The 144,179-nt window shown below is 34.1% G+C and overlaps 7 protein-coding genes and 2 long non-coding RNA genes across 13 annotated transcripts; 6 read left to right on the top strand and 3 right to left on the bottom strand.

Annotated features, from left to right (window-relative positions):
- Window positions 1-17,022: 17,022 nt before the first annotated feature.
- Window positions 17,023-18,435, top strand: LOC145587873 (stress-response A/B barrel domain-containing protein At5g22580-like). Its single transcript, XM_081644540.1, has 2 exons — window positions 17,023-17,213; window positions 17,973-18,435. The coding sequence occupies exons 1-2, from the start codon at window positions 17,095-17,097 to the stop codon at window positions 18,202-18,204; spliced, it is 351 nt and encodes a 116-aa protein (XP_081500666.1). The 5' UTR covers window positions 17,023-17,094; the 3' UTR covers window positions 18,205-18,435.
- A 34,303-nt stretch (window positions 18,436-52,738) lies between these two features.
- LOC145587872 (uncharacterized) lies at window positions 52,739-54,166 on the bottom strand. The gene has a single exon (XM_081644539.1). It carries the CDS (start codon window positions 53,906-53,908, stop codon window positions 52,982-52,984), a length of 927 nt encoding a protein of 308 aa, XP_081500665.1. The 5' UTR covers window positions 53,909-54,166; the 3' UTR covers window positions 52,739-52,981.
- An 11,906-nt stretch (window positions 54,167-66,072) lies between these two features.
- On the bottom strand, window positions 66,073-84,026 carry LOC145587871 (uncharacterized). Of its 2 annotated transcripts, XR_014101464.1 has the most exons (4): window positions 83,826-84,026; window positions 83,644-83,744; window positions 71,308-71,416; window positions 66,073-66,134 (listed from the first exon to the last, which is right to left on the bottom strand). XR_014101464.1 is itself a non-coding variant. In XM_081644538.1 (3 exons), the coding sequence occupies exons 1-3, from the start codon at window positions 83,993-83,995 to the stop codon at window positions 71,385-71,387; spliced, it is 303 nt and encodes a 100-aa protein (XP_081500664.1). In that variant the 5' UTR covers window positions 83,996-84,026; the 3' UTR covers window positions 71,048-71,384. The 2 variants fall into 2 exon arrangements, 1 of the variants encoding a protein (XP_081500664.1); XM_081644538.1 differs by lacking the exon at window positions 66,073-66,134 and having other exon boundaries at window positions 71,048-71,416.
- A 5,703-nt stretch (window positions 84,027-89,729) lies between these two features.
- LOC145587870 (uncharacterized) lies at window positions 89,730-90,959 on the top strand. The gene is made up of 3 exons (XR_014101463.1): window positions 89,730-89,945; window positions 90,040-90,226; window positions 90,551-90,959. It is a non-coding gene; the product is annotated as an uncharacterized LOC145587870 (long non-coding RNA).
- A 5,562-nt stretch (window positions 90,960-96,521) lies between these two features.
- On the top strand, window positions 96,522-99,784 carry LOC145587869 (putative ribosome biogenesis protein RLP24). Its single transcript, XM_081644537.1, has 5 exons — window positions 96,522-96,618; window positions 97,092-97,198; window positions 98,842-98,955; window positions 99,070-99,206; window positions 99,347-99,784. Exons 2-5 carry the CDS (start codon window positions 97,118-97,120, stop codon window positions 99,516-99,518), a joined length of 504 nt encoding a protein of 167 aa, XP_081500663.1. The 5' UTR covers window positions 96,522-96,618; window positions 97,092-97,117; the 3' UTR covers window positions 99,519-99,784.
- Window positions 99,785-109,597: 9,813 nt separating this feature from the next.
- On the top strand, window positions 109,598-110,692 carry LOC145588895 (uncharacterized). Its single transcript, XM_081645486.1, has 2 exons — window positions 109,598-109,648; window positions 109,697-110,692. Exons 1-2 carry the CDS (start codon window positions 109,598-109,600, stop codon window positions 110,690-110,692), a joined length of 1,047 nt encoding a protein of 348 aa, XP_081501612.1.
- A 10,821-nt stretch (window positions 110,693-121,513) lies between these two features.
- LOC145589623 (putative 2-carboxy-D-arabinitol-1-phosphatase) lies at window positions 121,514-127,464 on the top strand. 3 transcript variants are annotated; one of them, XM_081646282.1, is made up of 10 exons: window positions 121,514-121,998; window positions 124,439-124,544; window positions 124,646-124,862; window positions 124,948-125,066; window positions 125,306-125,368; window positions 125,866-125,964; window positions 126,403-126,456; window positions 126,533-126,631; window positions 126,759-126,866; window positions 126,984-127,464. In XM_081646282.1, the coding sequence occupies exons 1-10, from the start codon at window positions 121,658-121,660 to the stop codon at window positions 127,323-127,325; spliced, it is 1,548 nt and encodes a 515-aa protein (XP_081502408.1). In that variant the 5' UTR covers window positions 121,514-121,657; the 3' UTR covers window positions 127,326-127,464. The 3 variants fall into 3 exon arrangements, with proteins under 3 accessions (XP_081502408.1, XP_081502407.1, XP_081502409.1); XM_081646281.1 differs by having other exon boundaries at window positions 125,285-125,368; XM_081646283.1 differs by lacking the exon at window positions 125,306-125,368 and having other exon boundaries at window positions 121,518-121,998.
- Window positions 127,465-129,720: 2,256 nt separating this feature from the next.
- LOC145588894 (uncharacterized) lies at window positions 129,721-130,134 on the bottom strand. The gene has a single exon (XM_081645484.1). The coding sequence runs from the start codon at window positions 130,132-130,134 to the stop codon at window positions 129,721-129,723; it is 414 nt and encodes a 137-aa protein (XP_081501610.1).
- A 2,591-nt stretch (window positions 130,135-132,725) lies between these two features.
- On the top strand, window positions 132,726-134,043 carry LOC145587868 (uncharacterized). Of its 2 annotated transcripts, XR_014101461.1 has the most exons (4): window positions 132,726-133,098; window positions 133,175-133,273; window positions 133,397-133,504; window positions 133,595-134,043. It is a non-coding gene; the product is annotated as an uncharacterized LOC145587868 (long non-coding RNA). The 2 variants fall into 2 exon arrangements; XR_014101460.1 differs by having other exon boundaries at window positions 132,726-133,273.
- The last annotated feature ends 10,136 nt before the right edge of the window (window positions 134,044-144,179 follow it).

Below are 144,179 nucleotides of genomic sequence, written 5' to 3'. Positions count from 1 at the left end.
TGACAATAATATTCTTATACATGACACTAATATTCTTATACATGACACTAATATTTTAATATCTGACAATAATATTCTAATACATGACACTAATATACTTATAGCTGACAATAATATTCTAATACATGACACCAATATTCTTATACCTGACAATAATATTCTTATACATGACACTAATATTTTAATATGTGACAATAATATTCTAATACATGACACCAATATTCTTATACCTGACAATAATATTCTTATACATGACACTAATATTTTAATATGTGACAATAATATTCTAATACATGACACCAATATTCTTATACCTGACAATAATATTCTTATACATGACACTAATATTTTAATATATGACAATAATATTCTAATACATGACACCAATATTCTTATACCTACAATAATATTCTTATACATGACACTAATATTTTAATAACTGACAATAATATTCTAGTACATGATACTAATATTCTTATACCTGACAATAATTTTCTTATACATGACACTAATATTTTAATATCTGACAATAATATTCTAATACATGACAATAATATTCCTAACACCTTACCATACTAATCTATTACCAAACAAAAGATTCCTAACACCTGACCATACTAATTTTTTACCAAACAAAATAAACCTAATACCTGACTATAATAACCAAATATCTGACATTAATTACTTAATATCTGACATTTAAAATATGTCTAACAATAATATTCTAATATCTAACAATGATATTCTAATATATGACAATAATATTCTAATATCAAACCTTACAAGTTTACTATCATGCAAACATTAAAAGTTTAATGTCTGACATCAAAAGTTTTATATTTGACATTATAAGTTTTATATCAAACATTAAAAGGTTAATATCTGACATTTCTTGTAAAATATGTTACTCCGATACTACATACTCTAAAAAGCTTGATCAGATAATGAAGTTTTACTGCACATAATGCAATTCAAGTTGTATGAATACTTTTTAACGGACTATTCTTGTAAAATACAGCTATATATGTATGGGATGACTTAGAGTATATTCTGCTTCATATTGCCGATAAAGCAGACGAGCTTCTATTTGGGAACATCAGTGCAGAAAATTAGTACAAGTCATATAAGTTCTTGACGAAGAATAGAATTTGAGAAAGTTGCCGCCATTGTTGAGAGTCCTTTCATGGTTGAAGGTTTGCAGAAGAAAGCAATAGAGATGAAGAAGAAGAATAAGAATTGAAGAAGAATATAAAATCGGGTCGCGCACAGGCCTATTAATAGAACAGAATCATGTAAGTCCGTTCTACACAATATTTTTTCATTGGATTATATTCTCATAGAACTTTCTGTGTTGCAAGCTTGCAACTATATCCCATAATATAAGCATTTTTTTTAAAGCTCTTTTTATGCCATAATTTCTCATAGGAGTACCAATGTATCATATATGGATCTCATAATTTGGTGTATGTTTTGTGTTTTTTGGACTTAGGTTGTCCAAATTTTTAACGAATCTAGATACATTGCATAGCGCGTCCACATGAGGGAAAGAGGGAGGGGAAGTATGATAAGAGGAGAAAAGGAGAGTAAGTAAATCTCTTGAAAGGCAGAGCTTGCATATGCATTTACTTCATTAGAAAGTAAGCAAGGTAGATGTCACAGATTATTTTACAAGTACAAATCATAACACAAACCAAAATATTAAAATAATGACATAGCCTAGAAACATAAAGAATGAACCGAGAAAAAGAAAAAAAAAAAAAAAAAAACTGATACATTGATGATTGATGACCAAAGGAAAGATATGTATATAATTAAATGGGGAAATTGTTCTGTATTCCTAATTAGGTTTTTAAAAAATACACCGTATATCCCTAAGGTTTGTAAAAAAATGCAAAAAATACCCTGTATATCTAGCAAATGGACATATCAATAACTTATCAAACTAAAATTATGTCCGCACACCGACTCTCATCTAGTGCTTTATATTTATGTAGTAAAACTGCCTAAAAGCATAAATTACATCAAAATTTGAACTTTATCGATGATTCTAAATCCTTAACTTTTGGGTGTTAGAATTTGATTTTTTTTTTTTAACTAAGTTTACTTGACAGTTAAATGGTTTAACATTACATTATAATAAATTAATAGAACTTGATGCTTAGGGGGTCTCAGTCTAACAAAATTACCATTTGTTATAAGTTTAGGGGTATTTGGTACATTTTTTTTTTTACCATCCTCAAGGATACACAGTGCATTTGAAAATTTTCAGGGTAAATAGAGCATTTTATAAAACGTGAGTATACGAAACAATTTCCCTTAAATGTGGGTGCAAAAGGAAATCAAAAAAAATGTGGATGAAAATGGAAAATAGAAGTTGAAAAAAAAAAAAAAAAAAAAAAAAAAAAAAAAAGACATGGACACAATTAGGGCTGTGCAAAAATCGGTCCAGACCGTATTTTGGACCTGGACCGAACTGGACCTGGATCAGCCCGGACCGGACCTGTTGATTCCAGTCCGGTCTTCGGTCCAAGAAAATAATGGATTTCGGGTTTCAGGTCCGGTCCGGTCTAAACCCGGAAAAATCAGGTCTGGACTTGAAACCCGGATTTTAATAATAATTAAAAAATATTAATATAAATTTTGAGAATTTTCTGCTTTGTATTACTCACCGACTTACCCATTACCTTACCCTAACATTTTCAAACTCAAAAAAACTTCTCTCCTAGTCTCCACTCTTCAGCGCAGTCACATCTCACAATCACCCGAACACATACTCCATTTTTTCCGGCGAGTTTGAGCACCATCGATTCAGCGTGTGCCGCTGCATCTTCTTCATTGGAACTCTCAAAGTCGAGCTACAGCTATGTCTCGAATCGCTGCTTTTTGAACCTCATTGTTCGACTTGTACTATGTTCAATTACTTATTACATTTCGATTTTGCAAGATAAATATACAAAGTACCTTTCAAATTGCTCATTAATGGTGAATTCAGAGAAGAAATTAATGGATAATTTCATTATTAAGGTTAGAGTTATATTTGCTTGCTGTCAAGACTTCAGTTGGTAAAGTAAATAAAACAAAGTACCTAATACGTATTATAGTTATCATCTTTGCATTTAATATAGTAGATCTAGGAATAAAAGTATATAATAAGCTTGATTTTTTCGACAAAATGCATAAAGATAAGCAGCAGGCCAAAGCCTTCTTATTGGCTTTTATGTAACTATATATTTTCAAAGGTAAAAACAACAAAATTGTTGAAACAGGTCTAACAGGTCTAAAACCGGACCGGACCTGAATTTTCAGGTCCGGACAGGTCCAGACCTGATTTTTTCAGGTCCGGTCTTCAGTCCCCAAAATTTCCAAATTCCGGTCTTCAGGTCCAAGGGGTCCCGGTCCGGTCCGGTCCGGTTCTGGACCTGTGCACAGTCCTAGACACAATAGGTCTAAGATGCACCCTTGTGCACCTATTTTAGATGCAACACCAGCCCACAAGCCCAATTTTAAACGCACCCCATTAAAAGAACCCCAAGCAAAAATGAGCCTACCCAAAAACTGAACATATTTTTAAAATACAGCCCACTCAACCATCACTTTCAACAGCTATTATTTTTTAAATATAATTTTTTTTTAAAAAACGTCACTCTTAAATTTAAATTTCTGAAATTTATTACTCCTCTCTTTGATTTTCTCTATCTAACAATCATACACAATTCACTCTCTCTCTTAAAAAACAACCATGAATATTTAAGATGAGATGAAAAATCAATCGGATTCTCCCCAAAAAAGGCAATTTTATGTAAATTTCACTTAATTTTGTTTTAATTTATATGATTATCATTTAATTTTGTTTGAATATTATTCGTTACTCTAATTGTTCGAAATTTTTTTATTGGAATTGTCAAAAAAAATTAGTGAAATCAAACGGATATCTTATGTTCACATTCTGAAATGCATATGTTCATATTTTGAATTCTTATGTTCATATTTTGAATACTTATGTTCACTTTCTAAAACGCATATGTTCACTTTCTTTAATGCTTATGTTCATATTTTGAATCCTTTTGTAAACTTTCTGAAATGCATATATTCACTTTCTAAATCCATATGTTCATATTTTTTATGTGTATGTTCACATTTTGAAATGCTTAATTATGTTCATACGCATTCAAAAATGAACCAATACATATGTTCATATTTTGAATGCTTTTGTCCATTTTTCAAAATGCATATGTTCATATTTTTAATACTTATAATGCATATGTTTCATAATCATATTATTTTTTATTTCTTCAATTTTTATGTTCATAATTAAATGTCTTATATTCATAATAATATTTTATATATATATGTTCATAATGTAAATATTCATAGTAAATATTTGTTATTCATGAAATATTCTCATTAAGTCTGTTTATACATATATTCTCTTTCTTAAATGCATATGTTCATATTTTTTACGCATATGTTCACCTTTTAAATGCTTATATTTACTTCAAGGAAACCAATGCTTACGTTCATATTTTGAATTGTTATGTTTACTTTCTGAAATGCATATGTTCATATTTTTTATGCCTATGTTCACTTTCTAAAAAGCTAATGTTCACATTTAAGGGAACCTATGCATATGTTCATATTTTGCATGATTATGTTCATTGATTAAAAAAAGTGCAGAAAATCAGATGAAATTCATACACAGAGGAAATTGATCGAAGCTAAAAAAATTCAATTCATATGAATTCAAAAAATCAGATAAACTTAATCAATTGAAATTAAGCACAAATTCACCACATAATAAATTCAATTGAAACAAAAGAGAGAGAGAGAAAAAAAAATAATAATAATAATAACCAGAGGAGAGAGAAATTAAAGAAGGAAGGAGAAAAAACATAGGAAAAGAAAATCATAATGAAATTTTTGATCGAAAATTTTGATGAGAATTAGGAAAGAAAAGAGAAGAGAGAGAATTGGGAAGAAGTAAACCAAAAATTGATGATTGAAAAGAGAAGAGAAAAAATTGGGAAGAAGGAAATGTGTTAGCGCGAAGAACGTTGATCGAATTCAGAAGAACAAGACTGCATTTTACTGCATTTCATTCAGTGAAACATGCGTTTTGGGTTGTTGCATCTACCTCTACATGCACAAGCATGCAGCTAAGTATATGCGACATGGACAAGGTTGTGCTTTACAGGGATTTGGGCCCACATGCCAGCCCATGGGTCAGGTTTGATGTGCTAGCCCATGGGCAACAACTGGACTTAAGTAGGCTTAAAAATGAATGGTGGGTTAGCTGTCCCACGTCCAAAAAAAAAAAAACCTAGACCTAAGCTTGGCACTAGACCCAACCCTATAAGAGAAGAGCGATTTTATTTTTTACCATGGGTCTGGGCTTCATTGTTGTTCAGATTCATTTTTTACCAGGGACAGGACTAGAATCATTTAGTTTGCTTTAGTGTGGTTCAAGTTCAAAATAAGATTTAGATCGGACTCTGCACATTATTAGTGGTTCTTATCAAATAAAAGAGTGTTGTAATTAAACAAAAATAAATGAAAAAGAAAACTAAATTTTTAGTTAATCAAAAACTAAGAAACAAAAATGGATGAAAAAAAATGTAATTAATCAAAAGCTAAGGGAGTATAAACTATAAAGTATTTATCAACAAATGGAATTGTTACAGTATACTTGAAACAATTTTTATACGAAAGCGTTGCATCAAAAAAAATAAGAGGGTCCCGTCAAAAAAAAAAAAAAAAAAAAAAAGAGGGTACCCCAATTAATATTAGAGATTAACATTTTATTTTATCTCCTTACATAACGCTATTCATTGATTTTTGTATTATTTTATTATTTTAATTTTATTATTTAAAAAATAAAAGAAAATAATTAAATTGTAGTAGGATATAAAAATTACACTCAAATGGGTCAGTCTTTTAAGGTTTGCTAGTAGCCCCTGTTATGCCTTTGACTTTTTGGGTCATTGGCTCCAGAAAGCAACACAAGACTTACGTAGCTTGCGGATGGAGTCTTGCAGAGAGTCATGCAGCAGCATAAAAAAATAGTACTCGTTCAGCTAAAATATGTTACACGAAATATCAAATAAATTTGTCCTGAAATATCAAATAAATTTGTCCTTGTTAAGAGTTAATTAATTTAGTCAAGGTGTGAATGTCCACACTCCAATTTCTTCATTACATTTAATGTAGTAGCCAACCCTAATTGCCACCCTCTAAGGTTATAGCCCACAATGTAATAGTGGTTTTTACTACTATAAATAGCCATGTAATTTCACTTGTATGACACACAAAATATTACCAAGAGTAATACATAAAAGAAGTAATACTTCTCTTATTACCTCCTTCTCATAATCCTCTAATTTCTATATATTTCATAACACGTTATCAGCACCATCTTCAATCAGGTATACTTATACCGATTATCCAATTTTTACAAAGATTCAATTTCTTTCACAAAATATATTTTGAGGAGTATGCTCTATAGTTGCCCATATGGGATCCTCTATACCAGAAACTCACAATATATTTCTCCACAAAATTACTCCACATAATTAGCCATGTTGATTAAAAATGAGGATATCAATACATACCTTATTTATGATACTTAGTTTGGTAACTCTCATGCATGGTTATAGAAAGTAATATATAATTACTTTCGCATGTGGAAATATTTGTTGTATGCATGTTAATAGAGTAAATTTCATGGTCACACAAATCATGTTTATACTTACTTACTTGTGCATAATTACTAAAATGAAAAAAAATGATGCAGCCTTTATATTTATTTAATTTTTAGATTACACACTTTTATGTTTCTTTCAGTTTTCGAACCCTTGACCTCACGAATAGATTAGGGTTCTCGGACCACTACGGCTTGCATCCCAGTGTGATACTTATTTACGTTTGTAAATATTAATAGTTTGATTACGATTATTTTACCAGTCTACTAGAACATTGTATGATATTTTTACAGTAGTGTAAAGCTGAAACGGATAATTTACCCCCCTATAAAAGGCGGATTACACCCCCTTATTTCACCATACAAACCTTATCCCCCCCTTAAACTTTACCCAAATTATCTCCTCTTCTTCTTCCTCCATCTACACCGGTCACACACCATGTTCCCCGTCGACAACCAACAACCACCACACCCCTTTACCTTTGAAGAAGATTTAAGGAAATTAAAACTATATTTAGTTTTAATTATGGCCCTAGTAGTTTTATTAATGGCAATGATGATTTTCATCATTTTACATAAGTAGCGCTCGGTTTTTCGACAAAGGGAATTCATGCATGTAATCTCCGTAGTACTTCAAGTTTTTTTGTCTTCTAGGTAGATTATAAGTGCATTTTGTTATAATAAATGTTTCTTTTGTCTTATCATTAATGTATGTCATTAATATTATTATTATTATTATTATTATTATTATTATTATTATTGTTGTTGTTGTTGTTGTCGGTGATATAGTAATAGTAGTAGTATTTATTGTTATTGTTATTATTATCATTGTTATTGTTATATTTGTTGTTGTCGTTGTTTAACTAACGTAATTATCATGTTTAATTTTAGCTTAACTTTATGTAAATCATAATAATAACCCAAGGGGGAGAAGCAAATATGTTTTAAATGGATTATTATTATGATTATAATTTGATTAATTTAATTATCACTTGCTTAATTGGCTTAATAATAATTACCTATTTGATTGTAATTAAAATGAGAGACTTGATGAAAAGACAATTTGACGTATTAGACTTGTCCGGACATAATTATCTTGAATGGACAGTTGATGCCCAAATGAATTTGAAGGCTCAGGGATTGGAACATACAATCAAAGAAATTACCATCACAGGAAACGAAAAAGATGCCCCTGCTCAAGTTAAAGTTCCAACTGATCAAGAGAAAGCAAAAGCTATAGTTCTCTTAAGGCATCATTTACATAACAGTTTGAAAACTGAGTATTTAATGGTGGAAAATCCCAGAGAACTATGGGATAGCCTGAAAGGAAGATATGACCACCATAAAAGGGTACTCCTTCCTTCAGCACAATTTGAGTGGACAAACCTGAGATTTCAGGACTTTAAATCTGTCAGTGATTATAATTCATCACTATATAAAATCGTATCAATATTGAGATATTGTGATCAACCAGTCACTGAAGTGCAAATGATAGAGAAAACACTCTCTACATTCCATGCTAACAACATTGTATTGCAACAGCAATACCGTGAAAGAGGCTTTGCAAAATATTCTGAGCTTATTTCTACATTATTGGTTGCTGAAAAGAATAATGATCTTCTGTTGAAGAATCACAACCTAAGACCAACTGGGTCTCAAGCATTCAATGAAACAAATGCTGTAGAAAGCTCAAATCCACCCGAGACAAATGTTGCTCATAGAGGTGGACGTGGAAAATATAATAATCGTGGCAGAGGTCGTGGAAATTTCCGCGGACGTGGCCGTGGACGTGGTTATGGCCGTGGTAGAGGCCAATTTCCCCCTAGAAACAACACTCAAAGGGGGCATCAACAAGGAAACAAAAATCAAGCCACCACAAAAGGAAAAGACACATGTTATAGATGTGGCATGACTGGACATTGGGGACGTACTTGTCGTACGACCAAACATCTGGTAGAACTATACCAAGCTTCCATTAAAGGGAAAGAAAAACATGCCGAAACAAATTATGTTAATGAAGAAAATGTCCCTGGAATTAGCCTTGATGTGTCTGATTTCCACATAGACAATGGTGAAGCTGGTGGTGAATTTATCTTTGGAGAGAATAATCATGTTTAGATAATTCATCAATTACTATGATATGTATTATGTTTTCATTATGTACTTTTCTTATATGTTTTTTTTTTCATGTTCAAGTTATGTACTCTTAATTTTTCATCATTAATAAAGTAAGTCCAGTTAAATTATCTTAAACTAATCTTATACTTATTATTTTATGAAGATATGGATCTGCCCGAAGTTGGTTCCAAATTTCAATGCCTTTTGGATAGTGGAACAACACACACTATTCTGAAGGATAGAAAATATTTTTTAAAGTTAAAATTATTTCAAGCAAATGTTAATACCATTTCTGGGTCAGCCAAGCTAATAGAAGGTTATGGAAAAGCTTGCATAATACTCCCAAATGGAACAAAATTAATCATTATTGACGCTTTATATTCGAGTAAATCTCGAAGAAATCTTATAAGTTTTAAAGATGTGCGTCAAAATGGTTTTCATTTAGAAACAATGATAGTGGATCAAAAGGAATATTTATGCCTCACGGCAGAAAAACATGGCAAGAAACATGTGTATGAGAAATTGCCAGCATATTCTTCAGGGTTATATCATATAGATATACGACCAGTTGAAATAAATTCGATATCTAACCAGAAGTTAGATAATAAGAATCTGCTAAATTTATGGCATGATCGTTTGGGTCATCCTGGTACAGGAATGATGCACAAGATTATAGCAAATTCAGTAGGACATTCAATTAGGAATGTTAAAATCCCTCGATCAGATGAATTAACATGCTCTGCATGTTCACTTGGCAAATTAATAATAAGACCATCTATGAACAAAATTGCTACTGAATCTCCAACATTTTTAGAGAGGATTCAAGGAGACATTTGTGGACCAATTAATCCTGCATGTGGACCATTCCGATATTTTATGGTATTAATTGATGCCTCAACTCGATGGTCACATGTAAGTCTCTTATCCAGTAGAAATGTTGCTTTTGCAAAACCCCTTGCTCAAATTATTAAACTAAGAGCACAATTTCCAGACCATACAATAAAAAGAATAAGGCTTGACAATGCTGGGGAATTTACATCCCAAACATTTAATGATTATTGCATGTCGATTGGAATTGTTGTAGAACATCCAGTAGCTCATGTTCATACACAAAATGGACTTGCTGAGTCATTAATTAAGAGACTACAATTGATTGCAAGGCCATTATTGATGAGATCAAAATTGCCTTCATCTGCTTGGGGTCATGCCATAATATATGCGGCAACTCTAATTAGGTTGAGACCAACTGCTTATCATAAGTTCTCACCACTACAATTAGTTTTTGGTCGAGAACCTAATGTCTCACATCTAAAATTTTTTGGTTGTGCGGTGTATGTTCCTATTGCTCCACCCCAACGAACAAAGATGGGTCCACAAAGAAGGCTGGGAATTTATGTTGGGTTTGAATCACCCTCCATAATTAAATATCTTGAACCAATGACCGGTGATTTATTTACGGCCAGATTTGCCGACTGTCATTTCAATGAGACAGTATTCCCAGCCTTAGGGGGAGAGAAAGTGGACCCACGAAAGAAAGAAATAGAAATCATTTGGAATGCAACATAATTGTCAATGTTTGATCCACGAACAAATATGTGTGAACAAGAAGTTCAGAAAATTGTTCATTTACAAAGCATTGCAAATCAGCTGCCTGATGCATTTATAGATGCAAAGAAAGTGACAAAATCACATATACCAGCTGAAAATGCCCCTGCACGAATTGAAATTCCTTCTGGTGATAAGATCATTGAAAATGAATCTCTAGCACGCCGAAAGCGTGGAAGACCACTTGGTTCAAAAGACTCTAAACCAAGAAAATTAAAAAGACCTGATGAGATCAACAACATTCCCCTTACGGAAGGTCAAGAAAGACAAAGTACAGATGAGAATAGAGAAAAAGTTGATAATCCGAAATGGGATGAACAAGATGACCATGACATCGATAACAATGAAACTTCAATAAACTTTGTTTCTACCAGGAATTATTGGAATAGAAATGATGTTATCGTAAATGAAATATTTGCATATTCCATTGCAATTGAAATGACATCTGACGAAAATGATGGTGAACCAAGAACAGTGGAAGAATGTCGTTGCAGGCATGATTGGCCAAAATGGAAAGAGGCAATGCAGACAGAGTTAAAGTCACTCGAAAAACGAGAAGTGTTTGGAAAAATAACCCTTACACCAGAAGGTGTAAAGCCAGTTGGATACAAGTGGGTATTTGTGAGAAAACGAAATGAGAAAAATGAAATTGTAAGATACAAGGCAAGACTTGTAGCCCAAGGTTTTTCTCAAATTCCAGGGATTGATTATGAGGAGACATATTCTCCCGTAGTTGATGCAACTACGTTAAGATTTCTGGTAAGCTTGACAGTCTCAGAAGGACTAAAGATGCGATTAATGGATGTAGTAACCGCATATTTATATGGGTCACTCGATACAGATATTTATATGAAAGTCCCAGATGGACTAAAATTACCAGAAAACCACAAGCCTAGACATTTACTTTCCATAAAATTAAAAAGGTCACTTTATGGATTGAAACAGTCTGGGAGGATGTGGTATAATCGTCTTAGTGAATACCTTATGAAAGAAGGGTTCAAGAATAATCAAATCAGTCCTTGTGTTTTCATTAAGAGATCACAATCAGGGTTTGCAATTGTTGCAGTTTATGTTGATGACTTGAATATCATTGGAACCCCAAATGAACTTGAAAGAACTGCAAAATACTTGATGAAAGAATTTGAGATGAAAGACCTTGGACAAACTAAATTTTGTCTTGGATTGCAAATTGAGCACTTAAATAATGGTATTTTTGTCCATCAGTCTAACTACACCGAAAGAGTGTTAAAACGTTTTTTTCATGGACAAAGCGACCCCAACAAACACCCCGATGATTGTTCGGTCTTTGACTATGAAATATGTTCCATTTAGACCTCGAGAGGAAAACGAGGATGTCCTTGGTCCTGAAGTACCATATCTAAGTGAAATTGGGGCTCTAATGTATCTAGCTAACAATACTAGACCAGACATAGCTTTTTCTGTGAATTTGTTAGCCAGGTTTAGCAACGCACCAACGAAGAGACACTGGAAAGGAGTAAGACACTTACTACGATATCTACGAGGAACAAAAGATCTTGGTTTGTTTTATCAATCAAGGCAAGATGCCACCCTCATCGGATATGCAGATGCTGGATATCTATCAGACCCACAAAACGCCAAGTCACAAACTGGATATCTGTTCACCTATGGTGGAACTGCAATTTCTTGGAAATCAACAAAGCAAACCTTAACTGCGACATCATCAAATCATGCTGAGTTGATTGCCCTTTATGAAGCAGGACGTGAGTGTGTATGGCTAAGGTCAATGATCGGCAATATCCAAGAAGAATATGGGATGAAAAAAGTAACTGAAAGTCCAACCATCATTTACGAAGACAATACTGCATGTATCGCACAAGTAACTGAAGGATATATTAAAGGTGATAGGACTAAACATATATCCCCAAAACTATTCTTTACACACGATTTGCAGAAGGAAGGGAAGATAAATGTCCAACAGATCCAATCATCTGATAATCTTGCAGACTTGTTTACAAAGTCCCTACCTTCGAAGAGTGTTGAGCGGTTGGTCCACAAGATTGGGATGCGTCGTCTTCATAAACTATGTTAAAATCAGGGGGAGCATTATATGCACTGCACTCTTTTTCCCTTCGATCAGGTTTTTATCCCAATGGGTTTTTCCTGACAAGGTTTTTAATGAGGCAGTACACTAAAGCATATAGTAATATATTGTTGTACTCTTTTCCCTTAGCTATGGCTTTTATCCTAAAGGGTTTTACCTAGCAAGGTTTTAACGAGGCAACATACATCCTATTCTGTATGGACATTCAAGGGGGAGTGTTAAGAGTTAATTAATTTAGTCAAGGTGTGAATGTCCACACTCCAATTTCTTCATTACATTTAATGTAGTAGCCAACCCTAATTGCCACCCTCTAAGGTTATAGCCCACAATGTAATAGTGGTTTTTACTACTATAAATAGCCATGTAATTTCACTTGTATGACACACAAAATATTACCAAGAGTAATACATAAAAGAAGTAATACTTCTCTTATTACCTCCTTCTCATAATCCTCTAATTTCTATATATTTCATAACAGTCCTTAGTTTATGTACATAACTGGAAATTTCGCAAACTCTGAAATCAAGTCGCCTCACACGTGGGATGTCCGATCCAGCGCCCAACCCTCTCTATTCTTGCAGGCATCACCATTCACCACTACCTTTCCACTGTTCACATTGTACGAATCGTAGGACCTAGGTTACGGGTTCAATCTCCAATTATACTTCCTCTATTTTTTAATATTTACTCCACTTTTCTTTTTCGGTTATTTTTAAATACTTATTTTATTTCTTTATTTGGAATGTTATTACAATATTTAATTCATTTCTCTCACCTAGTGGACTCAACATAAATCATATTTTATTAATTTCATATTCTCTCTCCTCTAATTCTCTCCACTACTTTTGTTTTTTACAATTTTTTATTCTTCCACCTACCCCACTACCTTTATATTTTATTATTTTCTCCAATTTCTCTTAAAACTCCGCGCATAGAGAGATGGAGCAAGTATTTAGAAACGAGGGAGTAACGATTTGAAGATGGGGATCCCTTATTCTCGACCCTCTCATTTTAAAGTGTTGTTTGATCTATAAACACTTGATCACAAAATTCGCTTCTTTTTCTTGCAATTTAAAAAACAAAATATTTTGATGCTTAATTCAAACAACTAAAAAAGTACTCTATATGAGTATAGTGATTAATTTCCAAAAAAAATATTTCTTCTTTTTAATTTGTTTACTTTTCATCCCTTTTCAACGTCGGTATCAAATAATCCCTCCATTATTAAATACCTGCTCCATTTCTATTTTTTGCACTTTTCATTTATTTAACTTTGACTATTGTTTGTAATTTATACAGAAAAAATATACTCTTATAGTTACTTGTTAGAATCATCTTAATGAATAGATTATTAATTTTCAATTGTTAAAATTTATACTTATTGATAATTAAAGATATTATTAATAAAAAAAAACTAGTATCGGCATATGTACCCAAAAGATTTAGAACAATCAAGTATTTAAAAATGGATAGAGAGAGTATTCCATAATTAGTCGTCTAGTCAAAGTTAGCAAATATAGTAGGGGTAGAAATGAGTTGAAATATATAGCTAAGTAAAAACTTGTTCAAAAAGCAAATTATTGAACAAACTTGAACTAGTTTAAGGCTTGTTTGACTACTCTCTGTATCCCTTTATGTTTTTACGGTTGTACCATATGAGTATATGACTCATAAAGCTTTTATATTAAATGGGTCATGGTGCAAATAAAAGGGGACAAAAGGAATACTAAATTAGCTTACATAAACAATTTCGTGTTCGACATATTAGTACTCGCAAACATCTTGTTTATTTTATATTTTGAAATTATAAAATGAAAAATTATGTTTTGAAAATATACCTTACCACCAAAATATATACGGAGTACTTCGTACAATATAGTAGTATATACTTCCTCTGTTTTTTTTAATATATATATATATATATATATATATATATATATATATATATATATATATATATATATATATATATATATATATAAAAGTTAGAGTCAAATTTACACATTTGCAAAGACACAAGTCACACGACTTTGACCATCAATATTTTTAATGAGAGATTAATAAAAATTATGAAAAAATTAATTTATAAAATTAGACATTATGACAAATCCAATAACATATTATAGATCATATTTATATATTATATATTGGTAAAAAAAAATTAAGTCACTGATAATATATATATATATATATATATATATATATATATATATATATATATATATATATATATATATATTGGAAAATGTCAACTCTAGTTTTTTTTTTTTTTTAAAAAAGAAAGAAATAAGGATGGAGTACAGTATAGCTTAATTATGCACTACTTGTGGATGCATTCAACTACCTCTGTCCCTAATTGTTTGCTCTAAATCATAAATTCACTTTATTAAGGCTTTGGGCAAAAAATGGTGCACATGGGTTGACACAAATATCAATGAGGAGAGAGATAGAGAGAGTGCAAGTAGAAAAACAAGCCAAAAGTAGTATGAGACAATCTTTAAAAGATAACTTAAAAAGAAAAGTAGAGCAAATAATTGGAGACAGATGGAGTAGTTTCAAGTTTCAATTGCCTTTCGGTTTTGGGTATGTGAAGTCTGTCAAATCTTTACAGCATATCATTTTAATAAATTCAAAAGACAATCTATTTTTATTCCCCACACGAATGTATAATTTAAATGTACAAAATCACAACAATTATTAATATTCTCAAATCCACAAGAAATGAATTTGAAATAAAAAAAAGATACGAGTAGTACTCTCTAATTTTGTCGGGAAAAGGGTATGTCAGCCACTAAAAAGAAAAATGCCATCGTCATCATATAATCCCTTACAAAAGTTACAATGCCCTAATAAAGTTTTTATTTATTTTTTTAAAATATTTTTTATGACAAAAAATGGTAAAGTCACCCTTAATAACAAAGGTCATCCTATGAAGCCATGACTGTCTAGTGTGTTTCATTGATCCCTTAAAAAAATGCCCCATAACGCGCCTTAAATAAAAAGTAATTCAAATCTATCGTTCCTTTGGGTATGAATGAGGGAACGAATACAAAGCTTGTAATAATCCTTTATCCAATTTGGTTATTTGGATATATTTACAGTCAAGATAAGTCAACTATCCAAGCTTTGGGGTAGTTCTAGGAAATATTCTTTAATAATTTAGTTGATAAGAAGTACTACCTCTGTTACATATTATTTGCAACTTTATGTAACGAAGGTAATACTCATATTGTTCAATAGGACTATCATAGTGTCAAGTGAGAATTAAACCATTACTAGACGTATAATAAATAAAGACCTTTTATTCCTCCTTTGATCATGACTCCTAAATATAATTAAGAATGATGTTCACATGACGTTATTTTGAGGACTGCTGGTGGAGGATTATAGAGTGGAGGGATGATTTGTCCGATCCCTCCATCTACCCCAAGAGTGATCTGGGTTCGATCCTCATTTCATCTCTTCTGTGATAGGAGGGACACCCTCCGTAACTTCCCGTGTAAAAAAAATATAAAATAAAGCCGGTATGACATCCGTACCCCATATAACCATGAATCCATGATACTTGAATTCCAGACTTCCAGAGAGCGTTGAAGAGACACATAACTACAACAACTTTTTTTTTGAAAAAAGGAACAATAAACTCTAGTACTCTACAAAATAATATGCGAGTATTACGATGATGATATAGTAATTTTGATTGAAATAGTAAGAACAAATAATAAAATTATTTCATCATATGACTCTCAATTATGACTTGATTAAATCAAGATAGGATGACAAAGGCCTGACTTCAATTGTAAATACTAAGTATTTATCAATAATTTGAAGTTGTAGTTGTACATTCACGTACATGTATTCTTCGAGCCTTTTTTTTTTTTTTTTTTTCCAATTTATACGTAAAGAAAAATCTATCTAACTAATTAGTAAATCTTTAATAAAGATGTGTTCTATTTATCTGATTTTCACTTATTTAAACTTATTAACTCATATTAATACTTATTTTAGTTGTAATTTATATTTAGATAACACTTATCTGAACTTATTTTTCTTTAATTAAACCTAACTGAACTTATATAAACTTATTACACCTGTATTTCAGTAAAAATAAAATGAACAAAACAGACCTTTAAAATGATGTAATTTTAATTTCAACAGATTTTTATAAGCAACCCCAAACCACGTGCAAAAAAAATCCTAAGACTTTAAGAGTTGGGACACTTCACTGTATTGTTAGGTTTACACAATTGCGTGGGTCTCAAATTCGACAAAAAATAAAAAATACAATCATATGTACCATATTCTAATATTTTGTGTCTGTTTCAGAGTTGCATGTTTTTGTTGGAAAGTTGTTGCCAGCCAAAAATGAGCTTAAATGGGTCATGGGCTAAAGGGTCAATTGTGTCAATAGCCATGTTACAAGGACAGTTCATGATTTTTATTTATTTTTTTTATAATTTTTTTAAAATTATATATATATATATTTTTTATTTGTGTATAAATACAAACTAACTAGGTTAGTTGTTATAGTACCAAAAATATTTCTTGGTGCGTTATATTTTAGAGCTTGAGTTAGTGTGAAGGTAAATTAATCATGGCGGAGTTCAAACATTTGGTGGTGGCAAAGTTTAAGGAAGGAGTTGTTGTGGAAGACATTATCAAAGGCATGAAAGATCTTGTCTCGGATATTGACGCAGTCAAGTCTTTTGAATGGTAAGTTTTTTCCACTATAACTTGCTATTTTTAACATACATTACTTACGTGAATCACTCTATAAATAATACGGAGTACTTTATCGATCCCTAATTTCATTGGGTCGTTTTTACCATATAGTCTTATTAACCAGACAAATGCTAACAAGCATCTCAATCTAGATCGATTGTCAAATTGAGTCATTAAAAAAAAAAAAGTATCTTATTGATCACCAAAATGACATTTTTGATGAGTCTACTTTCTAGTTTCTTTTAAAATTAATTATAGTATACCATTAAGGGCCACTAAGGCCGGGTTGAGGTATAGAGATCAAATTTTATGGGATTCATGTAAGGGATTTCTCTTATCTTCCCCAGTATATGTATACAAGTTTATATTTTTTGAATCTGTGTGATCTTATAAATAAAACTTTTTTTTTTTTGGTCTAATGTTATTAATATCAATAAGTGTAATAATTTTTTAGACTGGTCTAAAATAAATTGATATTAATGTGATTAAATGCACTTAAAATCTATTTTCCTTTACTCAAAAACTCGAAATGAAAATATGGTATAGTATGAGATGGACATACAAGTACTACTCCCTCCGTCTTTGAAAATCAATCATGTTTAGATAGTGATTGTCTTACAAAAAGGTCACTATATATAGATGACTTTCTGAGATGGATTTGAAGTTGTAGTTTTCTAAATATTATGAAATTCTCTAAATAATTACATTGGGTGGTAAATTTAATTTGGTAAATGCATACATAATGTGTAGGGGACAAGATTTGGAGAGCTATGAAATGCTTAGGCAAGGGTTTACACACTCATTCTTGATGGCATTCAACAACAAAGAAGATTACACTGCATTCTTGGCTCATCCTAAGCATGTTGAGTTTTCAACCACATTTTCTGTAGCAATTGACAAGGTCATCTTGCTAGATTTTCCTATTGTCCTTGCCAAGCCCATCAAGCCATCGGAAACCGCCGCGGCCGAGCCATCGGCTTAATTAGGCAACACCCACTACCGTCACCACCACCGGAAGCTGAAGCTTAATTAGACATAAAGATGTCGTTCAGATCAATCCAAGTAATTAATGTGTTGTTTCAAGTGGGATTATTCAGATGTTTTTTGTTTGTTTGTTTGTAATGTTTTAATCTTACATCATTAGATCGATGTGAGATTTAATTTGCATGGTATAATGACATGCATTCCCTTTCATGTTTACCATTATAATGCAGGCATATGATAATTTATCATGTTTTTTGTACGACTTTTTACTTTTGTTTTGCCTTTTAGCTTTATGTTATGATAATCATGTATGGCTCCCTTCTATGTACGTTGTTGGTCTCTTTCAGGGCCTGTTCTGACTGGACTGAACTGAGCTGAGATGAAGTGAACTGAACTGAGATGAACTGAATTGAATATTTTATGAGAAAAGAAAATTAAGAAGTGAATTGAACTGAAAATAATTTGAAGAGAACATGCCCTTAATCCGTCTTATTGTTTAACAGTTGAATACGTGACTACTCCCGTCCCTTAAAGTGAATTTTTATTCAACTTATCAAAAGTTAACATTAGTAGTTTGCTTTAAAATAATAATAATAATAATAATAATAATAATAATAATAATAATAATAATAATAATAATACTCCTTTTGTGTTTCAATAAGTAGGGGTGTCAATCGGTTTTGCGGTTCGATTTTTGGTTCGGTTTATCGGTTTTCGGTTTACAACGGATCGGTTTTTAACGGGTTGGAATTATTATCGGGTCAGTTCGGGTCGGTTTTAAATAATTTCGGGTCGGTTCGGTTAGGTCTGTTTTTATTATAGTTTCTTTTCGGGTCGGATTCTAATCGGGTCGGGTTATAATTGGTTCGGGTCATAATCGGTTCGGGTTAAAGTCGGTCGGTTTAAAAATGGTGTTTGTCAGTTTAAAGCGGGTTTTGGGTCAAAACATATCGGGTCCTAATCGGGTCGGGTTGTAATCGGTTTAGGTCATAATTGGCTCGAGTTGAACATAGTCGGTTTGATAACTGATTTTGCCAGTTTTAAACGGGTTACGTTAACGTATATATCCTAGTATATCCTCAACATTCTATAATTAGTTATTCCAATAGATCATACGGAGTATTAATTAGTTGTTTAGCTTTAATTAAGTCCCTTTTCTGTATAAAGATTTTCAGGATCAAATAATAATAACAAATCTAGAGTAAGCTTTTGATTCAGATTTTTTTTAATACAATATAGTGTTCGGCTTTAAGTTACAGGTTGTAAACGATTTGGGTTTATCAGGTTTTTGTCGGGTTTAATCGGTTTCGGTTTACAATGGGTCGGGTTGCTATCGGGTTCGGAAGTACTCGGTTCGGGTTGTTCTCGGTTTCGGGTTGTATCAGTTCTGCTTGATAACGGGTACGGTTCATTAACGGTTCTCAAACATTCGGATCGGTTCAGTTTCAGGTTTAAAAAAATCGGGTCGGGTCGGTTTACGGTTTTAAAATAACAGGTTCATAGCGGTTCGGTTCCTTTTCGGAACAGTTCGAAACAGTTCGGATTCACCAGTTCGGGTCGGTTTTTGACAGCTCTATCAATAAGTATTACATTTACTAAACACGGCCGACCGGCCATATTTTAATAAGTGGTTACATTTTTTTTAACAAAAAGCTACTTTTTAATAATTATATACTACGTATTTCTCCTCTTATGGTCCCTAGCTAAACCTATTACTGCTTTTTTCTATTATTTATTTCCTCTCATGTTCATTATTTTTCAATAAACTATATTAACTCCACTATCTTTAATTTAATTTTTTATATTCCAACTACCCCACTTACCTCTTATTTTACACAAATTTTTATATGTGGTTTGGATTACCCGAGTTACTCAATTAGGGGTTACTTGAGGGGTCAGTTAAGAGTTACTCGAGGGGTTACATACTTGAGGGGTTTGGTCATGAGTTAATTGAGGGGTTACTCGGTCAGGGGTTATTTGGGGGTTATTCAGTCAGGAATTACTGATTTAGAGTTAGCTGACCACACAAAAAACTCTACTTATTTTATTTAAGTCAATTAAATTGTCTAAAATTATGTATCGGTCAAAGTGTAACACTTATTAAAGTACTAAGGGGCTGTTCACATTTATTGAACTGAGCTGGACTGAACTAAACTGATTGGATATGAACTAAACTGATTAGAGCTGAACTGAACTGAACTAAACCAAATTGAATAGAGCTAAAATGAATATTTTATGAGAGAAGGAAATTCGGAGCTGAATTGAACTGAACTGAACTGAATTGAACTGAACTGATTGGAGCTGAAGTGAACTGAATTGAAATTAAGCTGAAGTGAACATGCCCTAAAGGAGTACTTGTAGTTTCTTTCAATAAAAAAAAGTTATATTGACTAAAGTGATACATTTAAGGGTAGTAAAGAAAGTACTATCTCCGTTGAGTATTAGTTGCAATTTTGAAATATTTTATATTTTACAAATAATACCCCAAAATTGCAACTAATATTTAAGAGAGGTAGTAATAAGAAACTGTGATGACCTTGGTATCAAATTGACAATATTTAAATTAAACGACAGAAGAAATAACAAGGAAATTGTTGGCAGTAATATAATGGAGCTTGTAGTTTCTATCCAACTTTTAATAACCCTAATAGAGATGGAAAATGCTGAATAGTAAAATTCAAATTAACACTTTACCTCGTGTTAATTACCTAATCTTCTTCTTCTTCTTCTTCTTCTTCAAAAAAAAAAAAAAAAAAAAAAAAAAAAAAAAAAAAAAAAAACTAATCAGGTCAATAAGTACAACATGTATGTAGATACAGTATTAGTATAGATAATCTGTGAAATTTGCAGGTGAAAAATCATAGATTTCATGTGTGGCTGCTGTAAGGTGTGTGCCTTCCTGAACATGTCATGATAGATTAACTCACTTTCTTGACATTGTCTAAATAAAGCGTACTCATGAATGTCCTCATTAACTGATTTGACACATTCTTGTCTGCCACTTAACCAAGATTATTGCAAATGTTGTCTATTTTTCATGTAAGCTAGCCTTCCATTAGTGCAAATTGAAGGAGGATACGAATTCAACTAGGGGTGTCAATTTAGTAACTAGATGAAATTTGGATTGACCCAGGATGGGTCGGATTTGTTCGGATAGGGTATGTTCAGGTCAAGCTAAGGTTAATATTCTAATTCGTACTAGTTTGGGTCGGGTCAATAATTTTGGGTCAAAACCTGTCGAGTCAAGGTAGTTTTTGCATGGATTGGGTCAATTTTAAATCGCTTCATATTCTGTTGATCAAAATTCATATTGGGTTTAAAACAGAGTAAAAGTCTGTTCTCATTGACTGAAATGAGCTGAATTGAACTTAAGTGAACTGAACTTATTAGAGCTGAACTAAACTGAACTGAACTGAAATGAATATTTTATGAGAGAAGGAAATTAGGAGCTGAACTGAACTGAACTGAACTAAACTGAACTTTTTAGAGCTGAACTGAACTGAGCTAGAGCTGAACTGAACTGAACTTATTAGAGTTGAGCTGAACTGAACTGAACTGAAAATAATTTGATAAGAACAGGGCCTAACTAGGTTAATTTTAAATCGGATGACTTTGGATCGGGTTGATTAGAATAAGATTGATTCAATATTGGATCAATAATTCCAATTTAGATCCTTTTCAGGTTTGATTAAATTTGGGTCGAGTTGACTAAATTCAATTTCAAATAAGGTCATTTTTTAATAACCTGAGCAATTATTGAATTATTACCTTATTTGTTCGGTCAATATCAGGTCGTTTATGTGTTATTTTTCACATCATTTCACTAATACTTATTAGTTTTTTCATTAGATTAGATCTTATATTAGTTTCATCTTTAAGCCAAATTAAAATCAAATTATCGATGACTTATCATAGCTAGTGAGACGATAACTAATAAATTAATGACAAATTGGTAGATGATAGTCACATATAGTCGGGATATGTCTAAATACTATAAGAAATTAAAGAAAGAAAGTTCTTAACGATTAATCAAACATTTACACGAATCGAAGTACTTATGTTAAAGTAAAAAAAATATTATTTGGTTTGAAATCATGTCGGATTTACATCAGGTCAAGTTAATATTAGATCTGCTTAAGACATATCAGATAAATAGGCATATTTCGGGTCAATTTCAAGTCGGATTGAGTTCCAATCGGGTCAAATTTGTGTCAAGTTTTGAGTTCAAGTTTGGTCAAATCAGTGTCGAGTTGAGTTGAAGTCGATTACATATTGGATTTGGATACTAAATTTCTTGGGTCAAATAAACTCGTTACAGCTCGAAACGAATGGCCTTTTTTATGGGTCGGGTCAGTATGACATCTCAAAATACAACCCCCCCCTCCCCCCCCCCCCCCCAAAAAAAAAAGTGTCGTTAAACGGTCTTAAATTGAGGGAATGGTAATTGATATGTATGTGATTTTGCAAGGATATAGTAAGTTACTTAAAACAAATTTGTTCCTAGAAATATCAGTGTCCTAGTTTGTGCTAATAATGAAAATAATTTTTTTTAATGTATTAAATGACATATTCATATGCACTATTAATAAATTACAAATCAAAAAAATATCATTAAAAAAAATTAATGTGATAATCCTTCTATAGACATAAATATCGTAATATAAAAAAAAAATGGAGTGTTATATAATATATGTATTTGGTGGATGCCCATTATACCCTTCTAATAATTCTAGGATGTTTTAGATATACATAGGTTTATTATTCTACAAGAAAACCCTAATTGCATCACATGTATATATACATGTACTCCCACATCATTCAGGATGAAATATATATTTATTCACTTCCTTATTTTCTCCTCTTTCTCATATAAAAGATATGTTACAACCCTCATCTATGTATATATATTTGATTTGTACATAGTACCAATTTCAATAAATTTGCTAATGAGTCTAAACCACGTCAGAAACGTGGAAGACCAATAGGTTCCAAAGATAAGAATCCTCGGAAAAGAAAAGGAGCATTGATTGATGATGGTCAAATTGAAGACACAATTTCCGAAGGATCTCTAGAAGAGAATTTAGACATGATACAGGAAGAAATTCAGGTACCTGATAATGAAGAAATTTCAACAAATTATATCATGTCTGGAATTACATGGAACCGAAATCAAATCGACGTCGATGATGTTTTTGCATGCAATGTAGCATTAGATGTCATGGATAATAATGAGGATCATGAACCAAACTCCATTGAAGAATGTAGACAAAGAAATGATTGGCCAAAATGGAAAGAAGCAATTGAAGCAGAATTAAAATCTCTTGAAAAAAGAGAAGTATTCGGACCTGTAGTCCGTACACCTGAAGGTGTAAAGCCAGTGGGATATAAATGGGTCTTTGTGCGAAAGAGAAATGAAAAGGGTGAAGTTGTAAGATATAAGGCACGATTAGTTGCACAGGGATTCTCACAAAGACCTGGTATTGATTATGAGGAGACATATTCTCCTGTGGTGGATGCAACTACTTTTAGATTTCTGATTAGTCTGGCAATAAGAGAAGGACTTGACTTACGTTTGATGGATGTAGTCACAGCTTATTTATATGGCCCACTGGATAATGACATTTACATGAAGCTCCCATAAGGATTCAAACTGCCAGAAGCAGCAAAATCTAGTTCTCGAGAACATTTCTGTATTAAATTGAACAAATCTCTTTATGGATTGAAACAATCTGGGCGTATGTGGTATAACCGTCTAAGTGATTATTTGTTAAAAGAAGGTTACAAGAATGATCCTATCAGCCCATGTATTTTTATAAAGAAATTTGGATCAGGATTTGTTATAATTGCGGTGTATGTTGATGATTTGAATATCATTGGAACTCCTGAAGAGATTTCAGTGACTGTCAATTATTTAAAGAAAGAGTTCTAAATGAAAGATCTTGGAAAGACAAAATTCTGCTTGGGGTTACAAATAGAGCACCTAGAGAATGGAATCCTTGTGCATCAATCAACATACATAGAAAAGGTTCTTAAAAGATTTTCTATGGATACAACACATCCATTGAGCAGCCCTATGGTTGTAAGATCACTTGAAGTAGAGAAAGATCAATTCCGACCTCGGGAAAATAATGAAAAAATTCTTGGTCCTGAAGTACCATATCTTAGTGCAATTGGAGCACTAATGTACCTTGCAAGTCATACACGACCCGACATATCATTTTCGGTTAATTTATTAGCAAGGTTTAGTTCATGTCCAACCCGGAGGCATTGGAATGGAATTAAACATTTACTTCGTTATCTTCAAGGTACGAAGGATATGGGTTTATTTTTCCCAAAGTTGTCCAAAGAAAATTTGATTGGTTTTGCAGATGCAGGTTGTTTATCTGATCCTCATAATGGTCGATCACAAACTGGATATGTGTTCACATATGGTGGTACTGCCATTTCTTGGCGTTCCATGAAACAAACCATTGCAGCTACTTCTTCCAATCATTATGAGATTTTAGCAATTCACGAGGCTAGTCGTGAATGTGTATGGTTAAGGTCGGTAATTCAACACATAAAAGAAGTTTGTGGTTTATCATCTGGGAAGGAGGCACCGACAACTTTATATGAGGATAATGCAGCTTGTATTGCTCAACTTAAGGAAGGATACATCAAAGGCGACAGAACAAAGCACATCTTACCCAAATTTTTCTTCACTCATGATCTTTAGAAGAATGGAGATATAAAAGTATTGCAGATTCGTTCAAGTGAGAATTTAGCAGACTTATTCACTAAGGCTCTTCCGACAGCAACATTTAAAAAGTTAGTTTATAGTATTGGATTGCGTCGTCTCAGAGATCTTCAGTGATATAATAATGAGGGGGAGTAATTGCGCGCTGTACTCTTTTTCCCTTATCCATGGTTTTTTTCCCACAGGGTTTTTCCTGAAAAGGTTTTAATGAGGCAGCATATATGCACATTATTCTATTTTAAGATAATGACCATCCAAGGGGGAGTGTTATAAAATATGTTAATAATGGATGGTCATTATAGCTTGTAAATATCACTTTTATGACTATCTTAAGTATGGTTGTAATAACACCCTTGTAATCATCCTTTGTCATTAGGTCACATTAACCCTCTCATGAATGGACTCTTCATTGTCCATATAGGTTACAATGTTCCATCTTGTATATATATAGATGGTCATGAAATGGATGAATATAGACAACACAATTACCATCTCCATATCTTTCTCCAATCTTCTCCTTTTCCCCTTATTTTATAATACGTTATCAGCATCTAACACCCATGATAGATAATTCTTTCCGGTAATATCGAGAGCCACAAATTCAAGCTTGGCAAGGTTCAACATATTTCACTATATAAAATAATATTCAAAATTAGATCTCATAAAACATCAAACAGATACAAATCAAAATATAATGGTTGATAATAAAAAAAAGTAATGGCAAGATAAACAAATAAAAATTAAGCAGTATCCAAAAGATACATAATATAAAGAATTGTTAACATTAAGATCCTATATTAATATGTATAATAATCATATTTACTTAACCAAACAAGTAAACTGGGGAAACACTAATCAAGAGCATTGCACGGATCGTAATAAAGTGTACGTGGTAATATATTGAATAAATAGCAACCATAATAAAATATAGTAGCGTGTATGTAGCAATGCAACATAATTCGTGATTATAGCAAAGTCATACATAACAATGCGGCATAGCAATATTGGCAAAATAATATAACAATGCAGCACAACAATGCAGTATACTTGCGACAAAATAAAGTGACATAATTCATGATTATAGCTAACATAAACATGTGACATAATTCATCAAAAATTGTAAGAATCTAAAATAGTATACATAAAAAAAAACCTACATACGTAGTAGATGATTTTGTTCCCGTGATAACGTGTTATGATATTTGACTATGTTTTCCTCCGACTTTTGTTAGGTAAAGCAATGGTGCTGATAACGTATTATAAAATAAGGGGAAAAGGAGAAGATTGGAGAGAGATATGGAGATGGTAATTGTGTTGTCTATATTCATCCATTTCATGACCATCTATATATGTACAAGATGGAACATTGTAACCTATATGGACAATGAAGATAACTCTCTACATCTTCCTTTCTTCAATGATTCTTGATAAAGTTCAATAAGATGCTTTGGAGTTCTACAAACCCGAGACCAATGGCCTTTTCCTCCAGAACGGTAACATATATTGGTCTCATTTTTCTCTTTATCATCCCTACGTTCCCACTTCTGGTGGGAATGATAATTTGTGTGATGACCTCCACGACCTCTACCATATCCACTAAAATCACGCCCACGACCGCGACCACGCCATTGGCCACGACCGCGACCACGACCTGTACCTCGACCACTACTACTGGAATAATGGTCTCTGTTTTTAGTTTCTTTCCCGTTATGGATTGTCACATTCGCTTCAGGGAATGGAGTAGAGCCAGTAGGACGTGATTCATGATTTTTCATTAACAGCTCGTTATTTTGCTCAGCCACAAGAAGACAAGATATTAATTCAGAATATTTTTTAAAACCTTTTTCTCTATATTGTGTCTGCAGGACAATATTATTAGCATGGAAAGTGGAGTATGTCTTTTTAAGCATTGCATCAGTAATATTTTCTCCACATAATTTCAATTGAGAAGTTATTTTAAACATAGCTGAGTTATATTCACTAACAGATTTAAAATCTTGTAATCTCAAATTCAACCATTCATAACGAGCTCTAGGGAGTATTACTGTTTTTTGGTGGTCATACCTTTCCTTTAGATTACTCTAAAGGATTTGTGTGTCTTTCACAGTTAAATATTCATTTTTGAGCCATTCATGGAGGTGATGGCGAAGGAAAATCATGGCTTTAGCCTTATCTTGAGGTGTTGCCTCATTAGCCTCCTTAATGGTTTCACCAAGGCCTTTAGCATCTAGGTGTAGAAATGATTCTTTATTGAAATTGTTCTTCAAAAGAGATAGAACTTGTTTAATTAATACAAATCTTCTGAGAAATAAATTTTGATTGTGATTTTCTTAATGAAGTGAATTTTATTAATGCAAATTTATCTACTAAGTTGGTATATAATAAGACGCCCCTATAAATGAGATATTTTACCAACTTAGGGGGAGAAGAACGAATTAGCAAAAGTTGGAAAAATTAAATAAATAAAGAATATTTATGATCCCTATAATGGTAGTTTGAAAAGTTATGTGCCAACTTTTGTCTATATATTATCAAGATATGTTGCACATTTATGATTTGATTTGTATTCAGTTATGACTCATGTTGCATAGCGTTGAAGATACATTTTGGTCATATTATGTGTATACATTGAGATAAAATCTTGCCAATTGTACTTGAATCACTACACCTGAAGTGTAGGTTGTATATGATCGGTTCCAAAATAAAGATATGTTTAATAGATATAATATTTGGCAAGATAGTGCAGTTAACACTAATGGTGTAATAGTATATAAATACCATAGTGAATGAAATACCCTAAAAGTGGTATAGGTATCTGAATTATTATAATAGATGGCCTATGATGTAAGAAAAAATTATGATGGTACCAATGAGAAATGTATTCAGATATCATTATCAAAATAGCATGCAAATTAAATTGTACCTTGAGCAATAATATGATGATACCGGTATATGATGGAACCGATAAATAATGCATGTGCATGATATAATGGACTAAGTGAATAAGGGATCTGGAATATATGTCCATTTTAATGTCGACATAATGATAATAATAAAAGTTTATCATGGACCAGAAGTCCAAAGAAATATGGATTTTTAAAATCCACACTGTACAGTGTCTTGCATTATTTCGAGTCTTATTTATATTCATATGCATGTGTGAGTCTTAGGTTATTGGATTATTCATTACATATGTTCGAAGTTGTAAATGCATTACTCACTGTATAATTTGTTAATTATGTTATCATATTTTTATATCTCATATTGCATGCATTAGTTCTATACAACAATTATGTTACATGTAAATGTTTGTGGTATGACGAGTTTATAATTATGATGAAGGCTTACAAGAAGGAATTTATACTTCGATGGGCTTATAATTGTGATAAAAGTTTATATATGTGATGATGATGATCCAATAGCATGTTATAAATCATGCATGAAAAGTTCCTGAAGAACTTACATACAATGTACTCAAATATCTAGCCCTTCAAATTCTATATTCTGAAAAATGACAATGTTGATGATATTGTTATCAAACTCATGAAGAGTTTTAATTTGATGACTAAGCTATTGAGATACCAACCTGAAGTTTAACCATGTGAGAGTTAATCGATTTTGTACACATTGGAGAACTCTCGTATAAAATGCAAAATGTCTAAACAAGAATAATAATGAGATATATAACAGTAAGAATAATCTTCTTATGGTCCAGAAGAACCATGAGTAAAAATAGTAATTACTTATGTTATTACTAATTCATATAAGCTTAGATAATGATATCAAGATATCACGAGTTGCCATAAATTATTATCAATATTTGATTACCAATAGCTACTTTTACGACCTCCAGAAGTAGGTATAATTTTGATGGTAAGGCAACTTAAAACAAAAATGTTATACAGATAGTGGTAAACGCAACATAGGTATTGTTCTCACAAGTATGGATAAATGAAGATGTCTTACAATGAAGATTTGAAGATTCAAGTTTGATCAGGGAGGATCAACTATCAAGGAATGTTATTCAGCTACAAGTGTGAAGTTACTAAAGCATTGAATTCATTATCACATTGGAAGATCTCAAGTTATATATTCATCAGGGGGAGAAAATACGCGCTGCACTCTTTTTCCCTTAACCATGGTTTTGTCCCACATTGGGTTTTCCTGGTAAGGTTTTTAACGAGGCAGCATATCAAGGCGTATAACAAAAGTGTTGTACTCTTTTTCCTTAACTATGTTTTTATCCCATCGGGTTTTTCTTAGTAAGGTTTTAATGAGGCACACTATTCGATAATGGTCATCCAAGGGGGAGTGTTATATAATATATGTATTTGGTGGATGTCCATTATACCCTTCTAATAATTCTAGGATGTTCTAGATATACATAGGTTTATTATTCTACAAGAAAACCCTAATTGCATCACATGTATATATACATGTACTCCCATATCATTCAGGATGAAATATATATTTATTCACTTCCTTATTTTCTCCTCTTTCTCTCTAATTTTATAACATGGAGATATTTTTTTTTTTTTTTTTTTGTAAATTTCATACTTTCTCCTTTTTTTTTTATTGAGACTTTGTATAAATTATAACAATTAAATTTAAATAATATATTCATTGAGAGTATTGAGACTATTTCAACAAGTTCAACTATATTTTTTCTTATACAAAATTCATAAACATTAGTCAAAGTAGGTCAAATTAATGCAAAAAGTCTCAATAAGAAGTTAAAAAAATACAGGGAGTATATGATAAGGTCAATCCTATCTAACAAAATCTATTTTTTTTTTATTTGAGTTTTTAGTAGAAGTAGAATTTTGGAGTACAAGAGAGTGAGGGATAGCTCAAGTGGTTAGAGCTTAACTCTCGGTTCCAGGAGATTATGGGATCGATTCTCATCCCCACCCTTGTGGCTCTCTAAACACCAAAAAAAAAAAAAAGAGAGAGAATTTTGGAGTACCACACAAGTTGGGTCCCAATCAACCAACTTGTTGGGCCCCACATTGATCATTGCTGATCTTAACTCTACATCAATATTATATTATTTATTTTGGGCTTATTTCGCATGAATTTGTTTTTTATCACCCTTTCAATAGGCCTCATATAAATGGAGTAAATAGAGAATTGTAAGCAAGTCATGATTTCCATTATTCTTTCAATTCCATATGAGACTTAAGTTGCATACCCCAACAATCCTCCATTCAAACCAAGGACTACGTAACATTTTATGTGAGAATTTAAACCCGGCATACCCTATACTTAATCAGAATGCAAGGTTAGGTTCATCTTTGGGATTTTTTTTTTTTTGGGTTCCCACCCGATTTCACCATTTAGGCTAATTCAGATCATATTCGAGGGTCAGTTTTTGATAGTTAAGTTCTAGTCTTCTCCCAATTTTTATTTTGGGGGATCAAACACACGGTCTCTCTTATCAAGTGAGCCCCAATCATCACTACACCACCGGCTAATAGGTCCAATAGGTTAGGTTTCATATTTGTATAGGTGCAATGATTACCTTTAAATGCCAAAAGGGATTCAGACTTTATGAGGGTGCATTTAGGTCACAATTAGGCCCTAAGAAGGAACAACCTTTATATTATAACAAAGACATGATCCTTTTTATGAGACTAACAACATTCACTCTACATTTTGGGCTCGAAACTAGCCCATTTGAGATAATATGGCCCAATTCAATCTGTAGTGTCGTTTTCGTTTGTAATATCCAATGATGACTTGACAACAGTTGGTCCAGGTGAAAATGAAGCTGTCTCTTTTTTATTTTTTTTATTTTTTAGTTATCAGCATTTACCTAGCTCAACAAAGGTTACAAAGCTTAGTATTAGCTTCTATAATTGGTCTAGAAATTTCGATCTTGTGAGAAGACGTTTTTAATTTTTCCAATATACTGTGATATCATAACAAACAGACATTAATCAGTGATAACAACTTTATAGGTTTTCAAAAAAACAGTGAATTGTAACAAACTCAACATTCTGGCCATTTTTTTGTGTGTGTGTGTGTGTGTTAGTAAACATACAGTATAAATATTGGTGTAATTATGGCAGAAGATTTGTTATAAGTATTTTCCTCTTTATTTCTCAAAGATGAAGTGAGTTTACTTCTTAATCAATTATATTGATGCTAGATTGCTTGCTAGAATATACTACGTAGTTCTTTCAGGCTTTTAGTAGCTAGTTCTCAGTTTTGGCTTGATCTGGTGGAGATCCTCCTTGAAAGTAATTTTCAACGTAATTATATTGAACGTTTCAATCACTTGAATAGTTTATGTAATGATTACCACAACATGTGATAATATACCTTTTAAAAAGAGTGTTCCATCTTATATATTTTATGTTAGATTATATATAATTATTTAACCTATTGATGAATAATAAACAAGTCAGATTGACTATTAACTCTTTCCTCCGAACTTGTCAATGATTGACGCTTTCTCTAATTACAATAATAATAATTGTGTGAAGCTACTTGATGATGACAGCTCAGATATAGCCATGTTAGACAAGGAAAATAACAGATTATGTTTGTTATAACAGTTTGTTAGAGCTTGCCAGCTCATCTGTAACAAACTCTTTTATTTTTTATTATTGTATTTAAGCTATATATATAGTCTTAGCTGATGTAATTCATTACATTACACAATAATAAAATTTCCTTCATTTCTCTCTCTAAACCTCTTCTTCTTCACATAATTTTGATATGGTATCAAAGCTGCGAAGCTTTTTCATAGAGTTTTCCGATTGTTTCTGATTGATTCTTCGTCTTGTTTTGTAAGTTTGTTCCTCATTTTTCTCAATAGTATTGATTCAAGTAGTTCTTGATTTGGTTTGTGAATTCTTCTGGAGATTGTTGTTTGATTTTTCTGGATATTGAAGTTTATTTGGAGATTCTTGATTGTTCTTTGCTGTAAAAATTCATCATAATCAGTTGATTACCCTGATTTAATTGATTTCATTCTTGAAACAATTTGTTGATTATGTTAATACTTGATTTGAGAAATAGCTGGAGAAACTAATCAATCGCAAGATCCTACTCAAAATCCTGTTTCGCCTTATTACATTCATCATCCAAATGATAGTCTTAAGATGGTTCTGTTCCTGTCAAATTTGATGGAACTAGTTATGGTGATTGGAAGCGTTCAATGACGATAGGCTTATCTGCTAAAAATAAATTAGGATTTGTTGATGGTTCGATTACAGTACCTAGTCCAGAAGATGTTTGTTATAATGCTTGGAGAAGACGCAATGATTTGGTGATTAGTTGGATTCTAAGAGCTTTAGAACCAGTTTTAGCTAGAAGTGTGCTTTATTTTACTACTGCTAGAGAGATATGGTAGAACTTAGAGGAGGGATATGCTCAATCTTCTGGACCTCAGTTATTTGCTATACAACAACAATTGTCTGATTTACAACAAGCAAGTTAGTCAATAGCAGAATATTTCACAAAAATGAAGATGTTATGGGATGAATTGGATGGTATGAGTCCACTACCAGTATGTAGTTGTGCAGGTTGTACCTGTAATATTACTCATTAAACAAAGGGAAGATTAGAGATTAATTCAATTCTTGATGAAGTTAAATAAGCAGTTTACAATAGCTAGAGGAAACATTTTGATGATGCAGCCATTGGTTCCTGTCAATCATGCATACAAGCTTCTTATATAAGAAGAAAGGCATAAGTCAGTTGTACATTCTTTGCATACTAGAGTGGAAACACATGCTCTTATGGCTAATACAACAAGTTCAAGTGAACCTTATGCTCTTGCAACAGATAGAAGAAATTTTGATAACAGAAACTACAAGAATCAGAACTATGGGAAGATGAATTTTCAGTTACAAGACAGGAATAAGGGAAAGTTTGATAACAGGAGGTCATCACAGTTTTTTTTTTTTTTTTTTTTTTTTTTTTTTTGTGATTACTGCAAAATTCCTGGCCACACAATTGATAAGTGTTTCAAGGTATGTGGTTAACCAAGAGATTTCAAGAAAAATACTAAGAGATTTGCTAATTTTGCTCAAGGAAGTGAAGGCAACAGTGATGCTGAAGATGTTGTAACAACTTCCTTTACTATGAATCAATACAGCAAGTTCAAAGAATTCATGGAAGGAAAGAATGATAATGGTGTTCAGAATTCTAATGAGAACTCTAAAGAGGACAGTGCATCATTCTTGGCAGGTAAACTCTGCTTATTTTCATCATTTAGTTCTGATTGGATTCTAGATAGTGGTGCACCAAATCATTAGTGTGATGATCTTAAATATTTTGCAACTTTTGATGTTGTGACTGCTGGTAATCATAGTATTACTATACCAGATGGAAGTGAGGTTGAAGTAACTCATATAGGAACAATTTTGTTAAAAGGATTAACTCTTAAAAATGTTCTATATGTTCTTGGTTTTAAATTTAATCTGGTTTCTATTCCAAAGTTGTGCTCAGATTTGGATTGTGAGGTGATTTTTACAGCTAGAAGTGTTTTGTCCAGGATCATTCAATGAGAATGCATCTTGGTAGCATGAAGAAAGGTCTTTATTGCACTTTAGCCTCAACGGCTCAAATATCTTCTGTTCCTTTCTCTTTAGATGATCAGCCAGAAAGTTCTCTGCAAATTGCAACAGTTACTTCTGCCAGTAACCAGGAAGATTCAGATAATAAGGCCAAGCTTCTTCATCTCAGACTAGGACACTTACCTTTTACTCAGCTTAGACTAGTTGATCCTATGATTAGTTTTAAGTCTTCTGTAGATACTATATGTCAAGTATGTCCTGCTGCTAGGAAGCATAGACTTTCTTTTGCTAATAGCTCAATAAAGTCTACAAGACCTTTTCAGCTTTTACACATTGACCTATGGGGTCCTCATAGAGTTGTAACTCATAACAATTGTTCAATATTTTTGACTATTGTTGATGATTTCTCAAGATGTACTTGGATTCATTTGATGAAATGTAAATCTGAGATTGTTTCAATTCTAAAATCTTTCATTTCTTTTATTGAGAACCAATATAAGTTGAATGTTGAATGCATTAGATCTAATAATGCTTTGGAGTTATGTGAAGGAGAAGCTAAGAGTTTTTATCTTAGTAAAGGGATAATTCATCAAACTAGTTGTGTTGATACACCCCAACAAAATGGAGTGGTGGAAAGAAAACATAAGCATTTATTGGAGACAGCTAGGGCATTATATTTTCAGTCTAATGTGCCAGCCAAATTTTGGGGTGAGTGTGTCTTGTGTGCAACCTATATAATAAACAGAACTCCTTTAAAGTGTTTGGGTTTCATTTCACCCTATGAGAAAATTCATAATAAATCCCCTGATATTTCACATTTATGAGTGTTTGGCTGCTTGTGTTATGTTTCAACTTTAAAACAAGGGAGAAGCAAGTTTGATCTTAGAGTAGAACCTCATATTTTCTTGGGTTATTCTTCTACTCAAAAGGGCTATAAAGTAATTGAATTTGAGGTCTAAGTCTATACATGTGTCTAGAGATGCTGTATTTCATGAGAGGCACTTTCCTTTTCATGTTTAGCTTTCTGATTCTTCTTCTAGAAATTCACTTTTTCCTATTTTTCTTCCTTCAAACACTCTTCTTGATACAATCATACACAATAATGTTCCTGATATATTCAATTTCTCTAAGGAAATATACACTTCTGCCATACAAAATTCTTCTCCTACTTCCATTCCTGTTAAGTCTATTTCTGTTCCTGTTTTTCTTCCTAATAATCAGTCTAAAACCACTATTAGAAATTCTTCCAGACCAGTTAAAAAAACCCTTCTAGATGGACAAGTACATGTGTAACCTGTCCACCACTCACACCACTTCTCACTGGTGTAATCTTGTGTACTATAAAGATCTTTCTTCTACTCATAAAGGTTTAATTGCTCAGCATACTGAGATAGTTGAACCGACCACTTATAAAGAAGCTACTAAATCACCTAAGTGGGTTGAAGCCATGGAGGAAGAGTTACAGGCCCTTAAGGATAACAATACTTGGGAGATTGTTACTTTACCTTGTGGAAAGAAAGCAATAGGTAGCAAATGGGTATTTAGGTTTAAAAGGAATGCAGATGGGAGTATTGAAAGGTATAAAGCAAGGCTTGTGGCTAAAGGGTTTACACAAAAGTATGGCATAGACTACTTGGAAACTTTTTCCCCAGTTGTGAAGATGTAAACTATAAGATGCTTGCTTTCAATTGTTGTTTTAAAAGACAGGAAAGTCTACCAGTTGGATGTGAATAATGCATTTTTGCATGGAGATGTTCATGAAGAAGTATACATGAAGATTCCTGAAGGGTTTCAGTCTGCTCCTAATCAGGTTTGTAAGCTCAAGAAGTCTTTGTATGGGTTTAAACAAGCATCTAGGCAGTGGTTTGCTAAGTTGGTACATAAGCTGATGTTCCTTGGTTTCAAACAATCTAAAAATGATTATTCAATGTTTATCAAGCATAGTAAGGATGAAATGACTGTTGTCACAGTCTATGTTGATAACATTCTGGTGACAGGAGGTAATATAGACAGTATTACAGAGTTAAAGAGACATCTACATTCTACTTTTAGCATCAAAGATCTGGGTGAAGTCAGCTACTTTCTTGGCATTGAAGTTTCCAGAACTGAAGTTAGGTTTGTTATGACTCAAAAGAAATTCACAAAGGAGTTGCTGAAGGATTCTGGTATGGATTTATCAAAGCACACTATTACTCCCTTGCCTATTAATCTGAAGCTGTCTGCTACAGAAGGGGATGTTCTTTCTGATCCTACAATTTATTATAGATGTTTGGTGGGAAAGCTCAATTTCTTAACTAGTACTCGACCTGACTTATCATACACAGTTCAAGCTTTGAGTCAGTTCCCGAAGGAGCCTAGGACTTCTCATCTAGCTTCTCTATAGCATACCTTGAGATATGTTGTTGGCACAGAAGGTCAAGGGATACTACTAAGAGCTTCTGATCAACTTAAGCTTGAAGCTTTTTCAGATTTTGATTGGGGAGAATGTGTAGACACTAGAAGATCAATTATAGGATACTTATTACTACTTGGAAACTCACCAATTTCTTGGAAATCCAAGAAACAGTCTACAGTTTCTAAGAGCTCCTCAAAAGCAGAATACAGGACTATGTCTAATGCAGCCTCTGAGATAACTTGGTTAGTGAGACTGCTTGAAGCATTGGGTGTACAAAATCTGAAACCAGTGACTCTGAACTGCAATAATCAGTCTGCAATCTATATAGCTAAAAATCTTTTCTTCCATGACAGAACAAAGCATATAGAAATAGACTGTCGCTTTACAAGAGATAAAGTGATGGAAGGTCTAATTTCGTTGAGCTATTTGCCAAGTCAGGTTCAACTTGCTGATCTTTTCACAAAGGCGCTGCCATCAGTACAGTTTAATGAACTGTAGTCTAAGCTTGGAATGCATCCTGCTTCCAGCTTGGGGGGGGGGGGGGTGTGAAGCTACTTGATGATGACAGCTCAGACACAGCCACGTTAGACAAGGAAAATAACAGATTATGAAGTTTGTTATAATAGTTTGTTAGAGCTGCCAGCTCATCTGTAACAAACTCTTTTATTTCTGATTATTATAATTAAGCTATAAATATAGTCTTAGCTGTTGTAATTCATTACATTACACAATAATAAAATTTCCTTCGTTTCTCTCTCTAAACTCTTGTTCTTCACATAATTATGATAAATTGTATGTTTATCTACTACCTTATCATCCTCTTTTTTTTTTTTTTTTTTTTTTTTTTTTTTTTTTTTTTTTGTGGTAGTCCACAATTAGCTAGCTAGCCTCAAAATTTTTCTACAATTTAATGACACCACATTTAAATCATTACTATAAGTAACAACTTTATTTTTTAAAAAAGAATTGAATCCAAAGCATATATATACATCACAGTATTGGATTAGATGTAACAAATCATGGTACGTACGTAGAGAGTGCTTGCAAGTCGAAAGCAAAGCAGCAACTCTGATATCACATGACATTAAATTTGAATGTGATGCTTTTAGCTAGCTTGTCAGTTAGGGCATCCATCCATGGTGGACCTCACTAACAACACCATTAAATTCGAAGGAAACTAGATCATATACCACTATATATGCTTATAGTCAATCATCAAATTTCATCAAATCATTCAAATGGTTGAAGTTATTTCATCTAATACAATCATTGCTTAAGAAAGATATAAAAGATCATATTGAGATAAATTTGACAAAACTGGAAGTTTTTATACGCAATCGGTTGCACCTAGCTAGCTAGAGTTGGGCATCAAAAGGTATTTGTTTGCTCCTTGTTTTTAAATCTTCAAATGATTAAAAAAAAAAGTACCTTTTTACACCCAGATACATGTAAGAATATGAACACTTGAATAAATTAATACAGAGTGTTCATAGCATGCAAGAGAAATACATAAAGATTGAATATATCATAAATGTTGGCTATTTACCATGCATGCACAAATTCAAACAATATTTAATTAGTCTAAATACCAAGTATTTTTACTACCTTAGTTTCTTATTATTTAGAATATAAGAATTTTTTGTATCTCACAAATAATATATCTTTATTGCATATAATAAAAAATGAAGGTAGTATATGACTATAATTGCATCTCTTATGAATATGATTGACTCTTCAACTCAAACATAATCTTCCTTTACATGTATATTGGTCTTATTAGGCGTTCTCCTAAAATCAATAATTGATAATAATGTTTGATTTGTTAAGAGTTAATTAATTTAGTCAAGGTGTGAATGTCCACACTCCAATTCTTCATTGCATTTAATGTAGTAGCCAACCCTAATTGCCACCCTCTAAGGTTATAGCCCACAATGTAATAGTGGTTCTTACTACTATAAATAGCCATGTAATTTCACTTGTATGATACACAAAATATTACCAAGAGTAATACATAAAAGTAGTAATACTTCTCTTATTACCTTCTTCTCTTAATCCTCTAATTTCTATATATTTCATAACACGTTATCAGCACCATCTTCAATCAGGTATACTTATACCGATTATCCAATTTTTACAAAGATTCAATTTCCTTCACAAAATATATTTTGAGGAGTATGCTCTATAGTTGCCCATATGGGATCCTCTATACCAGAAACTCACAATATATTTCTCCACAAAATTACTCCACATAATTAGCCATGTTGATTAAAAATGAGGATATCAATACATACCTTATTTATGATACTTAGTTTGGTAACTCTCATGCATGGTTATAGAAAGTAATATATAATTACTTTTGCATGTGGAAATATTTTTTGTATGCATGTTAATAGAGTAAATTTCATGGTCACACAAATCATGTTTATACTTACTTACTTGTGCATAATTACTAAAATGAAAAAAAAAATGATGCAGCCTTTATATTTATTTAATTTTTAGATTACACACTTTTATGTTTCTTTCAGTTTTCGAACCCTTGACCTCATGAATAGATTAGGGTTCTCGGACCACTACGGCTTGCATCCCAGTGTGATACTTATTTACGTTTGTAAATATTAATAGTTTGATTACGATTATTTTATCAGTCTACTAGAACATTGTATGATATTTTGTACAGTAGTGTAAAGCTGAAACGGATAATTTACCCCCCCTATAAAAGGCAGATTACACCCCCTTATTTCACCATACAAACCTTATCCCCTCCTTAAACTTTACTCAAATTATCTCCTCTTCTTCTTCCTCCATTTACACCGGTCATACACCATGTTCCCCGTCAACAACCGACAACCACCACACCCCTTTACCTTTGAAGAAGATTTAAGGAAATTAAAACTATATTTAGTTTTAATTATGGCCCTAGTAGTTTTATTAATGGCAATGATGATTTTCATCATTTTACATAAGTAACGCTCGGTTTTTCGACAAAGGGAATTCATGCATGTAATCTCCGTAGTACTTCAAGTTTTTTTTTTGTCTTCTAGGTAGATTATAAGTGCATTTTGTTATAATAAATGTTTCTTTTGTCTTATCATTAATGTATGTCATTAATATTATTATTATTGTTGTTGTTAATGTTGTTGTCGGTGATGTAGTAATAGTAGTAGTATTTATTGTTATTGTTATTATTATCATTGTTATTGTTATTATTATTGTTGTCGTTGTTTAATAAACGTAATTATCATGTTTAATTTTAGCTTAACTTTATGTACATCATAATAATAACCCAAGGGGGAGAAGCAAATATGTTTTAAATGGATTATTATTATGATTACAAATTGATTACTTTAATTATCACTTGCTTAATTGGCTTAATAATAATTACATATTTGATTGTAGTTAAAATGGGAGACTTGATGAAAAGACAATTTGACGTATTAGACTTGTCCGGACATAATTATCTTGAATGGACAGTTGATGCCCAAATGAATTTGAAGGCTCAGGGATTGGAACATACAATCAAAGAAATTACCATCCCAGGAAACGAAAAAGATGCCCCTGCTCAAGTTAAAGTTCCAACTGATCAAGAGAAAGCAAAAGCTATAGTTCTCTTAAGGCATCATTTACATAACAGTTTGAAAACTGAGTATTTAATGGTGGAAAATCCCAGAGAACTATGGGATAGCTTGAAAGGAAGATATGACCACCATAAAAGGGTACTCCTTCCTTCAGCACAATTTGAGTGGACAAACCTGAGATTTCAGGACTTTAAATCTGTCAGTGATTATAATTCATCACTATATAAAATCGTATCAATATTGAGATATTGTGATCAACCAGTCACTGAAGTGCAAATGATAGAGAAAACACTCTCTACATTCCATGCTAACAACATTGTATTGCAACAGCAATACCGTGAAAGAGGCTTTGCAAAATATTCTGAGCTTATTTCTACATTATTGGTTGCTGAAAAGAATAATGATCTTCTGTTGAAGAATCACAACCTAAGACCAACTGGGTCTCAAGCATTCAATGAAACAAATGCTGTAGAAAGCTCAAATCCACCCGAGACAAATGTTGCTCATAGAGGTGGACGTGGAAAATATAATAATCGTGGCAGAGGTCGTGGAAATTTCCGCGGACGTGGCCGTGGACGTGGTTATAGCCGTGGTAGAGGCCAATTTCCCCCTAGAAACAACACTCAAAGGGGGCATCAACAAGGAAACAAAAATCAAGCCACCACAAAAGGAAAAGACACATGTTATAGATGTGGCATGACTGGACATTGGGGACGTACTTGTCGTACGGCCAAACATCTGGTAGAACTATACCAGGCTTCCATTAAAGGGAAAGAAAAACATGCCGAAGCAAATTATGTTAATGAAGAAAATGTCCCTGGAATTAGCCTTGATGTGTCTGATTTCCACATAGACAATGGTAAAGCTGGTGGTGAATATATCTTTGGAGAGAATAATCATGTTTAGATAATTCATCAATTACTATGATATGTATTATGTTTTCATTATGTACTTTTCTTGTATGTTTTTTTTTTTTTCATGTTCAAGTTATGTACTCTTAATTTTTCATCATTAATAAAGTAAGTCCAGTTAAATTATCTTAAACTAATCTTATACTTATTATTTTATGAAGATATGGATCTGCCCGAAGTTGGTTCCAAATTTCAATGCCTTTTGGACAGTGGAACAACACACACTATTCTGAAGGATAGAAAATATTTTTTAAAGTTAAAATTATTTCAAGCAAATGTTAATACCATTTCTGGGTCAGCCAAGCTAATAGAAGGTTCTGGAAAAGCTTGCATAATACTCCCAAATGGAACAAAATTAATCATTAATGACGCTTTATATTCGAGTAAATCTCGAAGAAATCTTATAAGTTTTAAAGATGTGCGTCAAAATGGTTTTCATTTAGAAACAATGATAGTGGATCAAAAGGAATATTTATGCCTCACGGCAGAAAAACATGGCAAGAAACATGTGTATGAGAAATTGCCAGCATATTCTTCAGGGTTATATCATATAGATATACGACCAGTTGAAATAAATTCGATATCTAACCAGAAGTTAGATAATAAGAATCTGCTAAATTTATGGCATGATCGTTTGGGTCATCCTGGTACAGGAATGATGCACAAGATTATAGCAAATTCAGTAGGACATTCAATTAGGAATGTTAAAATCCCTCGATCAGATGAATTAACATGCTCTGCATGTTCACTTGGCAAATTAATAATAAGGCCATCTATGAACAAAATTGCTACTGAATCTCCAACATTTTTAGAGAGGATTCAAGGAGACATTTGTGGACCAATTAATCCTGCATGTGGACCATTCCGATATTTTATGGTATTAATTGATGCCTCAACTCGATGGTCACATGTAAGTCTCTTATCCAGTAGAAATGTTGCTTTTGCAAAACTCCTTGCTCAAATTATTAAACTAAGAGCACAATTTCCAGACCATACAATAAAAAGAATAAGGCTTGACAATGCTGGGGAATTTACATCCCAAACATTTAATGATTATTGTATGTCGATTGGAATTGTTGTAGAACATCCAGTAGCTCATGTTCATACACAAAATGGACATACTGAGTCATTAATTAAGAGACTACAATTGATTGCAAGGCCATTATTGATGAGATCAAAATTGCCTTCATCTGCTTGGGGTCATGCCATAATACATGCGGCAACTCTAATTAGGTTGAGACCAACTGCTTATCATAAGTTCTCACCACTACAATTAGTTTTTGGTCGAGAACCTAATGTCTCACATCTAAAAATTTTTGGTTGTGCGGTGTATGTTCCTATTGCTCCACCCCAACGAACAAAGATGGGTCCACAAAGAAGGCTGGGAATTTATGTTGGGTTTGAATCACCCTCCATAATTAAATATCTTGAACCAATGACCGGTGATTTATTTACGGCCAGATTTGCCGACTGTCATTTCAATGAGACAGTATTCCCAGCCTTAGGGGGAGAGAAAGTGGACCCACGAAAGAAAGAAATAGAAATCATTTGGAATGCAACACAATTGTCAATGTTTGATCCACGAACAAATATGTGTGAACAAGAAGTTCAGAAAATTGTTCATTTACAAAGCATTGCAAATCAGCTGCCTGATGCATTTATAGATGCAAAGAAAGTGACAAAATCACATATACCAGCTGAAAATGCCCCTGCACGAATTGAAATTCCATCTAGTGATAAGATCATTGAAAATGAATCTCTAGCACGCCGAAAGCGTGGAAGACCACTTGGTTCAAAAGACTCTAAACCAAGAAAATTAAAAAGACCTGATGAGATCAACAACATTCCCTTTACGGAAGGTCAAGAAAGACAAAGTACAAATGAGAATAGAGAAAAAGATGATAATCCGAAAGGGGATGAACAAGATGACCATGACATCGATAACAATGAAACTTCAATAAACTTTGTTTCTACCAGGAATTATTGGAATAGAAATGATGTTATCGTAAATGAAATATTTGCATATTCCATTGCAATTGAAATGGCATCTGACGAAAATGATAGTGAACCAAGAACAGTGGAAGAATGTCGTTGCAGGCATGATTGGCCAAAATGGAAAGAGGCAATGCAGACAGAGTTAAAGTCACTCGAAAACGAGAAGTGTTTGGAAAAATAACCCTTACACCAGAAGGTGTAAAGCCAGTTGGATACAAGTGGGTATTTGTGAGAAAACGAAATGAGAAAAATGAAATTGTAAGATACAAGGCAAGACTTGTAGCCCAAGGTTTTTCTCAAATTCCAGGGATTGATTATGAGGAGACATATTCTCCCGTAGTTGATGCAACTACGTTAAGATTTCTGGTAAGCTTGACAGTCTCAGAAGGACTAAAGATGCGATTAATGGATGTAGTAACCGCATATTTATATGGGTCACTCGATACAGATATTTATATGAAAGTCCCAGATGGACTAAAATTACCAGAAAACCACAAGCCTAGACATTTACTTTCCATAAAATTGAAAAGGTCACTTTATGGATTGAAACAGTCTGGGAGGATGTGGTATAATCGTCTTAGTGAATACCTTATGAAAGAAGGGTTCAAGAATAATCAAATCAGTCCTTGTGTTTTCATTAAGAGATCACAATCAGGGTTTGCAATTGTTGCAGTTTATGTTGATGACTTGAATATCATTGGAACCCCAAATGAACTTGAAAGAACTGCAAAATACTTGATGAAAGAATTTGAGATGAAAGACCTTGGACAAACTAAATTTTGCCTTGGATTGCAAATTGAGCACTTAAATAATGGTATTTTCGTCCATCAGTCTAACTACACCGAAAGAGTGTTAAAACGTTTTTTCATCGACAAAGCGACCCCAACAAACACCCCGATGATTGTTCGGTCTTTGACTATGAAATATGATCCATTTAGACCTCGAGAGGAAAACGAGGATGTCCTTGGTCCTGAAGTACCATATCTAAGTGCAATTGGGGCTCTAATGTATCTAGCTAACAATACTAGACCAGACATAGCTTTTTCTGTGAATTTGTTAGCCAGGTTTAGCAACGCACCAACGAAGAGACACTGGAAAGGAGTAAGACACTTACTACGATATCTACGAGGAACAAAAGATCTTGGTTTGTTTTATCAATCAAGGCAAGATGCCACCCTCATCGGATATGCAGATGCTGGATATCTATCAGACCCACAAAACGCCAAGTCACAAACTGGATATCTGTTCACCTATGGTGGAACTGCAATTTCTTGGAAATCAACAAAGCAAACCTTAACTGCGACAACATCAAATCATGCTGAGTTGATTGCCCTTTATGAAGCAGGACGTGAGTGTGTATGGCTAAGGTCAATGATCGGCAATATCCAAGAAGAATATGGGATGAAAAAAGTAACTGAAAGTCCAACCATCATTTACGAAGACAATACTGCATTTATCGCACAAGTAACTGAAGGATATATTAAAGGTGATAGGACTAAACATATATCCCCAAAACTGTTCTTTACACACGATTTGCAGAAGGAAGGGAAGATAAATGTCCAACAGATCCAATCATCTGATAATCTTGCAGACTTGTTTACAAAGTCCCTACCTTCGAAGAGTGTTGAGCGGTTGGTCCACAAGATTGGGATGCGTCGTCTTCATAAACTATGTTAAAATCAGGGGGAGCATTATATGCACTGCACTCTTTTTCCCTTCGACCAGGTTTTTATCCCAATGGGTTTTTCCTGACAAGGTTTTTAATGAGGCAGTACACTAAAGCATATAGTAATATATTGTTGTACTCTTTTCCCTTAGCTATGGCTTTTATCCTAAAGGGTTTTACCTAGCAAGGTTTTAACGAGGCAACATATACCCTATTCTGTATGGACATTCAAGGGGGAGTGTTAAGAGTTAATTAATTTAGTCAAGGTGTGAATGTCCACACTCCAATTCTTCATTGCATTTAATGTAGTAGCCAACCCTAATTGCCACCCTCTAAGGTTATAGCCCACAATGTAATAGTGGTTCTTACTACTATAAATAGCCATGTAATTTCACTTGTATGATACACAAAATATTACCAAGAGTAATACATAAAAGTAGTAATACTTCTCTTATTACCTTCTTCTCTTAATCCTCTAATTTCTATATATTTCATAACATGATTGAACATTACATATATATGATATATATGGTATCTTTAACTCGATACTATTATCATTGCAAATTGGATCTATGGTTTTCCAACCAAAATATATACTCCTTTCAATTAATTAATAATATCAGAAGATTGTTGATGAGCAAAGTTAAGAAATCATGCAAAATTTTGTTTTTTCCTTTTTTTTTTCCTGCTTTTTAATTTTTAGAATTTTTTCTAACAAACCACTACAAATTAATAAGTCACCGTGAGTTGCAAGAAATTTAAGCAATCAAGGCCTGTTCAGATTTACTGAACTGAACTGAATTGTTTATAAAAGAAGGAACTTAGAAACTAAATTGAACGGAATTGAAATTAAGCTGAAGATAACAAGCTCTGAATTTGATGATTTAATCATATCCACATACATATACGCAAATTTTTCATACATGATTGGATACACCATGTGACCAAAGCTACTTAGTTAGGGGTTACTTGGTCAAGGATTACTCGATCGGTAAGGGATTGTTCGGCCAGTCAAAGGTTAGTGACTTCCAGGATATTGAAATTCATTGTAGCCCACTTGTGAGTGTCCCACATTGGAGAAAGAGGAGAGGTGGTTCCACTTTATAAGATAGAGGAGTAACCCCTACTATTGCTAATTGGTTTTAGTATGGAAGCTCCAAATCCTTATTTGTGGACCAAAATCTTCTCCTCCTTCTTCGAGTTGTCCAGTCCCATTTCATATTGTCTCAAAATTTAACATGGTATCAGAGCCTAGGTTTGTTGGGCCGTTCATAATTGGGTATTTGTCAAGCCACTGGTTAAGGGGCCTTTATTGGATGTTCATTCCCAAAGAGGATTTATATTGTACCTATGGGTGTGCTCTAATTCTAAGGACACTTACAAGTGAGGGGGAGTATTAAAATCCATTGTAGCCCACTCATGAGTGTCCCACATTGGAGAAAGAGGAGAGGTGATTTCACTTTATAAGATAGAGGAGTAACTCCTACTTTTGCCAATTGGTTTTAGTATGGAAGCTCCAAAGCCTTGTTTGTGGACCAAACTCTCCTCCTCCTTGTTCGGGTTGCCCACGTCCATTTCATATTGTCTCAAAATTTAACACATGATCAGTGTTTTAGTATGTATCAGAGTACTATCGTTCGGCCACACGTTGTAACCAGCCACATACAAAATACACTGTCACATACGGAGTATATATTATTCTGATTGTATAAACATTTCATTAAATTTGGTTCATAAAGTTTTATTTGCAAATTATATAAACTAGATGAAGCCCGTGCACGGTTTGTTTGAATTTTTAAAAATATCTTTTTATATTTATGTGCTAAAATTTGTTACATATTTAGATAAAATTCCTATCAAAAGATAATATTTTATATTTAATTAATTTAAACTTAAAAATATCATTCAAAAATTTTGCTTGCGTGGCTTTTGAATTAATTAATTCTAAAAGAAAATAATAATCTCTTATTTAATTGGCTACAACTAAAATTTATAATCTTACATGGTGCGCTAAGAAAATTAAATCCTACGTGGCTCTCTAAAACATTGGGAAAAAACTCCCCTTTATGTATATATATTAGATTAGATTCTTTAACGTTCAAGAAGATATGTAATAATCAACTGCACGTACGTACGTTATAAATAAAAAACATCATTCGATGAAATTCTGCCTAATTGACTCCAACTTTTCTTCTGTTTTTCTCCGATCCATCAATCTTGTGAGTAGTGAGAGCTTTGCTAGTTTCCAATATTTCATTCAATACAACTAGTTTTGGCCCTAACAATATCTTCGTAGGTTTTATTTTAATGGTAAGATGTAGAATCCTATTTAGACGCGATTCATCTTCATATTTATTTTCAATAATAATATAGCCTTTTATAAGTTATCGAATCGCCAACCTATGTAATGATAATATAGATCACTATCTTACATAATACTCCCTCCGTCCTTTATTGATAGTCATTTATGAACAATTTTAAGTCCCAAAATGATAGTCTTACTAGTGAAAACTTTAAGCTACAGACGGTGGTACCATGCTTGATACATACAAAAAACGCGGAAAGAACATGTGGCTAATTGTAAAGAACGTACAACTATTTTGTAAAGAACATATATCTATTTTGTAAAGAACAACTAAATGTTATTACTTTTTATTTATCTAAACAACATCTGTAATATTAATAAAGAACATCTTGTCAAAAAAAATATTAATAAAGAACATGATAATATTATGTAATAAACATTATTTACATATACCTGTAAGCGTCATTCGAAGTGCACCTACGTTAAGCATGTGTGAATATGCTTGGCACTCATAGGAAGTGGGAATTGACATAATACGATTAGGGACAAGGAAAGTAGGGAGCAGCCAACAAGTTTTTTAGGAACTTGTAAACCGTTCACGGATCATAAAAGACAACCACGATTAAGGGATAACGATAGGCAACAACAATTGACCCGTGAAGGTTACCCTCCAGTCATAATCCATGAGATTACTAACTACATATGGTTCGGAACCACGAAAGGAGGATCGGGGATGATGGTACGAAGTGAGTCATGGAGTTACATTCGCCCGTATTGGCCTCTACTCGATTCTTATAGTGAAAAGTATTCTTGCGGTCTCAAAGGCATGCAAACAAAGATTCCATTCGCTCCAAACTATTATTAAGCTAAATCGATTGAATATTAATGCAACATATAATTCTAAATATTCGTGGCCACTTTAATTAAACAACAAGATTAAAAAGGAACCTAAATCGGTTGTCCAAATCATCTTATTAGGCGTGATTTTCAATTACATATTCCCTTTAAACATGCAATATGGTGAACATAATAACAATAGAATAAACATTAATATTGGAAGCAATTTAACAATAATATTGTTAGTCAAATCAAATATAAATAACCCTAATCATGATACTAGCAACAAGAATAAAAATAAGAGTAATTAAGTGATTAATTACTCACTTTCCGCGTTTCCTTGAATTGCTTCATCATGAATAAATTGTTAGTAACTTCAATAAAAATATAAATCAAATTGAAACAATTAAATTAAATAAAAGTAGAGTTGATTTGGTCTAAACCTTCAGTTAACTCTACCTTTCACGCCTTGGTTTAAGGACGGAACCTCGGGTGTTGTATGGACTCCTTGGAGTGCTTAAGGAAGGAATGATGTAATTAGGAATACAAGTTTAAGGCTTAGAATATGAGAAAAGGAGAAGAGAATGATTTTTGGTGTTGAAGAGAAGAAGAGAGAATGATTTGGTGCCCCAAACTACAGAAAGGAGGGGGTATTTATAGAGGAAATGAATAGGGGGATGCACGGAACCCTAGAGCTGCAGATAAACCCTAATTTGATCGTCATGACACGGCATGTCTGCCGCGACACGGCAACGGGCACCGTGTCACGGTATTATCTACCATGGCGCGGCACAAAGTTTTGCCCTAAATACGTCCAAATTGATAAAGCGCGTGAAGAGTTGTACGCGGAGAGTACGCAGAAAAATCTCGTGTCACGGTAAAGGACACTGCGACACGGCACTGTCCACCGTGTCGCGGTGTACAGTTTTCCAAAAATGCGTCCAAATTCATAAGTGTGTGAGAAAAAAACGCGGAAAAGACACGGAAAAGCACCGTGACACTGTGAAAATTACCGTGTCATGGCACCATGCACCGTGCCACGTCAGATTTTCCCGCGACGCAGCGTTTTAGCTGCTGTGCGATAATCTAAGTTTTTTACGCGTTTTTAAAACTATGATAACTTTTGATATGTAAATTAGAATAAGGCATATAATATATTGTTGGAAAGATTATCAAGTCTACTTTCCAACCCAATTAGAATCAGGTCAAAATAATTTGTAGATTTTAATATATGGCCTTTTTAGTGAAAGAGTGTCGATTTTAGGCCGAGTTTAGTGTTTGGCTCATAACTTTTTCGTTTTAAATCGGAATTGGGCTTATGGTATATTGTTGGAAAGATTTTTGAAATGCCTATCCAACCAAATAATAATTGGATTAGCTCGGTTTTGTGATGTGGACACGAAAAGAGGAAAATAAGTTATGGTGTGGGGAAATATGCTAAGAATTAGGTTGGTTTATGAAATATGTTGAATAGAAATATGGATTAAGTACTCCAAAGATTAGATACTCAACCTGACCAATAATAGCGATAAAAGGTTATTCATTATCGGGTTTGGTTTCGGGGATACATTTTTAGGTGTCTACAGAACCCACCATAAATTAATGACGAAATTCAATAAACATTTCACAATAAGCAACGAACATAATATTACAAATAAAAGTACATTACAATGACAATAAAAGAACATGGAAATATGTTCTTTTCACTCTTTTTTGGTAAAAATATGTTCCTTATACTTTAGGTATGTGTTCATTACAATTTAATAGTATGTTCTTTTCACTATAGATGTATATTCTACATTTGTATAATATGTTCTTTCCGCGAGAAACGTTTGTACAATGCATGGTACAGGCGCCTCTAGGAACCACGCACTGTCTTACTTGTTTTTTTCAACTACCATTTATATTGTTTTTTTTATCAATATTCTCTCCAATTTTGTAAATTTTGCTTTTTCATGTACTTTTAATACTTTCTCTCTCTACTTTTTTTGCATACTCAATGTAAATTTACCTTTCCAGTGTATTTTACTATTTATTTTTTATGTTTAGGAAAAATTGAAAAGAATAATCCTACCTTTGACACATCTTCTCAAAACAATCCCACCTTTGCGTATTCCATAATTAATCCCACCTTAACACCTCATATTCTCAAAACAAACCTTTTTACCTTCAACCTGTTTTACAGGTTAAATTTTTTAAATTTTTTTTTTTTAATCTTCTTTTTCCACCTCACCCCCTTCATTCAACCACCATGACCACCCACCACCACTGAGCTGACCACCTTCCCACCATCACCACCAAACTGACCGCCTGAGATGCACCCCAGCCCCACCCCGCCACCTGAGCCACGCCCACCCAAATCCCACAAGTCTCCTGAACAACAAGCTCCAAGGTTTGAATCAGAAACCTCGTTCCCACCCATCACCATTGATTTCGTTTCGGTCAAGCTCCGATGTTTCGTCTTTGTTGTTTTTCCACGGATCGTTGCTCTGTTTTCCGAGCATTTCAACGGCGGAATTTGACAATATTCGGTGATTCACCCCTCATCCCACCTCTGAACTAAAATAGCCCACTCAAATCGTTGTTACTCAGGTGAATAAAGAAGACAATGGAGATAGCTGTTGGAGACTGAGTCGACTCAACTATCAACTCCGAGAACTCGCCAGTGAGTTGATTCCCCTGAATTTCCAATCCTTTTAAAGCGATCAACTCGGAAAAGCTAGGTGGGATGGGACCCATGACTCCATGAGAGCATTGATGTCGAGAACGAGCTCTTGGAGGTGGGTAAGTCGGGGACGGAGAAACGATGTGGTGGTGAATTGGGTAGGAGGGAATCAAGGAGGGCGGCTGGTCGGCTCAGTCTGGTCGTTCTGGCGGATAGCTGGGTCTGACTGGTCGGCGGCGGCTGGTCCGATGAGGGAGAGGGGGCTCTGGTAGGGGAAGGAAGAAGAAGAGGGTTATTTTTTTTTTAATTCTTTAATTTTTTTAAAAATAATTCTTTAATTTTTTTAAAACCCAATTAAAAAGTGACACGTGTCAAATTACCTTTTAAAACAGGTTACTAATTCAAACAACCGGTCATTAAATAAAAAAGGTTCATTTTGGGAAGATGGAGTTACAAGGTGGGATTATTTCTGGAATTTGAAAAGGTGGGATTATTTTGAGCAGATGGGCGAAAGGTGGGATTATTCTTTTCAATTTTTCCTTATGTTTATTAATTCCCGTGAAAATTGTCCATAAGGGATTATCAATAAGGGACGGAGTGAGTAAATTACAAAAAGAAATATAACAAAAACTAATGTGTATAACCAATTAAACCACATACTTCCTATGATATTATTAAACTATTACGCTTACTACCACACTTAATTAAACCTGGTTTTATCCATCTTATTCAAATAATATTCCTTAAAAATTATTTCATTTCAGTAAAATAAATTTTTATATACAAATACTAGTAACTTCAAAGAGAAAATATAATAGAAAATCAATCAAAACAATTGATTGATTAAAATAATTTAAGTTCAGTAAAATAATTTGATTCAGCAAAAAAAAAAAAAAAAAAAAAAAAAAAAAAAGGATTAGGATTATGATTAAAACCCTTAACTAGAAAGGGGAAAAAAAATTATGATCATTTGAAGTTGACCCTTGTGCGACCTTGTCTTTTTTCTACTTTTCTCTATGACTCCTCCTCTCCTTGTTAATTCTTGTTCCTTCTTCTTGGGATGATAGAAAAAATGAGATAATAGGTGAGAAATAAAAGAGTTTAATGAGATGATAGCAAGATGATAATAAGCTTCATTGATTAGTTTGCACCTTTGATCCCCTTTCTCTTTGCATTGATATGGAGGAGAAATATTCTTCATTTCACAGGAGAAATATACCTACGTGTTCCGCTACTTTCACATATTTACCGTCATGTAGTAGATCTCTTTCAATCATCAAGTTCAATAGCTGAACAAACATGTTTCGATCAAGTCTTAATTGAATTTGACATTCCGTCGGAGTTTATGTTAACAACCTATGTATAAATATTAAGTATTGCTTTTCAAAAAAAGAAAAAAAAAGTATTACTATTCCCTAAAAAAATATTAACTGTTTGTTATTATTATTCTCGGAAAATATTGCAAATTGTTATTATTTTTCTTTCAAAAAAAAAAGAAATTGTTATTAATTGTTATTATTATTAGTATTATTTATTTTTTTGAAAGAATTGTTATAATTATTAGAAATTATTAATTAATAATATTATTAAATATTAATTCTTAATAGTTTGAATTATTAATTATTATTATTGATAATTATTATTATTAATTATTATGATTAATAAATATTAATTACTATTAATATTAATAATTATTATAATTATTTAAAATTATAAATTATTATTATTATTGAATATTAATTATTATTATTATTGTTATTATTAATTATTATTTGAAAATAGAGCACAGCAGAGCAGATTTCTTTTGAACAGAGCAGATTTAATCTGAGCAGAGCAGAGCAGCTCTAAAGAATAGGCCTAAGACAGAATAATCCAACTCCTAAAATGCATTTACTATCTCTTAAATTACAAGATTATCTATCCTAAATGAGACTAATTTAATAAGTAGAGAACTCACTTAATTATTGACCTCTAATCTAGCATGGTCTCATTATTTGGGACTCCTTTCTTTAGTTGCGGGCCTCTAGTCCACCCTTTTAATCATTTGAGACCATTTACTATACAATCTTGATCCAATATAATTTTTATGAGTTGGTTATATTGTCATTACCAAACTTCGAGATAAAGAGCAAGCCAAAAGTAGCCAAGTAGGCATCTACACTTTGGGGGCAACATCAACAAATGTTAATGTGAGTCTCTTAATTAGATTTTTAGGGCTGTTGCTCTCTTAATTATTTTCATATTAGTGTCGTTTTCTCAAGTTTGTCGGCCTTTCTTTTGTTGGTACTGCTCTTTATATTTAGAGTTATAATAACTTAGAAAATGGGTATTCGGATTCAATATAGACTAATTTATTTTGACAAACTTTTCAATTCCAACGAAGTAAATTTATGAATTTAAAATTGTGTTTGATAATATGATTAAAGTTGATTGTTGTAATTTCAAAATGTTGTACGACTTATTATAATTGATAATATTATTTCTGCCAAAATAAAATGTTAAATAAAAATTCAAAAATCGGACAAAATCAGCAAATACCATGGTTGAATTCCCAAAATACCCCACTCCCCTCCCAAAAAAAAAAAAGAAAAAAAAAAAAAGAAAAAAAAGAAAGACAGTAAAAGGACAAAGCTGTTTGCAAAAAACTGCATAAAGCAATTTCAGCTGTTACTCTTGTATGAGATCTTTTTGGACCTCCCCTGCTGCCCATTTTGGCATCTAATTCCTACAATCCTTCTCACTTTTTACTTTAAATACTGCTTTTTCATCATTGCTTTCCTAATTGTTAACAATAGAATACTACTAAATGATTAGTTAAACTAATCCTTCTAATAGCTTGTCATTAAATTACAACCTGATAATATAATGTTATTCTTTTGCTCACATAAAGACTAGATCAATTTTCAAGAAACATTCATAAAATACTCAAATCAATGCATTTCATGACTTCAGAGATTGGGATTAAAACCCGTTTACATCATAGTTCGTCTTGCCTCCCTATACAACACAAAAATTAAACCGGAGGCATTCTAAAATAATCATTTTTTTTTTTTATGTATTTACTTCCTCTTTTATCAGCAGCAATTACATTCAACCAAACAAAAACTAAAGTTGAATTAAGATGAATAAAAATAAGAACAAATTAAAACTAAGATTTATTTTCTAAGAACTCTTACTAGCATATATCAGCAAAGAAAATTCAACTCTTTCTTGATCTTTTTGTACCAATTTTTCTTCCAACCAAAGCCTACTTTCACCTCCACTTCTAGTCTTGAACATAAATACTGCAGACCCTGAAACTGGATTGAAAAACCAGTCATGAACATCCCACATCAGATCAACAAGCAATCCGTCGACGAACACGGTCTGATTGCCTCTGAAGTTCCACTGCAACCTCCTAACTTTGATCACTGTCCGCTTGTCAATGCTTACATACAGAACAGGCTGCTTAAGCCTCTCATGATCTTCGCTACATCGGATCATAATCTCATGACTTATACCTGAATCACAAAACTGTGCTTTTGTAGAGTAGAGAGCGTTTCCTGAGTAATGTTCTCTGCGAGAAACGAGCTGCACTGATTTTGACAGCAACGAACTGTCAGTTTTTAGTCTCTTGGCGACGGCTTCATGAGCGAGGTCACCAAGAGCTAAGGTGAGTTCGGAGTTAACTACTACGACTACGTAGTAGCCGTCTACTGGTTCAGGGCCGGAATTGTATGTTGCAGACGAGAGATCCCAGTATACATCCACCTTTAAAGAGTCTACCTCGAACGATTTCTGGCCTTTCTTCTTGCGAAAAAGGCGAGAAAATGTGTTGAGCTTGAAAGAGGCTGAAGAAGGGTCATCACCAAAGTTAATGCTAAGACCGCCCTGGCCAAGCGGGTTCCTACACCATGTTACAGTAATCATGAACTGCTTTTGCTCGGAAAGGACGGCTTTATAGAGAAAAATCACAGCATTTGGAACAGAAGGTGTGAGATTCGGATTCGATAGGAGGCCCGGTTGGTGATCTTGGTTTATGTAACTCGAGCACGTTGTTTCGGATATCCGGACCGCGTGTTCGCTAAAACATGTTACCATGTCTCTCATCTTTGCACAATTTGATGAAATGAGAGTAAAAAAGATGGATTTCAAGAATTTATTTATGAAATTTAGGAGTAATTTTAGGTGGAGGAGTTAAGAGTTTTGATGAGAAAAAAAGGGAGTGATATTAATTTGATTACAAGAAAGAAGGAAAGGAGATCCAAGGAATTCTGACAAACACCATGTAAATGTATTTATTATGATATGTATTGCACCTTAAAATCTGTAAATTTGTAGTATTATGGAAGGAAAGGGAATAGAAGGTTGAAGGGGGATCCTTGAGTCTGCCAGTTCAGCTTATCTATATTTTTAAAAAGAAATGGAGGGGACCAATAACAGAATATTTTTTGAGTTTTAAAAGTTTAAATTATTTGTGTTAATTTATACTCTAGTAAAAAATGAATTTGAAGTTGTTTGGTTTAGTTCAACTAATTAAATTTTCTAGGAGAGCTAATGTCAAATTTTAGCCTATTTACCCGGGTTGTACAATTATTTTATGCACTTAGGAACTGAACTGAATTGAATTGAATTGAACTTAACTGATTAAAGCTAAAGTGAGCTGAAATGAAATGTTTATGAGAGAAGGAAATTAAGAGCTGAACTGAACTAATTGGAGCTGAACTGAACTGAAATTAACTTAAAGAGAACATACCCTTATACTCGTACTTTATACAAGTATCTAAAATGATGCTTATGACATGTGTTTATACTATGTACGTCATCTTAATTACTTGTGTGTGTCAGATTGAGAGCATTGTTTTGACCTTTTTTAGTACCCTTATGTACATTTGTAGACCTATTGAACCTTTCTATACGTGTTAATGAAGTACTTTTTTCGTTCCTTTTTACTTGAATTATCATACTCGTATTTACTATTGCATAAATGTAACTGTGAATATATTTAATTATATCGAGACAAATCTAAAAAGGTTTTCTGAGTTTTCTTGTATATGATTCATAACTAATAAGTAACAAAAATAATGTTTTCTCAGACATGTCCTGCTATCAAAAGCATGTGTTTAATATTATTCATTATTTGGATTGTATTTACCCTAAGATACATAATCTACTACATAGGTGAGTAGCATTGATAAACCTTTTACGACTACAAGTATCAACACAACTTTATCTTCAATGAATCTATTTTCATCTCATTTTCAGTAGAGATTATTAGGTTGATTATAAAGGAAAGCTAGTAGAGAAGGTACTCAAAGTAAATAACTGATCCCAACTTTTTCAAACAGATGGGTGAAAAGTTACTTTAAAAGGTCAAATTCGAGCAATTAAAATTTGACATATTAATAATAAGAGGAAGCAACAATCATGTTCATAGTCATTTTAGACACATTAATAATTTCATTTGACACATATTTTTCAATTGTAACCGTAAAAGTTGACCCCACAAGATTAAACCAAAACCATCTTTGTCACTCTTAATCATAAGTGAAAATGAAGTACTAACCTTTTATTTGCCTACCTTTTTTTGAAGAGGAAGAAGATGATGCTAATGATGATTATATCATGATAACAATGTTTACATGATATAGGAGTACTACTTGAAATATTAGCTTTTTTTTTTTTCGCTTAATTGGCAGTTACTATTTTATCAATACAATGTACCCAAAAATATATGGTTGTAAGTTAGAAATCAAATCATTAAATATTATGCATAAATAAATAAGCATGTAAATAAATAAATAAATAAGGTTGAGTCAAATAATGGTCCCTATCTTTTACTTCTTAGCTCTTGTTCTTTTCTCCTCTTTCAAATTCCATATCAACTTGGTTAAGGAAAATATAATAATAATAAATTAAAAGAAAGGTGTACCTTACTACTTGCATGACAGGATAGCAAGATGAACAAAAGTGGGGTTATACTAGTACATAAACATTCTCATTATCAAAGGTATCAATTTATCACTTTATAATTCGTATATCTTTATCTGAATTTATTGATCTTTACTGGTACAATTTTTTTAAAATTTAGATATATTAATCTTTATTTAATCTTATTTTCCTAAAACTTGCTTTTAAGGTGATAAGATTCATAAAAACAATACCAAAATTTAGGGAATCAAACATTTACACACATGTCTATAACTAATTAACTATCAATATTCTTCCTTATAAAAAAATCATAGTATTTTTTTTTGGAGAAAAAGAAAGAACTTTAATTATTGCAACTCATAGTATAACACGGAGATGGAATAATCTAATATCATATCATATCATATCACTATTAAATAAAGTTGATCTCGCAGCCAAGGTACAAGACAACAACACTTAGTGTTTCATTTTTTGGCCAACTGTCGCGACACGTAGACGATAAATAGGTATTAATGTATTATTGTTACACACATGATGCTAAATAAACGATTTTTGGATAGATTTCTTAAGATAAAAATGTTGTATAGAATTTTATTCTTAATATATTCTAATATTTCATATATACAAAATTAATCATAACGTTAAATAAATATCCTATAACCCGATTTTATTTCCATCCTAAAACTCATTTCAAAAAGTTCTTTAAAATAAGATTCATTTATAATATATTGATTTAATTAAAAATAATAGAGAATCAGTAAAAATAAGTTTCAATCAGTAAAAATAATTTTGGTTTGGTAAAAATTCCTTTAATTCAGTTAAAATAATTTAAGTTCAATAACAATAATTTCAAGTCAATAATAATAAATATCTATTTACAAACAAAACTACAAAAAGTACACTATTATATAATAATAACTGGTAGGAATTACATGACCATATTAATGAACTTCAAACCAAAAAGTTTATTCTAAAATTTTATCATCCATCAAGGCATCACCCGGGCACATAACTTGTATATATATAAAAGGAGTTTTTTCCCAATATTTTAGAGAGCCACGTAGGATTTTAATTTTTTAAAAAAATTATTAGTTGGCCATGTAGAATTAGTATTTTTTGAGCGTTACGTAGGATTATGTCACGAAGGATTATTATTTTAATTTTTAAAGCGCCATATAGGATTAAAATTAAAGGTTTAAATTTATTATAAAAATAAAGTATTATCTTTAAAAATTGAAATTTTTTTTTACATATATATATATATATATATATATATATATATATATATATATATATATGAAAAGTGATTATAATAAAATATTTTTATAAAAAAAATACTAATAAAAAAATATGAAATCACGTTCAATTATATAAAAAAAAAAAAAAAAAAAAAAAAAAAAAAAATCAGTTTTGAATTAGATAAAAAAATAAGAAAAAATCATTGAAACTAACCTTTTTCCAGCAAGAAAAAAGGTCATCATTTATTCGGCTAAAAGATTAAGTTCTATGTTAACAAAATTTATCATATCTAATAAGTTTTATCACCACTTTAAATCCAGTAAAATAAATAGAATACTAATCAAAACAACTTTCTCTCTCCTCCAAACTCTCTGTTCTTTCTCCTCCTCCAAAACAAAGCCACTGCCGGAAACCTAGGATCTCGTCGGAGTTTCGGTGTCGCGACTGGTTCTCCGGCGAGCACCCTCGTAATTTTCCTTTATTTTGTGGGTGATTCCTCCCTGATTCTCGTCCCTTGCCGTGGTCGAGCTTCCCACCTCTTTAAGTCTCTTGTGGTTCCACCGGCGGTGGTGAAGAGGAAGCAGAGCCAAGTCGACCTTACACCAACGACCTCCACCTCCATTAAGCTTCAACCTCATTTCACCGGCAAGTATCTTCTTTTTTTGGTCAATTATAGAAGGTTATTTGGCTTGTTAACCTCATGGGAAGTGTTTGGTGTTGTTAATTTCTTCAGTTAAAGGTTTATGGGCTTGTGTTCCCTTATTTTGTTCAATTTATGGAAGCATATTATTTGCTCTTTATTGCATTTAATTTCTGGTTGCTAGTGTTGTTCCTTGTTTTTCTATTCTTATTTCAAGTACTATGGATGTGTTTGAAGAACTTAGGGGAGATTTGTGTTTTGCTCAGTTTGAAGAGGAGGATTTCTCTTCTCATAAGTTAGAGAATATGATTAGGGAATTGGAGAATCCTTTTGGTATTTTGAAATTTGTTAGGAGTTTAAAAGATGAGGGTAACCAGTTGTACAAGCAGAGTAATATGGTTTTAGCCATTGCAAAATACTCTTTTGCACTCAGGATCTTGTCCTTTGTCCTGGTTTATAATGATGATGATAAATCAGTTTTTTGGAGTCTTGCTATGTCTCTTAATATGAACTTAGGGGAATGTTATGTCAAAGAGAGGAACTTTGACAAGGTTGGTTGCGGTGTTATGTTATAATAACTCAAATGTGAAAGCTTACTTTAGAAGAGCGGTAGCGGCTTTAGAGCTAAACAAACCCGACTTAGCTTTCATGGATCTTTTGCAAGCAATTAGGATTGATCGGATCCCAACAACAAAGAGTTTCAACAAAAACTCAAGGAAGTGACCTCTAGATTAGGTTGGTCTCAAAATTTTGTTAATGATGCACTTGTGGTTACAACAGAGGATGAGAGGTTTAGAAACTTTGTTCAATCAGGGAAGGAAGAATAAAAAAGAAAGTTGGGAAAGAAGGAGATGGTCATGAAAATGGGTGTGTTCGTAGATGTATTGGTGTAAAAGATGACACCAAAGTGAAAAAGAATGTTGTTGGCAAATCTTTGGATTTGGAAGGTAAAGTAAACCTCTCTTATCAAGGTGGAACGCCCAACGTTATTGATAATATTTCTCATCTGAAGTCAACTTCAGAAGAAAAAAAAAACAAATCTTACAGGATCAAGTTATCGGTTTTCAAACCAAAAACGAATTGATTCCTATCTGCATCTCACCCCGACAATGTATGGGGCTGCTTTCAAGGGATGAACACTACTCTACTATTGTTCTTCTCGGAAGAATTTTATCAGCATTCGAGTACTTGATCCTCCAAAAAAGAAGGATAGTGTTGAAACTCAAGAAGTTTCTACACCAATGGTGATTAGTCACCCCCCTTTAGAAGGGCAGGTGTGAAAAAACTCAAACATTGACGCAAGAAGATCCGACTATAGGTATAGTCACTCATGCGTCATCATGTGAAAGTATGTCAATGCGATGCACCAAACCTAGACCTGGCAAACGGGTCGTTCGGGTACGAGTCGAGTCATTTCGAGTCAATTCAGGTTTCGGGTCAGGTTCGGGTCAATGATTATTCGTGTCGGGTCGGGTCGGGTATCAGGTCAACACTTCGGGTCGGTTCATTTCGGGTCGGGTCAATCTTCAGGTCCAAATGTCGGGTCAATCTTCGAGTACAGTTGTCGAGTCAAGTTATGGTCAGGTCATATTTGGGTCGAAACTTTGGGTCAAGGCATCAAGCTCAAATAGTTAAATTTATTATTGTTATTATTATAATTACTACTCCGTATTGTTTTTAATAAGAAATATAAATCTATGTGTCAACATCATTGTTATTATTGCCGAGAGTTATTATAATATTATTGTTTCATATATATAATTATTATCATTGATTAATTAGTCAGAAATTCAAATTAGTTCAGGACTTCGGGCTTGTTCTCTTAACGACTTCCCCTTATAAAAATAAGTTTAAAGTCTAAAAACTTTAAATAAGTTCATATTAGTACATATAAGTTACTATAAGCTTACAAGGTCCAATAAGTTTAATAAGGTCAATAAGTTCCAATAAGTCAAAACAAGATCAAAATTTTTCTAATCAAGTCTAATGATAAGATTCAATAAGTTTTAATAAGTTCAATTAGGTATATAAGTTCAATAAGGTCTAATAAGTTCTGATAAGTTCAGGTCCAATAACGTGAAGAGATTACACTGTATGTAAAAAGTGGAAAAGAATTTAAAGGTAACACTTAAAAAAAGAAAAGTAATAGTAATAATGACAATAACAAGTTCTGATAAGTGTTTATTAGGATAAAGTAATTAAGCCCTAAATTAGTTAATTAGGTTATTTTGAGTACCTGTTAATTTAAAAGTCGAGTCATTTCGGGTATAGTTCGGGTCTCTTCGGGTTTCGGGTCTGTTCGAGTCAATCGATTCGGGTTAAGATCGGGTCGGGTCATTTCAGATATCAGGTCACTTCGGATCGGGTCAATTCGGGTATCAGGTTGTGGGGAATATTTCAAGCATCCCACACTTGAGCCCCACTGTGATCATACACTTAAGTATGGTGGCGTCCACAGGGAAGGAAGCTAGAGCAAAAGAGTCGCCAACAAGTTTTAGAAACTTGTAAACCGTTCACAGGGTGAAGGTTACACCCTTTCACGATCCATGAGATCACTAACTCCATAGCGGTCCGGAACCATGACTGTATATTCTGGGATGAAGGTACAAATCCAACCTAAAAGAGATTGAACCTGCCCTAAGTAGGCCTCTACTTTATTCTTCTCATATTCATGTGCACTTTTTGACTAACATACAATCATTATATTAATCCTAAACCTGTTTAATCTATATTGGTTTAATATTAATGCACAAACCAAGCTATTATTGGCGATCACTTGAATTAAAATCATATTAGCCTAAATAAAATTATTAATTATCTTATTAATCGTGATTTCAAGTACAAATTCCCTTTAAATCTGCAAGAGAGGGCGTGATCAAGCAATAACAATAATATATCAAGCAACATATTGATACAACAAATCATCATCATCATAATAATATTCTCATCAAAGCATAATGATATAAGCAAGACCCTAGGCATGATACTAACATGATTAATAACAAATTCTAACATGTCATTAAACATTAAAGATTAAAGATTTAGCCCTAACATGATACTAGCATGATATAAGAAAATAGGAAGCAACCTAAACATAATACTAGAAAGCATTAAAAGACATCCTAACATGATACTAGTAATTAAAATAATCTAAGTATGCTTTCGAAAGATATATAGCAATGCAACTACTTACTTTCTTGCCTCGTATCTCTTTCTATCAAAAAAATACACACGTTAGTAACTTCAATGAAAATAGTAAATCAAACAATTAATTTAACTATGGATTTGGGATCAAACCCTAAAAAATTATCAACCTTTCACGTCTAGGGCGAAGGCAATTTTGAGCTTGGTTAGATGTGTCTAAGTCTCATGATGGACATATGGTGTTTTTTGAAAAGGGCGAGACTTAAAAAGAGGGAGAAAGAATAAGCTTCTAGCTTTGAGAGAAAGAATAGAATAGATGATGATTGTTGTTGATTGAAAATGAAGAAATACGACCATGTTTATAGAGAGAAACATCCGAAAATGATCAGAGCAAGATCGAATTCAAATCGAAGTAAAACTGCTCCCATCGCGGCGCGACAGAGCTATCGCGACGCGATGACGCTGTCGCGATGCGAGAGGCATATCGTGGCGCGATGGACCTGTCACAGCGCGATGGTGCTTCGTGATAAAATTTGTTGTACGGAGTCCTTTTTCCAATATAATTGGGTGATTAGATCCGTACTTCATCATTAAAATCAGATTAAATCTCTTTAAAACACTTGTTTTATTTCAACTAAAATTCTTTATCTTTTCTAAAATATATATATAAATATAATTATTAATCCTAATCTCTTTAGAACTTAAAATAACCTTCTAGACTATTCCAGAAAATTAAAGTAATTCCTAATGACTTTAAGAATGATAATTAATGGACCCTCCACTTGATCATTGGGTCGCCCACAAAACTTATTTAAGATCTAATTTAGTAATTTGGCTATAACTTCCTCATTATTCATCGGAATTTGACTTATAATATATCGTTGAAAAGCTCTTTTCGAGCCACATCTAACTACACAATTATTAGACTCAGATTATGGACCAAATTAAATTGGATTGAACATTTTTATAAATAGATTACGAAAAGAAATATTTTCGAAAACAGAAAGAAGTATTTTTATTAAAAACAGAGGAATCACGAGACTCTTTCACAATTCACTTCGTTCGATAATCAATAACGTGAAAAGTATTTATCACTGGGTTTGGTTCTTGGGGAGACACAATTTGGTGTCTACACGGGTCAAGTTCGGGTTAACTCCACTTCAGGTCAGGTACGGGTCGGGTCCAGTCAGCTTCGTGTTTGGGTCAATTTCGGGTTGATGTTTTCGGGTCACGAGTCAGGTCATTCGGGTCGGGTCGGGTCAGGATTGCTAGCTCTAACCAAACCTGTCCCAGTTGAAGTCTACTACGAACCCCAAACCGTGCTCCTCTCAAACGTCGAAAATATTTGCCTCTTTCCACCGCTCCACAGTTAGAAGGAAAACTATTTGTCAAAGAAGTAAAACCCCCTCCAGTATTACTAACTCCTTATTTTGCACCCATGATGAATGGCTCTAAGAAAAGAGCATCTTGTTCCTCCAAAAGCATTTGGTTCCCCAATAGAAAAAGATTGTATGGTCCTACCCCTAATGTTTTAGTATGTAATTTGTTTTATGATTAATATAATGCTTTTTCCGATGTAAAAAAAAAACGTAAAACTTTTGCACACAAAGAAGCATATTTTAGAATTTGAACACCGTGAAATTGTTGAATGCAATGAACAGTGATTGCAATTCAAGGGAGGGTTTAATTACACAACTTATCAAATGGCACGATCAGCAATCAACAATTGATTTACAAATAATGATGGAAGGCTGGAAGATTTAGAATTTGTTTGTAAATGTTTTAACCTTAATTGTATAAGATTAAAAAAATTAGTAATATTATGTATTAATATTATGTTATTTCAATTAAATATTAAATGTTAAGTTTAATTATGTATAAAATACGTGCATCACACGAGTTTAAATCTAGTATGTACTACTATAGTATTGATGTAAGAAGTATATGTTAATAAAATAATGTATTACACCTAAACTTATAGTAAGACATTAAAAGAAATGTTCTCATATCCCTCCCTACCTTATAAAAAGTATGAGAATACTCTTATGAATAGTGTGAAGACAACTATGTCCTTTAAAATGTTTGTTTACCAATTTGCCCCCAATTAAAAAAAAAAAAAAAAAAAACAAAGGTAAGAAGATATTAGTATCTAACTAGATTAGTATATATGGGGAATGGTAATAGTTTGTTTTCTTCCAATATTTATTTGTACTAAAAAACAACTATATCCCTCAAAATGTTTATTTATCACTTTGCCCTCAATTAAAAAAAGGTAAGAAGATATTAGCACCTAACTAGATTAGTATATGCGGAATGGTAATAGTTTGTTTTCTTCCAATATCAATTTGTACTAATAAGTACTTAGATGTTACGAATAATTGTAGTTTTGTATTAGCTTAGTTAGAGTATATTTCCTACCGTAGAATGATAATAGTTTTTTTTTTCTTCCAATATTAATTTGTACTAATAAGTAATATTTACATTATTGGATTATTTAAATGTTAAGAATACTTGTAGTTTGAAGTAGCTTAGTTAGGTTATTTTTCCTAGCTTTTTAAAATTAGAAATTTTTTCAAAATTATTATATACTTTGAGTAATGTGTAAACCTTAATCATGGACAAAAAGTCATTTTTGCAAATAATTACAACAAAATACCACATACATAGTCATAAAGCATTAGTGATAAGGATACAACTGCAATTACTCTTCTCAAAGGACTAACCATATTGCGCGCATCGTGCGTGTTAGACCCCTAGTATTAATAAAACTCTGATCTTACAATTAGTTTTAGGAGACTTTCATACACAACTTTATCAAATCAACTTTTTTCCAACAGAAAAAGAAGTAATAATTTGACTTTTATAATTTTAATTTCTAGTTCATAAAGAATTAGGAGAGAACCAAATCATGCTTAGTATTATTTAAACAAAATCAACCTCCAAATATTCATTATAATTTTAGAAAAAATGGTTGTAAAGCCAAAAAAAACCCTGGCCATAAAAGGATAAATATAAAAGTGAAGAATATTATTATGTAAAAGTAAATTAAATATATATAAACTTTTATAAAATAAATAAATAAATAAATTAGCAAAGCAAAGAGAAAAGGAGGGAGAAAGTAGGAGAAAAGGGCCAAGAAATGATGATGAAAACGCAGGTGTTATGTTGCCAAAAAACGACAACCACCCATGTAAAACTACTCATCCAAAGATTGATTCTATTATGAATGGATTGTGAGAGCATGGGGAGAAAGATTTGCTAGGGAAAACAGAGCAAAGACCCATTTTTAGTGTATTTCAATTATTTGCTAAAAAATTTGTTTAACTAAATTTCTTGACCAAGTTTTAGGATGACACTCTCATAGCAATGATCTAAGATTCAAATCATTCAATCTTGTCTATATCATAAAACAAAAATTCTCAATATACCTTCATATGTATTCTGTAGATTGTAACATACGAGTAGTTGCTTTAGCATATTTTGATTTTTTTTTTCTTTTTTTAATTACGACAGTTTGACTTTCACTTATGTATACACAATTTTGATTATTAATACTTTTACAAAGATGTCGAATTATTATGTATATATCTTAAGTATAAATCACCAATAAAAAAGTATCATGCATACAATGTACACAGATAAAGCAAAATCAAAATATAAATAAAAAGGAAAAATATTATTATTTTCTAAAGAGTGTGGGCCACAAAAAATAAGAGGCAACTCGTCTGGTATGGACCCCCAAATTAAAGCTCTACAATGGGAGGTTGTCCCTCAATTATCATGTTGGAAGTACAGTGGAAATTTATAATAAGGTCTATATTATCTGATTTTGGTCATAATTTATAATTGGAAAATTTTGTGTTTAATTAAGTGCACAAGAATTTATTTATTGAAATAGAAAATTAAGAGTGCCTGGTATTTTTGGTGCTCATTAAGACAAAAGATCCAAACATTCCAGGAAACTGATGCCATGGTTGTTGAGTGTTTGATCCCTTGAATCTTTTTAAAGCTTTATGATTCTACTCGTAATAATTATCATTTTTTGTGTAACTTGAATGATTGTAAAGGACTATTTACTTCTTCGATTTGGTTGATCTATATCAGTTGAGTTAAATTTAAGTTTTCTCGAATTATTTAACCTGATTGATCTAATGAAAATTGATCTAGCCTAAATCAACTCAACATCTAAAAAAAATGTGACAAACTGACAAATATTGGTTCATGATCACAATAAACTACGAAGTATTTGATAATCGACAACTTCTCATATCTAAATATGCTTTGAATTGGATAAAGCCAAAATAGCCCTATTCGAAATTACCTCTCTACAGCCTTTACCTCTCAATAATGGTGTAACTATATAAGAGGATGAATTTCCTTCAATTTAAGGAAGCTTCTCAATTAATATAAACTTCAATCACTAAAATTTCTTCGCATATGGCGAAACTTCCATCAATATAAGGAAACTTCTCAATCAAAGCACTAGACCTTTATTTAAATTGGTTCAAATTTTTTGAACATTCAACTGATAAAAAAATGACTCGTATAAAAATGATAATTATAACATATTAAGCATATTGGTAATATAACATGATAATAAATTAATTGATGATATGATCCCATCAGAATCAAATTGAATCGATCTAAACGATCCACTTAACATGACTCAACCTGAATTCAATACAACCGACCTGATTGCCGTCTCTATATTTACAGCAAAGCACAAAAACCAATTTCTTGTAAACTGCCTAAATCCCAACTGCATAGCAAAGATAAGCACACAGTTTTAGCTATAGTAGACATTTTAACTTCTAATGCGGCCTATACGCCTATACCTTAAGCTATGTACCAAAATCATTAGCTGAGGCAATTTCCTAGAGAAGTAAATCCCAATTTTAAGAAATAGGTCGAGCTAGGAACACATTAACTACTCCACTACGGATGAGTCTTAGGGTTGGAATTGTTTTGGTAAAGCATTGCTGTCAAAATAGAAGTGCACTCAAAGATCGCTTTTGATAAACTTCAAAAATCTCAGCGCAACTTTGAAAGATTTACACAAGTAGCAGTAATGTATAGAGTATAGCAATAGTAGTATTATCCAGATTGAGGTGTAGTGGTATCCCTCCCCACCACTTATTTATGAAGTAGGTACTAAACTTCATGGGATTCATCACTTGAGGCTTTTCCTTTACCTTCCTCCTCAAGTGAGCCCCTTCGTACCATAAAAAAAAATAAATAGTTAAAAAAAAAATAGTAGTAGTATCCCCAATACGCCATTAAATAAACACGTGTTAATAATATACTCCCTTCGTCCATGTATAGTTATCACATTGTGCTAAATCCTAGCTAGCGGACTTACATTCATTTCTCCTAGCCCTTAACCTGATAACTCGATAACTACGTATTAGCCTGTTAGACGCAACAGCGTGAGAAACGTAGATGAGGCACAAAGAGGACTCCTCAACAACTAAGAGAGAAACTAATGCTAACCTTTCCACTATAGTACAAGTGACAAAAAACCAAAAACCAAGAACGAAAGAGATGGAACAGAAATAGCATTTGATGGTCTTTGCATAAGCAACACTTGCAAGAGATCAAATAAATTTAACCCAAGTACACAAAAGGATCCACCAAAATAAGAGAACAGGAAGCTTGACAGTTGACAAGCACTCCCTCTCGCATTTTTACAACTCATGTTGACAGCCATTTATACGCCCACCATAATTTGTGAATAGTTTTAAAATCTTCACTATAGCAAAAACAAAATATATCCACATAAAAAGTTCCGAATAACATCTTTCAATTCATACTAGTAGTTTCCCTTATGACTATCACTTTTTTTTTTTCCCAAAAGTTGCAAATTAATTGTAACATTACTTGTATGGATAATGATTCTCTCTTCTCTAGAGGTGTCAAACACTGACTCAACTAAACTAGACTTGACTTAACCCGAATCAGACAGTGATCCACATAAACACAATAATCTAGTATGACTCAAATCGACTAAACCTAGCCTAACTAGACCTAACTTGAATCCCACCTGATCACAAGACACCTCTTCTAATCACATGAGACCCCCTTTTTTCTCTTCTGTCGTAAAATACCGTGTATTCCCTAAGTAGTAATTAAAAGAAACAGAGAAAGTAAATAAAAGAAGCCAAAGGGGTAGAAAGAATTTTGATGCATTCAAGTAAAATAAAATGTTAAAATATATCATGGGACAATAAATAAATTAATGAAACACATGTTGCTAATGGGCAGGCCGGAGAAACAGAAGAATCTTCAAACTGTCAGTGGCCAACTGTTATAATCGAATTTAATGCCAAGCTGCTAGCTTCCTTCCTCCTATACTAAGGAGAGATATTTGAAGGGAAACAAATTGTAATTATTAAACAATAAAAAAAAAATTAAAAGAGGGTACAAATTAACGCTTAGAAACAAAAATTAATAAATAATCTGTAAAATTAAGTTCATTCTCCCACAGGTGCTATTCTGTCAATCCCACTCTCTTCATTTAGTCATTATTCAACCATTGGTGTAAAATGTACTCAAATTTTATGGTTTAAAATTCCTGGTTGTATTATACAGTAGTATTCTTCCTATTTGAAATTAATTATCAGAAATTCCAACTTTTAAACCAAGATTACAATGTAATTCACAAAGAGTTGCATTAATAACTTAAGAAGTTACATATTGGGTACCTTAATCGTAAACTCATAACTTATTAGGAAAGGTGACGGGAACCTAAAATAGAGTAACTATGTGACCATGATTCCAGACAAGGGTAAGTAAACAGATAGATGTCCCAGTGCAGTTTATACCAGTGCAAACTGCACTTGACATTATTGAACTAGACCCAGTACATATGAGACTATAACTTTGGTGTAATATAGAAATTTCTTGTCTTGCTTCAAATAAGACAAATAATCAGATACCACAGCTCACAAAGGGCAGGAAATCAGCAAGTGCTTTCAGTGTTTAGTGGTTAGGAATGTCAAACCATCTAGCATTAAATTTCTAATACTTTATTTAAGAGTCATATACTGGGACACATTTTATAATTAAGGTACAGGATTATTAAATAACGATATTAAATATAATCTTATGACTTAATTAGTTGAACTGGTTTTAATTTGTAAATAAATACATAGATTTAACAAGTTGCAGTCAATCTGGCATGTTAGCCCTGTAGTTAACACTCTAGACACAAATAGCATCCTTTAATTAATCAATTTGCTAATTCTAATTTGTCGTTGCATAACTTAACCAAATTAAACTAAACAAATACTTTGTATATTTTATTGTAAAAAACATGTGACTTTTCTTAATTTTAAATTTTGAGGGTTCAATGTCAAACTAAAATTCAAGTGTCATTATTAGCAGAGATTTATGCAGTAGCAAGCTATAAAATCATTTCCTAATGCCCCCCTAAAGTCTTTAATTCTTTATGAATCAACTAACTAATAGAATAAATGACTCTCCTTTTGAAAATAATACTAACATACACTATTTTGGATTTATTCATAAAATTTAACATACGGCCTAAAATAAAAATATCTTAACTAAAATGAAAGGAGGATAGGAAGGATACAACTATTATAAAAGGATATTCATTTGAATTGAAATCATACACTAGTAAATTAATTTTGGAGGGAACAATTTATTTTCATAATTAATGGTTAATAAGCTTGTAATACAGATGCTAGAATGAACAAAAAGATTGGGTTTTATTAATTGTTATTCAACAACCGAAGCATGTGCAGTCTTTGGTCCCCAAGGCTAAAAACCTTGATTAGAGAACGTGAGTAAACTAATCTAGTCCCTACCTTTAATACACCATAAATGATCAACCAAGTCAAATTTCTTATTAAAAATCTGATTGTTACTTACACTATTTCATTGAATCTTGAATGTACTAGATAGCTAAGTTGACGAGACCCTGAATTTTACATCTATGATTGTCTCTAGTGCACATAATCATTTTTTAATTACTCTGAATTACTAATTACTTCATAAACATGACTAATCGTTCATGTATAAAGCATTACATAATACATCAACAAATAATTACATTTTTTTAACCCTAGCCAGACTGCCGAACACACATTTAACATGACAGCCATAAAACAACCGTTTACCCTAACCCTCCCAGAATCCCTAAATAGACTGATAAAATGATTTTACCACCTCAATCATTCATGACTGTTAAAAGACAATCATATACATTATATCCTATACACAAACCATTTAACAAGAACAACTTACATAATACTCCCTATTCTATTACCCAAGAAGATAGTAACAATTTCGAAAACTAAGATAAGTGTACTACAGACTTGCTTATAATTACTTTCATTTGCATAATTCCAATATAAATGTAGTCACATAACGATAAACTTCTACGGAGTATTATATTCTAAGACGACCAATTTTAAAAATCTATATCAACTTTACGAAATAAATGGTCTTTAAGGGAACTTATGTTATAACTTTAATTGCGAAAGTGCAGCATTATTTTTCAGAGACTTGAACAATGCTTCTAATGAACATGTACTTAATTAAAGCTTTTAATCGTTCACTACACTCCAAAGCACTGTTGCACAAAGCTAGAGGCGGATCCAAGTACAAAAAATTAATACTAGTAATATATAACCATTCATAAACAAAGATATAATTAATAATACATAAACAGCCATAAAGATGTTTGGGGGGGGGGGGGGGAAGTAGCTGCAATTTCAAAAATTAAAAAATAATCATTGTTTGAAATCATAAATACCTCTAATGAAATTAATGAAGCAGATGAGAAACAACAATCGGTAGTTATATATATTCTTGTCTTTTAATGATTAGAAATAATATGAAAATTATTTTTGGACAGGAAAAACAAATAACATAATGATTTTGCAGATGCTCAGAATCTAATACTTAAGCAAATGTGTATAATGTAGTCAATCCAAAAAGTACTTGCTTATTTGCTATAATATGATAGCAGTCCTTCCTGACAGTGATAGTAGCTTAGTTATGGCAAATTTAAATCACCTAAGATTTACTAAAATATTGTATTATGAATATATGTAAATACTAAACATGTTGGGTATTAAACACATTGTAAACAGACAAAAATACCCTTGAAGCAAATGAAGACAGTAATGAAGCAATATAAAAAAAAATAAAATAAAATAAAATAAAAAACCCTTAACTTTCGAGTGCTAGATGAAATTTCGCCTAGTTCTAAATTTCTTACAATAAATTCAGCAGAAATAAAAATTAAAAATATTTTTTATATAAGAAAGAATATAAAAGATGTCTTCACTTTGTTAATTAACCTGTGCCAATTTCTACATTGCCATTTAAGAATCTATAATCAGATTTTGACGTTATTATCAATTCTCTCATTTTCTTGCATTGTTTGTTTGGGTTCTACATACTGACTTCACAATTACTACAAGCTAAACCTAGATTTCCTTATCAGGCCTCAAATGTCATTATCAGCTCTAGTGAATCCGCTGGGCTGAGCAGGTACGTAAGCATGAATTTGGCATGACCCAGCATGAATTTGGCACGGCCAAGCATGAAGCGCAAAGATGTTAGCCACGGGGCTTGGGCTGAGTACCAAGGATTTGGGGAAGTGACAGCATGGCCCACAGCCATTCATACTCTTAAGTCTCAAGCAACCTAATGGTAATCAGCTCTGATGCAATCTCCTCGAGCAACCCAATAATTAGGATAACATTATTATGAGCTTCATCACCTAAATACTGGAACTATTCAGCGGAGCCTACTTTCAATAGTCTAGACAACATTAGTAAATTTCTAGATGGGCTCCAAGACACAACATATCAAACAACTTAATCAAATCCAGTGTGAAAGCAGAGAGTTTCTGCCAGGCAAAAGCATCTACCCCCATATCTGATTCACGAATCCTAAGTCACATTGTAAGTACAACTCAGTGCAACAGTTCTTTCAAACTTCTCACAGCTGAAAATGCCGCGTCCACTAAACTGATTAATAACTAGAGGCAGGTGGTTTACAACTTTACATCACTGCTTTTAGGAGTATATTTTGTTCACGTATGTTATAATCCTAACCTTGGGATCACAACATTTGATATTGATAGACGTGGGTATATGTCCAGGTGCCGGGCTAGGCTATACTATAAAAACCATCTATGTTTATGGTCCTAAATGAAGTGTCAAAGTTCCAAACCCATGTCAGAACCAGTACTCTAACTAGCTTGCAAAGAAACAACTCAGAAAAAAGCTACTCAAATTGATCCATCAAAACAAGGTAAATAGTTAAATGGAAAGAAAATTACTGACTTCTTCATTAAACATTATTCGCAAGAAGTTTAATCCATAAAGAAAAGCAGTGGAAGCTCAAAAATATAATTTGGCTTGACATTTGGTAAAGTCTCTATCTTCAAATGACATTTCTTGTGCCAAATTGGACTGTGTACATAAATGCTCACTACCTAATAGCTTGTCAGAATATATTTCTAAGCTAGAATTTAATTGTCATAGTAAACAATAACATCAAAAGGCCATATAAAAGATACCTTAGTACAACTACAAGAGAAGAAAAGAAAGAGCTCCTTTACTTGCAGAAGGGAGCACCCAGTTGACTAGTCTGCTTCTAGATGGGACTGACATAGTTGGCAAATCTACCTGTCAGGAATGGAATACAGCCATTATAATAAAAGTTGGCAAGTCAATATAATTTATTGGTGATAGTACATTAAACATTTCCAGTAATGCAAAACTCTAAAAAGAAGAGATAATGTGCATGAATACGAAGCTAAAGTAGCCATGCTACAATAAACTGGTGTTCGAACAGTTAAAGGGGTATAGCAATGTCCATTGCACACTATAGCACTTACTGAGAGTAAATATTAGAGTAAATATTAAATGGATTTCAACTAGCTTAATTAGTTAAAGTCTATGGGGGTGATAATACCGCCTATATTAGTTGCTTGTGGTTCTCTCCACACCACAAAAAATAAAAATAAAAACCCAAGATCTATAGTAATTTCAACACTTAATTCCCAATATTATCCTGGATAGTATGGCACTGATGTAACAAAGCATTTACTTCCTCATAAAACATCTTAGGCAGCTGTGATTAAACACAAGGCCAGAAAATACGCAATATCACTGCCAAAGTAAAACACTTTAAATCTTGCCATTCGTAATGTTGAATGGTCATGAGCTTGCTGGTGTTGAAAGAAAGATGGTACAGTTTCAAACATTGCATAGCGAGGTTGTAATACCAGGCAAAAATATGGACCCAACTTGAGATTATATCAGCACTAAGACTACTAAGTATTCTGTAGTCCTGTAAACTTATAGGTTCTTCCACTGACAGCCGCAGATGATAAATCTTATAAAACCAACAGCTTCAAAAGTGTCAATCTCAATTTCAGAGAAAGTGTTGGGGCTTTTTTTCCATTCCAGACTAGAGCTCAATATATGGACAAATAGCAGAACACAAATTCATGTTAGCTACTGATAATACATTCGTCATCTTAGTTCTAGTATGTTATTCAAAACTAACAAACCTGTTTAGGGGAGGGAGGTGGGATGGGAACAGATCCACCACAAACCTTGTTCAATTCTGGCCCTACACATCACACACACACACACACATCATCAAGCCAATGTGGCAGAGGAAGACAGGGCAGGGTGGTAATCTGAGAGGCTGGTAATGCTAAGCATCAATATGCAAGGTAGGCATACTTCTTAATAAGTTGATAGTAGCCTGAAAGAAAAAGGTTGTTATATAGTTAGGGAAAGACAGAGAAGTTAAGTTGAATATTGATGAGAATGTGCTTAGCGACTAGCTTGTTATTTGAGAGAGAATCAAGCCTCTTGAAAGCTTGAATACTCCGTATCTTTCTGCAATGACAGTTTATTAAACAAAATCATCTTCCTCTTCCCTTCAATTCTTTCATTAATGATGTCCAAGCTAAGATAAGTTTTAGCAACAGTTCAATTCAAGATGAGGTTCCATGGTGTATGTTGTTTGCGGATGACATCGTTTTGGTGGATTGGAGTAATGGAGGCAAAGGCTGGAATCTAGGAGGTTAAAGCTAAGTCGGAGTAAGACGGAATATTTGGTTTGCTGCTTTGGTACTCACATCAGGGGACAAGCGATGATGTGGAGAGTTTGGATGAAAAGGACTTGACCATGAGTGAATGTTTTAAATATCTTCGGTCGATTATCCAGAAAAATGATGAAATTGATTAAGACGTGGCCCACATGATTAAATCGGAGTGGCTTAAATGGAGAGCGGCCACGGGAGTGTTATGTGACCGAAACATTCCCTTGAGTTGAAGGGAAAATTCTACATGAGTGCCATAAGACCAATATTGTTGTGCTCTATGGTACTGAGTGTTGGGCTTCTAAGAAAGAGCACATTAAAAAGATGGAGGTTACAGAAATGTGCATGTTAAGGTGGATGTGCGGGAACAGTCTAAGAGATAGGATAAAAAATGAGGTTATTTGCAAGAAAGTAGGCGTGGTAAGCATTTGAGACAAACTAAGGGAAAATCGTCTACGTTGGTTTGGGCATGTAAGGCGGAGACCCAATGATGCATCGGTACGAAGAATGGAAGAGTGGGATCATGAAGAGGTTATGAGGGAGAAAGAGACCAAAAATGACTTGGTTGGAAGGACTTAGAAAGGATATGAAGGATATGGATTTGCATGAGGATGAGGCATTGGATCATAAGGGATGGAGGAGGAAGACTTTTGTCGATGACTACACGGAATAATCACTTTTGGTTCATGTAGCCGACCCCACTTATGGGATTAAGGCTTTGTCTGATTGATTGACATCAACGTAAATGAGAAAAATTAAAGACAAACCGGTGATCCCAATTTTCAATCAAACAGATTGTTAGATGAGACCTAAATGCAATAGCGTCTTTCCATAAAGGACATGTATGACACATAAAGGACAATATGTTAGCCAAACAACAAGTATTACGGCTTCGCATCATAATCAGATAAATAAAGCATGGAAGCTTTTACTCATTAAATAACAGAGTACAGCTCTTAATGTATATATAATTGGATTATCAAACTGATTGAGACAGAGGTATGACTGTGTGACTGTATGACTACATGATGGAAAGTCACAATTATAATGTCGTGAATTGGGTTCCGGCAACCGAACTATATTAATTTAATTGTATTAATTTAATTAGAGGAAGGCTTAAAGCTTGATTAATTAAACAGGGGAATTGGTTACAACGATAGCTCGAGGCTATCACTCTCAAAGTAGCTTGAGGCCACTAATCTCTACGGAATTCTCACTTAATTTTCTGGATGCCCTCCCTCTGGGCACTACTACATTACTTATACTTCCACTTAAGAATTACATTTGACTTAATTACTACTTTAAGAAAAACCATGCATAACATAATTGAAGCTGCTTGTTCTTCTTTCCTTCTTCTTTTCTTAATTACTTTTATCCTTAGTTCTTTGTTGTGTTTGTCCTTGATCAACCTTTCCCTGCTTCTGCTTCCTTGCTCTTCTCGATAGTCGCTCCTTGACCACGGTTGTCAACCTTAGCCCTACGGTGGTAGACTCATATAGGTTGAGCCCTATTTGGGTTCATCACAGAAAATTAAGTGAGAATTCCGTAGAGATTAGTGGCCTTAAGCTACTTTGAGAGTGATAGCCTCAAGGTATCGTTGTAACCAATTCCCCTTTTTAATTAATCAAGCTTTAAGCCTTCCTCTACTTAAATTAATACAATTAAATTAATATAGTTCGATTGCCGAAACCCAATTCACGACAAATTGGTATCAGAGCGGGCACGATCATGGCGGCCAACACAGAGCAGCGGCTATGCGCCGTTGAAGAAATACTTACCGGCCTTAAGACGCAATTAATAGCCATTGAAGGGAAGTTGCAACCGCAGGGAGAAGAAGACTCCATTACACGAGTAGTGGCGGCAGCGGTCAAGGCGGCGATGGAGGAAGAACGGAAAAAACGGAGGAGGTGGTGGCGGCAGCTACCATGCGGCTGGAAGGTCGCATAGACCGTTTCCGAACCGATGTCGACACACAGGGTGCAATTGATCGTGCCAAAATCTCCAAGCTGCAACAAGAACTCAAGAAGGCAAAGCAAGCCCAGCCTCAACAACACCACTCCCCCTTTAGTGCCGCTGGAGCCTGAGAACAACCCTCAACCGGAGATGGAGCGTATTGAGACCCCAATTAGAGAGAGACCGTACGAGGAGGTAGAGTGGCACCCACAGGAGCCTGGTGGTTGGCGTGGCGGAGGTTGGCGAGGAGGTGGGGACAATGGTGACTACGGTGGCGGAGGCAAATGGAAACACCGAGAATTGGAGATGCCCATTTTCGACGGATCAGACCCGGATAACTGGACCACGAGAGCCGAAATGTACTTTGAAGTGTGCCGATTGTCCGAAAGGGAGAAGATGGAGGCGTCGGTTGTCGCCATGGATAGAGCGGCGTTGAAATGGTTCTTGTGGGAGCAAAAACGCCGGCCTTTTTATGGGTGGTCTGACCTCAAGCACAAGGTTTTGAATGAATTTCATCCATCTCACACCGGGTCTTTACATGAGCAGTGGTTGGCCGTTCAGCAAGAGGGGTCGGTGGCCGAGTATCGCCGGCGATTCATTGAGATGGCAGCACCTTTAGAAGATATCCCGGAAAGCCTTATGTTAGGTCAATTTATTAATGGGTTGAGGGGAGATATTAAGTCGGAGCTAAGGTTGCTTAACCCACCGAGTTTGGAGAGGGCTATGGAGGTGGCGGGGCGTATTGAAGACGGGAACCGTTTTCTACAAGGGAAGAAGATGACTGGAGGGTGGAAAAATGTTTCAAGCATGGCTGGAACAAGTTCCAGTAGCCCATGAGAAAAGAGTAGTATGGGAGGTGGGTTAATTAAAACATATGGGCTACCAACGGGATCAAAAGCTTGGCCAAGGCCCCCGAGTCATCCCAAGGCTCGGTCAATTTCGGTCAGCCCAACTCAGGGTAGCAAAACGGTGGGGTCAACCCGGCGTTTCACCGAGTCGGAGCTACAAGATCGGAGAGCCAAAGGCCTTTGCTTCCGATGTGATGAAAGGTGGGACGTAGGACACCGGTGCAAGAGGAAGGAACTAAGTGTCCTCATCGCCGCCGGGGAGGGAGGTGATGGGGAAACCGACAACTTGGGTGAAGAAAGGGATTGCGAAGAAGCGGAGGAAACTCCGGTTGAGGTGTCGCTATGCTCCGTGGTGGGGATTTCGAACCCCAAGACCATGAAACTAAAAGGGAAGGTCATGGGTCGTGAGGTAGCGGTAATGGTGGATCCGGGGGCAACTCATAACTTTATTTCGGCCAAGGTGGTTGAGGAGGCGAAGATTCCGGTGACACAAGGTGGTGAGTTCGGGGTATCCTTGGGTAATGGGGACACCGTGAGGGGCAAGGGGGTTTGCCAAGGTGTTCGAGTTAAGTTGGTCGGCGGTGTGACCGTGGTCGACGACTTCCTCCCCCTTGGGTTAGGAAATGCGGACATAATCCTCGGTATTCAGTGGTTAGAAAAGTTAGGGGTGGTGGCCACCAGCTGGAAAACCCATGAGATGCGGTTCACGGTGGCCGGAGTGGCCGTAATCCTCACCGGCGACCCAACTTTAGAGAAGACTCCAATCTCTCTGAAAGTCATGATACGAACCTTGGGCAAGCAAAAGAATGGGCTTCTGGTGGAAATAAACCAAGTGGATTCAGTAATTGGGCCTTCTAGGCCCAACTCCACAATTTCTAAGTGGGTTGTTACAAGAATTTGAAGTAGTGTTTAAAATGCCTCATGGGTTACCACCGAGAAGGGGGCATGAGCACTCCATCGTGTTAAAGGAGGGTAGTAATCCCGTAAGTGTGAGACCGTATCGGTATGCTCATGTGCAAAAGGATGAAATCGAGAGATTAATTCGGGAAATGCTTGAAGCCGGGATTATCAAGCCATCTACTAGTCCCTTCTCAAGCCCGGTTTTGCTAGTCAAGAAGAAAGATGGGAGTTGGTGGTTTTGTGTGAATTATCGGGCACTCAATAAGGAAACCGTGCCCGATAAGTACCCAATCCCGGTGATCGACGAGTTGCTTGATGAGCTACACGATGCATCCATATTTTCGAAATTGGACTTGAAGTCCAGCTATCATCAAATTCAGGTAAAAACCGATGACACTCACAAAACGGCGTTCCGAACTCATGAGGGACATTACGAGTTCTTGGTAATGCCGTTTGGCCTCACTAATGCCCCGGCCACATTCCAATCGCTCATGAATGATATATTTCGGCCCTTTCTCCGGCGATTTGTGTTAGTCTTCTTCGACGATATTCTCGTATATAGTACCAATGAGGCGGAGCATCATGATCATTTGAGATTAGTATTGCAGAAGTTGGCCGAACACTCCTTGTATGTAAATTATAAGAAGTGTGAATTTGGTAAGCAAAGAATTGCTTACTTGGGTCACGTGATATCTCAACATGGGGTTGCAATGGATGAAGACAAGGTCAAAGCTATTTTAGATTGGCCCAGCCAAATAATATCAAGGAATTAGGGGGATTTCTTAGGCTCACAGGTTACTATAGGAAGTTTGTGGCCCATTATGCTAATATTGCTGGCCACTCACTTCCCAACTCAAAAAAGATGCTTTCGCGTGGGGTGAAGAAGCAAGTGAGGCGTTTCCCGACGTCTGAAGGTGGCGATGACCACCGCTCCGGTGTTGACCATGCTGGATTTTGGGAAACAATTTGTCTTGGAAACCGATGCTTCCGGGTTCGGGTTGGGGGTCGTCCTTATGCAAGAGAGGCAACCAATCGCTTACTTTAGCAAGCTCTTGGGTGTTCGGGGTCAAGGAAAATCCATTTATGAGAAGGAGTTGATGTTCGTATGTATGGCCATAGTGAAATGGAAGCACTACTTGATAGGTCGGCATTTCATTGTTAGGAGTGATCAACAAAGCCTCCGTTATCTAACTCAACAACGTGAGGTCGGAGGGGAGTACCAAAAGTGGTTGTGGAAGTTAGTTGGGTTCGATTTTGAGGTGCAATACAAGCCCGGAGCTTCAAATCGTGTTGCCGATGCATTATCCCGCAAGAATCAACCCGAGGCCCAACTCTCCACCATGTTGCACTCACACAACATTGATTGGGCTAAATTAGAGGAGGAAATAGAGAAAGATCAGTGGCTCCAAGACATCAAGTTGGGCCTTGAGTCCAATAAAGAAACTCCTACTGGATTCACATTAGAAGGGAAGAGGGTTTTATATAAAGGCAGATTGGTGATTCCCAAATCATCATCCCTCATTCCAACGCTACTCCACGAGTACCACGCAACTGCGACCGCCGGCCAAAGGGGCGAAGTGAAGACGTATTTGCGGGTAGCCATGGACTGGTATTGGTCTGGGATGAGAAAACAAGTGGGCGACTTTGTTCGAAGTTGTGAGGTCCGCCAACGAAGCAAAGCGGTGCAGCAACACCCCCTAGGACTGCCCCAACCCCTGCCGGTTCCGACGATGGTTTGGGAGGATGTATCCATGGATTTCGTCGAAGGTTTGCCAAGTTCGAAGGGGATAATGTGGTTGTGGTGGTCGAGGACCGCTTCTCGAAGTACAACCATTTTATTGGCCTCAAACACCCGTTTAATGCCCTCAAGGTGGTCGACCACTTCATCAAGGAGGTCGTGCGACTGCACGATTTCCCTTCCACCATAGTTTCTCACTGGGACCGAGTGTTAATGAGCATATTTTGGAAGGAGCTTTTCTGCCTTCAAGGGACGACCCTGCTCCGTAGCACCGCCTACCATCCACAGACGGATGGGCAGACCGAAATAGTCAACAAGGTCCTGGAAACCTATCTCCGTTGTTTCGTGGCGGATAAACCCAAGACTTGGGCCCACTGGCTCCCCTGGGCTAAGTACTCTTACAACACGGCTCCTCACTCAACCACCAAACTAACGCCGTTCAAAATGGTCTACGGCCAAGACCCACCAAAGTTGTGGCGAATCGGCAACAACTACACTCCGGTGGATACGCTAGAGGAGGGATTAAAGGAAAGAGATTTGTTGTTGGATGAAGCGCGCATTACTCTGTTAAAGGCTCAACAAGTGATGAAGGAACAAGCTGATAAAAAGAGGCGTGATGAGTCCTTTGAAATCGGGCAGCAAGTGTATTTGAAGTTACAACCATACTGTCAGCACTGGCTCGAAGACCGAATGAGAAGCTTGCGGCAAGGTTCTATGGGCCATTTCCGGTCGTGAAGAAAGTAAGCAAGGTGGCGTACAAGATAGAATTAGCGGCACATTGTCATATTCATCCCGTATTTCATATTTCACAATTGAAGAAGGCCATTGGAGCAACCCCGGCTAATCCTACAATCCCGGGACAATTGACACCCGAATTGGTGATGGTAGTGGAACCGGAAGAGATACTGGAAGTACGCAACGAGCGGCATGGTATTGGGTCTGAAGTAGAAGTCCTAGTGAAATGGAAGGGATTGCCAACGTTCGAAGCTACTTGGGAAAAGGCAGCCGCCATCAAGGATCGTTTTCCCGCTTTCCACCTTGAGGACAAGGTGAATCTCGAGGCAGCGGGTAATGTGATGAACCCAAATAGGGCTCAGCCTATACGAGTCTACCACCGTAGGGCTAAGGTTGACAACCGTGGTCAAGGAGCGACTACCGAGAAGAGCAAGGAAGCAGAAGCAGGGGAAGGTTGATGAAGGACAAACACAACAAAGAACTAAGGATAAAAGTAATTAAGAAAAGAAGAAGGAAAGAAGAACAAGCAGCTTCAATTATGTTATGCATGGTTTTTCTTAAAGTAGTAATTAAGTCACATGTAATTCTTAAGTGGAAGTATAAGTAATGTAGTAGTACCCTGAGGGAGGGCATCCAGAAAATTAAGTGAGAATTCCGTAGAGATTAGTGGCCTCAAGCTACTTTAAGAGTGATAGCCTCAAGCAAAATTCCCCTGTTTAATTAATCAAGCTTTAAGCCTTCCTCTACTTAAATTAATACAATTAAATTAATATAGTTCGGTTGCCGGAACCCAATTCACGACATATAAATATGCAAATCTTTCTGAACCTACACTATGTTTGGACAAAAAGATGAGTACATATCTTCCCTTATTTGGATAAGACATAGCACATAGGGCAAACTGGCAAAGGAAGGGAAAGGAAATAAAGGGATCCATACCCTTTTTAATAAACCAAATCCGTTAATTGTTGGAGAGATTTGAAAAGAAAATGGAAAGTTACTATTTCCCTTCCCTAGTTTCCTAACCCCACCCCACAATTTCTTTTTCCTCTTTTTCTTTCCCTTCACTTGCTCTTCATTATTGTTTCCCAAATATAGTGTTAAGCACACAAAAAAATTGCAACCAATGGATGCATGTAGCCATGACCAGATGCTCCTACTAAGATTAGGTAACTCTCCCTTCACTAATCCCGCCACAGCATTAAAAAAAAAAAATGGAACTTAGAGGGTTCTAGGGCTTAGTATTAAGCTATAAACTTGGGAAAGATCCCCAAAAGGCACAATAGGATTCCTTTACACGGCCAAACAGAAAAGGAAAAGAAAAAAAAAAAGAAAGATAATCTCCCAAGATCCAAAGCTGTGAATCACAACTCCATGAAAAAACTTGTGAATAGAGTGGACAATAAAAAGGGAAAATAACAAAGGTACTGCTATGATTTTTTTATGAATCAGTAAATAGCATATATGATGAAAGAGTTTGGGAAAGGAAAAAAACATAGTCACTTGCACAACAGATTAAGGATCTGTTTGGTCGGGGTCTTTGATTAAGAGAAAAGGAACTGCTCTTTAACCTCTTGCTGTTTGCTCAAGTTTTTCATCTTTGTTTCCTTTCTCCAGTTTCCATGAACAGAGTTGCCTGTTATCCCAAATACCTTATTCTTGATTTTCCCACCATTCCCTGGGACATGGATTACCCTAAATTTGATTTTGCTTACACACTATACTGTCACATATTACCACAATGCCAAAGCCTCTGCCATACCAAGTGCACAGTCATCCGGAGGAACTGCCATCCAAGTTCCCACCAGACACCTTTTGTTAGCAATCCCAACCTAAAAAACCCTCTTCCCAATCCCAGAACACCAAGGACCAAGCAACATCACTACATTCCCTCCGCACGAAACCCCCACTCTCACCACTTGTGTGTCTTTTAGGAATACACTTAGACAGCAATTCACACTTCACGTCCTCACCACCATCGCATCCAAGCAAGACCTGGAACAGAATAGAGGGCAACAACCAACGAACCTTTTATATTGTGTCAATGATGGCTTAGATTTAGCCACTTGGTAGTCAGACTTGGCCGCCAAATATTGGAACTTTTGTCTATCTCCTATCACCAAAGATCGGAATTTAGACCAATTCATCATATCAGTGGCTTGTATAGTTAAAATCTGAGAGGTTATTGTCCAAGCTACAAGATGGAGAGTGATTAAACATGAGATGGAGGTGGGGGTGTAAGAATGGAGCTGGGGCGGGAGAGAAGAAAGTGGTAAAAGAGAGAAGGAGAAATTGAGCTTAAGCATGATGATACAAGATTGGGATGGAGAAGCAATGGCAATTAGAGAAATTGGAGGTGATAAGATTGTTGACGCTAAAGGGTAGCTGGTGATGAGAGGATAGGTATATTTATTTTTACCAATATTTGACAACCAAACAAACACAAATGAAGATTAAATCCAATCCTTCTGCCTACAAACAAAAAAGAAAACGGAATTGTTTTCTAGTTTTTTTCCTTGATTTCTATCATGAATTAAACAGAAGATCAACATTTCCCTCTACAGCTTTAATGGGACATCATGGAGGATATACATTCGCCTGAAGCTTTGTGCATTGGAGAAAATAATTGAGTAGTGCTTACAGCAATTAGCAGAAAAAATAAAAATGGTTTGATAACTTCCTGCCTATAAAGAAGTAAGGCACCTTCCAATCTTCCATACACAAGAAATAGATAATCACCATCAAAGAGTTGCAATCTTGACACTATGTGAAACTAGGACACTGTCTATGTCTGACAAAAGGTATTCCTAATTGTACATAAATGAACCTTTTTTTCTCATGTCAGAGATGCCTTACATATAGCCACTTGGTGGTCAGACTTATTCTGAAACTTTTGGCCATCTCCAACCACCAAAAATTGGAATTTAGGGCATGTTCTCATACGCTGAACTTCAGCTGAACTGAACTAAAAATAAACTGAACTGAACTTATTAATTAGTGATTTTTAACTACAGATTAGTGATCTTTGATTATTTATTATTATACATATGTGTATATACAAATATACATATTACAATATTTAAGAAAGATATACTATATAATTATAATATTTATGGAAAATATATTAAAAACATGAAACCCAAAACATTTTAAAAACATATACTATTTAATTAAAAAATAAAATATTATTATGACAAAAGAACACAAAACACTTTGTAAAAAATATAACCATTTGAACAATGAATTGTATCAATATTATAATTATTATTATTATTTATTGATTATTATTATTATTATTATTATTATTATTATTAAAGATTATTATTATTATTATTATTAAAGATTAATTTATTATTATTATTATTATTATTATTATTGTCGTTGTAATAAGAGCTTAAAAGAATGAAATTTGGCTTTATATCATTAGCAATACCATTAGACATAAATTGAACTGAAGTGAACTGAAAATAAACTGAACTGAATTGAAATTCAACGTATGAGAACAGGCCCTTAGACCAAGTCATCACATCAGTGGCCTGTATAGTTGAAATTTGAGCAGTTATTGTCCAAGATAGAAATTGGTGACAATATGAGATGGGCGTGTTGATGCAATAATGGAGTGGTGACAATATGAGATGGGCGTGTTGATGCAATAATGGAGAGGAGGCAGAAGAGAAGAAAGTGGTGGAACTGTGGAAGAAAGGAAAGGAGAAATTGAGCTTCGGCATGGTGTTATAAGATTGAGATCAAGAGATAGAGAAGTAATGGCAATGACAGAAATTGGTGCTGGGAGGTTGTTGAGACCACAAATGGTGATTAAATCCAATCCTTTTCCTACCAATAAAAAAGATAACAGAAGGGTTTTCTAGTTCTTTCCTTCTGTTTCTTTAAATTGAACTAAAAGGAAGATCAACATTTTCACTCTATGCACCAATGGCGCATAATGAAGAATATACATTTGTGTGAAATTATATACATTGGGAGTAGTAGTAGTAGTGCTTCGAACCTACAATATAGTTAAGATGGTTTGATAGCTTCCCGCAATCCCGCCTACACAGAAAAAAGCACCTTCCATACACATTTTAAATAGATAAGCATCATCAAAGACTTGGCAATTTTGGCACTATGTGCAACTAAGTCACTGCCTTCTATTTGCGATAAAAAGGCATTCCTATATGTACGCAAATGTCACTGAGGACATCATAATTACTCCCTCCATTTTAATTCAAGATTTCATTTAAACATAATTAAGGGTGCAGAAAGTGATGAGAACAGTTAACTAACTTAATTCAATCCTCAAAAACTGCTTAATAGGTTGCTTAATGCTACTCATAGCTATATGAATTCAATGTCACATTCCATATTAGATACTCATTTTTCCATATTTTCCTTCCCTAAATCAACACAACACTACAACCCGAGTGTTGCCGGTCATAAACCTAGTCAATACAATACACCGAAAGCCTACCGAAACTTCATTCGGACAAATTCACTACAATCACCAATGAACATAACCAATAATCACTAATTCATAATCAAAACAATCAATTAGCCAGAATGCTAGATCCAATCACTGAAAAACGACATCAACGAAATCGAATACCGATACAAACGACTTACATTCAGCAGAGGAATCAAGTCCATCAGGAAGCCTGGAAACAAGACAAGCGGAAGCAATGGCGCTATAAGCCGGAATAAGCGAGCATAATTCACGGCGAACTCTAACAAAGAAAATATCATACAATGTCAGAATTCGATGAAATTGGAGAGAAAAAGTTAGAGAGACAGATTGAGAGGAGTACCTGAATGAAGAAGGAAAGGGGGAAGGGGAGATTGGAGTACGACGAAGGAAGATTGGAGGAGATGAATTAATGGAGAATCGAGGAGAAGAAGATGGAATTGAAAATGGATTGTTCTTCTTGCATATTGTGCGTATGAATGTGGATCTTCCGCCGATTGAAGGTGCTGCCATTGTTGTTTGTTTAGCAGATGATATGCTTAACTGCAAAACCCTCTACTAAACCCCTATTTTTCCTTTTTTTTTTTTTTTTTTTTTTTTTTTTTTTCTAAGTTATGCCCCAAACTTTTTCGATTTCTGAGCTCTGTCCATGTTTTTTCAAACGTTTAATCTGTGCCCTCAATCTCACTAATTTTTATTAACAATAACCTTTGACGTTAATAATAACCTTTTTTTATTATTTTATTTTCTAATTTTTTAATTTTTTTAAAAAATGTTAAACCAATTAGAACGAGACACGTGTCAAATTAATAACGCCACGACAACATTGTTGATAAAATAACTTAACTTTCGTTAACGGATATGGCTGTCAAAGGGTATTGTTGATAAAATATCGTGAGGTGGAGGGTACAGCTTATAACTTTAAAAAAACATGAATACATCTTAGAAACCGAAGAACTTGGGGGGCATAGCTTAGAAAAACCTTTTTTTTTTTTTTGGAATGGTACAAACAAGAGAAACACAACAACTAGGTTCTTTTCTAACCTCAATGGCTACATTGTGAGCAAATTTGAAGGATATCTAGAACCAAATTACCACCGTTATACGATGAGGATAATTGGACCATAATCAACAAGCATATCATATCAATTAGAGCTGTTCATTTGCGGGCTTGGGCCGGACACGGGCCGGGCCAAATTCTATAATTTTGTCCAACGGGCTTAATATGCAAGTCCAAGCTCTTTTTAGTAAGCTTAATATGTTGTCCATACCCGCCCTCTTCAACGGGCCGGGTTTGCCCACGGGCTAACGGACCTAATGACTTTTTTTTATTTTCGGTGGATTTATTTCTTGAAAATTTGCAACCTATATTATTGATGGTTTAAAATCTTAAAATATGAAGAATATGTATGATATGAACTTTGAAGTAATGAAAAGATGAACATGTTAGATTTAAGGGTATTTTTGTTTATGTTGTGGAGAGAGATAAATGACAATCAAATATATAGAGACTCTTCTAGATATCTAGTACCTACTACTTCGTAGCATCGTATAAACTTTGTACTTTATTATATATTTTTTTAAGAAAATATTATTTAATAATTTACAAAACGGGCCGGACGGGACGGCCCAAAATATATTTACCATTGTCCATGCCCGCCCATTTCATAAAACGGGTCGGGCTTAGCCCGTCCATTAATTTATTTGTTTTTAATAAAGGTGTCCAAGCCCAAATTTTAACGGGTCGAGCCTAGCAGGTCAGACTGTCCATGAACAGCTCTAATATCAATGTACTTGTATAATGGGACAAGATCCTTGACAACACGTTTCTAACGTGACAAGTCAGTTGTATATTTGTAGTTCCTCCAAAATGTAAAATGTAATGAGTATTAATCATTTTCTAATGGTTTGACAACACACCTATGAAAAGTAATGATTTTTTACTAAAAAAGAAAAGTTTGTGACCAATCTATTCTAAAAATGGAAATTGGTGTTGGTATCTTTATATGTCTCCCTTTCGTCATTTTCTTTGGGTGGTAGACTGGTTTCTAATCCTTATCCTCAACCCTTAAAAAGTGTGAGTATGCTCCCTTATGAACAGTAGCTATGCGTGGGAATGGCATGTGTGAAAACATGTGCAACTCACATGCATAAACTAGCTACAGTATTTTGCTTTTGTAGTCTTGCTGATAGAGGTGTCCACCGTGCGAGTCGTGCGAGCTGGGTTAGGGTTAGGTGGGTCGCGGGTTGGGGTTTCATGACACACGACACGACACACGTTAGGTAGGGTGGGCCGGGTCGTGGGTTGGGTCGGAGAAGTTGGACACACTAGGGTTAGGTTCGTGGGTTAGATGGGTCGTGGGTGGGTCGAGCTGGGTTCGTGGGTTAGACGGGTCGTGGGTGGGTCGAGGTGGGTTCGTGGGTTAAGGTGGGTCAAAGGGTGGGTCGAGGTGGGTTAGGGTGGGTCGAGGTGGGTTCATGGGTTAGGGTGGGTCAAAGGGTGGGTTTGGGTTGAGTTGGGTTAGTGTGTTAGGGTCGGGTGGGTTCGTGTGTTAGGGTCGGGTGGGTGAAACGGCTAAATGGGGTGTGTGATGTTTTAATTTTTACAAAATTAACAATTTGATGGCTTGCTCTTAATTAAGATGCCTACGTATCCTTATATCACAAAATAAGGAATCAAAGCCAACGTAGTTCTTATATTGTACTTATTTTGGAATTTGGGGGAGGAAGGGGGGCTTGGACCTATCTTTAGAAAATTAAAATTTAATTTTTCAATTAAATTCTAATTTTCGAAAAATAAGTTGCCTACGTATCCCGAAAGAATCAAAGCCCACGTAGTTCTTAGCGTACCTGATTAAGACTTTTCTAGCCACCCATGTTTGTTGCATCATCATCCCCGGAAGCTGCATCATCCGTTGACGACTCCAATATCATCACAGGATCATCTTCATCGTCTTCGTCTTGCTTTAAACCTTGAGTTCTTCTTTCAGCTTGATCCCAATCTTTCTTACAAACACAAATTTGAATGCTTTCCGGAGTTAAGCGAGATCTTTTTTCATCTAACACTCTTCTACCTGCACTAAAAGCAGACTCGGAAGCAACTGATGAAGCGGGAACTGCAAGTATATCTTTTGCAATTCTCGCTAATATAGGAAAACTTTTTTGATGTTCTTGCCACCATTTTATAATTTGAAAGCTGTTGTTGGTCTCATGTTGATATGACAAATAATCATTAATAGCAAGTGTTGAAGAAGATGATGATGAGAATGATGTAGATGCTTTGTGTTTTTTTTTCATAACTTTATCAAGAAAACCAAATCTAGAATCGGAAGTACTAGTATTAGTTGGTGTAGCTAAATCAAAACCATAAATAGATGCATAATGATCATAAAGGTCTCCCAAAACAGATTTGCATTTGTTAATATATTCACTAACATCATAATCGATTCCTAAACTTGTATAATAAAATTCTAAAAGATTTTCCAAACCTTCAGCTTTGACACCGGGGTCAAGAATAGCAGCAATTCCATAAATAATTGGAAATTCACTAAAATAAGTATGCCACTTACGTTTCATGCTATCAAGAACGGGACGAAGTTCATCAATCTTCATATGCTCTTCGATGGTGTGAACAACTTTAACACACTCAATTACTACTAAATGAATGTTAGGCTCGTAGATATAAGAGAAAATATGAGTTGCACTATCAAAAGCATTTAAAACATCACGAACAAAAGAAGCATTAGTCCATTGACTTTCGGTTAATAACTCAGTAGGATCAACACGAGTCTCGTTGTAAAGTTGGGTCAAAATATCACGATACTTTATAGCATCATTCAACAAATTGAAAGTAGAATTCCAACGGGTAGGGGTATCAATAGACCATTGTCTTTTCTTAAGACCTCTTTCTTTACACATAGCTATGTACTTTCGTCTAACTGACTGAGTTATCCTAATCCATTTTATAACTGTTCTAATTGGGTTTAGCAATGGTTGCAACTCAGCGAGACCCTCTTGAACAGACAAATTCAAAATATGAGCACAACATCTAACATGCAAGAGACTACCACCCAACAACAAATGCAACTCGGAGTCATTTTTCAAATAGTCAATACACTTTGTGTTTGCAGTTGCATTATCAAGAGACAAAGAAAAAACTTTATTATTCAAGTGAAATTCTTTTAAACAATCCAAAATACGAACTTTGATGTTAAAACCGGTATGCCTTTCTTCCATAGCTTGAAAACATAGTATACGTTTTTGAATAAACCAATCATCATCCACCCAATGAGCAGTAATGCAAAGAAAAGGTTCGCCCATACTAGAAGTCCATGTATCACTTGTAAAACTAACACGACCATCAAAAGTACGAAATAATTCAATCAAACCACTCCTATATTTATAATAAGAAGTTTGTGTATAACGTCTTAGGGTGTTTCGGGGGACACGAGTAAATGCAGGTTGTAATGCAACTTTATTAAAATGCTCAACATTTGCATTTTCACCATAACTAAAAGGGTATTCATTAGCAATAACTAAAGTACTCATTTCATCAATCATTCTATCTTTATTATAATGGAAAGGTGTACCTCCGCCTGGTAGATGGCTCATGTATCCACCCAATTGTGTTTGGACGGGCAACTTACCCCCCGAAGGACGGGGGCCATTTTCGAACAAGTCGTGTTTATTTTGCAAATGCCGACTAAAGGTTCCGGTTCCATCTCCCGTTTTCCAACTATATGACTTGTCATTTGCACCTAGCGCCTTGCAAACTAGGCATGTATACGTGAACCTCTTTGGTTGACCGGGTTGCCATCCCGGGGGTGTGACGTCAACACCGTCAAAATGTTTCCACACCCAAGAAGTGTGTCCTCGACCTCTACTTTCACCGCCACCACCTTTCATAAATCAAATTATTGAAATTAATTTTTAAACGCTATTCATGAAAATAAGCTTTTAAATTTTAAATATTTTAATTATAATTATTTAAACGCATTTTTCATGGTAATTATAAATCATAGAAAATTGGAACTAAACGAACTTTATAATCATTAATAATAGTTTTTTTCAAATATTCATAACAATAAAAATTAAATTAGAAATTACCTTGAGATGAAGGTTGAGATGTTGGTTGTGATGGAGGTGGCATAGTTGAACTCGATGATTGGTGGGAGAAATGTTGTGGTGGAGACGTTTGAATATTTTGCCCATCTCCTAAACCATAATCTCCATATTCATTGACAAATTGGTTTAAATTTTCCGTATTAATTTCATACGAAAAATTTGCACCACCACTCCTTTGGCCACCACTTCGACCACCACTTTGACTCCTTCCCATTCCTCCTCTTGAGCCCATTTTTTTTTTTTTATGATTACTAATTATAATATGGAGAAGAACTTTTTTTTTTTTTTTTTTTTTTTAGAATCTTAAGAATACTAATAATAATAGTAAGGAGATTTTTTTTTTAACAAAAATAAAACTCTATATAACACTAAATAACACTTGAGAATTTGAGAACAATTAAGAATTTTTGAGTAAGAGAGAAAGAAAGCTTGAGTTGTGTGGAAATTTCAATGAAATGGAATTGGTATTTATAGGAAAAATTGAGGGGATGATCATACAATACAAAAAAACTAGCCGTTAACATTCTTCATCAAATTCAAAAAAAAAGTAGCCGTTAGTTTTGAAAATTATTTGGAATATGGCTGTTAGGCTAGGCGGGTTGGGCGGGTTGTGCGGGTTGTGCGGGTTGTGCGGGTTGGCGGGTTGGGCGGGTTGTGCGGGTTGTGCGGGTTGGCGGGTTGGGCGGGTTGGTGGGTTGTGCGGGTTGGCGGGTTGGGTGGGCTGGCGGGTTGTGCGGGTTGGTGGGTTGGGTGGGCCGTGCGTGATGGGTCGGGTTGGGTGGGTTCGTGGGTTGGGTGGGTCGAATCACGTGGGTCGAAATGGGTTGAACGAGTTGGGCCGAATCATGTGGGTCAAAATGGGCTGGGTCGAAATGGGCTGGCCTAGAATTTTTGGACCCATGACGCACCCACCTTTTCAAACGGGTTGTGCCGGGTTGTGCCGAGTCGGATCCGGGCTGGACCCATTTGACCCACCAGCCGTGCGGGTCAGGGTGGGCTGGGTCCAACCCGGCCCACTGGCCACCTCTACTTGCTGATGAAGCAAAAATTGCATTCTCCTTTCTTCTTTCTTCTTTCTTCTTTCTTCTCTCTCTGATGAGTTGCTTTTTGGCTGTAAATTCAGACAGTGTATATTGCTTTGCAAGATAATAGCAAGAGATCTTGCACCTCGATTGCATCAACTTAGCATGCTCCTGCCAACAATGGAATATGCATTTCACTTTCTGTACTTTCTCCTCCTCCATACGCCCCTTTTCTATCTTCTTCTTTGTTCTCTCTCTCTCTCAACAACCATTAACAATAGACCGGCGACGGTTGAATGATTAGATTCTTAGTGGTGGTGAGTGGGTCATCAGAACACTAATTGTCTTCTTTTATTCTCTATATTTCTTTACTTTTCTCTCCACTATCTTTAATGGATTTCATTATTGTAGCACCTTCTAATGGGGCGGCGATGGCTAATCAATTCACTAGCTCCGGCTGCCGTTATTCCACCTAGCGAAAGTGGTTAGCCCACGAGCAAACAACTGAAACAAGTGATGAAGAACGCCTAGCAATCCCATATTCCCGCCGCCCGTTGCTAATCAAGGAGTGGGTCGAATTCTCGAATCTCACACTCAGGTAATCTATTATTAAATGTTATGTTGGTTCTTTGGTGGATTATTGATTTGTTAACTGTTCAATTCTAGGGTTATTAATTTTTTTTTTTTTTTTTTTTTTTTTGTTCTAATTGTTTGTTGTTACTTCGAATTTAATTACTTTATTGAATTTTTTAATTTAAGCGTTTATAGCTTTGTTAGTAATGGATTGTTATGTGGTTGATCAAAGTCTAATGTTAATTGATTATTCTTAAGAGAGTTTTGTATTTTTTTTTTTTTTGCACATTCTCTTGATTTTTGAGGGTTTTGATTTGATTTTTGATGAATTATTTTAATGAATTCGCAGCAGGTGAAGACGATTTTCATATTTTGATTGCCGGAAGATGTGAAAATGAGAAAATTGCAGAATTTGCTGCTATTGTTGCCTGTTTATGAGGCTTCTCAAATTATTTCATAAAGGAGAACATCCTGGGTTTTGCTATTTTCTCTTCGCCTGATTTTGTTCACACTGCTAAAAATGCGCTTCAGGTGTAAAACTTTTATTCATTTAACATTAAATTAAATTTTTTTTAGATTGTAAGTTATTTGATTTTTCTTATTCTGATTTGCTCCAGTGTATATAGAATATGTTTTTCTTATGCGGATTCAAAGAAAAATTTGTTTGTCAAGAGAGGTTTGCTATTTTGATTTTTTTTTTTTTTAGTCTGTTTTGTTGTAATGGTAATTGTTTATTCAATGTTGATTATAAGTGTTGATTGTGGAGGAGCTTAGGGGGAAACGTAAGGAGTTTATGTGTTAGGATCAGTGTTGGTTGTCATGTATTTTAGGGTTTTTTTTTTTTTTTTTTTTTTTTTTATTGCTATTAACTACAAATTACATATGAAATTACATCTGCGGTCCTTTTGGGTGTTTATAGTCTTCTCTCTTTCTTTTCCTAGATGAACTAATTACATTTTTTTTATTCCATTAAATGATTCCTGCCCATGAATATATGATTTATGATCATCAGGTTAGCTGGCTTCGTAGGTTAACCGGACCTAATCTTTTGAATCTAATCATTTCTGTACTGGCCTTCCATTTTATCCTAAACCTTGCTTTGAATTTTCTAATCCTCATTTAGAGACCACTTTTATCAAATCACATATAAAGTAGCAATACCTTTATTATCCCATCACTGTATCTAATCAAACAGGAAAACAAAGGCATAAGACAGAAATAGTTCAGCTTGCAATGTCTTGTTGCTCTGCATCTCCTTCTCTTAGACCACCAGCAAATGAAGTCCTAAGGAAAATCGAGGAAATTGGAAAAGAATCAGCTTTACAGCACAAAAGAATAAATCTTTCTAATGCTTCAATTACTTTAATAATATAGATTTCAGAAGTGTAATAGAGGATCATTGAATCCATTTAATTGATAATATATTCTTGGGAATTTCTCAACGGTAACCCCCAACTTTTGCTATGCACCAATGGTAACCTCCCCTTTTTTTTATTATACAAAATGACCTTAACTAAAAATTTCATCTCATTTATGACATTAATGAGAGTTAATTAATTAAAAAAAACTAACTATGGTTATCTTTGGAAAAAAAAAAAAACTAAAAAGAAAAACTACCAACCCAGCCAGCCCCACCACCAGTTCACCACTTTCTGCCAGCGTCTAGGGTTCCCCTTTCCCCCCGCCGGCGACGCTACCCCAGCCCCACCAGAACCCGAACCCCGTCGACAACCCTCCCTCTCTCTCCTCTTCCCGCTGCAACCACCATTTTCACTCAAATTAAGTTTTTTTTTTTTTTTTTTGAAAAGCACTCAAATTAAGTTCGCAATTGAGCAATCAAAGCTTAAATTCGTTCCATTGTCCTTTATTTTCAATCACAATGTGTTTTTCTAACCTTAAATCAAACAATTGTCAATTCTTAGATTTTCCCCAATTTCTAGGGTTCTTCCAATTCCATTCTACATTGTTCGAATTTGAACAATTAGCCACAAATTGTAAGATGGTGTGTAAGGTGGTTGTTGCGGGCTGCACTAGAGGCAAGGTGGCTGATTGGTGGGTTGGGCGATGAATGTGGTTGCGAGGGTAGAGGTAGCGTGGCTGGCTGGTGGTGATAATGGTTGTGCGTGGGCTTATGAGGGAGGTGCGGTGTTTTGTGGTGGTGGTGACGGTGAGAAGGAGAGAGAGGGTGGGTCGTGGGAGAAGGTTTGGGAATCTGACTTGGAGGTGGTCGAGGTGGAGCTGGCGCGGCGTCTCTGGCGGTCGAGGAGCCTGGTCGGAAGAATCTGGGGTAGTCACCGGAAAGGGAGATGGTGGCTGAGCAGGGTGGTGGCTGATTTTTGGTGGTTGAGTTAATTTTTTGAGTTTTTTTTTAAAAAAAAAATTATAAATCTAACCATAGTTAATATTTAATGAAATAAGGTTATGAGTGAGATGAAACTTTTAACTAAGGTCATTTTGTATAATAAAAAAAAGGGGAGGTTACCATTGGTGCGTAACAAAAATTGGGGGTTACCGTTGAGAATTTCCCTATAGTCTTTGTATCTTTTATCCTATGATCAATTGCTTTCTTGGCATTTTTTATCTTAGAAAAATTGCTCGGCTTGCAATTTATCGTCCTTTTCAATTCTACTGTAGTGCATTATTCTTCATTCTTATGATTTTTGATTGTTCTGTTCTTTTTTACATCGCTAATTGTTTGGATTCTAGTGTATGTCATATAACTAATATGAGGGTTGATGTGGCCTCAGATAAGAGAAATCATGTAAATTTGCAGGACACAATTGCACCTGACAATATATAGTCAATGCCCTTGGACATGTATATCCTGTTATAATGTAATAAGCACTTTCATAGGCATTAGATTTATGCTTTGGTACAAATTTGAAGTCAGGAGGAACCTTGCCAAGCAGCACCTCAACTGTAGCTATTTGATCAGATACCCCATATTAAGTTCACGATAGCCGACATCTAATCTCCCAGATTCTTTATAATCTCTCATCCGTTGAAATCCTATATCTACAGCGTGAAATTCCAAATGATTGATTATTCACTTGAGCAATGAGTACTGAAAGAACTGCACAAGGGTCACAACAGAGCTGCAGTTACTAATGCAAAGTTTTACCAGTAGAAGGTAAACAAGATAATTGTCAGCTATTGATGCGGAGTTTTACCAAAGCAATCTATACATACATAGAGAACCAGACCCATATGACCATAATAGTATACTTTTTCTCAACATTTACAAGTCCGGTTCCTCATCTACGTGGATTGAGAGAGGTTGCGCTCCAATTTTTTACACTTAAACTTTGTTTGTATAGAAGAAAATGGAAGGAAAAGAATGGAAGAGAAAATGGAGGGGGTCAAACTCTGTTGTTTGGGTAAAGGATGGAGGTAAGGAAGGGAATGGAGATGGAGGGATCCATATTCTCTCTCTCTTTAATAAGTATAATCCCTCCAAAATTAGAGATTTTTGGAAGGAAAATGGAGTTGACCTCCCCCTCCCTTTCTTTCCCCTTCCCTTCCTCCTATCTCACTCCCCTTCCTTTCCTTCTCTATTTGCTATCCAAACATAGTGTTAGTTCCAAATACAACTCTAATTGGGTGAGTTTTGTTGGCTAATTGATTTTGATTTTCCATCATGCCACTTGGCTCCTCGTGAATAATGAAACTACAAGTAATTTAATAATGATCAACATAAAAAATGTGCAAACTAATATGATGACCTATAAATTCAATCATCTACCAAGTTCAATCATGTCATTACACCATCTTACAGAGAAGTTATAGCTAACTAAAGCAACCATTGTGAGTTGTTCCACAAAATAAGATATTGTAATACAAACCACTTGTATCACATGAACAAGATTGAGTATTATTGAAGCTGAAACAGATATCACCACATAAGAAAGGTTAAGAATTGTACCATGGTCATTGCAATAATATGCCATTTTTCACCGGATAGTGAGACAGTTGAGAAAAGAATGGGTGAGGAAATGATATCAATCCTTGAAATGCCATTCCCGATGACACATTGGATGACGAGCTTGAGAAGTCTGTGACTTCACCCACTTCAAGATGCAGTGTAGATGAAAAGCATGGTTGCATTGCCCCCAAACTGCAACCGTAATATATCATTAGTTCACCCAACCTCATTAGTTATAAAATTTCAAAATAAGAACAGAAAAGGACACCATTTAAGCCAAAACCCCATACAATTTAAAAAAAAAATTGTTAGCAACAACTATCTATTCCCAATTTCCCTGTGGTAGTCGAGACTCGAGGAAGTATAAACAACACAATGCCCATGTGTGAATCCATGCACACAAACAAAACTATTATTGGCGATCACTTGAATTATAATCATATTAACCTAAACAAGATTATTAATTATCTTATTAAACGTGATTACAAGTACAAATTCCCTTTAAATCTGCAAGAGAGGGCGTGATCAAGCAATAACAATAATAGGTATATCAAGCAACATAGTAATAATAATCATCATAATAATCTCAATCTCATTAAAGCATAATAATAATAATAGCAAGATCCTAGGCATGATACTAACAAGATTAATAACAAATCCTAGCATGTCATTAAACATTAAAGATCAAAGCTTTTATCCCTAACATGATACTAACATGATATTAGAAAGAATAGAAAACATCTTAGAAACATGCATGATATTAGAAATATTAGTTAACCCTAAACATGATACTAGGAAGCAATAAAACATCCTAACATGATACTAGGAATAAAAAATAATCAAAGCATGCTTTTTAATATCAAAATAACAATTAAATTACTTACTTCGATGTCTCGTATCTCTTTCTAATAACAAAATACACACGTTAATAACTTCAAGGAAAATAATAAACAATTAATTAAATAATTGAAATAGGATTTGGGACCAAACCCTCAGAAATTATCAACCTTTCACGTTTAGGGCGAAGACAACTTCGAACTTGGCTAGGTGTGTCTAGAACTTGTGAATGCGGAATTTTGTACGAGGGAAGGTTTAGAAAAAGAATAGAAAGGAAATAAGCTTCTAGCTTTTAGTGAGAGAAAAAATAGAATTAGATGATTGTTGATAATTCTTAATAAAAAACGGAGGTCTAGGACCCTATTTATAGAAAAAATAGTTCGGAAACAAATCAAGTCCTATTCGGAATAAAATACCTCTTGTCACCAACGACAGGAGTTAGCACCAGACAACAGGCTTAGTGCCAGGTGACAACTGTTAGCGCCAGGCGACAGGCTTGTCGCCTGGCGCTGAGTCAGAAATTAAACGCGCTTTGCGCGCGGAATCCTCTTCTTAATATAATTAAGCAGCAAATTCTGTGTTTATCAAATTAAAATCAGGTTTATCATAAAACACTTATTTTATTCAAAATAAAACTCTTTAAAAATATAATTATCAATCCTAATATCATTAGAATTTTAAAGAATCTTCTATATATTTTAGAAGATTAAAATCAATCCTAATAACTTTAGAAATAATAATTAATAGGCCCTCCTCTAGATCATCGGGCCGCATATAAAATTAATTTCGAGCCTAATTTAGTATTTTGATCATTACTTCCTCATTATTCATCAGAATTGAGCTTATAATATATCGCTGAAAAGCTCTTTTCGAACCCCATCCAACTACACTATTATTGGACCCTTATCACGGAGCAAACTAAATTGGACTGGCTACTTTCATAAATAGAGTAAGAAAAAAAATGTTTTCGAAAAAAAAGAAGTATTTTATTAAAAACAATCGCATCACTAGACTTTTCACACTTTCACTTCGTTTTCGATAATCAAATAACGTGAAAGATATTCATCACTGCTTTGGTTTTGGGGAGACACATTTGGGTGTCTACAATGTCCATTATATCTTTATGATATTCTAGAATACTTTAGATATACTAGGTTTATTATTTTACAAGGAAACCTAATTATATCACATGTATATATATATATATGTACTCCTACATTATCGGGAATAAGAATATAGATCTATTCTCTTCCATACTTTCTCCTCTTTCTCTTTAATTTCATAACTGTTTAAGTTTTTTTTTTTTTTTTTTTTTTTTGAATAGTAAAAACAGATTTACTTTAAACTCTTATAAGGCCTGCTCTACCTTATAATTGAACGATCTTATAAATACCCGACCCATTTATGTATTAGACTTATCTAACCCATTTGCAATTGTGGCGGTTCGTAATGAAGCTGAGGTATAAGTATAATCGTTATTTTTAATTATTTATTATAGATCCGACCCATTTACTTATTAGACGGATCAACCCATTTATAACAGTGGCGGGTCATGGCTTTTAATAGGGCTACAAGGCCTCCAAACCTACCTTTCTCTCAGTTCTCCATTAAAGCGCTCTCAACGTTCTTCGTTGAATCCCATTGAAGCAGCTTCTGAGGTAAGTTGTTTGTTTTTGGTATCAATCATCCTATCAATTTCACAATCTAGGGTTTATCTTTCATCTAATCTAATTTAATTAAGTGTAGGGTTCGATAATCTCAACTACCGGTTCTAAATTATAAGATAACCAAAAGAAAGGAAAATTATGAGACTAATTTGATTATTGAATCAAATATCCCTAAAATTATGTGATTTTTCGTATCAAATTTGATTGCTAATATATTGCACAACCCTTTACTTCTTTTTTTTTTTTTTTTTTTCCAATAAGACGGCCCAAAACCCTATATATGAATAGTTAACAAAACCCTAATATTTTACAGAGTCCCAGCCTCCATTTCTCTTCATTCGGTCTCACTTTCATTGGAGTATGATATTTAGGGTTTTGAGATGTTAAACATAATTATAATTCTGAATTTGTGTTATTTGTGCTAAAGAAATAATCTTTTCTTTTGGTTGGTTGCTTTTCTGCAGGTGGGGTGTTTTGATTATTTATCGCAATGAGAATTGAAAAGTGCTGGTTCTGTTCTTCCCAGATATACCCCGGCCATGGAATTCAGTTTGTTCGTAATGATGCTAAGGTATTACCGCTTTTTGTAATTTTATTATTATTATTATTGTTATTATTATGAAGATTCATGTTAGCCGACCTCAAATCATTTTGGGACTAAGGCTTTGTTGTTGTTATGTTATACGGTTTGTTAGTATTCACAAAGGAATTTTATTGATATTGTGAATGAATAGAATTAAAGGAGTATTTGTAGACCTTACAACAACTGATTATAACAGAACAAAGGCCAAGTGAAGAACTTTTATATGAAACCAATGAATAATAGCTGCCACAGGAAAACACAAAGGAGGGGCCTGATTCTTTTGATGAATGTACACTCAAACTTCTTAACAGAAATTTCTCTTTCAATAATTTCTTAATATCACAATCGAAGTTTTTTTTGACAATTATTCACTGAATTGCATGTATCACCATTCTTGCATCCGAACAGCTTCCATGTACACATCCTCATCACTTTCTGGATCTATTGTTTCCAACATCAGATCATTAGGTTGCCTGTAATACCAATGATGCTGACTCTTTCATTTCTCGTTACATTTGCCTTATTCTCAAGGTAATTTCATTTATTTTAAAGGCACCGTCATAATTCTGCTCCATGGTTGTTATGGGTCTGTCAGTATTACTATTGACCCTGTCACCAGTTGCCGAGTCTTTTAAAGAAGATGCTGAAGGGCTGTTCTTTGAACCAGAGCTGTCGTAATTACTGTGAAACAACTGGAATAGTTCCACAAACTTGTCTATATGCTCCAGAATTTGTCATCCATTTTCTTCAAAATTTCATAATTATATTGCTCCTGAGTTTTCATTCTGCTCTCCAATGCTTTGATTTGCTGTTCCATGTTTGGTTTCTTCTTAAGAACAGCACCAATCTTTATGAACGTATGCAAATTACCCAGAAAGATTTCTGAACAATTTTTTTTACCTTGACAATGGATCAAGCAGTTTGTGGGTATATTCCTTATTGCCCAGAATCTTAAAAGAACTTGCTGTGGTTCTGATTCAATCTAAGAATAAATTGAATTTTGATTCAACTGGAACTGTAGTGGAGTGTGGCTCTGATACCAATGATGCAGGATCAAAGATCACTGCTAAACTTTGATCAGAAATTGATCAAAGAAAACTTGTCTACTACTGCATCGTGTAGCTGAACAATATTGCTGTTATGTGTTAATCACTTTGAATTAATTTATTACCAAGTAGTAGGCTACTAGCCTGTGTTAGTCAATGCTTCTCGCTTTCTCTTGGCTCTAAATTTCATAATGTAAATGAATAGTTGAAATAACACAAAGGTGTGAAGCCGCTGAGTTTGCTCTTTAGTTCATCATTGACGGTTTAAAGATTTGACTCTATTGGCCGCATACTTTCTAAAATTCAATTGGTGTTTTGTGTAGCTCTATAAAGATATTGTACTCTTCGGGGGATTCTTGAGTTATTGTCCTCACTAGTTTAACGCGTGAACTATGCATAAGAAACTTCAATTTTAAACAGTTATTACTGCAAAGTGATACTATTAAATGCATTTTATACTTAAACTGCCCCACTGACTACCTAGTTCATGTATAATCCCTAAGGACTACATTTTTACTTACAAATGCTATCTTATTGCTACTTGGTTCATTATCTTAATTCTTTTTCAAATTGTTTCCTTCCCAGATTTTTAGATTTTGTAGATCCAAATGTCACAAAAACTTTAAAATGAAGAGGAATCCTCGCAAGGTTCAGTGGACCAAAGCTTACCGAAGATTGCATGGAAAGGATATGACACAGGTATGATAGTTGTTGCAATTGGTATATACTGAATATTACAGTAAATTTCAATATTCTTTGTATTGTTTATTAATGCTGTTGCTACAACCTGCCTGTGTTTATTTGGTTCCCTAGGACTCTACTTTTGAATTTGAGAGGAAGCGTAATAGGCCAGAAAGATACGACAGGTCTCTTGCTGAGAATACTTTGAAGGCAATTAAAACTATTGACAAAGTCAGAACATCGCGATCTGAGAGTCATATCAAGAAGAGGTCAGTTCTCATTCTTCTATATCAGTAGCTGCTTGAGCAGACAAGTTGGAATTGTTACATTCTTTTGTATAGAAATTGTTTTTATTTACTTCTTTTTTATTTTTATTTTCATTTATATAAATATTTTTTTTTTATTGCAGGATGAAGGGAAACCCACGCAGAGAGAGGGAGAGAGCAAAGAACGAACTAGTGCAGGGAATCCACTTGGTCTCCAATCCTATGACTCGAAAAGAAGACCCTTCTTTTGTTTTACCAAAGATCAAAGTCCCCAAGACTTCAAATCAACAAGAAAATCTTGCGATGGAAGAGTAATTTGTCTGTGGCTGGGTATAGAAGTAATTTACAACTTGTGGTTCATTTTTGTAGTAGCCTTTAACCGAACCTGTAATGCTCTGAATACTATGAATTTGTTGATCTTCATCTTTTGTTGATACACTGGTCGTATTTCAAAGAGTGATTGTTTTCTTTTTGTTTCATTTTTATATTAATATTGTATTTAACCTTTGTTGATTTATGTTCTGATGAATTTTACTCTAAACTCATAAATACTGATACCGGACTGAGCTTTAATAGTTCTATCAGTGTGTATGATTCTGAATTTGAGCTTTTTATCGCCCAGGCTAGCTCCTGAGCTCATATCTCAGAAGTTTTTGGTTGTAACGGCCTTTTGGCCCTTGAGTGGATACATTTTTAACTGTGCTCATTTCAATTACTTGTAGTTATATACTATTTCCGGTTCTTATTACTCACAACAAAGGAATATTTAATGTCTCACAAATAATACTCCTTTGTTGCGAGTAATAAAACTGGAGGTAGTATTTGCTTTTTGTCAGAATTGCTCGTCAAACACTAAATTCTTGCTCACACTCAGTCTCATGTTAGTATAGGTGATATTAGGTGTTGGGAATATTTCAAGCATCCCACACTTAAGCCCCACTAAGAAGCTAGAGTAAAAGAGTCGTCAACAAGTTTTAGGAACTTGTAAACCGTTTACAAGATGAAGGTTACACCCCTTCACGATCCATGAGATCACTAACTCTATAGTGGTCTGGAACCATGACTGGATATTCGGGGATGAAGATACAAATTCAACCTAAAAGAGATTGAACCTGCCCTAAAAATAGGTCTCTACTTTATTCTTCTCATATCCATGTGCGTTTTCTGACTAACATACAATCAATAGATTAACCCTAAACATGTTTAATCTATGTTGGTTAATATTAATGCACAAACAAAACTATTATTGACGATCACTTGAATTATAATCATATTAGCCTAAACAAGATTATTAATCATCTTATTAAGCGTGATTACAAGTACAAATTCCCTTTAAACCTGCAAGAGAGGGCATGGTCAAGCAATAAAAATAATAATATATCAAGCAACAATAATAATATTGACAACAACAAATCATCAATCATAAAAATCTTAATAAAGTATAATAATATTAGCAAGATCCTAGGCATGATATTAACAAGATTAATAACAAATCTTAGCATGTCACTAAGTAATAAAGATCAAATCTTTATCCCTAACATGATACTAACATGATAGAAGGAAAGAATAGGAAGCAACCTAAACATGATATTAGAAAGCAATAAAAGCATTTTAACATGATACTAGGAATCAATATAATATTATAAACATGATTTCTATATCAAAAAGAATAATAAAATAATTAAATTACTTACTTGGATGCCTCATATCTCTTTCTAATAACAAAATACACACGTTACTAACTTCAAGGAAAATAATAAATCAAACAATTAAATTAAAATAATTGAAATAGGGATTTGGTACCAAACCCTCAGAAATTATCAACCTTTCATGTCTAGGGCAAAGGCAACTTCGAACTTGGCTATGTGTGTCTAGAACTAATGTATGCGGTATGGTGTTTGAGAAAAACCTAGTTTAGAAAGCTAGAGAGAGAAAGAATAAAGTATTGCTTAAGAGAGAGAAGAGAGAGAATTAGAGAATTCTGGGTGATTTGAAAACGGAGGTCTAGGACCCTATTTATAAGAAAATAGTCCGAAAACCGATAGAAAGAGTAAGAATTCGAATCGAAATAAAATTGGTTCTGTCGTCTGGCGAAAGACTCTGTCGTCTGGTGACAAGGCTGTCGTTTGGCGCTGGGACAGTTTTTTGCGGATTTTGTTTTTATCATATCTTTTGATCCAGAAGTCCAAATAAGTCATATAATATGTCGTTGGAAAGCTCTTGAAGTCTACTTTCTAACCTAATTAGAATCAGATTAAAATAATTTTTAGAATAAAAGATATGGCAAAAATAGTGGAAGGGTATTAGTTTTGAATAGAGTTTCGTATTCATTTCATATCTTTTTCGTTATAGTTCCGAATTAATATTATAATATATATCATGAGAAAGATAATTTCAAGATCTATCCAACCATATAAAATTTGGATAAAAAATATGAGGCACAAAATTAATATCTCAATATCTTCCATTTCGCACAGAACAAGAACTCTCAAAAAGAGAAGTTTTATTCAATTTCGAATTTTTTGATCTTATCTTTTCAAAAAAGGATAATTAAGATCTTTTAGAAACTTATAGAAGCTTCTAATAAATATTAATTAGTTTAGGAATGGAATTAAACCTTTGGACCCTCCACATGATCATTGGGCCATAGGTAAAATCCGGTTTGAGCCTAATTTAGTATTTTGGCCATAACTTCCTCATTATTCATCGGAATTGGGCTTTTAATATATCGTTAGAAAGGTATTTTCAAGCCCCATCAAACTACACCATTATTGGACCCTTATCATGGACCAAACTAAACTGGACTAGATGTTTTTATAAATAGAATAAGAAAAGAAATGTTTTCGAAAACAGAAAGAAGTATTTTATTAAAACGACCGCATCTCAAGACTTTTCACACTTTCACTTCGTTCGATAATTATTGACGTGAAAGATATTCATCACTGGGTTTGGTTTTTGGGGAGACACATTTGAGTGTCTACACTAGGTTATCCCTGTGCGATGTACGATTAGAATTAATCTTTTTGGTAATTTATGTTCTGTTGCATTACATTGTATATAAAGATTATAATTAGATATAAAAATAATTTACATTTAAGAATATATATGAACTGCATAATTTACAATTAATAATTGAAATAGTCAAAAGAAAGTTATTCAAGGAATGCCTATTAATGAAATTTGAAGAAAAAAAAATACATAGTATATAATTAACACCAATGTCATCAAAATTTTTATTTTAGCTTCCAACAATTAACAGTTTGTGTAGTAGTTTGTAGAAGCATCTATTTGATTTTTAGTCAAAATTCATAAACAATTTTCAAATTAATAAAAATAGAGTAGTTCAGTTTAAAAAAAAAAAAACTAAAGATGATGTCATTAAAGCATTTAGGCGGAAAATTTATTTTATGAGAAAGCGATATGTGTACAAATTTAGATAGAGATGATGTCAGCATGTTTTGTTTTAGTACGGAGTATTAGTTATTAAATATTGAGCAAAGCTAGTTTGAAAATTATGCACGGTTGGTCTAATAAAGCTCAACTCGAAAAGATCATCAACAAGCTCAATTTTTTCCTCCAATTAAACCTCTTCATGAACGAGAATTATAACAATTTCCAAGTATACAAGCTCCTTTTCCGGGTCTGATTTTGGAACCGCAGTATACCCTAGTATTTTCTTGCTGATGCTTGTGTGCTTCTTTAATCCCATGTAATGCAACATTGCTGATTTGCATCATATATGTCTTTCCTTTGCAAGGCAAGAGATTGTTATATACTCCCGGGTGTACCGTATATCCAACTAACCCAAGGTTAGTTGTTGCTCTTCATTTGATGATTAAATGAAAAACAATCATCAAATGAGAACAAAATACTTATGGGTGTACGGTACACCCGGGTGTATATAACAAATTCCATTACAAGTCGAGTGTGCATGGATGGTCTCCATCTTTGTTTACAAATTTACAACGAAGTATCTCTTTTGAGAACTCTTAGTTTATGAGTAGGAAAATTTGTGAACAACTACCATTTAAAATTTTCTTTTTTAAAAAACTACTACAAAGTCACAAAAACTTTGAGTAGCACTACCACAATAAATTTTCCGGTAAAAAATTCTGGTTAAGAGCCTAGTTTATAAAATTTCAATCAATTGTGGTATAAAAAACAACAGATTTCAAAATCAAACACAATTATAGGTTAATTATCATTAATTTTGCATTATAGTTGATTTAATTTCTCAATTAAAATTTGAAATTAGGGTTTATGGTCAAAAAATTGAATTAAGGGCTTTACAAAATTAGGAGATTAGGGACATTATAAGTGTATTATCCAATTTAAGGTTAATGTAGAGCAATAATGTCATTTAATTTGGGTTCTTTAGAGGAAAATTTTATAAAATAGGAAAAATTATCACCATTAATCCCAACTTTGTCTCGTTCGCCAATATTAATCCCAAGTTTCATTTATTCACTATCATTCCCAACTTTGTACCCCATTAATTTCTATTACACCCAACCGGTAATCTAACTTGTTGTAGCAGGTTACCTAGACACGTGTCCACACGTGATAGGTCCAAACAAAATTAAAAAAAAACAAAATTAAAAAAATGTAACACCCCCAAATCTCCCTCTACGGAAATACTAGTATAATACGTATAATTATACCGTAGAGATAGACTTATGAGTGTTATCGCCGCGTGATTACGCAAGGCTACTCAAAATACTTAACTCAATAACAAAACTTGCAGCGGAAGCTCAACTTTCTTATATTAATACTTATAAAAATAGTAACATTGTTATGAGTACTCAAAATAAAGACAAGACCAACATTCCTAAACTAGGTGAAGCAAATCCTGGGACTCCCATATGTTCATTCATGACTCCACCTGAAAATAGTCAACACTGCTTACTATTACGGTAAACAGGGCGAACCAAAACAAATAAGAAATACGGATTAGCAAATTATGCTAAGTACGATAAGTGCAAGATAATGTGAACTCAATTTATTTGCAAACATGCTTTAAAAATCAATTCTAATAATTAATCCAATAATTTCAAACTCATTATTCCAAAACCGATTCCAATGAGTCAATATTCAAAATAATAGTTAATAAAACCAATTTCTTTATTAAGAACCAATTTCTTTTAATCCAATTCCTCACCTAAGTGTGCACACCCCCCAAGCTAGTCTTCTTATATTACAAGGCTATTCTCGAGGAAAGACTCGGTCATACAAAGTCCAAAGTCTTATCAAATAAACCAAATCCGCATAGTGGGATTACTAACATGCTTATAAAGCTTAATAATAATAATTCAATGGCTCAATAAATCCTTTTAATATCCAATAAATTCCAATATAATTCAAACTCCTTTTTAATAATTCCACATACTTTCAAAATCAAAACCTTTTAAATAAATACTTGAGAATAAAATCTCATATTAAAAACTTTTCAAAATCAATAACTCTTCCTTGAAAAACCTTTTATTTAATTCAATAAACCTTTTAAAATCAAATCCTTTATTTAAACATGATAAGTAATTCAAAACATGATTTAAAAATCAATCATTCAAAATAGTTTTATTAAAACAAATTAAATATTAAAATTCAAATCAATTTAATTCAATCACCAATAAAATCACATAAAACATGCCATTCAAACAATCACTTTCAAAAGTATCTAGCCACCTAAACGTACCTTGATCTTTGCTAGAAAAACCACACAAAAATAACCTCAAGAACCTTGATTCCGAATATCAATCAACACTTCACACTTTCAAAGTTCAATCACGATTACACCTTGCAAATAACATAACCATAAGGTTATCACAACATAAACTCAAATCTAATGTGCATGGACTATAAAACTCTTTTAAAATAATACTTTAATATAAAATTATAGCTTTGAAATAGGTATTTGTATTTTAGAAAACTAACTATGAAGAAGATAAAGGAATATGATTAAAGAGAATTGAATTTTCGTTGGAAAAAATAGGCAGAACTTGCAGAGGCTGTAACTCCTTCATATAACTCCGAATTAGGTGATTCGTGAGCCTAACCTCAAGGATTTTTCGAGAGGAACAATCTTCTGTGAAACGTCAATACCCCAAAAACTGACAGAAGTGCCTGAAAATTGGCTTCAAAAATAAACGGGATATTTTTTTAAAAAATGAGAAGAAAAACATGAAAAGGTTTAGGGAAAAGAAGAAGAAGAGAGAAGAAGAGAATTGGGTTTTTGGTGTGAAGAATATGAGAGGTATGAAGGGATATTTATAGCTTATGAATGAGGGAATTATGGTAGGAGAATGTAGGAAGAATTATGGTAAAAAGAATTAGGGAAATTACTTGGAGAAGAGAGTTAAAGAATTATGGAAAGTTTAATATTAAAGTGACTAAGAATAATTAATTTAAGGAAGGTGTGTTGTCATGAAATATAATATGGCAAAAGAGATTACTTGGAGAATAATCAAGGAAGATATAAGGTAGGAAAATAAGATGATCAAATCTTTGTGAGATGGAAATAGGAATTAAGGAATTTGAGGAAAATAATTAAAATACAAAACTAACAAAATAATTAACCCAAATTTAGCATATGGTGGCCGAAAATATTGAGCATATCTAAGCTCATAAGATATGCTCAATATTTTCGGACCTCCACTTATAGTTTTAGGGAAATATTTGCTAGATTTTAAGGATTAAAAATGATTGTGTAAATAATATTTATTATATAAAATAACTAATTAAGAAAATATATACCAATTATTCACTAAATAAATTGACTAAGAAAATCAAATTTTCTACACTTAGAAAATCCAAAAATCATAGCTTATTATTTAGGAAATTCGGAGCTCCTAATTAAATAATTAAAATATAATTTTGATTAGTTAAAGTATCCGAAATATATATAAATAATCCGGTTTTTAAAATAAAATAAATGGAAAATAAATCTTATCCAAAATCCAAAAATAATAATTGAGTTTTTAAAATACTTTTGGCGCCAAAATTCAAATATCATTTTGGCTCCAAAATTCAAATAGTAAAATAAATTACTAAAATACCCTTTTTAAGAGAATACTAATTAATTAATTAATTGAAAATACGTTTCGAGGGTTAGGGATGGGTGGTGGAGGACGACCGGTGGTTTTTGGTGGAAGTCGAAGGTTGGCCGACCGTTTGCCGGTGAAATTGAGGGTTGGGGTTAGGGTTCCGGCGAGATTGAGTGTGGTGATGGTGGTGGGGGAAGTGGCTGTGGTTTTTTATTTTATTTTATTTTATTTTATTTTAATTTTAACCTATCATGATGTGACACATGTGCAACTAATCACAAGTCAGCAAAATTTACCTCTTCAACCGGTTCCAAGTTATTTGGGTGTAATAGAAATTAATCCCATACATAGTTGGGAGTGATGGTGAATAAACGATAGTAGGGATTATTATTGCGGACGAGGCATAGTTGGGATTAATGGTGGCAATTTTTCCTATAAAATATGCTCCAAAACGGAGATTTTTGCCGGAAAGAATGAATGTGGTAGTGATACTCAAACTTTTTGTGTTTTCTGGGCAGTTTTTGTGAGGCTAGAGTTTATTACAAGTACGTAGTACTAGATCAGTACTCGTACAGTGTGCGGTGCACGATTAAGAAAATTAAAACATATTTTAAAATCGTGCAACAAAGTCGATATGCGACAAATCATATGAAAGAGTGTTTTTGTAAAGAGAAAAATCATTAATGCGTTAATGAAAATCAAAATCCCTACCTTATAAAGAGTGTAAAAATACTCTTATGAATAGTGTGAATACTATTATACCCTTAAAAAAAGTTTATTTACAACCATAACCCCCAATTAAAATTTCCCTACCCTATAAAAAATGTAAAAATACTCTTATGAATAGTGTGAAGACTATTGTACCCTAAAAAAAGTTTATTACAACCATAACCCCCAATTAAAATTTTAGTGTTAAAATACTCTTATGAATAGTGTGAAGACTATTGTACCCTAAAAAAAAATTATTACAACCATAACCCCCAATTAAAATTTTAGTGTAAAAATACTCTTATGAATAGTGTGAAGACTATTGTACCCTTAAAAAAAGTTTATTAAAACCATAACCCCCAATTAAAATTTTAGTGTAAAAATACTCTTATGAATAGTGTGAAAACTATTATACTCTTAAAAAAAGTTTATTTACAACCATAACCCCCAATTAAAATTTCCCTACCCTATAAAAAGTGTAAAAGTACTTTTATAAATAGTGTAAAGACTATTATACCCTTAAAAAAGTTTATTACAACCATAACCCCCAATTAAAATTTTGATACATTTGACTCGTATCTTTTTCCTTTGTGTTGCTTTTAATGTGTAAAGATACATACACTATTAAGTAATTATTGCTTGCTTTAAAAAAAAAGTAATTATTGCTTGATTTGGAGATATGATAGTTGTCAATAAATAAGAAATCGAACTCCTTTAAGACCTGCTGAAATTTCTTTCAGAATAAGAAAGATAGAACCAAATTTTCTTTTACATACATTTAAGAGAATTGTACATCTTAATGAATAAATGCATGAGACTAATTTCAGAAAGAACTATATGTCCGTTTCTGTTTAATATCTAATATTTGATGAGTTGATTTGGTGCAATGGTAGCCTTTGGTGTTTTTAATTCTATTGTATTGTCATTATACAAATCATGTTTCTACAATAATATATACTACCTCTGTTATTTATTAGTTGACACGTTTTGACTTTAGCACTATTCACACGCTCTCCTTTGACCATATTTTATGATTTATACGTAATGAAATTATAATCATTGGGGTCTTGTTAGATTTGTCACGGTATATATTATCAAAATATCTACTTTTATAATTATTACTTATCGATAATTAAAAATATCAACGATTGAAATCATGCATTGGCAAACGTCATTAAAGAAATGTGTCAACAAAAAATAAATGGAGGAAGTATAAAAATATAATATCTATTGATTGACCTAATAAAAGTATAATTCAGCAGCAGCTAAAAGTCCATAAACTCTGAGATTCGAATCCATAACTCCCCCACGATGGCTAGCTGTACTGCGCACATCGCGTGTGTAGGGTCCTCTAGTTAATAAAAAATTAAAATGTGTCACCACCACTTTTTATTTTAGCAATAGTTATTTACTAATTTTATTTTTCCAAATGATTTTCGTAGAAATTATTTAATTATAAACTAATTCCCTAATTGCGTTGGTTTTAAAACTTATTCCCACGTTACTGTCCACGTAGGACGGTTACAAGGTTCGTTTTTATTTATTTATTTATTTTTTAGTTCAGCAAAGAACCGCTCACACCATTAGCGGTTCTTAAATATAAACCGCTAACACCATTAGCAGTTCTTAACTAATTAAATAATATCTCATTTATAATATTATCTTACACTCACTTATAATATTGTTTGTAATTGTTTTTGACATATTATATTATACGAAGAACAAAAACAAAAAAGGAGAGCTGATCACCCAAACTCCATAGCGCGACCACCAGACTTCATAGCGGCGATCACCAAACACGACCACCACGACAGCGGTTCATGGCGACGTCTGTACGACCTCCACGACAGCGGTTCGACGCCCATAATTTGTCCCAATTGTATATTTCTACCATCAATTGTGAGAGGTTAGCCCTAATTTTCCCTTTTAATTTTTTTTTTCATTCATCATGTATATTGTAGTTTAATTCCTAAATTAATTTGATACTAGGTGTATGTATGAGCGTAAATTTCTAAAATTTCATGGTGATAATATAATATTTTTATGAGTAAAATTTGATACTTTACTGGAGTGGTGAAATTTGTTCACATGCGACCTCTATTCTAGTAATTTGGCTTCTTCAAACAATATCATTGCATGCAATGATTCTTTACTTTATGTATTCTTAAGTTGGTTATCAAGTTATAATTTTAAATTGTGATTTTGTGTAATTTGCATGCTGGAATTCTTTATTTAGAATATGGAGATGTCAAATTTCCCTCTACTCTGTTTTATGTGCGGGGAACTTGTAGATACAGGAGGTGACGTGTCATATATTGGTGGGGAGAATATATTTTTTTCTTGTCAGTAGTTCTATGGGTTTCTTGGAGGTTATGAGTAAGATATATGAAGTTGCAAGGTGTGATTCTCGATATTTTGAGTTTAAGATTAGAATGAGGTATCCTACACACAACTCATATGTAGCCATTCTATTGAATGAGGATAGCTCATTAAAAAACATGTGGGCTACTGTAAGACAATATTCAATGTCTACTTACTGATGATCATTATGTTGATCATTTATCGGATGTGACTTCTCCAACTCCTTCACCACATACAGGCTTTGCTTCCTTTAGTGATTATAGCTCATTACACCCCGAGCTAGATATGCTAGGTGATGATGTTATGGTGGATAGTGATGAGGGTGAAGATGATGATGTGAGAGAAGCTAATGAGATTCTTATTAAGGAAAGTGCACCAACATAGGATTTTAACAATGTTCCAGATGTAGACCCAAAAGTGCTTGATTCTTGGAGAACTCGGTCAGGGAACAACAAATTTTCTCTTCAGGGTGAGTTTAAAGTTGGTCAAGTGTTTGAAACTTTGCAGCAGTTAAAAGACGCCGTTAAACAATACTCTATAACCAAAAATCAAAGTTTTCGAGTGAAGGAAGTGCAACCTGAAAAATGTGTTGTTGAGTGCATAAGAAAGGAAAAGTGCAAATGTCCTTGGAGGTTGCGTGCAATCAAGTTACCAGCACTTCCCACGTTTAGAATTGTGAAGTACGAAGTACCTCATGCAAGCACATGTGTAGGTGAAATTAATAATATTGACCATCCCCTTTTGTCTTCTGATTTTGTGTGTGGTGTTATACTTGATCTCATACGAGCCGACCCTTCTTTGAAAGTTTGTGCTATAGTGCAAGTTATAAAAGATCGATTTCTATATACCATAACATACAAGAGGGATTGGTTAGCCAAGCAGAAGGCAATCACTACTATTTTTGGGGATTGGGATAAATCATATGAAGAGTTACCCAAATTTATGCAAGTTTTAAAAGAGTCAAATGAGGGTACAATGGTTCATCGGTGTACGACACCAACATTAGACCCTTCCACTCATGTGTTCCAGAGAGTCTTTTGGGATTTTAAGCCATCTATTGATGGTTTTAACCATTGTCGGCCACTCATTACCATTGATGGCACCCATCTTTACGGAAAATACCAGGGGACACTTCTCATTGCCATGGCCACAAATGCTAATTTTCAGTTGTTTCCTCTTGCTTTTGCCGTTGTTGAAGGTAAGACGGGTGATGCATGGGAATGGTTCGTGTTATGCATACGACAATTTGTTACTCAAATAGAGGGTCTTCATGTCATTTCAGATAGGCATGCCTCAATTTTGAAAACAATGACCGCAGTGGGCAGTGGATGTGAAGAACTACATGCTCATCACAGATTTTGTATTCGTTATGTAGCCTAAAATTTCAACTCCAAATTTAAGAATGCTCACTTGAAAAACCTACTTGGTCGTGTCGCGGATGCACGTTAAAAGAATAAGTTCATATACCACTTTAATTGGTGAATTGAACTTGGAAGCACATTAATGGTTGGCAGAGAAGCCATTGTTTAAGTGGTTGTTGTAATATAAGAAGTATTTTCATCGTTTGTTCGCCCTGCCGAGCGGGAGATTGCCTTGTCAGGTGCGCCACCGGGCGGAAGCTCGCCCTGCCGGGCACGCCATCGGGCGGAGCTCCCAGGTGACCGTTGGAAGTTCTAACTCTTTTTCTTCCTTTTCTTTTTGTAACTTTCTCTTAACTCCCAATTAATGGGAGGTTTAAGGGGTTGTTAATATGTCTTTATTTCTGATTAAGAGTTTTGTCCCTTTGGATTCTTCACCTCTTGATTATTTCCTTCATTATATATTTCATGGTTGAAAAATCAGAACATACTTGAATATAATCTTCAAACACAAGCTTAAACACATACTCTATATTGGGCATAAGTTACTTGGCTCCAACCTTTCACCCAAAAGTTGTGTGGAAGTGGTGTGTTAAACTTAGGGAACGTGCCGGCGAATACAATTGTGCACCCCAATTGCGCTGGAATTTGTTTTCATGTCAGTAAATTTGCTTCACGACACACCGTACTCTTTTCATTGTCATAAGATCAACTTTTCGATCTTTTTATTTTAATTTCATTGTAACCTTGAAAATACTTCTTATATTACAACAATTTGAAAATGAAATTATATATTTTCATGGCTACATAGTTGGTATTGATCGGGAAATCAATAGTGCAAAGAAAATAATTTTTGAAGGAAAAATTTTGTTCACGTTTTTTTGGGAGCAGTTCCGGAAATGACCCCCGATTGAAGGTCAATCGTTGACGGTTTAGGCTGAAATTTTGGGACCTTGTTTAGGACATATGAGGCTTTATTTTCAACTGTTGGATCACTGATAGCTGCTCACGTTTGGGAGTTATGGCTTCAAAGTCGAGTTGCAATTTTTGGAGAAAATATTTGGGCGTACTACAGAGAATGCTCATTTTCGATACTTGAATTAATTCAAGGGAGATCGTTTCTAAACTAATTTTAATTTTGATTATGCTTAGCATGTGATTTTAATTCTAATAATCATCTTGACAAATATATGAGTTGTGATTTTTGGCATTATAATGTTGGATGATTATTTTGTCCATAATGTATTATTTGTTACATGATTATTAGCTTATAGGATAAAGTATAATTCATGTTATATATGTGTGACATTACATGATATGATTATTTCTATTTCTTTGTTCTATGCTTATGGTTTGAATTTAGTACTTAGAAATATGTTAATTGGTTTTATTTACCAATTTGTTGGTTTTATGAACATATTGCTTTCTATTAGCAATATGTTGAGTTCCTAATGTATACATGTCTATGTGGATAGATTTTTCATGGTTGTTTAAGACTTGTTAAATTGTAGGTTTTATAAACTTTACCATGAATATTGTGTACATTGAGTATGTTATCAAAGATTATTATTTTTAGCAATCATATATGTTGATATATATGTCTTGCTTAGTGGAAACTTTGTTCATGCTCATAATGCTTAGTTTGCATACTTTTTTTCAAGAACTTGTGTTAATTCAATTCTATTAATTTATTAATTAAGTATGAGAAGTTTTTGAATGAGAATTATGTGATTATTTTGTGAAGAGTCATATGTGTATTTTTCTCCACAGGAGAATATCATTATAGTTGTTGTTTTTGTGACTCTTAGTTGTGGCATATATCTATAGTTCTTATTGGAATATATATATATATATGACTGTACTACTTCTATTAACTTTGCTTTTGAAATTCTTTTGGTGGTTATTTTTGATATATTAGTGTGTTAACTAAGTTATGTTAACCTTGTGATGAATTTTTGAAGTATGATAATGTTTGAATTATTATTTAATTCAATGGTTAGATTATTTTACTTCTTTAATTGTCCACCTTAAGAGAGAGTTTTCAAGAGTTATTAATTCTTATTGCATGTTTTGTTCATTCTTGTTCTTACTTGGTTCGATTTGGTTTAGTACTGGCATTTGTCTAAAGTATCATTATCGATTTCTTTATGTGTGGAAAGTGATTCTTAAAAATTTTATTTCTTTTGATGCTATGTCTAGTAAATCTCCACATGATGCCAATGTGTTTCAAGTAAGAACTAACATGGATCCAATTGTGCTTCAAGAAGCTCAAAATACTTAGTAGATGCACAATCACTACAAGTGGTGGTCATTGGGTTGTTCATCATTGATTGCTAAGGTAAATTATTAAGGGCACTATGGAGGTATGTCCACATATTCCTTTCTGCATAATCAACTATGTTTTGCTTTTAGACTTAACTTTGGCATGTGGGGGTTATGATTCTATGATTTTATAGAATTTTCTTGTATGAATTTAGTTCTTATGAGCCCCATGTGAAATGTGTAGAGTTTTTCATGTCTAAATTCAATACTTAGTGAAAGACCTTTGTCGTCCAATGTGGGGGAAAGTTTTATATGATGAATTAGTGTTGGACTCAAAGTCTTGGTTTGTTTGATATCTTATTTCTTCTTTTTAAGCAATTGATTGTATGCTCTATGACTTTTTATGTGAATGTTGGATTATTGATTATCTCCATGCATCATAATATTGGATTATTGGATTATCTCCATGTACCACAATATTTGATCTCTTTTACTATAATAATTTGTTTTTAGCAATTTTATGATTATGTCATGTTTAAGTGACAAATGATCGGCTATGCATATTGGAATTCTCTTGTCTCTTGATTGTTATATTCACATATAATTATATTTATTTTGTTTATTAAGTAAACAAGTTGACTATAAGAAGAATAAGAGGCATTAATATTCTATTATTTGATGCAAAGCATGAAAGTGACTAGTTATGCTAAAGATTATTATTTGTTTGCCTTGATTTGTTGTTTTGATATCTCTATGTTTGAGGAGTGTTTCCTTAACTTAATGAATTGATGACGTGAGTGATTATTTACCTTGCAAGAAACTATTGAGGATAAGTTAGATCTTTTCTAACATGCTTAGAGTTCTCATATCTTTTTATGGAGTGTGTTTCCTAATGTTTTTCAATGTCAATTCACTAAGTGTTGTTGGAAGTCAAGGCTAAACTTGTGAGTAAATGTTACTTTATTTTTCTTGTCTTAATGGAACAATGTATGTCTTACTTAGATGACTTAATTATTTTGGATCTTGATCCTTGATGACAAGTTTCCCTCTAGTGGTTGGAGTATATATGTTAAGCCTTTTATGTGGTGACTTAAGTGAGTAGATTGGGGAGTTCCATGTTGAAGATAAGAAATGTGAGTTGAAAGTTCAAGTGTGAGTTGACTTAAGATTATTACATACGAGGTGGTATAAGAGTTTGGTTATTACCTTGTGAGAATCTAATACTTGTGATTAAGTTTGCTTTTCACTACTTGCTTCAAGGTTATATATATTTTTGTGTTAGTTATTTCTACGATGTGAGTGTGGTGGTGTTGAGAATCGCATGTAATTTGTAGTTAACAACTTTCTTGAATTTCTTATCTTTCCAATTTTGTTGAGCAATTTTCACAATTTGGAATATGACAATGTTTTTTATTATTTTGAGAATAATAATAATATCATTATGAGTTTTTGGTTTTTTCCAAAGTGTCATACATGTTTCACGATTGGAAAGTCTTTTGCGATGATATGATATTTGTTGTTCATGTCATCAATTGAGTAGAATATGTTTTGCATTAGCATGATCTATATGTACCTTAAAGAGGTCATCTTAAAGTATGTCTTGAGTGGAGTATGCTAATACGCTTAGTAATGTGATATATAGTGACATGCATTGTGTTTCGGGGATTTTTGTGATAACCCGAAAGGGGGGTATGGATTCCCGCGGGAGACAGATCAGGGATGCAACACTCGTACGGCCCGAACACCTGCAAAACAACGGAACTCCGATTTACCGGAGTTCCGCCTCCGACGATCAAGTTAGTGACCGGAAAACGGGATTTTAGAGAGAGAAAGTAGAGAGAAGTGAGAGCATATTTTGGGCATTGTGCCTTTTTTAATTGTGTGTTCCCCTTTCCATCATGAAATGATGGGGTATTTATAGGGAAGTGGGAGATCATGCTCCTAGGGTTTCATAACCTAGGAAAATTGGCTGCCCTATACGTGGTTGACACGTGTATTAGGGTTCCTTCATGCTAGGCATGTTTCCTTAATGGGCTTTGAGCCCCTCTTTTTATGATATCTCTCTTAAGGCCACGTGTCATGCTCTTATTGGCCCTTATTTAGCTGAGCACGATGCCACGTGTCGGCTTACTATTGGGCCATTTGTTAGCCTCTCATTTGTCTATAAAAGGGGGTAAAAATACCCCGAAACACATTGCAATTTATTTTAACATAGTATATGTTTGTGAAATGATTGTAGTACAATATTTTACAAATTTTATTAGTGAATGATTTTTAATGTTGTTTTTGTTTCATCTTTTACTAAGTATTTTTTTAGGTACAAAGGTTGTGAAATACACTATCTTCTGGGAAAAGTTTTTTAAAAATTTCCAAAAGGCAAGTGTTGGAGATTGGTGGTTGATGACGTATGTTCACTAATACGGCGGCTATGCTATTTTCAAGGATTGGACTTGATTAATTAAGGTTTAGGAAATTCAAGTTTTGGGTTGTCTTGTAACTTTATTCACATAATGGTGAATGTGACATATTTTTCTAACCATTTGTGCAAATTAAGTTGATGTTGGTAACATGCTAGATTTCCTTATTGGAAAAGTATTTTAGCAAAATAATTTTGCACTATGGTAAGGAAATAATTGGGACATATAATAATCCTTGATAATTTATAAATGTCAAGGGGGATAGGCCTTAAGCCCATGTGGAAAGATTAAATCATTACTTTCCTATCCCTATGGCATGTGTTGTAATGCTTGTTTGAGGTTGAACTCTTTTGAGTTCTTAATGGATTAATAAACCATTTAGGTTGGTGCTATTTGAGACGCACTTGATTGATCCATCGCTTGAGGTTGAGTCATTTGACTCTTAATGAATCCAAATGCTTGAGTGGACGCACTAAAACTTTGGAATCACCGTTGTTTATGATTGCTGTGAGGTTGAGCATTAAACTCTTAATGAATCCATGGTCTTGTGGGGGTTAATGGCTACAATGTACCATTTGTTGAGTTCTTATGAACATATTTTAATCCCATTGACTAAGTGCTTTTAAGAAGTGCTTGTGATTCACCTATGTAGTTGTGAAGACTAGCCATCTTCTATGAAAAACTTGGGCGGATTTCCTATAGGTTCCACTAGACCTAAAGTGAATATGCTTGGCTATAAAAGAGCACATCTCTTCGCGGAGTTCAAGTAAATTTTTGGAGTGATGTATGTGTTGTGGGGGTCTTGCACTAAATCTTGGAGTTTCAAGGTTCGTCCACTCCATGATCAAGAGTCTTGAGGGTTTCAAGGTTTGTCCACCCTTAGACTTGTAGTTCATTGCCTCATTTCACTAAGCATTAGATTTCAAATTACTTATGTAATATCTAAGTGTTAAGTACTACATCTCCTCTTATGCCCATATATAGATTCTCAGTTCTTTTGTTGGCTTTTCTTTTCTCCCTTTAGTGGGGGATTGTTGGAATAAAGGACGAAAATGGAATGTTGACCTTGGTACCGGGCACCCGATCGGGCAAGATCCTCCTGACCGGGTGCGAGAGTAAATATGATTTTCATCGTTTGTTCGCCCTATCGAGCGGGAGCTCGCCCTGTCGAGCACGCCACCAGGCAGAGCTCCCAGGTGACCGTTGAAAGTTCCAACTCTTTCTCTTCCTTTTCTTTTTGTAAGTTTCTCTTAACTCCCAATTAATGGGAGGTGGGTTGGTTATATGTCTTTATTTCTGATTAAGAGATTTGTCCCTTTGGATTCTTCAACTCTTGATTACTCCCTTCATTATATATTTCATGGTTGAAAAATCAGAACATATTTAAATATAATCTTCAAACACAAGTTTAAACACATAATCTACATGGGCATAAGTTACTTGACTCCAACCTTCCACCCAAAAGTGCTTTTGTGTGGAAGTGGTGTGTTAACCTTAGGGAACGTGCCGGCGAATATAATTGTGCACCCCGATTGCGCCGGAATTTCGTTTTCAAGTCAGTGAATCTACTTCTTTCACGACACATCGTACTCTTTTCATTGTCATAAGATCGACTTTTCAATATTATTATTTTAATTTCATTGTAGCCTTGAAAATACTTCTTATATTACAACAGTGGTCAATCCATCATGATAGTGGTTTTAGATACAGTATTCGAACCACAAATATGTCTGAGTGCTTCAATGGTGTGATGAAAGGAGCTCGTTTTTCCTGATGACAAAGCTTTGGAGTTGGCATTACACACCTTACAAAGTTTGGCAAGTTCCTGCACCGAGACCTTGCATACACTTGGCAAAAGCATACATGCTCCATGATGTAGGTGCCGCTCCTATTCCTACTAAAATTGCTACTTCTACTGCTGCCACTCCTATTGTTAATGCCATTGCCGCTCCTACTGCTTCTGCTGCTACTGCCACTCCTTCTTTTACTACTACCACTCCTTTATTACTACCACTCCTTCTACTACTGCCACTCCTGCTACTACTACTCCTCTTCTTCGTCCTCCTACCTCACCTACTCTCATATCACCACATACTACGCTTACCCTATCTCCATTCTCTTTGAATTATGAGTCTTCTCTTCCTCAATCTTGTACTCCTCAACTGCCATTAACCTACATGAGACGATCACGCACCTCGAGTTCTACTATTTCAATGCTATCACCCATTACAGAGGTTAATGAATATACATTTGGATTATCGAAACATACTTCAAAGAAACAGCATGGATCATAGGTGTTAGATAGCTAGAAGCAATTTTTTGGTTTTAACTTATATGTAAATAACATTTTGTTCAGATTTTGATTAAATTATGTTTAGTTTGTGTTGGAGAAATGCATATTGACTTTTTTTTTATGTATATATTAAACCGAATACTCTTTGCTATGATCTTTGTCTTTTTATATGTCTTGGGTGCAGACATTTTTTGTTGGTTTGTCACGGATTATATTAGTGCCTTGTGGATTTTTACAGCTTCATATTTATATTGGAGATAGCTATTGTGTACTTTGGCAAACTCACAAGTTAAAACCGCTAATGCCAATTGTGGTTTTTAATTTGCGGTTTACAGATATAAATCGCTACTGGCATTAGCGGTTTATAGGTTAATTTTTTTTCTTTTTCTTTTAATTAAATTGCTAGTGGTAATAGCTATTTACTTATTATAATCGCTAATGGTGTTAGCGGTTTATATGTATAGAACTGCTATCACCGTTAGCAGTTCTTTACTGAACTAAAAAAAAAAAAGGAGCTGGTACCAATCCTACATGGACGGTACCGCGGGAATAAGTTTTAAAACCAACGCAATTAGGGAATCTATTAACTATTACTAAAATAAAACATTGCTGACATCATCAAACTCTAAATTATCCTACGTGTCATTCTCACATTAAATATTTTCCCTCCATTTCTAAGCGTGATGTAATAATTTTTTTTTAAAATCTACAATATACATTTTTCAAACAGAAAATAATTGTCACTCTTTTTTAAACAAATGATAAACTCTTATTTTTATGCATAATAATAAACTTTTATAAATCGTGCAACGCACGAATCTATTATAGTTAATTTATAAAGTGAATCGCTAAATACCGCCAACGTTTTTTTTATCAAAACCGCCAACAAAAGTTATGAAGAGACAAAGTTACCCTTATCCTGTAGTTAACCATCCTCACATAGCTTACTCTCTCATAAGGGACAAACCCAATCGGCAACCACCATAAAAGCCACCACCGCCACCTTCACCACCCATGCCACCAACAGTCACTTAATAACAAATATTTATATTATGAGTACTTTTTTTTTTTTTTACAAATAAATAATAATAATACTGTAAATAATCATAATAACAATCGATCCAAGATCCTGTACTACACTACTACTTGAACTCAAGTGAATAATTATAATTATAATTTGACAAATTATGTTGAAGAAGAGAATATAATGACTTGTATTCCTTCTCTAACATAATTAAAAAAAAAATTAAAAACAAGCAGCAGATTTGTGAATGTACTATTGACCGGCGCCCAAAACCGGTCGACCGTGGCCAACAATCGGCGCCAAAAACTGGTTGGCATGGGTTACCACCGGTTTTGAGCGCCGGTTACCCGCAGTGTTAACCGGTTTTGTGTGCCGGTAGTGATCGCCGGAGGTTATAAAAAAAAGAAGACGAACTGGTTTTGACGACCACCACAATACCAGTTTATCACCTTCGACCAACCGACCGTCGTCATTGCTGCCCTTCCACCTCCAATGTACAGTGGCACCGCTCCCCTTCACCTCCAACTTACAGCCTCTGTTGTGGTGGTGTAGTGGTTGGTAAATGGGTGACGAGAGAAAAAGCACGGTGAGAGAAGTGGTGGTTGTGGGTGATGAGAGAGAAAAAAAATGGAGAAAGAGGAAGAAAGTTGGGGGGTGTACTAAGGGTATTGTTGTCCATTCATCTAATATGTTGGCGGTATTGATAAAAATTGTTGGCGGTGTTTAACACCTCCTTTTATAAATAAACAATTTGTTTTTTCCTTTTATTTTATTTACCAAAAAAAAATTACCTTCATTTGAAAAAAATAACTACCATCAACAAAAAAAAAATACTACTATCCTTTATTAAAAAAAATTAAAAGCTACCTATTTTTTATATTTAAAAAAAATATAAGGATACAATACTATTTTTTTTTTTTTTTTTTTTTGTTTTTTGGGGAAGTCATATCCTTCTATTACCTCTATAATTTCATCAAACTAGAGTGTACCCGTGCAATGCACGGGATATATATTTTACAGAATGATATTACAAAAAATGTAATACGAAGTAAAAAAAAAATATATTTCAAATTCGCACCAAATATATATATATATATATATATATATATATATATATATATATATATATATATATATATTTTAAATGCGGAAAGTTAAATTTATCTCCCTCCATCTCATAATAATTGACGCAGTTCCTATTTTTGTCCCTTTCACAATATTTGACATGCTACTAAATACGGAAAGATACCACTAATTAAAAAAAATATTTATCACATTTTCTCTCTCCTCACCTACTCCATTCCCACCCTACTTGTTGTTTTCTTGTAATATAAAAATACAAAAGTGAATATTTATATAATAAACAAATGTTTTTCTTAAACTACGTGTCCATCCCAACGTTCCAAGTATTATAGGACGGAGGGAGTATATGGTATCTAACTGTTATATGTGGCTGATCACACCATGTGTCCAATTGTTATTACAGGAGTTATTATTATTAGTATTATAGGGGTTATCCATTTAATGTTATAGAGGTAATTCCGTTAGTGTTATAAGGATTATTTCGTCAGTGTTATTGGAGTTACTTTGTTCTTTTGCAAGCAGCTACATTGATGGTTTGCCGCGCATAAAACATATTGTATATTTTTTTTTGTTGATGATTATTGGATTAACAATAAGGTAGTTATTGAACATTTTTTTAGAAATATCAATCAATGTGCATACCGTACCCGTGCTAATACCTGAATTATATTATACGCGAAAGAAAACAACACAAAGTGAAATGTTGGTAATTATATGAATTCCTTGAAAAAAAATAACCAAAAAAAAAAAAAAAAAATTATTGGGATGGGTAGTAAACATGATGTATACATTTTTTTGTTTCACAAAGTTTCATATGTAGCTAGCCACACTGTGTGGCTAGATTATTTGTTTTGGGGTTACTCAGTCGGTTAAGGATTACTCGAAAAAGGGTCACTCAATCGAAGGTTACTCGGTCGGTCAGAGGTTACTCTGTTAGGGGTTACTCGATCAGGGGTTATTCGGTCAATTAGGGGTTACATGATCAGTCAATCATAGGTTAATCAGTCAAGGGATATTCAGTTAGTCAGGGGTTACCCAGTCTGGAGTTACTTAGTCGAGGAATACTCAGTCTGGCAGGGGTTACTCGGTCAGAAGTTACTCTGACAGGGGGTTATTTGGTTAGTGTTTTGTGTGTGTCAGTCGGTCGGTGTGGCCAGACAGAAAATCGTGTTATTTGATTTTGATATAAAGGTGTGATTAAAAGAAAAACCAATTATTAAATTTTTAATGGAAAATAGTGGATCTTATGGTGGTTGTATTTTTTTTATTTTAAATGAAGTACATATAATTCTAAGATTAATTTTCTAGTATTATGCGGAAAAGTTAAGAAAAAATGTGCAAAATTAAAATAGATTCCTTGTAATTTTGGGGATTGGGGTTTTTAAAAACCAAATTATTGGTTGATATTTTTTTTTTTTTTTTTTTTTTTTTTTGAAAACCAACTTTGGTTGATATATTAAAATAAGTAATTTTTTGTTTTTCATTTTTTTTAAGTAAAATGCATAGTATGTGTGTTATTAGTAAAAATAGTAATAGTGGAAGTTACTTGGAGATTTATTTTTGTTTTTATTTTTTTAAAAAAATGTGGAAGTTGTTTGGAGGATAATGCCAAAAAAAAAAAAAATTACATGAGGATTGAGGGTTTGGAGAAACCTCATTAACTTACTCTTATATTATATAATAGATTTTAATCTAAATACAAGCCATACAGATTTTTTAAAATGCACCCACACGCAATGCTCACAACTTGTTAAGGATAACGTTGAGCGACATTGGTAACCAATTAACCATACGATTTAAAAAATACCGTAACACTTCAAAAAAACAAAAAATAACCAGCAAAAAACCCGAATTTAGCGCCAAAATTAATCAAAAACAAATCCCTAATTTTCTATTCCACACAATCAAATGCTCGCCATTTCTTTCCCTTCTTCCTTCTTGATCATACCAAAATCATCCCAATGTAGAATTTCTTCAGCATTAAACCCTAAATTCTCGACGATTCGATCGTCTTCCTCCGTAAATGATGCAGTGTTGGAAGACAGAGAATCAGAATCTTCGTCGGATTTTCCGGCGATAAAGGCGGCGAAGAGGGTGGTGTTGGTGAGACATGGACAGAGTACGTGGAATGCTGAGGGAAGAATTCAAGGTAGCTCGAATTTCTCTGTTCTTACTACTAAGGGTGAAGCTCAAGCTGAAACTTCTCGCCAGATGCTTCTCGATGATTCCTTTGATGTCTGCTTTACTAGGTATTTTTTCCATTTTCTCGGTTATTTTTTCGATTTTATGGTTTTCATTGATTTTATGTTATAATGTTCGAAAATTAGAATTTCAGGGTTTTTCTATTAAATGGGAAATATTTATATTCTTCAAGTAATCCTTTGATTACTTGAAAACTAGCAATTGATGTTAAAATCACGGTCCGGATAGTAGAATGGTATGATTCTACTGCAGTCCGAATACAGATGACTAAGTGACTTGAATAACAGCCACTTATTGAGTAATCGTGTCGGGTTGGAAATTATTGTAGCATTGTTACTATCCCTGATGATCTAGATGGTTATTTTAGAAGAGTTATTGTCTTGAGTGTGTAACTTGTATTCTCTTTTCATAACTCTATCAAAGTTGGGTTATTTTGGAAAATTTAATCATGAACCATTCTTTTCCTTTTTTTGAAGATGACAATTGTTTTCTTACATTCTAAAACTATACATGTGACTATTATATGGGGACATAACTTTGAAATGCTGAGTAATTGTTTTGATACCTCATCCTCGAAAGTAAATTCAACTAATTTCAACATGTTTTTGAGACAATAGATAAACTTGGTGGACAATGATTAGTGGAAGCTTGTTGCAAGTGCAAAGGGTTCACTGGGGTGTAAATGTAGTCAGAATTTGAAGCGATTTTGAATTTTGTGGTTTTATAGATGGTCAAAGAATATTTTTCATTTTTGATGAGGGACTAAGGTCCTGTTGTTTTAGTAGCCTTCTCAAACTGTATAGTGTGTTATACCACTGACGCTCAAGGCAACAGCAATAGCAATTTGAATCAGCATATGAACTTTGACTAGCTTGTGAGTGTTATGACTGTTCCCAGTCAGGAGGAGCAGAACACCTTGCAAACTTCTACCCTTTTTGTAAACTTTTCTTCATTCTTCAGTATCTATCATGTAACCTTATATACAGCTATACGTATCTATAAGAAAGGAAGACTAATTTAGTCAATTATGCATGAACTGTTTAATATTGCAAATTTGATTCTATTTATCTAGGGCATGAAAAGACTTAAATTTGAGAGTCAATCTAAGTGTGCTAACTCTGTGATTGAGTGAACATAATGCTGGTTTGGAATTGCATCTTGACTAACTCAGCTCATATGAATCATAACTAGGTCAGCCCTATTTGATCTACAAAGCATATATTCAATCCAAAGAGAGTGCATCAGGCCCTTAGTTGATCCCTTCTCTTGTAAAAAAACATATTCGCCCAATCATACTCCCTTTTTCCATAATGCTAAAACCTTGTTGGTTTAATTCTGCTCATCAATTACGCAACCTTAACATTTTTTAAAAGTCGGCTAGGATAAGTACTGTGGGGTGCATTAGCTGTAGCTTGAGAGTCTGCCACTGTCGGAATGTATATCGTCCCAGAAGCAGACTAGTCAAGTACTGAACAGCAACAGATCATAGCAACAAAAAAACACCTCCATTGATGAAGTACACCAAATCCAGAAGTAGACTTACGGCACACATATTAGCCATTTCACTCATATTGATGCATCCAAAAATACCAAACAGGCTCACAACACTATCATAAGAATGAAGCCGCAATGTCTCAATAACGTTGACAGGAAAACTAATGCTCCTACATTACGCGGTATTGAATTTTGTGATTTTGGTTTTGATCTAGAAATGTCTTTGGATAGGTAGATAGGGTAATTTTGTTCTTGTTACTCTTCAAATCAATGATTGGTTGGGTAGCTAATATTGCTGATGAACGGATCATAGGAGCAGGAATTAGTGTTGCTTGTAACGGTTTTTGGATCCTGTTTCCTGTCTTGCTGCAATGCAACATACCATGTGTAAACTGCTTTGTACATTTCCAAACATGCACGTCTTTTGTTTAGGGGGGGTGGGGGGGGGGGGGGGGTGGTGGGGGAGTGGCAGCTTGGGTGAAAGGTAGAAATTATGATTGACCGTGAAATTCAAAGTCACCCTTGTTCAAATTTGGGTACAAGGTCATAAGGATTGTGTATTATGGTATCAGGGTCAAATAAGGATTTTACAGAAGTTCCACGAGCTTAATCTCTGATAAGAAGTGTTTGGTATTTTAGACTTTGAATGAACTGTTTGAGTAATATGGTGGTAATAACTAATAAGCATAGGTTGTTTAGGTGGTGATTGGTTAATTCTGAGGTCAAAGCTATAGTGAGTGCCACAAAGACAGTAAATGATGGGATATGGCCAGCGATAAAGTCAAAATTTTGAGGACATAGGCTTTCCCGTCTTTTGCCTTTTTATCAATAGAAAGCATTTTGGCTATGAGGCTTGAGGTGTAATATCAGAAGCAACATGGAATTTGTTAAATGATATTGTCCCAAAATCTGAACAACCACAATCTTTTTTTGCCATTTTTCTGCTCTCAGTTTGAGGTTATTTCCTGACTGCTATATATTTTGTTGCTGCAGTCCTCTGACTAGATCAAAGCGAACAGCTGAAATTATTTGGGGTAACCGTAAGGAGCCAATGGTCCCAGATGTCGACCTGAGGGAAATAGACCTGTATTCTTTTCAAGTTGAGTTTGACTTTCCAGTTTAAGTAGATGGAACCTTCAATAAAATTTGGATTGTCATGATCCTGTAACTCCAGTTATTGATGCATTTGATTGTCTGTAGGGGCTCTTAAAACATGAGGGGGAGGAGAAATTTGGTACTGCATTTCGTCAATGGAAGCTAGATGCTCCAAACTTTGTCATAGATGGTCATTATCCTGTCAGGGAGTTGTGGACACGTGCCAGAAGCTGTTGGGACAGAATTTTAGCTCATGAAAGCAAGTCAGTACTTGTTGTTGCTCACAATGCCGTGAATCAAGCTCTTGTTGCAACAGCAATTGGTAAATTTTTATTTTCTTGTGTGATGTTCAGATATACATACGCATGTTATCTAAATTCTTTTGTCATGTCTTTTTCTCTAATTAGGATTAGGAACTGAGTATTTCAGAGTTTTACTTCAGAGCAACTGTGGTGTGAGTGTGTTAGATTTCATTCCTCAGGCAGAGGGCAAGTCTCCATATATCTGCCTTAATCGTTTAAATCAGGTACAGAAGCCTTACATTCGACTGTGCTACGGCTCTTTATTCTAGTTTAATTTCCTTTGGTCAGTGAGCCTTTTGTTTGTAGTTCAGTAAGTAATTGACGTTTTACTTGACATATTGTCCAGAACATGCTTTATTTTCTCTTATTGCTAATAGTTTTGCTTGTTAAAAACAAGGAAGTATTTAGTAAATTGCTATATGAAATCGTCTAATTTCTCCAGTCTTTCATCCTTTGCCTCCAGCAAGCTTTGAACGCCTTGGGCTTTGTGATGGACATTTGGGCAAAAAACATGCCAAGGAATGCAGTAAATCCCCTTGAATCTCATTAGGTCTAGTAGTATTGTGGCAAATGTCAAATTTAAGAAAGGCTGTATTGTTTTGTACTGAAGTAAATTGTACTTAACTTTTCTAAACTGGAATGTAATTGAATGTAAGCATTAGTTGCATTGAACTGAATCGAACTAAAGTGAACTGACCTTACTTTTTGCCCTTTAATTTTATTTAGTTGAACTGATTTAATTAATATTTTTGAATTGAACTGAATTTGAATTAGTAAAAGTAATCTAAAATACATCTCAAAGCTCCTCAGAATTGCTGGAGAAACATGTTAATTTGGATTTTGTTTTAAGCAATAACTTTCATGCAATCCTTTCTCCTTTGCACTGTCTGAAACATGAGTGCATTATTATTCGTACATGCGATCATTGTTTAATTGTCATTTCGTTGATGAAGCTCTTCTTCATCATTGATGATTATTAAGTGGATCTATTTTATTTTATGACGTGTAATGGTTGTACTGCAGACTCCTAATTCACCTATTGCTGCTGGAAGTTCTGCAGGTCGGAAAGCCAATAAGCGCATCATCCTAGTTTCTCATGGATCATTAGTGAACAATGAGGAGGTGCGCAAGTAACTTACTACTCTGTATATCTGTGCATCTGTTTCTCATCATTATAAATAAGGATATAACTAAGATCGTATGAATTCCATGCAGTTGAACTTAAAGCTATACATAAATTTATTGCGATTCAAGCAAGCAAATGCTTGTAATATGGTTTTCCAGATATGATGTTTGGAAAAGGCTACAAGATAGTATATAATATATCAGCTGACCTGGCAGTTAAGAAGCAAATACTAATTGGGTGTTCATATGCATATTTTCTTGGGAGCCATGGGAGGTGTAGAGAAGGCTTCTAAATCTTTAAATCATCAAATTCTGTTCTGTTTCACCCTGAAATTTCATCATAGTTGATTAAATTTAAAGATGTCTAGTCTCTAACAACTTTTGTAGGTCTTTTCTGAAAATATAGTTCTGAACTTCAGTTAATTTTTTCGACAGGCTAATCTCTCTCTTCTAGGAAATCAACCTTTGAGCACGCTTGGCCGTATCCAGGTGACCCAAACTTGATTGCCTCATGTCAGGTATTTATTTATGCTTGTTACATAAACTGATTCTTGAATGATAACAGTCACAGAAAACTGCAGAGCTACTTCTTGATTTGAAAGTGGATACAGTAGTTAGCAGCCCTGGAAAGACCTCAATGGAGACAGCACAAATCATATCCAAGGTAAGCTGATTGAATTTTTCGAGGCCATTATCTCTATTTCATCTTTCTTCACGTCATTACATGTACTAGTTTTTATTCTGCATTTAAGAGATGCAACTACTTACCTCGATCTGATTCTTTTAATTAGATTCAAGAAGCTGCAGAGAGCTTAGGAGTTGATAGTGTACCCCGACATGTGGATGTTAAAGAGATGAAGGCCCTTGCTGTGGAAACCATGCTTGGCCACTTAAAACAAGTAAGCATCCATGAAAGAAAATGAAGGGAAAAAAAAAATGAGGGCTGCAATGCAAGTCATGCAACAGAAATTTTACAGTTTCTAATTTCCTATCTCTTCCTCCACCGTTAATTACAGGGAGCAGTTGTCGATTCAAAACTCCTACCAAATTTTAGTCCTGTATGGGATCAGACAAGAAAAGTATGGCAAACTCTATTAGATGAATTATCCGGTCCTTCAGAAGTGGTGGTTGTTGTTGGACATCCGACTCTTCACATTGCACTGATGACGCATTGCCTGAATTTATCGAAACGGTGGCTGGGGTCGTTCCATCTCGATGAAGGTAGTATTAGCGTCATTGACTTCCCGGATGGACCAAGTGGAAAAGGCATTATTCGATGCATGAATTATACTGCCCATTTAGGAAGATGGTCAGTTCCCATCACTAAGCCAACATTGGATGAGGAAGATATGAATTAATTGTATCTTTGTATAGTGTGATTATTGCATAGACGCGAATACATATACGGATATACTGTTATCAACCAATGTTATGTAAAAATTGTGTCATTGCGTACCAAAATTAAATTGTGATATAGTTTTGTGTCATTCCTCTCTATCTAGCTTTCTTTACTCTTTCCACTATTTCTTCTTTCATATGAGAGGATAGAAAGAGCACCACCTAAACTTATGAAGAAAATGCCTTACTGAGATAGCTTGTACTCGTATTATTTTAAAGTTTCCCTTCTTTCAATCCTACACAAAGTCACAAACGGAGAGATGCATCCTTTAGTCAGACAATGACCACAGAACACCCATCACCTTAATTTTGTTAGCAGAAGAGAAGAGGATATATCCTTACTAGATGTGAGCTTGATTGCTCCCGGAATCATGACACGGCAACTTCTACCGGCATAGAATTTCAAAGGCAAAGACATGGCAATGCCATAGTTGAGTATATATAACATAAGTCTAAAATACTGGCAAAAGTCCAGCCTTAGATAGTCATTGCTTTTTAGAACAAGCCAATTTAATTAGCAAGAAAACACTCCATTTCTTTTGTAATTTGTACAATACTACAGCAGTGATTGTTTATATATGATTCCATAAAAAGATACCGCATTGCTCTTGACGGGATGCAAATCATGCAACGATCAAAATCAGTTTGGTTAGCTTTCAAGTTAGCTCTTAAAAGCAACTATAATCCTTATCACTCTAGTCACATCGCTAATCTATACTCTATATTACATTCCTACACTACGAACATGACAACTACTTTCGGATGAAGGAAGTATATATCTTGCAAATATGTTGAACCAAATCAACCCAAGAATCAGAATGTTTAGTGTTTGTTCATAACAAAGGCGCTCTTTTCGAAACCCCTTTTCTGCTTCTCATCCTCGTATTAGCATAAACAGAATTACCCTTGTGTGTATGCTTTTGTAAAGTACAGCCTTCCATATTGCTTGAAGAAGGCAGGATCTCAATGATCTCTATTGGGTATGGCCCAAATTTTATAAGCCCATTGTTTTGATGGAGTATTTTGCATATTTTAGATGCTTCCAGAATTATCAAGCAAGGTCATTACTTGCTCAATTGCTCATGATTTCTCTAGAATAATAACATACTTGAATGTTCTAGAGCATTATACATACATTGGAAGCAATTAGAATATAGTACATGATTCGTAAATTTTCTAGAATATTATGGATACAAAAATGATGGAGGAATTTCTAAAATATTCCGGCCATTTCTTCCAAGCTCCATCTCCACCTATAAATATAGGTCATGAGCATTCAATCATTGAATACAACACAACACAAGAAGCCATATCATATACAAGTCTTCCTACATACTGCATCTCCTTGTACTATTTACCTTTTTTACGAATCCACTATTCCTACTTTGTAATACTCCTTAAGAGAGTAATATAGAGAGAGTCATATTGTAATATAAATCCTTAAAAGGATACTTGTACTCTCCTATTTTCAAATAGTGGAATAAAAGTGATCGTCGTTACACAATAGTGTGTCTATTTTTAGTACTTATTTTGCCTTTATCTTTCTTCTAATTATCTTATCAATCTCTACATCTTTAATTTGCTTCCGGCTGTGCACTCACTAATCCTAACAATCTCATCAATCACTATAGGTCCCCTGCATAATCCAGATTGAATACAATGTCAATTGTCAAAGATAACAAATAAATGCCAAACAAAATGTTGTATAAAACACATAAGAATAGGAAAACATACTACATTACTATCCCAAATAAGCAACACAGTGTTACAGTCCCGAGGAAAGTATAAGGGGCGGAGGGAATATTAATAACACAAATTACCTATGAGAGGGCATGGAGACAGGTGTGTGACCCTGTGAAAGTCACTGTGGAGGTGACCAAAGAGAAAAACTAGGGTAACATGAGAAGCACCAATCAGACCAGGTTGCCATTGTTTAGCAAGAAAGAAAAGAAGGGAAGGTGGTGTGAATGAATTTGTAAGAAAATAAGAGAAGTTGATGTTTTAGAGTCTATTTATAGTGTTTTTTCTGAAAAATTAGGGTTGTGGCCGAGCTTCCGAGCATGGAAGGAGCATGCCTTCCGAGCATAGAAGCTCGACCAAGATGCCAAGCTCGCAACTGCTTTGAGTCTACATTTATGGTGTTTTTTTTCTTCGGTTTATGAACTTTATAATCACATTTTCCACTTCTTTTTTTTTTTGGTTTTTTTTGTTTATTTTTTTTAATATTTTTTTTTTTTTATATAGGAGAATTCTATTGAGAATATTTTCATTTTTTTTTCTTTTAATTTTTTTTTTTTTTGAAAGCAAGCATCAATTTCATTAAAGGAGGTCAATTTCCGACAAAGTTGTGAGGCTTTAAGGAAAAGGACCGAGGGAAACAAACTCATTACAACCACTAATGTCCCATCTTGCTACACTATGAGTTAGCGTATTACTGGCTCGCTTAACATGGGTAAAAGAGAAAGAACTAAAACATGGAATCATCTTAATTATATCATCATAAAGTAAGTGAATAGGGGAGAAACCAACAGCCTTCGTTTGTACAGCTCGCACAACTGTCACTGCTTCACTTTCAAGGTGGATGTTCGTATAACCAAGCCTTCTTGCCACACTCAATCCAAATAGGCAAGCAGCAGCCTCCACGGCATCCACACACCACCCCGCAGACTCTTCACGCACTGCAGCAGCAAGTAAAGACCCCTGTTCGTCCCTAATAATCACACCCAACCCCGTTTTTGCCCCAAGGTGAGCATCACAATTCACCTTCATAGCGCCAGCGTAGGGGCAGCTCCACGCTTGTTAATTCACTATTTAAACGATTAATATCTCTAATTCTTGATATTTAAAAATTATAAAAAAAAAAGTGAATATTAATATAGAATATACTATCTCCGATTTTTTTTTTAAGTTGCAATTTTGGAATATTTTATATCTCACAAATAATACCCCAAAATTGCAACTAAAAAAAAATCGAACGTAGTATATTGAGACGATTCAAACAAGCTTGCACTTGACTATGCTTATCGTAGCTAATACTGTCAAAACAGTTTGACAGTTTGGTTTGAAATCGGTTCAAGCGCCTTACGAGTTGGTTTCGGTTCAATTCAAATTATTATAAGTTCGGTTTGATTTCGGTTTATTCTTGAGCGTTTTTAATTCGATTCGGGTTGTAAGCGGTTTGCGTAAAGACCGGTGCAGCCTGTTATCGGTTCGGTGTAAACGGTTTTTACTCCGTTTCAAACGGTTTCAAATTGGAAACGGTTTTGGGTTAGAAACGATTGAGTTCTTTTTCAATTTGGTTCGTTAACGGGTTCATTTCAGTTCGTTAACGATTTTAGCAAAGCAGAACAGGTGTCGGTAGATTACTAATACTCAATAGAGAAGATTTGAACAGAGCATTGTAAAACAGATCAGACCACAACAAACTCTAAATGGCTTAAGTTACTACATCAAATCAACTTCCCTATTTGAAATATATTTTTTCTTATATTATATATTTAATTATTTCTAACATAAAATACATCCCGTGCATTTTGCACGGGTACACTCTAGTATAGAACAAATTAAGAGCATATTAGCTAATCAAACTGGGGTCAAATTAAGAACCCCTTTTCTTATTTGTGTAAATTAATGGGAAAAATTGCTTGAATTCATTAATTTTCCAGTTTTTAGGATATGGGTATCTTAAATTTTCAGGTGGTATATAGAGAAATTTGTAAGGGTCAACGGCAAAAGGAAGAATGTGTTGTTGAGTGGGAGAAATACAGGGAATGCCTTTCTGTATGTACATTTCATCTTACAGTATTATAACTAATTATTATATGGTTGAGTTTATGATATTGTTTTTGGAGTGATAGTTCAAAGTTATTTAGATTTTAGACTATTTTTACAGTATTATAATTATTATATTTTTGGGTTTGACTGTTTGATGTGTGTATTGTTAATTGGCAGCAACATTTGGAAGATAAGAAAAGCCACATTGTTTTGAACTGAAGTAAATTGTACTCGACTTTGAAGTGAACTACTTAATATTTTTGAATTGAACTGAATCCAAATTAGTAAATGTAATCTAAATTACATCCCAAAGCTCCTCAGATTTGCTGGGGAAACATGTTAATTTGGATTTTGTTTTAATCAATGACTTCCATGCACCTCCTTACTCCTTTGCACTGTCCAAAACATGAGTGCATTATTATGGTATTATACAAATTTAGTATCTAGCATGCTATAAGTGAAGTTCCACTGCGCGATCATTGTTTGATTTTCATTTCCTTTATGACGTTCTTTTTTATTATTGATGATTATTAAGTGGATCTATTTTATTTTATTTCATGTAATGGTTGTACTGCAGACTCCTAATTCACCTATAGCTGCTGGAAGTTCTGCAGGTCGAAAAGCCAGTAAGCGCATCATCCTAGTTTCTCATGGATCATTAGTGAACAATGAGGAGGTGTGCAAGTAACTTACTACTCTGTATATCTCTGTGCATATGTTTCTCTTCATTATTTAATAAGAATATAACTAAGATAGTATGAAATTATGGGACAGTTTTCAAATGGCTACAATAAAATTGTGGCCATTATATTAAAATAAATCAAAACCATTCATTTATATTGATTAATGTGAACCGTTGATATGGTTTAGTTTTATATTATTAAAAAAAAAAAAAAAAAATTGTCCAAAAAAAGAATTGTAAAAACTACCACGATTAATTTCTTCCTTATTGATTAGTTCGTATTTTTTTCCATTTACTTCTCTTCAATGATTTAATCTTTGCTTGTGATACTGGTTATAATAATTTGCTATTGGCTCCAAGTTCAACCATTGTTGTCTTCTTAACTGTAATTTTTCTTAAATCTACCCTTTGCTTTACTCCTTATGCCATTAGCTTCTTATCCCTTGAATAATAGTTGGGAGCAAATATAACAGTTTAAATTTATTTCTCGTTTCTTGAGTATGTGCGGCGAATCTTGCAATGGATGGGAATATGGGATAATAAAAGCCACATGTCTGTTTTTCTATGTGCTTTTTGCGCATAGTGATATACTGATATGGCATTAGATCAGATCAATTGTTGTCTCTGAATCTGCATCCAATTAGAGTTGCTTGAATTTTTTAAATTACTGAGAAAGAAGAAATTGATAAGATTAAGATCAAAAACCGATAAGAATGTGATAGTTTTAGAAAAATCTTTTTCAATTTTTTTTTTCTTAAGAAAATAAAAAGTATCCATATCAACGGTTCACATTAATTAATAGAAATTAACGACTATGATTTGATTTAATACAATGGCCACATTTTTATTGTGGCCATTCAAAAGTCATCCGAAATTATGAATTCCATGCAGTTGAACTTGAAGCTATACTTAAATTATTCAAGCAAATGCTTGTAATATGGTTTTCCAGATATGATGTTTGGAAACGTCTACAAGATAGTATACTCCGTATAATATATCAGCTGACCTGGAGATTAAGAAACTAATAGTGATTGGGTGGCAATATGCATATTTTCTTGGAAGGTGTCGAGGAGGGTTCTAAATCTTTATAAATCATCAAATTCTGTTCTGTTCACTCTGAAATTTCATCATAGTTGATTTAATTTAAAGACGTCTAGTCTCTAACAACTTTTGTAGGTCTTTTCTGAAAATTAAGTTCCGAACTTCAGGTAATTTTTTCAACAGGCTAATCCCTCTCTTCTACAAAATCATCCTTTGAGCATGCTTGGCGCATTCAGGTGACACAAACTTGATTGCCTTATGTCAAGTATCTATTGATGCTTGTTACATAAACTCATTCTTGAATGATAACAGTCACAGAAAACTGCAGAGCTACTTCTTGATTTGAAAGTGGATACAGTAGTTAGCAGCCCTGGAAAGGCCTCAATGGAGACAGCACAAATCATATCCAAGGTAAGCTGATCGAACTTTTCGAGGCCATTAGCCCTATTTCATCTTTCTTTATGTCATTTCATGTACTAGTTCTTATTCTGCATTTTAGAGATGCAACTACTGACCTCTGATTCTTTTTATTAGATTCAAGAAGCTGCTGAGAGCTTAGGAGCTGATAGTGTACCCGGATATGTGGATGTTAAAGAGATGAAGGACCCTGCTGTGGAAACCATGCTTGGCCAGTCATAACAAGTAAGCATCCATAAAAGAAAAAGAAAAAAAAATGCAACAGAAATACTACATTTTCTAATTTCCTATCTCTTCCTTCACCGTTAATTTCAGGAAGCAGCTGTCGATTCAAAACTCCAGCCAAGTTTGTTGGATGGACTTGGAAATAGAATGCTTAGTCCTGTATGGGATCAGACAGGAAAAGTATTGCAAAATTTATTAGATCATTTAGATGATTATCGGGTTCTTCAGAAGTGGTGGTTGTTGGACATCCAATTCTTCACATCACACTGATGACACATTGCCTGAATTTATCAGAACAGTGGCTAGGGTCTTTCCATCTCGATGAAGGTATTAGCATCATTGACTTCCCGGATGGACCAAGTGGAAAAGGCATTATAATTCGATGCATAAATTATACTGCCCGTTTAGGAAGATGGTCAATTCCCATCACTAAGCCAACATTAGATGAGGAAGATATGAACTAATTGTATTCTCTATATAGTGTGATTGTTGAATAGATGTGAATACAGAATACATATTCCGTTCTCAAACCAATATAATGTAAAATTGTGTCATTGCATATCAAAATTTGATTGTGATAGTTTGTTCCCCCCCCTCCTCTTTAATCAGTTTCCAAATATAGCAAAAATACCTATTCATCGGTATGTAAATCGAAATATGTGTACAAACATACGAGTAGTGTGTACTCTGAAATCATGTTGAGGCAATCAGATGATTCAGATCGTTACTAGTATTAACTAATCAACTGAGAGTACTTAACTAAATAAGTAGTCATATAAACCCTAATATTCACTAAAACCCGAGAAAAGAAGTTACATTAATACTAATATATTCAACCAAATTAACCCAAGAATCAGAATAGCTCAACCAAATTAACCCAAGAATCAGAATTGTTAATGTGCTTCATCAGAACAAAGACGCTCTTTTCGGAACTCCTTTTCTGCTTCTCTTCCTCTTATAAGCATAAACAGAATCACCCTCAACACAATCACCCCCAATCTTGATTTCCGAAAAGCCCCTCTTCTTGTTGTTGTTCTTCATCTTCTTCCTCAAAGAATCACCCACATTTTGTTGCTCCATGATAACCCTCATCATATCGAGTTCTTCCCAATCTTTACTGCACTCGACTTTGCACATAATTGAACAGAACAATGAACAAGTGCCAATCCATATCCACAAGTAATACAACTCCCAGGAATTCCAATCAAATTATGACGCTTCTTAGATGATCTTGATTTAATAAAATAAACATCAGTACTATTAACGATGTAACATTGAATCTTAGTAGCATCCAAAATATCAGACCCTAAACTCAATATATCTTGTTTTGTGTAGCAATACTGATAAGTATTCTTCTTTGTTCTAAAAACTCTGTGATCTTTATGCTCTGCTTCCACTTCTATTTCCGTAATTGAATTTCCGCCACATTTAACACAAAAATACGCCTTTTGTTGGTTTTTGCACTTGCATTCCAGTGTTGAATTCAGCATGAATTAAAGAAGACAACAATTGTGATTTCTCCATTTTCTTTATGTTTTCCTCTGTTTTTTTTTTTTTAATGGAGAAAAGAAGGCTTGGCATTCAAGGTTCCTATTGTACAAAACAAGGAAAATAAATACAAGCATAATTTCTCTTTTTTTTTATTTTAAAAAAAAAAAAAAAATAGTGAAATTTAATTTTATCTTTTATTCTATGATAAAGTGTAATTTTATCTTTTGTTAAACAAGTGTAATTTCATCTTTTTGTAGTGTGTATATATATATATATATGATTATACTTCATTTACATTTTAATTAAGGTGATTTTTTTTGTTTTTTGTTTTTTTTAAACAAATGTGATTTTGAATCATGATGACTTATGAATTTCTATCCAAATAATTAAATGATACGGAGTAATAATTAAGAGAAACCAAAATGTGAATTTTTTTTTTATTGTACGGAGTAACTGTGATGATTTCTGATGAAATTTACGTATATATCTGTGTTTTACCGAGGTTATTTTCCTTTTGTCTTATTAGTGTGATTTTTGGGATTTTTTTTTTTTTTTTTTTTTTTTTTTTTTTTTAAAGGGGAAAGTAGGAGAATTTAGTCCCTCTTCAAATTAGAAACTTAGAATGGAACCGGCCGCACTTAGAATACATGCTATGTGGCTATTTGGGTTGCCCGAGAGATTTGAGATTTCAGGGATTAGGAAATATTGAGTTAACACAACAAATGGACCCTTAATTGTTGATTTTTTTTACCGTTTAAGTACTCAATTTTTTTTTTCACTGTCTGGGTACTCTTATCCTATTTTCGGCAAAAAAAAATTAATTCACCCAAAAGAATTGAGTACCCTTAGTTAAAAATTGAGTACCTTGAGTTAACTTGTGGAACCCACAAAAAAAAAAGCATGGCTTTCTTTCTTCTTCCTCCCCTGTTCATATTCTTTTCCTTTTCTGGAAAATTGTCACGAAGTTTGGCGAGGAAAAGGCTTGGATTGTAGCCAAATTTGGGGAAAAAACCAAGAATCTCAACTATTTTTTGAGGTATGTATGATTCTTCAGTTATTTACTTGTTTTTTACTTCTTTATTTCGATTATTTAGGGTGTTTGAATAGTGTAGTTTTGCAAGTTAGGGTTTATAGTTTATGGGTTGAGAACGACAGTGCAATGGTGATTTGTTGTTGTTTTTTCGATTAATTTGTGCTTATGATGTATTATATTGTTGCTATGTGTGATTGATTTTGTTGAATTGTGGGTAATTGTTGTAGAAATTCCGCTAGGGTTTGATCATAAATGTTTTTGTGCGTCGCAAAACAGGGGAAGTTTTGCTCGAAAATTTTATGGGTGAATGTTGCAAATTTGGTTGTTTTTGTTGTCAATTTGAAGTCGCTAACTTTAGACTATGGTCAGTTTAATTTGTTTAGGCAAAAATGTTCTAAGGGAGGTTCTTGAACACAGATTGGGGAAGGATATTTGTTCTTGAGAAAGCTGGATTGATTTTCTGTATTTTTTGTTCTGAATTTTTTTTTTTTTTGGGGAAATCTTGCTTTAAATTTTGCATTACTGATATGTTTTTTTTTTTTGGGTGAAGAAGGTTATTTTTATGGCTTTTTTTGGCTCATGTAAACCCAAATTAATAGCCACTAATGAGTAATGACTAGTTTTATTTTGGAAATCAGGTTATTTTAATTTTTATTTGCATTTAATTTTTATTAAATTTAATTAGTATTTAATTACATATTGTTAAGGGTGAGTTAAAGGTAAGCTAGTTGGCCGGAAAATAGGTTTGAGTACCCAAAGAGTGAAAAAAGCGAGAATTGAGAGCCTGATTGTGATGTTAACTCGGAAATATTTTGCACATTGATATTAGAAAAATTGTCAAAAATAATACACAACCTTTGAACAATCCGCCAAAACAAGTCAACCATTAAATTATTTCTAAATAATATAATCTTTATGGGTATCCGCTTTAAACAAGATATTTTACCTTAAACCTATATAACCGGGTTTTTTTTTTTGATAAAATCATATAACAATTTGATTAACTCCTAATTAAAACATTAATTGTGGTTAATTTTTTAATAATTAAATTTTTTTGAAAAAAAAATAAAAGACCCATCTACCCCTCATCCCCTGCCATCAGACACTAGACCTGACAATTCTGACCCAGACCTGATGACCCCACCCGAATGACCCGACCCTTGACCCGAAAATAGTGACCCGAAATTGACCCAAAACCCGAATCAACCCGACCCAACCCATACCCGACCCAATGTGGAATTGACCCGACCTTAACCCAAAACCTGAAATGAACCGACCCAAAACGACCCGACCCGAAGTTGACCCGAGATCCGAAATGACCCGACCCGAAGTGACCCGAGATCCGAAGTTGACCTGATACCCAAAGTGACCCGACTTTTAACTTGAATTAATTGACCCAAATACACTCGAAACCCAAAGTGACCCGAACCAAAATTATCTTATACCTTAAATGACTAAATTCTATTTAAGCTAAAGACTTGACCTGAGCAAACCGAAATAGAAAAAAACCACAATCAAACTGACTTAATTTTTTTTTTATTAATTTGTAATGTGTAACAGTGTAAGTAATTTACATATTTTGAGCATTACTTTTCTCGATTTTTTTGGCCTTTTATCTCTATAAGTTATTAAAAAATTGTAAAATGATTGAAATTTAACGACTATTCAACGAAGTTTGTCCATAAGATTAAAAAAATTAACTAAAGCCCGAAATAAAAGTCACAATTCTCACAAGTCTAGAAAAAAAATAATAGTACAGTAATAATGCGTACATAACATAATGTTCGATACCAAATGATTACAAAATAATCTAAAGTCAAACAATTACTGTATTCCATGAAAAATGTAGCCTTAATAAATATAGTGAGTTTCTCGTCAAAATATATATATATATATATATATATATATGTATATATATATATATATATATATATATATATATATATATATATATATATATATATATATATATATATATATAGAGTTGAATTTAACCCAATGCATCGACCCGAAGTTGACCCGAAAATTGGACTCGAAGATTGACCCGACCCGAACTGACTCGACCCAAAAACTGACCCGACCCATACTTGACCTAACCCGAAATGTTGACCCGAAACCCGAAACCCGACCCGACCTGATTATCAGTTGACTTGAAATCAACCCGAAACCCGAAATGACCCGACCCGAACTTGACCCGATAACTGTTTGGCCCGAACTTGACCCAACCCGAAATGACCCGATCCATACCCGACCCGAATGACCCATTTGCTAGATCTATCAGACACCCTCACTCCAGTGATTGGGCCACGTCGGCAACTCGGCACCTAGCCTACACCGCCAGCGTCCGGCGATCGGCGACCCTATCTACACACTCCTTTCCTTTCTCTCCCCCACCCTCACCAAGCTGGCACCGTATAACCACCTCCACCTTCACCCCAAACCGATTGACCACCACCGCACCCACCCAAATCCCGACCCGCAATTCACCACCTCCACCTTCACCCTCATTCTCTCTCCTTCGCACATACCCAAACCAGTGGCCCACCCAAACATGGGCGGATCTAGGGGGGTTCAAGGGGGTTCATTGAACCCACAGATTTTTCGGAAAAAAATTATAAGTTTTAATTTTTTTTTTTTTTTTAAAAAAAAGAAAAAATAAAAGGGTTAAAACAAATTTATGTGAGATAAATAATCAAATGTGAAAGCTTGGCACATTGGTAAGGGAGTGATTGTTAGAGCATTGAATCTCCTTCTAGGGTCTTGGGTTCGAATCCACCTGCCCTCATTTTATGTTTTTTTTTGTTATTCTTTTTCGAGCTGAGTTTGTGAGACCGTTTATTTTATGTTTTTATTTTTTTTTTTGTTATTTTTTTTCGAGTTCTTCCGTTCTTCGTGAGTTTGTGAGACCTCTTATTCCTCTACTCCTCTTAATTCTTAAATCTTTATTTAATGGTTAATCTCATTTTATGTTTTTATTTTTTTTTTGTTATTTTTTTCGTGTTCTTCCGTTCTTCGTGAGTTTGTGAGACCTCTTATTCCTCTACTCCTCTTAATTCTTAAATCTTTATTTATGGTTAATTTTATTAAAATTAGTGATAATTAGTTTAATTACATACTGATTTGTTTAACTGGTTTTGATATATTGTTGAATACTTGAATTGTTGACAAATTGAATTGTAGAAACTTAGAATTTTAGATTTTTACTTGGTCTTTTAATTGATAATTAGAAGAAGTTTACATTGTTAAATTTGTGTTTATTGGGGACTTGGGATTTTTTTTTTTTTTTTTTAAATGTGTCATATTGATTCTTTGCAATAGAATTATAGATTTATAGAAGTAGTAATGTATTAGCACGCTTTCAAAGTATGAAAACTCGAAAAATGTTTTTTTTTTATTTATAATTGTGAAATCCATCCATTTGTAATTAAAAATAAAAAATAAAAATTGAACTTATGTATTGAATATTTAGTTAATATATGATCATCGTTTTTTTTTAAATTCCGAACCCACAGTTCGGAATTCCTGGAAACGCCACTGCACCCAAATCCCGATCCGCAATTCACTTTCCCAACCCGCAGGCCCACCCCCCTCAGCAATCAACAAACCCCACCAAAAACCCCATCAGTCAGCTTCAACGAATAAGCGAGAAGGTTACAGTTACAGGTGGGTTACAAATGGATTGCGGGTATGGTAGGTTGCAAAAGAAGGGTAGCGAAGAAAGAGAATGGGGGTCTCGCCGGGGAAGGAGGACCTGGTGGAAGGGGGCCGGAGGACAGGAAAGGGTCGCTGGCAGAGTGGCAGGGAGGGTGAAGGCCGTTGGTGGGAAAAGGGATGTTTTACTTTTTTTTTTTTTTTTTTTTTAAGAAGAAAAGGGATGTTTTACTTTAAATAATACAAAGTAATTAAGATTTTTTTTTATTTAAAATTAAAAACATTAAAAAAAATCAAATTAAATTGACAAACCAATAAAATTTTGACACTTTTCCTTATAACTTGCTAACTAGATTACTAACCGGTTTCAACTTGTTTAAAGCGGATACTATCTAAAGATTGTATTATTTAGAAATAATTTAAAGGTTGACTTGTTTTTAGCGAACCGCTTAAAATTTGTACACCGTATTATTTTTGACAATTTAGGGAAGGGAGAGAGAATGTAAAGAAAACTTTAGAATATCATTAAATTGTCGTATCATTAATCATCCAATGAATTAATATTATCTTATGTAAAGTAACTACCAAATGATAATGAATACACACTGTTTTACAACATATATTAGGATATAATTTTGTGAATAATATTTTTAGGATATTGGTATTATCTTATGTAAAGTTGTCAAATGTTAGATTTGTTTCCTAATTTTATGGCCTTACAAAATTTAAGCAAATCATAGAGTGATATTTTGTCAAATAAATCTTTCCAAAATTTTCAAGTCTACGTACAAAGTATTAAATTTTTTAATTGCTTATTTTATTTTTTATTTTTTTTCATCTTATTCAAATTTACACGAAATTAGTTTTAGCGATTTTTTCAAATAATTTCAACTTTCAATATTTTTTTTTTTTGTACTTTCAAAATTTTTTTAGGTATTATTGCTTGGCGGAACTTGATTTGGCTTAATGATGTTGATCCTGTTTGTGTTCAAAAAAAAAAAAAAAAAAAAAAAAAAAAAAAAAAACTCAATCCCAACTTTAAAGTGTGTTTTCTTCGAAAAGGTAACAACCTACTATACCAAGTTGGGCGGGATCGATCCACTATTAAGTCACTGGTCAAGTGGTCATCTGGTCTATAAAAAGAAAACACACCCTAAGTTGAGATTATTTTAGAGTAACCGAAAGTTGGGATTATTAATTGTAAATCATCCAAAGTTAGAATAAAATACCCTTTGCTTTGAGGATGTGATGCGGGAGCAATAGACCAATATGGATATTCTTGAAAATTCATGGAATTTTAAGAAAGCCTACACTATCTTTTAGTTATTATTAATTATTAGGATTTTTGCCTATGGGTTTTTACCTTTCACTTGAAAGGATTTTTTTTTCCTATTTTTAGGCTTTAAGAGTTTTAGCCATTAGGATATTTATTTATTTAATTTATTTATGTTAGGATAGATTTAGTAGTTGGTTAAAATATGATTAGTAGATATATTAGGATTAGGATTCTTAATATTTTATCTTATTTTAAGATATAATTATTAGTTTTCTATCTTATCTTTGTACGATTTGTCACCCTATAAATATGGGTGTATATCAATAATAGTTTAAGAATGAGAGTTTTATTTTGGGAATTAATCCTTTTTTAGCGTTGCTCGTTTGATTGTTAATCAAAAACATCACTTGTTGCGACTTGTGATCATCTTCTAGTTGCGATTAGGAAGAGACCCTCTATTCCTGCGAGAATTAAAGTACTATCCTTTAAATTTTTGTGTAATTTCTTTAATTCTTATTAAAATCCGAAGATCCAATGTTATTATAGCTTGCGAGCCTTGTGAGAGTCTTGAGAGATCCACATCAGGATGTAAAGAGGAAAGGTTGTTGCCATATATCTGATACCACAGGCCTCAACTTAGGTGTGGAATTTACAATAACCTAAGGGATGCAATGTTATACGAAGATATAACTTGGGCTAAAGTAGAAAAAAGAAGGAAAAATTGCCCAAAATAATCCCACCTTTGGGGCATCCACCCAAAATAATCCCACCTTTAGGTTATTTTTAAATAATCCGACCTTTATACCCAATTCGCTCAAAATGGTCTCAAGTGACCTGCAATCAGTTGAGTAGGTAATTTTAAATACACTTTAATAATTCCAACTTTGCTCAATTTACTTTGAATAATCCCAACTTTTGATTATTCTGCAATAATCCTAACTTTCACCTCCGTTTTCTTCCAACAATTCCAAACCGGTCAACAAAAGTCAACAACCTATTATTATAGGTAATTTGTCACGTGTCACATATTAGTGGTCCAATAAAAAAAATTAAAAAATTAAAAAATTAAAAAGAAAAAAAATTAAAAACTAAACAGCCCCTACCCAGCCCTACAACCACAGCCACCCCTTTACCTAGGCCTCAGCCACTACAGCCGCCTTGTCCTCCTGCCCCACCGCCACAGCCACAGCCGCGGGAAAGGGAAGGTGTTTGTTGATTTTGGGGTGGGCAGAATTTGGAAATATGGGGCTGGGAGGCCGGAAGGGAGATTTCCCGGGTGGGAAGGGCTCAGTTTTCCAGGGAGCAGGGAGGGGGGATTTGCCCCGCGGGCTGGGAAGGGGGAAGTTTTCTTGGCGGGTTGGGAACAGGGACTCAAGGGGGGTGTTTGCTGATTACTTTTTTTGGTTTATTTTTTATTTTTGTGTTTTCATTTTTTAGACCAGTATAGTATGACACGTGGCATATTAGAAAAACAAAATAAAATTTAACAATTTTAGCAGGTTGTCGATTTTTGGGATTGAAGAAAGAAAACGAAGGTGAAAGTTGGGATTATTGCAGAATAATCAAAAGTTGGGAATATTTAAAGTAAATTGAGCAAAGTTGGGATTATTAAAGTGTATTTTTCCTTTTTTATTAAGTTTAATTTACACGTGTCACCACGTGATTGGTTAAAAAAATAAGTTTTAATTTTAATTTTGTTTTTAGAAATGATAATTAGTAATTAACTATTTTTAATTTTTTTTTCTAAAAAAAAAAAACTACTAAAATTCAAACCGGACCCTAGCCCCACCGCAACCCAACCATCTCCCCACCCCTACCACCGCCCAGATGAGGCCCAGAGCAGCCATCCCCACCGCGACCTCGACTCCCCAGCGTCATTGGCAGTCGATCTCTCCGGCGACTCCATCTCCTCGGTAAAGGTCCAAGATGTTGGTGAGATTGTAAAATCCTTGATCCCCTGGTTAGAAAATCCATTTCCCCTGGTCAGAAATGGAAGTGTCGGTCTCTAGTGGCGGATCCAGGAATTTAGTCATGGGGGTACGGATTGGAATAAGCCATATCAATAAACAATTACGGAGAAATATAACACAAATTTGACATAGTAAAATTTCAATTATTTATTAATTCCACACTCTTACTAGTCATTACATGTATTCTATTCCCTTAAATTTTATCCAAAATTAAACGAAATATATAAACTAATAATATAAAATATAAATTAAAGGTTAAACTTATACGAAGTATAACTTAAAGCTTTAAAACAAATTATAAATTTAAGCTAAAGACTATACACATACAGTAAAAGATAATTACAATGATAATACCTTGTATACATAAGATATGCACTACAAGAAAATTACAATGATAATACCTAAGAGTTTTTTTTTTTTTTTTTTTTTTTTTTTCCATTGAATTGATATAACTTTTATTTGTAAGAAGAAATTTACGAAGTATAGAAGAAAATTATTGTGACGCCCAAGAAAATATAGCATTTCCTTGGAACAAAATCCCAAAAAAAATACTGAAAAAAAAAGAGCAGATTTTAAATAAATCAAAGAGAAAATTTAAGAGACCAATTATCAATAGCAACAAGTCTCTTTCCATTTTTAAGACTGTACAAGTACATATTACCGCTAGAATGTAGTTAAAGCATGCAGCACTAAAGAGACCGGGTATAAGATAACCCGTCTCTTTCAATTTCAATTGTACAGCACGCTGGAATGTTATGAACTGATTATGACAGTACCCTAAGAGACCCGTTATTTGAAATAACATGTCTCTTTTTTCAACAGTTCTTTTTTTTTTTGGGAATGAGAGGACAGTTGTACCTCTGTGTACCCCCCTGATCCGCCAATGTCGGTCTCCACCCTGATGCGAGCCGTCGCCGCCTAGTCCCTCGCCACGGTTACGGGTATTACCATTAATGAATACCAGATTAAACGAGCCAATGGAGCCGAAATTGAGGCGTGGGGAAGGGAAGGTAACCGAAAAAGGGACCGGGGAAAGGGAGGGGGCTGGGATCGGGACGAAAAAGGGCGCGCAAGATGGTTTTGTGGCTCGCTGGAGCTTCACCTAGTTTTCTATGGTTTTCGTGAGGGAGGGGGTTGCTGGTTATGGGGAGGGGGAAGGAGGTCCGGCGTTGTTGCCGGTGCTGTGGTTGGGGCAGGGGATTGGCCTCAGGCGGCAGTTGTTGGGTGGTGGGTGGTTTTTTAATTTTTTTTTTT

Source organism: Chenopodium album, chromosome 17, assembly GCF_948465745.1.
Source record: "Chenopodium album chromosome 17, dcCheAlbu1.1, whole genome shotgun sequence".
Taxonomy (NCBI): Eukaryota; Viridiplantae; Streptophyta; class Magnoliopsida; order Caryophyllales; family Amaranthaceae; genus Chenopodium; species Chenopodium album.
The sequence above is the reverse complement of the archived record's forward strand: the minus strand, read 5'-3'. Positions and strand labels throughout refer to the sequence as shown.

What these genes read in the sequence shown, in the direction of transcription:
- LOC145587873 (XM_081644540.1), top strand. Translation starts at nt 17,095, where the DNA reads ATGGCGGAGTTCAAACATTTGGTGGTGGCAAAGTTTAAGGAAGGAGTT. An exon ending in GCAGTCAAGTCTTTTGAATG is followed by an intron (nt 17,214 to 17,972) that starts GTAAGTTTTTTC and finishes CATAATGTGTAG; the next exon opens with GGGACAAGATTTGGAGAGCT.
- LOC145587872 (XM_081644539.1), bottom strand. Translation starts at nt 53,908, where the DNA reads ATGAGAGACATGGTAACATGTTTTAGCGAACACGCGGTCCGGATATCC.
- LOC145587871 (XM_081644538.1), bottom strand. Translation starts at nt 83,995, where the DNA reads ATGGCAGCACCTTCAATCGGCGGAAGATCCACATTCATACGCACAATA. An exon ending in CCCTTTCCTTCTTCATTCAG is followed by an intron (nt 83,745 to 83,825) that starts GTACTCCTCTCA and finishes TTTCTTTGTTAG; the next exon opens with AGTTCGCCGTGAATTATGCT. An exon ending in ACTTGATTCCTCTGCTGAAT is followed by an intron (nt 71,417 to 83,643) that starts GTAAGTCGTTTG and finishes CATTCCTGACAG; the next exon opens with GTAGATTTGCCAACTATGTC.
- LOC145587869 (XM_081644537.1), top strand. Translation starts at nt 97,118, where the DNA reads ATGAGAATTGAAAAGTGCTGGTTCTGTTCTTCCCAGATATACCCCGGC. An exon ending in TTGTTCGTAATGATGCTAAG is followed by an intron (nt 97,199 to 98,841) that starts GTATTACCGCTT and finishes TTTCCTTCCCAG; the next exon opens with ATTTTTAGATTTTGTAGATC. An exon ending in ATGGAAAGGATATGACACAG is followed by an intron (nt 98,956 to 99,069) that starts GTATGATAGTTG and finishes TTGGTTCCCTAG; the next exon opens with GACTCTACTTTTGAATTTGA.
- LOC145588895 (XM_081645486.1), top strand. Translation starts at nt 109,598, where the DNA reads ATGCTAGGTGATGATGTTATGGTGGATAGTGATGAGGGTGAAGATGAT. An exon ending in ATGAGGGTGAAGATGATGAT is followed by an intron (nt 109,649 to 109,696) that starts GTGAGAGAAGCT and finishes GCACCAACATAG; the next exon opens with GATTTTAACAATGTTCCAGA.
- LOC145589623 (XM_081646281.1), top strand. Translation starts at nt 121,658, where the DNA reads ATGCTCGCCATTTCTTTCCCTTCTTCCTTCTTGATCATACCAAAATCA. An exon ending in TTTGATGTCTGCTTTACTAG is followed by an intron (nt 121,999 to 124,438) that starts GTATTTTTTCCA and finishes TTGTTGCTGCAG; the next exon opens with TCCTCTGACTAGATCAAAGC. An exon ending in TCTTGTTGCAACAGCAATTG is followed by an intron (nt 124,863 to 124,947) that starts GTAAATTTTTAT and finishes TTCTCTAATTAG; the next exon opens with GATTAGGAACTGAGTATTTC.
- LOC145588894 (XM_081645484.1), bottom strand. Translation starts at nt 130,134, where the DNA reads ATGAAGGTGAATTGTGATGCTCACCTTGGGGCAAAAACGGGGTTGGGT.